Source organism: Taudactylus pleione, unplaced genomic scaffold (genome assembly GCF_031769625.1).
Source record: "Taudactylus pleione unplaced genomic scaffold, aTauple2 ptg000689l, whole genome shotgun sequence".
Lineage (NCBI taxonomy): Eukaryota > Metazoa > Chordata > Amphibia > Anura > Myobatrachidae > Taudactylus > Taudactylus pleione.
Window position 1 is genome coordinate 1,036,943 of NW_028285091.1, and position 127,624 is coordinate 1,164,566.

The following is a 127,624-nucleotide window of genomic DNA, read 5'->3' on the forward strand; positions in this document are numbered from 1 at the left end:
CTACTGCAGATGAGATTGTTATGAGATTTATAAAGATGTTTATAATATATGTGGTGGGACCACAGGGCTTTGGACCGTGAGGCCACACCCCTGCACCGGGTGACACAGCGGGGAAGGACGCCACTGTACATATTGATGCGGCTTTCACAGTTCCCCGTTTTTTCTTTTTTATATCAGTTTTTCCACCTTTTGGATTTTTTTTTTCCTGGTCGGATAGAATTAACTTTTCAGTTTTTATTATGTTATTTTTTTTTTTTTTTACTGTAGTTAGTTCTGCCTGCTCTCCTGCTATGTAATTACCATGGCATTTTAAGAAAAAAAATGTGCCAGGGGATTTCTCCTGGTAAAACAGGACATAAACTGGTAGAGACCTGGACATCTGAGCATTTGAAAGTGGAAACATTGTGCAAGAGATTCATCTAGATTCACTAGTCTACACTCTACAAGGAGCAGTTTCAAATACAATGAGCTGAACACAGAGAGTCTCTCTCCTCGCCCCTTCCCAGTGCAGGGCAGGCTGCTGTGATCATCCACTTCCGCATCTTGCGTTCCACATGATCATTTCTGTGCGTTCCACCTACAGGAAGTGCATGGAGACATTGGAAGTGCTGTCCGTGGAGGCGCCGGAAGTGTCATTGTGTATGGATGAACAGTAGTCCCAATTGTTTGTGTGATGAATACAATGTGTTCCCGGAGGTGAGAGGGGGGTCTGCCGCTCCGGTGATGCGTGCATGGTCCCGGTTACTTTAACAGGTGAATATAGTCATTGTTGTGCGGAACGTGATGTGGCTCAGTAAGTCCTAGCATTACCTCTGTCATGTGCAGCAGAGATAGTGCTCCACATATACTCAAACAGTAGTAGTTCCTGACATGTATTATGTAGTGTATGTATGTATATATAGAGTCTGTATGTGTATTGTGCAGTGGCATGTTGTGGATATGTACAGTAGTGTGGTGTTGCATGTAGTGGATGATATATAAAATGGGAATCAATATCAATCCCGACAGCTGCAGCCCGGCAAGGGTGAAAATCCTGATCGTTAAATAATTAAGTATCGCTAACCTTTCTCCACCTCCCCCCCTTAACCCTCCCTTAGGGGTGCCTAACACTAACCTCACCCCCCCCCTCTACTCCTAGCCTAACCCTAAATCCCCCCCAGGGAGCCCCTAACCCTCCCCCCCGCGACTGGCCGTGCCCGGCTTACCTTCAATCGGGATGCCAGGCGTCGGGATTTCGACACCTGTCATTAGACCCTTGCCGGGATTAGACAGTTGGGATGCTGACGGTCGGCATTCACACCCTCGGCATCCCGACTGCATACCATAAAATGGGTATGGTGTATAAGGTTTGGCCAGGGCCGGCAACAGAAATCTTGGGGCCTGTTACACAGATATTTCTGGGTTCCCCCCCCCCCCCCCTCGAGCCCGACCCCTTGCCGATTCCAGCAGTGACAGCCCCAAGTAGTAAGACCCCTGTGATGCCCCTGTAGTGCCCCCAGTAGTAAGGCCCCTGTAATACCCACTGTAGTGTTCCCAGTAGTAAGGTCCCTGCAATTCCCCCTGTAGTGCCCCCATATTATGCCCCCAGTAGTAAGGCCCCTGTAATGCCCCCATATTATGCCCCCAGTACCGTAGTAAGGCCCCTGTAGTGCCTCCAGTAGTAAGGCCCCTGTAATGCCCCCAGTAGTAAGGCCCCTGTAGAGCCCCCATATTATGCCCCCAGTAGTAAGGTCCCTGTAGGTCCCCCATATTATGCCCCCAGTAGTAAGGCCCCTGTAGTGCCCCCAGTAGTAAGGCCCCTGTAGAGCCCCCATATTATGCTCCCAGTAGTAAGGCCCCTGTAGTTCCCCCATATTATGCCCCCAGTAGTAAGGCCCCTGTAGAGACCCCAGTAGTAAGGTCCCTGTAGTTCCCCCATATTATGCCCCCAGTAGTAAGGCCCCTGTAGTGCCCCCATATTATGCCCCCAGTAGTAAGGCCCCTGTAGAGCCCCCATATTATGCTCCCAGTAGTAAGGCCCCTGTAGAGCCCCCATATTATGCTCCCAGTAGTAAGGCCCCTGTAGTTCCCCCATATTATGCCCCCAGTAGTAAGGCCCCTGTAGTGCCCCCAGTAGTAAGGCCCCTGTAGTGCCCCCATATTATGCCCCCAGTAGTAAGGCCCCTGTAGAGCCCCCCTGTAGTGCCCCCAGTAGTAAGGCCCCTGTAGTGCCCCCAGTAGTAAGGCCCCTGTAGTGCCCCCAGTAGTAAGGCCCCTGTAGTGCCCCCTGTAGTAAGGCCCCTGTAGTGCCCCCAGTAGTAAGGCCCCTGTAGTGCCCCCCAGTAGTAAGGCCCCTGTAGTGCCCCCATATTATGCCCCCTGTAGTAAGGCCCCTGTAGAGCCCCCATATTATGCCCCCAGTAGTAAGGCCCCTGTAGTGCCCCCAGTAGTAAGGCCCCTGTAGTGCCCCCAGTAGTAAGGCCCCTGTAAGGCCCCCATATTATGCCCCCAGTAGTAAGGCAGGCCCCTGTAATGCCCCCACTAGTAAGCCCCCCACCGACATACACACAAAAAAATAAATACTTACCTTAAACCCCGCTCCAGTGCCTGCTGCCGTCCGTCCCCGGTGCCCGCTCCTCTGAACTATGGGAGTGACGTCATGATGTCACTCCCATAGTGCACTGCAGGACCTGGAAGGCGGAGCTCAGGAGTGAGCTCCGGCTGCCGCTGGCGCCGGGGGGGAAGAGAAGGAGCCGGGCGCCCGCTGGTAACACAATCTCAGCGGGCGCCCGGCAAATGGAGGGTGCAGGGGGTGCGATCGCTGGGCCGGCGGGCACCATAGCAACCGCACCCCCTGCACCCTCCGTAGTTACGCCATTCCCCTGAACCCTTTTTTTTTTTTTTTTTATATATATATATATATATATATATATATATATATAACGTCTACATAATGGGGGTAATGTGTGATCAGGGAGTTTGCTAGACTCTTCAGGGAGATTGTTACTTTTTCAGGGAGTCTCCCTGGCAATCAGGGAGAGTTGGCAAGTATGATGGCATGCACTGCATGATATGTAGGGGGCGATTCAGTTTGGCACATTGTTGGATAGCCCCAGGAATTAGTTCCCGGACCTATACAATCGACTGCGCTGTTAAGTCCGATTACATGATTTCTGTGTGCGCAAGCAGAAATATGACTTAAGTGCCGGCCGTGATGCTGTTTTCCGGCTTAGCACGCCGCTAATAGCCTCGCGGCTGGCACTTTAGTCGGAGAATGCCGGTTACCGCAACTAAACACCCAGCTTAAGGCACGGTAACCGTCATTCTTCGACTTAAATGGTTCTAGTTGGATTTAACAGAGCGGTCAATTGGATAGCACTGGGAGCTCCTCCCTGGGGCTATACAACATCGTGCTCAGTTGAGTCGCCCCTATACTGGCCATAGGGTATGTAGGTGAGAATCCAATCCATAGCAATGGCCGGGAAGTGGCCTGAACAGTCCAGCAATGGCATTTCTACTTCAGGGTCCATAGGGGGTCCACAGGGTTGACCTTGGGGGTATAGGTTGGGAACCAAATCCGGGCACCACGCAGTTAAAGCTTTTAGCTCCCAGGATGCACTTGGGTCCACTCTCCCTATAACCCCAGCCAGAGGCACCTCAGTTTAAGTTGGTGCCCGGCCGGAGTTGGGTCACCGTTACTGCAGGGGGGCTGCTTAGCAGCCCCTAAGCTTAAAAGAGTTTTATTTTATTATTTTTTACTACTCTTCAGAGCGGCAGCATCAGACTGTCCAATGGACGTCTGAGCTGCCGCTCCTACACCCCGCCGGCGCTGCGACGCCAGTACAGATCTGGGGATCGCAGCGGGACCCCAGAGTCTGTACTAGCCGGGCTCTGGAGGAATCCCTGGGCTGCTGCCGGATCGACGGGGACAGGTAAGTCGTGTGGTCACCGCTTGCGGTGATCCACGTGTGAATATGCAGCCTTATGCCTCCGGTCTCTGGGGACAGACCGGAGGTGCTAGCGGTGGCGGCGGGCTCCCCCTCCATGGAGGCATACCCCGCGTGTCCACAGCCCACCAGGGATTATAGCGGCAGCGAGAGCCGGCATCCCGGGGGGTTAATTGCTAGCCAGGGGAGGAAGCCTTCCCTGTCTAGCGGCTCCTCCCCTCAGCTCAGCGCGCCTTTCAATAATACAGTCTGGCGTCGCTGAGCTGCTTCCTCCGCGGGCCACGCTTCTTCTGAGGTCTCCAGTGGCCATTTTCTCTCTGTGGTGCTGCAGAACTCTTAGGATGTCAGTGAGCCCACTCCCCCTGCGTACCTGGCCATTTTGGGTGAGTGTACACAGCGCTATAGCCTTCCCAGACACTGAATATGGGCAGTTGAATGTAGCGACATTGTGCAGTATATTATATGTCATGCTTATGTATGTATATATATTTTTCTGCATTGTATGTGACTTATGCTAGTGCTGACTGTCTGCTTTTTCTCTCACCTGTCAGTGTATATCTATCCCTTTTCTTTATCTGCCCTAATACAGGTGTACCTGGGGTAGTTCTGAGACCTCACATATATATATTTGTTAATATCTGTGAGGTTTGTCACATACTGTTGCGTGCTGCACGTTGCCATATTTTAGATGGAACTGTGAGTTGCATACGCTGATAATGGGTCCCTGCAGCTAATCTTAGCGTCAGTCAGGACCGGTATGGCGCTGCTTAATATTTCCGTCAAGATAGTCAGATATATCTGACCAGGAGATTGCACACGATACTGCACCCATTATTGCTATCCTGCAAGTCATAGCCTGCAGGAATTAGTGCGGAGGATTTTAACTCAGAAAGGTTTATGTATGCGGCACCATCTGGTGCGGGGCCCCTTGCACGACCCCCTTAAAGGGCGGTTTATTTCTCAGGATCCTCTCCTTTGAGGATCGCCGGGCGGGCCCCATTGTCGTCACTCGCTTGGAGTTACTTCACCATACTGCCCTTTAGAACTCGGGGTAATTCGCAATTTCTTGCAATTTACCCCTGTGCAACAGACTGTCGCTCCCCGCCGGGGTTTTTCACAGTACATGAATTACCTCCGATACCACATCGGTCTGTCATTCCCCTTGCAGGGATTACCACAACGGCCACCCTGGTGGATGTCGTTTTATAGAAATACTAATTGGCGTGATATACGCCTTGTGGTTACTGACCAGTGGCTCTGCCGTGAACTGGATGGTATATTCGGCTCTTTCCCTCTCACATGGGGGGAGCCGATTTCAAGTATTATTATCCCTGCTTTGGGGCTGGTAGCCAGGTTCATTCTGGATATAGAGAATGTCGATCCTGCACCTTTATCATACATCTCCCGTTTTCTGCCCAGCGGGTGGATCTCATAGCGGGAGTCTGGCTGTCGCCAGATACGAGGAGTCACAAAGGCCTCCTGTTTCCCATTCCCTGAGGGTCCTCACAAGTAATGGAAATCCCCTTCTGGGATGGATTTGTATGTTAATCATCGGGTTACAGACATTAATACGCCTCCCATCCCGGCCTGGACGGATTTTACGGATCCGTAGGTGGTAACTTTGCCTGAAATCAATGTACTCGTTTTCAGGGCCTGTTGCCCGTCCTACCATGGCCATCGCATGGTGATGCATTTGTGACGTTTTTCCCCTCCAACACGTCCTGAGGTTCAAATATCTTTTGCCGCTCACATAAAATATGCAGTGGTCATATGTGGGATTACCTCATGGGATGCCGGTCTTCTAACTTTCAGGGTTTCGGCGGCGTCTGTATCCGCCGCAGTACCCTATGGCTGCGTTATGGGAAAGCAGAGGTGCACACTCCTTCCATGGGGAAGATCTTGTTTGGTCCTGACCTTGACAAGATCGTTGCATCATTGGCAGTATCACTAATGGGGAGATACCGTCTTTAGCTACTCCCACTACATTCGGACTAACTCTGTTAAGTCTTTTTGTCCTCAGGGTCAGCCTAAAGGCCTGTTTTTTCCTAGGCTGTCGGCCTCCATGGGGGCCACCATATCCAGTACCGAGCAGTCCTGGACTTCCGGACGACCCTGTTTCTACACCTGAGGATATACCCTCAGCCTGACGGGACAGGTCTACATCTGGGGAATTTCCAGAGTGAGGTACTGATTCTCAACGGCCTCTCATTGCTCAGGCAGCCTCCTCACAGGCATTGTTACACGGGCCCTTCTTCAGACCTGATCAGGGCCTTACAATCCCAGAAAGCTATACAGTCTTTGTGGTAAGCAGAGCTATTTCGGCCAACCTCACTATCTCAGTGAGGGACTGGTTGTTCTACTTTCTTTCTGGGGCGGTGACCGACTGGTCCTCATTTGCCTATACTCTGTCTCAAATCCCTGAATCAGATTCCAACGGTGCCTGGACTCAGGTGGAATCGTCCATGCTCCATCATCCGACGTTTGGAACCTGGGGATTTTAGGGTATATCTGAGTATTCAGGATGCGTACCTACGGGTACGTACAGAGCCATCTCATCAGCATGGGTTCAGGTTTGCTGTGCCACAGCAACACTTGTAAGTATCAGGCTCTGCCTTTTGGGACTGTCCTCAACTCCACCGGGGTTTACCAGCCTTTCTGACAGTTCACCTGTTCAGGGTATCCGAATGCTCCTTTCTCTGGACGGTCTCCTGCTTTTAGCAGGATCACCAAGGTACTTTACCGCCAGGTCAGGATAACCGTGGCTTCTTCCCGGCACAGATAATTAGTCAACGGAGAAAAAGTCCTCCCTACATCCCTCACAGGGTTTTCTTCATCTGGGAGCACTGCTGGATTCTCAGACTCTGAGAATTTTTCTGGCGTAAGACAAGATCTCCACTCTTCAACTTGGAGTGTGCGGATATCTACGCATTCGACATATGTCATTACTCTTTGTGATGCGCGGTCTACCAGAGTGTCTACCTTTTTGGTAGGGTGGAATGTGCTCAGTTCCATTCCAGGCCTTGCCATAATTGACTCCCCTCCAGATGGATCGAATTTTTCCCATCGGATCGCTGTTCGAACGATGATACTTTCTCCGGAGGCGAGTTGGTCTCTGTCCGGGTGGCTATGGCCATCTCGTCCAGGGTGTTCTTTGCTACAGACAGTGTCTGGTCCGCATTCGTTTCGGGGCAGTTGGACGTCTGTCGTTTCTGCCCTGCCACTTAACTTGTTGATACTTTAGGCTGTCTTGGACCTTCACTCTGGCCTAACCCATATGTCACGGTAAACCTGAATAGGTTCAGTCCGACAGTGTCACAACAGTGACTTCCATCTAGGCAACACTGGTAGTTGGGTGGCAATGTCAGGTATGTCATCCATTCTGACATAGTCCAAGGGTCTTCTCCTGGCCAACTCTGCAGTGTTTATTCCCGGAGCTCTACATTGGGAAGCGGGCTTCCTCAGCCGTTGCGACGTGCATCCCGGGGACTAGTCTCTTCTCCAAGAGAGGTTTCAACTCCTGGTGAGCAGAGGGGGCCTCCCTGAGGGGATTGATCCTCATGGCCTTCTGACTTGATCACACATTACCGGTGTTACAGTCCAGCTCCAGGAGTACTGAAGCTACCTTCAGTGACTCTTTGTCAGTGAAGTGGTCCTTCCACTTTGTGTACCTGTGTCCTCCGGTCTCCCTTCTTCCTCGAGGTCTTCGGAAGTTTAATTCGAGACGGAGGGGCTTTCCTTCTGGGGGCTCCAGTTCGTCCCAGACATCACTGGTACTAAGATTTTCGGAGTCTCCTCATCGATACTCCGTTCCTACTGCTTCACTATCTGGACCTGTTGTCTCAGGGTCCTTGTTTTTCCCTGGACCTGGATCGTTTATCTTTGACTGCGCCCCTACTGTGGTCCTAGGGCTTCCCTGGCTCTGTCTTCATTGAGATGTTTAGAGCAGATAGGCCAGACTTTGCTGAGATCTGCCACGGACTGTGGCATACATAATTCTTTTGGTATCGTACCTGTCGATACGATCCTCCGGTGTCCAGGATTTTCAGATATTCTGGCATTCCTTCCGGCTGGCTTGGGTTTCACCCTTGGCCTGGCCTTCCTGACAGTGCGGATCTCTACACTGTCGGTATGGTTAAGATATGGAATTGCTCCACTCTGGTATCCAGTTCATCCTTTGGAGTGTTTTCTGGATTATGCCTCCACTTGTCCTCCCTAGGGACTCCTGGGGAGTTAGTAGTGGTTCTTTGTTCCCTCCGGGGACAGTCAATGGAACCGCTGGTTGTGATAGCCATTACATGGTCTATTGTTTAAGCTCTCTCTCTCTGTGTGTGTTTAAATCAACCAGGAGAGTGTCTGAATTGGGAGCGTTCTCATGTGGCTCCCTCTTCTGGAGGGCATCATGTCAGGGTGTGAGTTGCTCTCGCCCTGTATTTCTTCTTAGAGTGGTTTTTAGGTTCCATATTATTCTGGAACTTATGGTACGGCCATTCAGTCAGCAGTCTTCTCGGCTGGTGTGGCCTCATTGACTGTGGTCCGGCCTCTTTGGCTTTATATGATCCGTTCAAGTTCCTTATGGTATTCGGACTCCTTATTGGTGGTCTGCGGTTTCTGGTTTTCACAGGAAACGATGGCCGGCCTATAATGAAATGTTGGCTGGATGGCCTCGTATGTCTTCCTCAGGGGCCTACCCATGGGTAGGCATTTCTGTCGTTGAGGCTTGTTTTTTCTCGGGCCATGTAACCCTCGTGGGCGGCTCGTTGTGGCGCCTCGGCTGTTTTGCCTTACTAGGTGTCCACGTGGTCTTCTGTCCATACCTTTTTAAGGTTCTAGGCATTGGTTTCCTTTGCCTCTCAGGATGCTTCCTTTTTGGCGACGGATTCTCCTCTCAGCACAGGAGCGTCCCCACCCTTGGTTGAACTGCTTTGGGACATCCCCAAGGTCAACCCTGTGGACCCCCTATGGACCCTGAAGTAGAAAACAAGAGATATGGTAAGAACTTACCTTTGTTATCTCTGTTTCTACGAAGTCCATAGGGTCCACAGGGCGCCCACCCTGACGCACCTGGCTTCATATGGGCTGTGTTACTGGTCACCGGTTTCCCGTCTCCTTTTCTGTGAGTATGGTTCTAGAGTGTTCCAGTTTTCTCTCTCTTTTTCTCTCCTCCTCCGGCCTTTGGCTACTTACAAACTGAGGTGCCTCTGGCTGGGGGGTGGGGTTATAGGGAGAGTGGACCCAAGTGCATCCTGGGAGCTAAAAGCTTTAACTGCGTGGTGCCCGGATTTGGTTCCCAACCTATACCCCCAAGGTCAACCCTGTGGACCCTATGGACTTCATAGAAACAGAGATAACAAAGGTAAGTTCTTACCATATCTCTTGTTTTTGCTGCCAGTATATGGTTCCCTTACCGTACTGGTGTCACTTCACGCCCATGAATTGAAGCGCTCCCATAACGTGTAGTGTATTGTTTGTATCATACAGTAGATTATCTGTGCTTTAAAGAGCCTTTATTAATATTACAATATAGAGGGTAAAATTAAAAATGCTAAATAAAACCTCAAACGTTTTCTTTTACGCAAGCTTACTTTAAGATTATGGCGCCTATTTATCATTTATTTTTCATAAAACTATGCAGAACCTGCCGTGTGGGCATCATTTAATGTATCACGGCTATGTAACAACACCCTATTGCCTGCAAAAGTCTTAACTACCTCTGCAGACAGCTGTACCTTTTTATTATCAATGGGGATTGAAGTCTGGCCCCTATGTACCAATGGCGTAAACAGCATTATGCTATGGAGGCATTGTCGAAGGAAAGAGATCTTAGAATTTCCCTCCCGCAACTTTCGTCCGACTCTAGTAACTGACACTGTGCACATGGGGTAATTATTGCAGTGTCGGATGCATGGAGCAGTTATCGTAGTGCATAGACTCCTCTGATACCCGAGAGAAGGTTACTCTTAGGGACAGCAGTTATTGCTACCGCTGTCCCTGAGAGTTACAATTTAGTACATACTGTAGTGGGGATAATCATGTAAAATAATAATCTCTTGCAGCCATGTACAATGAAAACCAAATTGCGGCACTTCTGAGATTTTTAGTTCATATGCCCCTAGGGCATGGGTCTTCAACCTTTGGCCCTCCAGCTGCTGTGGAACTACAGATCCCAGGATGCTCTGCCACAGTTTTAGCATGCTGTTATATCAAAATGGTGGCAGGACATGCTGGGATGTGTAGTTCCACAGCAGCTGGAGGGCCAAAGGTTGAAGACCCCTGCCCTAGGGCTTTCACTCGACACAAATTGTGTTTTTACACATTACCTGTATTTAACATTGGATTATTTAGATTGTTTTTTTTTTTTTTTTTTTAGATTAAATGTAAAAATATATTGTATTTTTTTTTTTCTTGTTATGTGAATCGGCTGTTTCAGCTTATTGGTGGTTTGTAAACTACAAGTATAAGGCCTCTTAAGAAGAGAAGAGCTGTGCTTGAAACAAGTTGGACAATCATCAGTCCAGTCCGCAGTCCTGGCTTCATCATTGCGATTTGTGGCTCTTGTCCAACTGCTTCATACATACAATCGGGAGCATTGAGGCTGTCCCAGGAGACCACTGTAACACACCCAAGGAATAAGGGACAAGCGTTCCCTCCGGGCACACAGAGGAGCTGGTAAAATTTCACATCTGCTGTTGATTGAAATATGTTTACTTAAATATTTAAATTGTAATAAAGATTGTGTTACTGACCCCTGCACGTACCCTGCTTCCCCTGCAGATCACCATCTAGCAGATTTAAAAAATAAAAAACAAATTCTGTTTGGGACCAAAAATAGTTTGCTGGAAAATAGGAAAATAAAATCCCTGTGTGGTTGTTAGCTGACATGCAGCTCAGGTGACTCCTATGTGTGCAGCTACAGGTCACGCTGCGGACTGATCTGTGAGAGTAATGATAATGTAGATACATAGAAGTGAAATTGAGGCAATACTTTAGTTCGCATGGTTTTGATTGTAGAGAGAATGCTTGTAATGTGTGTGAAGGCAGCATGGGGTAATTATTGCAGTGTAATGTGTGTGATAGCAGCATGGGGTAATTATTGCAGTGTAGTGTGTGACGGCAGCATTGGATAATTATTACAGTGTAATGTGTCTGACGGCAGCATGGGGTAATTATTACAGTGTAATGTGTCTGACGGCAGCATGGGGTAATTATTACAGTGTAATGTGTCTGAAGGCAGCATGGGGTAATTATTGCAGTGTAATGTGACGGCAGTATGGGGTAATTATTGCAGTGTAGTGTCTGACAGCAGCATGGGGTAATTATTGCAGTGTAATCTGACGGCAGTATGGGGTAATTATTGCAGTGTAATCTGACGGCAGCATTGGGTAATTATTGCAGTGTAGTGTGAGACGGCAGCATGGGGTAATTATTACAGTGTAATGTGTGACGGCAGCACGGGGTAATTATAGCAGTGTAGTGTGTGACAGTATTGGGTAATTATTACAGTGTAATGTGTGACAGTATTGGGTAATTATTACAGTGTAATGTGTGACAGTATTGGGTAATTATTACAGTGTAATATGTGACAGTATTGGGTAATTATTACAGTGTAATGTGTGACGGCAGCATTGGGTAATTGTTACAGTGTAATGTGTGACGGCAGCATGGGGTAATTATTGCAGTGTAATGTGTGATGGCAGCATTGGGTAATTATTGCAGTGTAATGTGTGATGGCAGCATGGGGTAATTATTGCAGTGTAATGTGTGATGGCAGCATGGGGTAATTATTGCAGTGTAATGTGTGATGGCAGCATTGGGTAATTATTGCAGTGTAATGTGTGATGGCAGCATGGGGTAATTATTACAGTGTAATGTGTGACGGCAGCATGGGGTAATTATTACAGTGTAATGTGTGACGGCAGCATGGGGTAATTATTGCAGTGTAATGTGTGACGGCAGCATGGGGTAATTATTGCAGTGTAATGTGTGATGGCTGCATGGGGTAATTATTGCAGTGCAAAGTGTGTCGGCAGCATGGGGTAACAATTGTTGTAGTGTAGGGTGTGGTGGCAGCAGGGGGCAATTGTTGCAATAGGGAGCAATTGTTGCAGTATACGGTGTGATGGCAGCAAGGGGCAATTGTTGCAGTGCTGGGAAAGCAGGCAGAGGGGAGTCAGGTGAGGGTGCAGGGAAGGAGTAGTGGGGACAGTGCTGGGAGAGCAGGCAGAGGGGAGTCGGGTGAGGGTGCAGGGAAGGAGTAGTGGGGACAGTGCTGGGAGACCAGGCAGAGGGGAGTCAGGTGAGGGTGCAGGGAAGGAGTAGTTGGGACAGTGCTGGGAGACCAGGCAGAGGGGAGTCAGGTGAGAGTGCAGGGAAGGAGTAGTGGGGACAGTGCTGGGAGACCAGGCAGAGGGGAGTCAGGTGAGAGAGCAGGGAAGGAGTAGTGGGGACAGGGCTGGGAGACCAGGCAGAGGGGAGTCAGGTGAGGGTGCAGGGAAGGAGTAGTGGGGACAGTGCTGGGAGACCAGGCAGAGGGGAGTCAGGTGAGGGTGCAGGGAAGGAGTAGTGGGGACAGTGCTGGGAGACCAGGCAGAGGGGAGTCAGGTGAGGGTGCAGGGAAGGAGTAGTGGGGACAGTGCTGGGAGACTAGGCAGAGGGGAGTCAGGTGAGGGTGCAGGGAAGGAGTAGTGGGGACAGTGCTGGGAGACCAGGCAGAGGGGACTCAGGTGAGGGTGCAGGGAAGGAGTAGTGGGGACAGTGCTGGGAGACCAGGCAGAGGGGAGTCAGGCGAGGGTGCAGGGAAGGAGTAGTGGGGACAGTGCTGGGAGACCAGGCAGAGGGGAGTCAGGTGAGAGAGCAGGGAAGGAGTAGTGGGGACAGTGCTGGGATACCAGGCAGAGGGGAGTCAGGCGAGGGTGCAGGGAAGGAGTAGTGGGGACAGTGCTGGGATACCAGGCAGAGGGGAGTCAGGTGAGGGTGCAGGGAAGGAGTAGTGGGGACAGTGCTGGGAGAGCAGGCAGAGGGGAGTCGGGTGAGGGTGCAGGGAAGGAGTAGTGGGGACAGTGCTGGGAGACCAGGCAGAGGGGAGTCAGGTGAGGGTGCAGGGAAGGAGTAGTTGGGACAGTGCTGGGAGACCAGGCAGAGGGGAGTCAGGTGAGAGTGCAGGGAAGGAGTAGTGGGGACAGTGCTGGGAGACCAGGCAGAGGGGAGTCAGGTGAGAGAGCAGGGAAGGAGTAGTGGGGACAGGGCTGGGAGACCAGGCAGAGGGGAGTCAGGTGAGGGTGCAGGGAAGGAGTAGTGGGGACAGTGCTGGGAGACCAGGCAGAGGGGAGTCAGGTGAGGGTGCAGGGAAGGAGTAGTGGGGACAGTGCTGGGAGACCAGGCAGAGGGGAGTCAGGTGAGGGTGCAGGGAAGGAGTAGTGGGGACAGTGCTGGGAGACTAGGCAGAGGGGAGTCAGGTGAGGGTGCAGGGAAGGAGTAGTGGGGACAGTGCTGGGAGACCAGGCAGAGGGGACTCAGGTGAGGGTGCAGGGAAGGAGTAGTGGGGACAGTGCTGGGAGACCAGGCAGAGGGGAGTCAGGCGAGGGTGCAGGGAAGGAGTAGTGGGGACAGTGCTGGGAGACCAGGCAGAGGGGAGTCAGGTGAGAGAGCAGGGAAGGAGTAGTGGGGACAGTGCTGGGATACCAGGCAGAGGGGAGTCAGGCGAGGGTGCAGGGAAGGAGTAGTGGGGACAGTGCTGGGATACCAGGCAGAGGGGAGTCAGGCGAGGGTGCAGGGAAGGAGTAGTGGAGACAGTGCTGGGCGACCAGGCAGAGGGGAGTCAGGTGAGGTGCAGGGAAGGAGTAGTGGAGACCGTACTGGGAGAGCAGGCAGAGGGGAGTCAGGTGAGAGTGCAGGGCAAGTGTAGTGGGGACAGTGCTGGGAGACCAGGCAGAGGGGAGTCAGGCGAGGGTGCAGGGAAGGAGTAGTGGGGACAGTGCTGGGAGACCAGGCAGAGGGGAGTCAGGTGAGAGTGGAGGGAAGGAGTAGTGGGGACAGTGCTGGGAGACCAGGCAGAGGGGAGTCAGGCGAGGGTGCAGGGAAGGAGTAGTGGGGACAGTGCTGGGAGAGCAGGCAGAGGGGAGTCAGGCGAGGGTGCAGGGAAGGAGTAGTGGGGACAGTGCTGGGAGACCAGGCAGAGGGGAGTCAGGCGAGAGTGCAGGGAAGGAGCAGTGGGGACAGTGCTGGGAGACCAGGCAGAGGGGAGTCAGGTGAGAGTGCAGGGAAGGAGTAGTGGGGACAGAGCTGGGAGACCAGGCAGAGGGGAGTCAGGCGAGAGTGGAGGGAAGGAGTAGTGGGGACAGTGCTGGGAGACCAGGCAGAGGGGAGTCAGGCGAGGGTGCAGGGAAGGAGTAGTGGGGACAGTGCTGGGAGACCAGGCAGAGGGGAGTCAGGCGAGGGTGCAGGGAAGGAGTAGTGGGGACAGTGCTGGGAGAGCAGGCAGAGGGGAGTCAGGCGAGGGTGCAGGGAAGGAGTAGTGGGGACAGTGCTGGGAGAGCAGGCAGAGGGGAGTCAGGTGAGAGTGCAGGGAAGGAGTAGTGGGGACAGTGCTGGGAGACCAGGCAGAGGGGAGTCAGGTGAGAGTGGAGGGAAGGAGTAGTGGGGACAGTGCTGGGAGACCAGGCAGAGGGGAGTCAGGCGAGGGTGCAGGGAAGGAGTAGTGGGGACAGTGCTGGGAGAGCAGGCAGAGGGGAGTCAGGCGAGGGTGCAGGGAAGGAGCAGTGGGGACAGTGCTGGGAGACCAGGGAGAGGGGAGTCAGGTGAGAGTGGAGGGAAGGAGTAGTGGGGACAGTGCTGGGAGACCAGGCAGAGGGGAGTCAGGTGAGGGTGCAGGGAAGGAGTAGTTGGGACAGTGCTGGGAGACCAGGCAGAGGGGAGTCAGGCGAGGGTGCAGGGAAGGAGTAGTGGGCACAGTGCTGGGAGACCAGGCAGAGGGGAGTCAGGTGAGAGTGGAGGGAAGGAGTAGTGGGCACAGTGCTGGGAGACCAGGCAGAGGGGAGTCAGGTGAGGTGCAGGGAAGGAGTAGTGGAGACAGTACTGGGAGAGCAGGCAGAGGGGAGCCAGGTGAGAGTGCAGAGAAGGAGTAGTGGGGACAGTGCTGGGAGACCAGGCAGAGGGGAGTCAGGTGAGGTGCAGGGAAGGAGTAGTGGGGACCGTGCTGGGAGACCAGGCAGCTGTGAGTCAGGTGAGAGTGCAGGGAAGGAGTAGTGGAGACAGTGCTGGGAGACCAGGCAGAGGGGAGTCAGGTGAGGTGCAGGGAAGGAGTAGTGAAGACAGTACTGGGAGAGCAGGCAGAGGGGAGTCAGGTGATAGTGCAGGGAAGGAGTAGTGGGGACAGTGCTGGGAGACCAGGCAGAGGGGAGTCAGGCGAGAGTGCAGGGAAGGAGCAATGGGGACAGTGCTGGGAGACCAGGCAGAGGGGAGTCAGGCGAGAGTGCAGGGAAGGAGTAGTGGGGACAGTGCTGGGAGACCAGGCAGAGGGGAGTCAGGTGATAGTGCAGGAAAGGAGTAGTGGGGACAGTGCTGGGAGACCAGGCAGAGGGGAGTCAGGTAAGAGTGCAGGGAAGGAGCAGTGGGGACAGTGCTGGGAGACCAGGCAGAGGGGAGTCAAGCGAGAGTGCAGGGAAGGAGCAGTGGGGACAGTGCTGGGAGACCAGGCAGAGGGGAGTCAGGTGAGGGTGCAGGGAAGGAGTAGTGGGGACAGTGCTGGGAGAGCAGGCAGAGGTTGTTTCCGACATCTATCATCGCCTGTACATGCTGGTCACCCCGACGATCTCATCAGGTTTAGCATGTGCGGGGATGATGGATGTGCCAGGACTGAACGAGTGGATGTTCAGTGTAGGTACATCACTAGACATACAAACGAGAGCACGATTGCAGTGTCATATTCATGCTCTCGTGTGTATGTCTATGAGTGGATACGCACCTTAAGACATTAGATTAGCGCTTGGTTTGGTGAGTGTCAGTGGATGCAATCAATGTAGAATGTGATGGTGTTTTTGTTAGATTTTTTATCTATACATCTTCAAAAAGTACAGTGTTGGATTGGTGCCTAATAGACCGTTCAGGGAAATGCAATGGTAGGGGTGTGGCCAGCCAATAAAGAGGTGTGGTAATCAGATTGAGGGGCATGACCTGCCAATAAAGAGGTGTGGTCATCAGATGGAGGGGCGTGGCCAGCCAATAAATAGGTGTGGTCATCAGATGGAGGGGCGTGGCTGTCTCCTGGAAGACTCAGCATAATATTATGTAACCTCAGATTCTCAGAGACCACATTCTGCACAATTTTTATCTGTGACACCTTTAGTCTAATAATAACCTGTGCCAACTTTAGTGTAATAAATATAATCTTTACCCCCTTTTGTCTAATAATAATTACATTATGTGCCCACTTTAGTCTAATAACAATCTGTGATCCCTTAAGTAGTATAATTATAGCAATAACGTGCCCCCTTTAGGTGGTGTTTTTTAAGTAGAATATGTCCCTTTAGTATATTTATTTTGTTTAAATTTTTCCACCTTTATTAAATGAATGGCTGCCCCGTCCCTGCTGCTCAGGTAATATACTGGTCTCCTTCCGATGCTCTGTCACTCTGTTTCTCTAATAACTCCTCTGTTTCTCTTCAGCCCGTCTTCAATAACCTCACTACCCTCATGCAGCCCACAGTTACTCTGCGCTCTCTTCCTGCCTGCGGGTACTAGGCCAGATCTAGGCCTGATTCTGAGATGGGCGCAGTAGTGGCGTTTTGCTAGTGCGCATGCGTGAAAATCCATGAGTCTCTTACTGCCCATGCGCGAACCCTAGTGTCCTATGGCATCTGCAGTTGCGTTACGGCATCGTTGACACTTGAGAAGGGGTTTTGCGATCCCTGGAACGTATCAGGGTGGAGACTGGGAGGTGAATTGAAGTGATGACATAAAGGGTCCGCAACCGCATTTGCGACCATCATTACCAACCTTCTCTGAAGCAGGCCCACTGTTTGCTTTACCTATAGGTGCTAGCTCCTCTTTCCCAGTGACTTCTGGGAAATATCCCGTGCCACACCGAGCCGTAGTATGGGCCTGATTCAGACCCACTCGCGAGCGGCTGTCCGCTCGCAAGTGGGTCGATGTTCTGCACTGAGCATGCGCACAACGGAGGGAGCTCCGTCGTGCGCATGCGCCAGACGCAACGAGCGAAGGACTTTCCTTCGCTCGTTGTGTCTGATCAAAGGTGGCGTGCTGTCGATGTTGATTGACAGCACGCCCCCTTTGGTGGGCGTGCCGGGGGCGTGCCTCCCTGACGGGGGCGTTCCCATGGGAACGCCTCCCGTCAGAAGCCGGCCCACTGACATCACTAGTGATGTCAGTGGGAGTGATTTTGGCTCTGATAGAGCCAAAATCACTCCGGGCCTTGCGGTTGAAAACCTCAACCGCAGGCGTCGGCTCGCAGTTTCGATGGTCGCGATGGTCAAGACCATCGCGGCCATCAAACTGCACGCTCGTATAGGCTGTGGGTGGTGACCCACAGCTATACGAGCGTCCAGGAGGACTCTCCATTGTTATGGAGGACGGCCCTCATTCAGAGCGTGCGCTCTGCTCAGAGCGTACGGCTCTGAATGAGGGCCTATGTTCATGAGCAGATAGCCGTACAATATTACTAGTTTTTTTTTTTTGTATATTCTTTATTTATAATTTTCCTTAGACAAACGAAAGCATTAATGTTTTTTTTTTTGTATAGCACAGGGCTCTCGGCTGCTTTACCCCCTTGTACTTTGGAAATTATAAAACCCAGTTTCTGTTTATCGGTCTTCTATTGAGATTTGAAGAACTCTAACATATTGGTAATTTAATCTGTTGTGTTTTTATTTTTTTTAGATTATCATTATTATTAATATTCATGGTTACAGTGGTCCCCTCTGGGTCAGTCACGTTCAAGACCGTTTCCAGGCTCAAGATGGACAAGGACAGGAGTCACATGGCTGAGCAAATATTAAATCTCACCTTGGAGATCATTTACCTGCTGACTGGGGAGGTGAGGGGGTCTGGGAGTGTCACAGTGACATCACTTATATCTATAGTAATAATACAGGGACATGACTGGGGAGGTGAGAAGATCTGGCAGTGTCACAGTGACATCACTTATATCTATAGTAATAATACAGGGACATGACTGGGGAGGTGAGGGGATCTGGGAGTGTCACAGTGACATCACTTATATCTATAGTAATAATACAGGGACATGACTGGGGAGGTGAGGGGATCTGGGAGTGTCACAGTGACATCACTTATATCTATAGTAATAATACAGGGACATGACTGGGGAGGTGAGGGGATCTGGGAGTGTCACAGTGACATCACTTATATCTATAGTAATAATACAGGGACATGACTGGGGAGGTGAGTGGATCTGGGAGTGTCACAGTGTCTCTTTATCTCTGGCAATTAACTCATTCACTGTAAAGTCTGCAGGCCAACTCATTGCCAGTAACAAAAGGGCCCCAAATATCTATCTGTACAGTTTGTCATCGCCAGCGTCTGTTTTGCAAATTGGTAGAGGGCTGTTTAGGTATGTGGGTAGGGACTTTATTATTTTTATATTTTATAAGTCTTTATTATAGCACACACATTAAGCAGTGCTTAACAGAGAATATTTCAGTATTTCTTATCATTCTCTACCCCAGTGGAGCTTACAATCCATATCCCCTGTTACAGGGACACGTTTTTGTCAAACCAATTAACCTACTAGTATGGTTTGATTTTTGGGAGTGTCACGCAGATGCAGGGAGTATATATAAACTCCACACAGCTAGTGTCTTTGTCTGCAATTGAACTCCTGTCCTCAGGGCTGTTAGGCAGTACCAACCGTACTGCCCGTCCCTATATCCTCACAAATAATGCACTTTAAGCGATGGGGACCCTTCGTTTGAAAGCTGAGGGTCTCCTCATTCAAACTGAGTGCTACCATAAAAGTTCATGTCTGGTGATCAACTCCTATACTGCAGAAAATGTGTGGGGACCAGGCAGGGCCGGACTGGGAATAAAAATAGGCCCTGGCATTTAAAGAGCACACAGGCCCACCTCGCGTCAGCATCTGTCTCCTGGCATAGACTCCTCCCCTTACTATTCCTGACCCCTCCCACTTCTGAGTCTATGCTCTTACAAATGTAATTAATATCAGAACAGACAAGTACACATCATTATCTATTAAAATACATACAACAGAGCACATCCTGCATGGGAGTTAAACATTTGGTATTATGTTGGTTCTGTTAAGCTGTATACACACCTATAGATATATCTGTCCAATTCGTGTGGTGGGACAGAAAATCTGGGAATGTATGGGAGCAAATAACAATAGAAATTTGCTCCCAGTTGCTGGAAAATGGACCAGATTTTCCTTCCCAGCAGACAGATTGGACAGATATCTATAGGAAAAGCTGGCACTTCACTGGTGTAGGTCATATACAAGGAAAGGGGAAAGCATTTTCCCAAGCGATAGTTTAGCAGTTGTAGAAGATTAGATAGTGTTCACTGTAGGACTTTTTTAGGGCAGGGGTGCTGAATGCAGAGGACACCTCTGTGCACACCAAAGCAGAGCCACAACTACACATTTTAACAAAAGAGCGTTTGTGCCGCAAACTATAGGGGAAGCAGGGAGAGCGTAGTTTTGCTGGGAAGGGGCGTAGCCACCTAATATTTCACGTTACGTCACACAGTAGTGTCCCTTTTCACATTACGTCACACGGTAGTGCCCCATAGTCACGTTACGTCACACAGTAGTGTCCCTTTTTCACGTAACGTCACACAATAGTGTCCCTTATTCACATACACATATATGAATATTTGCACATAAATATTCTAAAATAGAAATATAATAAACAATATATTGTATACAATATTAATACTACATGGATGTGCAGGTTTGAAATAGCAACATACTTAAAGGAATAGAGAGACAGGAAAAAGAGAGGCGGAAAGGGGGGAGCCAGGAGAAAAAGAGAGGAGGAATTTGGGCAGCTGGGGAGAGAGAAGGAAAGAGGGGATCGAACATAGGAGAATTAGGGAGAGCCAGGAGAGAGAGAGGAGGAATAGGAGGAACTGGGGTAGAGAGAGAGAATATGGGGAGCCAGGAGAGACATAGGAGAAATATGGGAGTAGGAAGAGAGAGAAGAAATAGGGAGAGCCGCGAGAGAGTGAAGGAACAGGTTGTGCCGAGAGAAAGGGAGGAGGAACTGGGGAAACTAGAGAGACATAGGAGAAATAGGGTGAGCTGGGAGAGAGAGAAGGAATAGGGGAAGCTGGGAGAGAGAGACAGAGAGAAGGAATTGGGGAGGCCGGGAAAGACATAGGAGAAGGGAGCTGGGTGAGAGTAGGAAGGAATAGGGAAAGATGAGAGAGCGAGGAGGATTAACGGGAGACAGGAGAGACATAGAAGTAAAGGAGAAGCTGGGAGAGAGAAGAGGAAGACAGGAGAGACATAGAAGAAAGGGGAAGCTGGGATAGAGAAGAGGAATAGGGGGAGACATAGGAGAGGGAGAGATGGAGGGGGAGAGGGGGACGGGAGAGATGCAGAGGGAGAGGGGGAGAGAAAGAGAGAGGAAGGGGGGGAGAGGGAGACAGACAGGAGAGGGGGAGAGAGAGAGACGGGAGGGGGAGAGTGAGACGGGAAACGGAAGAGGGGGAGACAGACAGGAAGGGGGGAGAGGCGGAGAGGGAAACGGGAGGGGGAGAATGAGACAGAGACGGGAGGGGGAGATGGAAGGGGGAGAGGGAGACAGAGATACTACATGCTGCACACCCCTCCCAAATGACATAGCACATGCTGCGCGTGCACCCCCCCAGGCCCCAACACTGCACCCCGCACAACTGACATTTACACATGCTGCTCACCCCCCCTTCCCCCTGCTTCCCCCGTGGAGGTGTAGTTACCTGTTGAAGCTGCAAGCAGCGCAGCACATCTCCCTGCTGTGCACTTGCCTCATGATCCTGCCCAGTCAGTGCCCAGTTCGGAGGGCGGGCGCGGCAGATGGGAGTGGACAGCCTGGCCCCAACCACCGGACAGGCTGACAAGTGCAGCCAGCAGCAGGATGCGGAGGCCGGTCTCAGCCGGCGTCCGGACTTTTCAGTGCGGCTGTGTGCGTGGCCCTGGTGGCGGCAGTACAACCTCCCGTATCTCGTCAGGCTCAGCAAGAAGATTTCAGGAACACGCGGCCGCGTCATGACGCAGCATCATGACGTCACTGCGTCATGACGCGGTCGCGCATTCGTGCAATCTGTTTACTGAGCAAGGCGCCGCCCTGGAGGTTGTACTGCCGGGTGAGCCTGTGCTCCGCAAAAGCGGCCCATTTGGCCATCGGCCCTTCTGGCATTTGCCAGAAGTGCCCGATGGCCAGTCCGGCCCTGGGACCAGGGTGGGGCACCCACAATCGAAAGGTGGTTCACTCTCTTAATTGTTTGCCCCCTGGTAGCTGTTGTCTGGTGATCACCAAACAATATCAGCCTGCGCTACTCAAAACATATACTGAGATGGCACTACATACCCTATCGCGCCCCTAATGGCATCTGTATATGTGGCACATTAGAGACAGAGGAGTCTCCTGTTTTAAAGTATGTGTCTCCTTATCAGCTATTGGCTGGTGATCACCTGACAATTTCACCCTGCTCTACAAAAAAAAAATGTACATTTCTACTTCAGGGTCCATAGGGTATCCACAGGATACCTTGGGGTATAGGCGATGGCGGTAGACATCCAGGCACCACAGAGTTAAATTTTCAGCCTCCCAGGATGCACTGGGGTCCCTCTCCTATACCCCGCCCCCGAGTCTCAGTCCACTCAGTTTTTGTCGGTGCCTGGCCGGACCAGTCGCACCGTACAGAGGGGGGTCTTTTTAAGGCCCCTGAATATTTCTTTGCAGCTGTGGCTGCACAACTAGAGTGCTCCGGCATAGGACAATCAGTATTGACGTCCATGCTGTCTCTCCTACACCCCGCCGGTACCAGAACGCCGGTACCGATCCGGGGATGCTGGTAGGTAGCTGGGGTCACAGCTAGCGGTGACCCCGGCTACCTGGACTGTGGCCGGATGCACGGGGAACAAGGTAAGCGGCGGGGTCCCGCGGTGGGCACCCGCCGGTAACACAGTCCTGTTTGGTCCCCAGGCAGGGGGGCTCCCTGGGGACCGGCTGCGCGTGGGGCCAGGTACTGATCCTGCGCCTTCCACTAGACCACCAGGGACAGCGGACCGCAGCATGTGCGGTACAGTGCGGCGTCCCAGGGGTTAATAGCAGGCCAGGGGAGAACACCTTCCCTGTCTCACAGCCGGCGTCTCCCCCACTGCACAGTGCCATTCCACAACGGTCTGAGCGGGCTGTGTCAGCGCTCCTCCCCCGGGCCCTGCCTCCTCTCTGCTCCTCGGTGGCCATTTTCTCACTACATGTGCTGGGGATGGCAAACGCTGCTGGAAGCTGATACAGGTGCCATTGCGGTCCGGGTCCCCCGCATACCTCTCCTTCAATTAAGGTCAGTGTATGCAGCACTGTTTCCTACCAGGCTCTGGTCTGTGTAGTTGATCGCAGTGCTTGTAATGCAGGATGTTATCTGTGCATTGTATGTGACTTAAATGCTAGTGCTGTTTGCCTGTACTTTCATTTCTGACTGTCAGCCATTTTCCTATCCCTGTTCTTCTTCTGCTACAGCCCTTGCGGTGCGGTGTTGCAGGTTGTTTATTACCTCACAGTAAACGTGTTTTTTCTGTGTGGGAGGTCACATACGCTCCGTTCACACTCTTCATGTCGGAAAGTGAACGAGGATATCCTCTTTCAGCTACAATGTACTGATATAATGTGCAGTTAGCGGAGGGATATGTAGACGCTGAGGGTTTATGGAGGGCATGTTGTATTATATATCACGCCCCATTTCTGTCACTGTGCCTGCACAAAAAGGGACCGCCCTCAGCTGGCTAAGATGCTTACAGCCCTTGTGGGCAAAGCCCCCTGCGTTTCCCCATAGGGGTTATCGCAGCGAGTGGTGGTCTCATCACCTGCAGGGGTCCCTGGGCAGTTGATAGTACCCCAGTGTATCCTGTTTTTCGCCCCCCAGGTCTCACAGGAGCCTGTGTGGGTGAATTTATTGTCCGAATGGTATAACACCTGATGGACGTTTTACAGGGGGAGTCACCATTTCGGCCTTCGGGTCATGACGGCTGATGACGGTGACATTATTGACTTTTTCAGACCAAGCCCCTTAGTGCAAAGGAGGCGTAGTCTGGGTCTAAAGTCTATATACCTGGCCTTATACGGGCAGACCGTGCGGCTTTGGTTATTACATATCCCCCGTGGCTAAATCCTAATATGCCTTCTTTAAGGATAAGGGTAATTCCTCTATCTGGTCAGGTGGATCATTTAGAGGAGGAGTGGAAAATCCGGGTAAGCGGTTCCAGCCTCAAAAACGGTTGACCTTTTGCATACCCCTTTGCGGATAATTACATTTCCGAATGGGAGTTACCTTTACGGGTAGATTCTCATGTTACACGCCTAGTGAGGAGTGCTACGTTGCCCATGCCCTCCAGGTCCTCCTTGAAGGAGGTTTCAGATTGCAAGGTGCAAATATATCTAAAATCCAATTTTCTACTTCAGGGTCCATGGGGTATCCACAGGATACCTTGGGGTATAGGTGTGACGTCAGTCATCGGGCACCATAGAGTTAAGCTTTCAGCCTCCCAGGATGCACTATGGTCCCCCTCCTATACCCCGCCCCCGAGCCAAGGCACCTCAGTTTAGTTTGGTGCCTGGCCGGAGTCGGGTGCACCTGTTGGAGTGGGGGCTAGAAGAGGCTGAAGGCTTATAGTCCAACTTGGAAGTAGGACGTCTTGTACTCCAAGCCTGTTCTTATGGCTGAGCAGATTTCCTGGCTACTGACTGTCTTGGAAAGCTGTATTTTAGACTTAGCCTGGCCTCACAGGGCCGAAAAGACGAAGCCCCAGACCCCGATGGTACTGTAGCCGATGGCAGACACGCAGACGTAGCTGCTGCCTGCGGGGCCACAATTGCGCCCAGATGAGAGCCAAACAGGACCTGTCCTGTAAAAGGCAAAGCATTCTAAATGGAATCTGTGTCCGCTTTCCAAGAGCGCAACCACAGGGAGCGGCGAGCCGCTACTGCTGCCGAGGAGATTCTGGAAAGGAGTAGGCTATATGTAAGACCGTCTCATTATGAAAGTGGCTAAGTCTCTGAGAATTTGCCACTATCCACCTTCTCTGCTGGAGCGTCAGTGTGCAGAGATCCAGTTACCTACCCAGCGCTCCATGGCTCTGGCCCCCCAGCACACGGCCATAGCCGGCCACAGCAAGGTAATAATATGAGATATGGTAAGAACTTACCCTTGTTATCTCTATTTCTACGAAGTCCATAGGGTTCCACAGGATACCTTGGGGTATAGGTGTGACGTCAGTCATCGGGCACCATAGAGTTAAGCTTTCAGCCTCCCAGGATGCACTAGGGTCCCCCTCCTACACCCCGCCCCCGAGCCAAGGCACCTCAGTTAGTTACCAAGCCATAGGCCGGAGGAGAAGAAGGAAGAGAGAGAAAAAAGATCTGGATACACACAAAAATCACATTCTCACCAGAGGGAGACGGAAAAACCGGTGACCAGAGCAAAGCCCATCTGCAGCACAGGTGCGACAGGGCGGGAGTCCTGTGGAACCCTATGGACTTCGTAGAAATAGAGATAACAAGGGTAAGTTCTTACCATATCTCATATTTTCTACTTCAGGGTCCATAGGGTATCCACAGGATACCTTGGGGATGTCCCAAAGCAGTATCCTTTAAGGGTGGGGACGCTCCTGTGCAGAAAGGAGAATCCGACTCCCGTAGGAAGCATCCTGAGAGGCGAAGGTGTCAAACCTGTAATACCTCACGAAGGTATGGACAGAGGACCACGTAGCAGCCTTGCAGATCTGGACTGCAGAGGCACCACGTCGAGCTGCCCACGAAGGACCCACAGACCTAGTGGAATGAGCCTTCACAGAAGGAAGAAAAGGCAGGCCTTCATGAAGATAAGCTTCAGAAATAGCCATACAGATCCAGGCTGCTAAAGTTTGCTTTGAAGCAGGCCAACCCTTTTAACGGAAGCCATAGAGGACTAACAAGGCGTCCGACTTCCTAAACGAAGAAGTGCGGTCAACATAAGTCCTTAAGGCCCGCACGACATCCAAAGAGGCCTCACCCACTGAAAGACCAGGTGAGTTAAAGGCCGGAACAACGATTTCCTCGTTAACATGAAACTGGGAAACAACTTTGGGAAGAAACTTGGGCCGAGTGCGGAGCACTGCCCTGTTCCCATGAAAAACCAAGAAAGGGGGTTTACAAGAAAGAGCCCCTAAATCAGAAACACGTCTGGCCGAAGCAATAGCCAGAAGGAAAACAGTCTTAGCTGTTAGCCATTTAAGATCCACTGAGCCCAGTGGTTCAAACGGCGGTCCCTGGAGAGCCCTCAGGACCACAGCCAAATCCCAAGGCGCCACAGGTGGAACAAAGGGTGGCTGAATGCGGAGAACACCTTGCATAAAGGTGCGCACATCCGGGATTGTAGCAATCCTACGGTGAAACCAGACAGACAGGGCCGAAACCTGTACCTTCAAAGAAGCAAGGCGAAGCCCATGATCTAGTCCCGCTTGTAGGAAGGCGAGTATCCGAGACAGACGAAATTCCCGCGGTGCATAACCTCTCGGTCGACACCACTGGAAGAACGTATGCCACACGCGATGGTATATCCTCGCGGAAGATGGCTTCCGAGCTCGTAACATGGTATGCACCACAGAGCTGGAAAACCCCCTGGACCTCAGCATGGCTGTCTCAACAGCCACGCCGTCAAAGACAGCCGAGTCAGGTCCGGGTGAAGACAAGGACCCTGTGACAGAAGGTCCGATCGTAGCGGCAACCGTAGAGGACTGTCCACGGACAGACCCTGAAGGTCTGAGAACCAGTGCCGTCTGGGCCACGCGGGAGCTATCAACAGGAGCGTCCCTCCTTCCTGTTTGAATTTCCGGATTACCCGTGGAAGAAGGGAGACCGGAGGGAACAGGTATGCGAACCGGAACGTCCACCGGACGGACAGAGCATCCACCAGAGACGCCCCTTCGTCTCTTGTGCAAGACCCGTACACCGGCAACTTGTTGTTGTGCCGGGACGCCATGAGGTCGATCTCTGGAAGACCCCATCTGTCCACCAGCAGTTGAAAAACGTACGGGTGCAGGGACCATTCCCCCGGATGAACGTCCTGGCGACTTAGAAAGTCCGCCTCCCAATTTAGCACTCCCGGGATGAAGACCGCTGATATGGCCGGAAGATTGCGCTCCGCCCATACCAGGATACGAGAGACCTCCGCGAGAGCCGCCCGACTTCGGGTTCCTCCTTGCCTGTTTATGTAGGCCACGGTGGTAGCGTTGTCCGACTGGACCTGTACCGGACGACCCTGGAGAAACCGATGTGCCTGCTGGAGAGCATTGAAGACCACCCGGAGTTCCAAGATATTGATTGGAAGCTCCGCTTCTGTCGGCGTCCACCTGCCCTGGAACAAGTGTGGACCCAAAACTGCTCCCCAGCCCCGAAGACTGGCGTCCGTTGTCAACAGGACCCAATTTGGAACCCAGAACGGACGTCCCTTACTGAGATGGGTCGTCTGTAACCACCAGACAAGGGACAGGCGAACCTCCGAGTGAGCACAATCGTCTGGGACTTCAGAGACTGAGGCAGCCCGTTTCACTTGGACAGGATCAGGTGCTGCAGAGGTCTGGAGTGAAACTGGGCATATTCCACCATGTCGAACACCGACACCATGGAGCCCAGTAACCTCATCGCCGAGTGTAGAGACACCCGGCGGCTGTGCAGACAACTGCGCACCCTCGACTGTAAAGCAGAGATCTTTTCCCCCGTCACGAAGATCCTTTGCTGTTCCGAGTCCAATAAGGCTCCGAGGTGCAGAATCCGCCGAGACGGGATTAGAGTGGACTTCTGCCAGTTGATTAGCCAGCCGTGCCGTTGCAGTAGCGCAATGGTCAGGTCCAAGTGGCGTAGAAGGAGCTCTGGAGATCCTGCCATCAATAAAAGGTCGTCCAAGTACGGCAACATGCGGACTCCCTGCAGCCGCAGAGAAGCCGCCATGACCGCCATCACCTTGGTGAACACACGTGGTGCTGTCGCCAGGCCAAAAGGTAACGCCCGAAACTGGAAGTGGTCGCTGCGGATTGCAAACCTGATGAACTGTTGATGGCGCAAAAGGATAGGGACATGCAGGTAAGCGTCCTGTATGTCCAATGACACCATGTAGTCCCCAGGTTCCAGCGCCAGAATGATGGACGGTAGGGTCTCCATCCGAAACTTCGGTACCCGCAAAGACTTGTTGAGAGCTTTGAGGTTGAGAATCGGACGATACGACCCATTGGGTTTCTGTACCAAAAAAAGATTTGAATAGAAACCCTGGCCCCTCTGGGAGAATGGAACAGGCACTAACACTCCAGCCTGGAGCATAGTGTGCAATACCTTCCGCAGCTCCGTAGCCTTGTTCCGGTCTGATGGTAGACCCGTGGTGAAGAATCGAGCCGGGGGTCTGTGCCGGAAAGAGAGGGCGTACCCGTGGGAGACCACCTCGAGAACCCAAGTGTCTGTCGTAGTGACCGACCAACACTGGGCGAACTGCAGCAGGCGGCCTCCCACTTTGGGATCCCCCAAAGGGAGGCCCGGACCGTCAGGCCGCAGGCTTGTCATCTGGCTTAGGGGCCGGGCGTCTGGTACTCCATGCCTGCTTCCGGGGCTTGGCCGATTTCTTAGGGCCAGCCTGTCGAGGAAAAGACTGTGGTTTGGGCCTGCCCTGGGCCCTATAAGACCGAAAGGACGATGGTCTAGAACCAGAAGGAGCAGCGGCCGACGGGAGACAAGCCGATTTGGCTGCCGCCAGCTTGGCCACAATCTTGTCCAGATCCGGACCGAAGAGAACTTCTCCGGTAAATGGCAACGCCTCCAAACCCTTTTTGGAATCTGCGTCCGCCTTCTAGGATCGCAGCCACAAGGTGCGACGAGCAGCCACCGCTGCTGAGGAAATTCTAGACACCAGAGTACTAATGCCTAAGGTAGCCTCGTTGATATAAGTGGCCGAATCACGGAGATTACCAATCAACTCCGCCTGTTCGGCCGGACAAACGGAATCAAAAGACGCCTCTAATGAATCCGCCCAGCGCTCCATCGCTCTGGCAACCCAGCAAATGGCCAGAGCCGGCCGTGCTGCCCCCCCCCGCAAGGGAATAAGCGGACTTCAGGCAGATCTCCACCTTGCGGTCCGTAGCATCCTTAAGGGAGGACATGGATGGCATCGGCAATTATGGCACTACGGACAAGACGGGTCACGTGAGAATCCACCTGTGGAGGGGATTCCCACTTTGCAAAATAATTATCCGCGAACGGATAAGCCACTGCCAGGCGCCTCTGCGGCTGGTATCTTTTGCCAGGCTGTTTCCACGCCTCCTCTAAATGGTCCACTAACTGACCCGAAAGAGGAAAGACTGTGGCATCGCCCTTCACATCTTTAAAAAAGGCATACTTGGATTTAGCCGCTGGGGGAACTTCGTCCTCAATCACCAAGGCTGTGCGGACTGCCCGAATAAGTCCAGGAATATATACCTTGGACTTAGCGTCAGCGTTCTTAGTATGGAGAGGTTCCTGATCGTAAGGATCCAGAATCTCCCCATCATCAGACGTCCCCTCGTCATCCTCATAAGGAGCCGACAGAGACGCCACCGGCCGTTTATGTGGCCGCATCACAGACTCCCCTTGCAACACATCCGACAAGTGCTGTACAGAACTCGTCAGGGAGTTAACCCACGCCGGCTCCTGAGAAACCGGGAGCGGGGAAATAGGGAGACTGTGGGGTACCACCAATTGTCGTGGGAAACCCTGCATGGGTGACGACACCACTGACTGCTGGGACAAACCCATCGGCGGAAACGCGGGCTGCGGAGCTAACTGGCCCACTAAGGTTGTAAGCGCCTGAGCGAAACAAGCCCAGGGCGGCTCCTGTACCAGTGCTGTAACCGTAATAGGCCGCGCCATAGACAAACACTGCCGGCAGAGGCCCTCCGCGCTACCCTCCCCCTCCGCTAACGGTACTTTACACGTAGCACACTGTAGTCGGAGAGGAAAATCACTTTCAGACATGATGGCACCAAGTATGTGACCCCTCTCACCAATTATATATTAAATAGGCGAGAGACCACCCTGCAGCACCGCACCGCAAGGGCTTAGCAGAAAGGACAGGGACAGTAATAAAGCTGACAGTTAGAAGAAAAGTTACAGGCAGCAGCGCTAGCACAATCACATACAATGCAAAGAAAAATCAATTCCTGCACTAACAGCGCTGATCACTCAACTACGCAGACACAGGGCCTGGTAGGACACAGCGCAGCATACACAGACCTGACCCAAATCGGAGGAGAGGTATGCGGGGGGACCCAGACCACGATGCTTCCGTCCAGCGCTTCCAGCAGCGTTCACCATGCGTTGGAAAGATGGCCGCCGAGGAGCAGAGAGGAGGCTGGCCTGGGGGAGGAGCACTGCTACAGGACCAGTCGGCAGTGTGCAGAGAGGGCTGTGTGCAGCGGGGGAGGCGCCGGCTGTGAGGCAGGGAAGGCGCGCTCCCCTGGCATGCATTTAACCCCCGGGACGCCGCAGCGCTACTGCTCTGCTGCAGTCCGCTGTCCCAGGGGGTAGTGGAAGCGCAGGTTCAATACCTGGCTCCACGCTGCAGCCAGTCCCCAGGGAGCCCCCTGCCTGGGGACTCTGGACCATGTGACAGCGGGGACCCACCGCGGGACCCCGCTGCTTACCTGCTGTCCCCCTTGAATCCGGCCATGGTCCGGAACATCTGGGGTCACCGCTAGCTGTGACCCCAGATGCTCACCAGCATCCCCGCATCAGACCGGAACAAGGCTACGGAGCTGCGGAAGGTATTGCACACTATGCTCCAGGCTGGAGTGTTAGTGCCTGTTCCATTCTCCCAGAGGGGCCAGGGTTTCTATTCAAATCTTTTTTTGGTACAGAAACCCAATGGGTCGTATCGTCCGATTCTCAACCTCAAAGCTCTCAACAAGTCTTTGCGGGTACCGAAGTTTCGGATGGAGACCCTACCGTCCATCATTCTGGCGCTGGAACCTGGGGACTACATGGTGTCATTGGACATACAGGACGCTTACCTGCATGTCCCTATCCTTTTGCGCCATCAACAGTTCATCAGGTTTGCAATCCGCAGCGACCACTTCCAGTTTCGGGCGTTACCTTTGGCCTGGCGACAGCACCACGTGTGTTCACCAAGGTGATGGCGGTCATGGCGGCTTCTCTGCGGCTGCAGGGAGTCCGCATGTTGCCGTACTTGGACGACCTTTTATTGATGGCAGGATCTCCAGAGCTCCTTCTACGCCACTTGGACCTGACCATTGCGCTACTGCAACGGCACGGCTGGCTAATCAACTGGCAGAAGTCCACTCTAATCCCGTCTCGGCGGATTCTGCACCTCGGAGCCTTATTGGACTCGGAACAGCAAAGGATCTTCGTGACGGGGGAAAAGATCTCTGCTTTACAGTCGAGGGTGCGCAGTTGTCTGCACAGCCGCCGGGTGTCTCTACACTCGGCGATGAGGTTACTGGGCTCCATGGTGTCGGTGTTCGACATGGTGGAATATGCCCAGTTTCACTCCAGACCTCTGCAGCACCTGATCCTGTCCAAGTGAAACGGGCTGCCTCAGTCTCTGAAGTCCCAGACGATTGTGCTCACCCGGAGGTTCGCCTGTCCCTTGCCTGGTGGTTACAGACGACCCATCTCAGTAAGGGACGTCCGTTCTGGGTTCCAAATTGGGTCCTGTTGACAACGGACGCCAGTCTTCGGGGCTGGGGAGCAGTTTTGGGTCCACACTTGTTCCAGGGCAGGTGGACGCCGACAGAAGCGGAGCTTCCAATCAATATCTTGGAACTCCGGGTGGTCTTCAATGCTCTCCAGCAGGCACATCGGTTTCTCCAGGGTCGTCCGGTACAGGTCCAGTCGGACAACGCTACCACCGTGGCCTACATAAACAGGCAAGGAGGAACCCGAAGTCGGGCGGCTCTCGCGGAGGTCTCTCGGATCCTGGTATGGGCGGAGCGCAATCTTCCGGCCATATCAGCGGTCTTCATCCCGGGAGTGCTAAATTGGGAGGTGGACTTTCTAAGTCGCCAGGACGTTCATCCGGGGGAATGGTCCCTGCACCCGTACGTTTTTCAACTGCTGGTGGACAGATGGGGTCTTCCAGAGATCGACCTCATGGCGTCCCGGCACAACAACAAGTTGCCGGTGTACGGGTCTCGCACAAGAGACGAAGGGGCGTCTCTGGTGGATGCTCTGTCCGTCCGGTGGACGTTCCGGTTCGCATACCTGTTCCCTCCGGTCTCCCTTCTTCCATGGGTAATCCGGAAATTCAAACAGGAAGGAGGGACGCTCCTGTTGATAGCTCCCGCGTGGCCCAGACGGCACTGGTTCTCAGACCTTCAGGGTCTGTCCGTGGACAGTCCTCTGCGGTTGCCGCTACGACCGGACCTTCTGTCACAGGGTCCTTGTCTTCACCCGGACCTGACTCGGCTGTCTTTGACGGCGTGGCTGTTGAGACAGCCATGCTGAGGTCCAGGGGGTTTTCCAGCTCTGTGGTGCTTACCATGTTACGAGCTCGGAAGCCGTCTTCCACGAGGATATACCATCGCGTGTGGCATACGTTCTTCCAGTGGTGTCGACCGAGAGGTTATACACCGCGGGAATTTCGTCTGTCTCGGATACTCGCCTTCCTACAAGCGGGACTAGATCATGGGCTTCGCCTTGCTTCTTTGAAGGTACAGGTTTCGGCCCTGTCTGTCTGGTTTCACCGTAGGATTGCTACAATCCCGGATGTGCGCACCTTTATGCAAGGTGTTCTCCGCATTCAGCCGCCCTTTGTTCCACCTGTGGCGCCTTGGGATTTGGCTGTGGTCCTGAGGGCTCTCCAGGGACCGCCGTTTGAACCACTGGGCTCAGTGGATCTTAAATGGCTAACAGCTAAGACTATTTTCCTTCTGGCTATTGCTTCGGCCAGACGTGTTTCTGATTTAGGGGCTCTTTCTTGTAAACCCCCTTTCTTGGTTTTTCATGGGAACAGGGCAGTGCTCCGCACTCGGCCCGAGTTTCTTCCCAAAGTTGTTTCCCAGTTTCATGTTAACGAGGAAATCGTTGTTCCGGCCTTTAACTCACCTGGTCTTTCAGTGGGTGAGGCCTCTTTGGATGTCGTGCGGGCCTTAAGGACTTATGTTGACCGCACTTCTTCGTTTAGGAAGTCGGACGCCTTGTTTGTCCTCTATGGCTTCCGTAAAAAGGGTTGGCCTGCTTCAATGCAAACTTTGGCGGCCTGGATCTGTATGGCTATTTCTGAAGCTTATCTTCATGAAGGCCTGCCGGTTCCTCCTTCTGTGAAGGCTCATTCCACTAGGTCTGTGGGTCCTTCGTGGACAGCTCGACGTGGTGCCTCTGCAGTCCAGATCTGCAAGGCTGCTACGTGGTCCTCTGTCCATACCTTCGTGAGGTATTACAGGTTTGACACCTTCGCCTCTCAGGATGCTTCCTTCGGGCGGCGGATTCTCCTTTCTGCACAGGAGCGTCCCCACCCTTAAGGATACTGCTTTGGGACATCCCCAAGGTATCCTGTGGATACCCTATGGACCCTGAAGTAGAAAATATGAGATATGGTACGAACTTACCCTTGTTATCTCTATGTCTACGAAGTCCATAGGGTTCCACAGGACTCCCGCCCTGTCGCACCTGTGCTGCAGATGGGCTTTGCTCTGGTCACCGGTTTTTCCGTCTCCCTCTGGTGAGAATATGATTCTTGTGTGTGTCCAGATCTTTTTTCTCTCTCTTCCTTCTCCTCCTCCGGCCTATGGCTTGGTAACTAACTGAGGTGCCTTGGCTCGGGGGCGGGGTATAGGAGGGGGACCCTACTGCATCCTGGGAGGCTGAAAGCTTAACTCTATGGTGCCCGATGACTGACGTCACACCTATACCCCAAGGTATCCTGTGGAACCCTATGGACTTCGTAGAAATAGAGATAACAAGGGTAAGTTCTTACCATATCTCATATTTTTCTTAGCACACCAGTGTTTTCCTCAGGTTTGCAGTGGTCGATCAGCATTTCCAGTTTCTGGCATTGCCCCTTGGTCTGGCCTCCGCGCCTCACGGTTTACCAGGGTCATGGCAGTTATGGCAGCCCACCTGCGGAAGCAGGGGGTCCGCTTGTTACCCTATCCGGGCGACCACCTGTTGTTACCAGGGTCTCCAGAGATACGTCAGTGCCATATGCAACGGACAATATCTGTGTTGCTACGTTAGGACTGACTGATAAACTGGAAATGGTCCTCTCTGATTCTTCACAGAGGATGCTCCATATCCCAACATCTGAGGATCTTTGTGATTGAGGAAAAGATCTCTGCATTACAGGCAAAGGTACGCAGTTGCCTGCAGAGTCGCCGAGTGTCTATTCACTTGGCAATGTGGTTCCTGGGTTCCAAGGTGTCGCTCTTCGACATGGTGGAGAGTGCCCAGCTTCACTCTAAGCCTCTGAAAAAAATTGAACCTCTCCGGATGGGATGGGTTGCCCCATAAGATAAAGTCAATAGTGCTTTCCCGGAGGTTTGTCTCTCTCTGGCCTGGTGGCTGCGGAAAGCTCACCTAAACAAGGGGCACCCCCTTTGGGATTGAGGACAGGGTCCTTCTGACGACGGACGCCAGTATCCGTGGCTGGGAAGCAGTGACGGGTCCACACTTGTTCCAGGGCAGCTGGACACCAGTAGTTTTTGCGCTTCCCATAAACATCTGAGAACTCTGAGCAGTATTCAAGGTTCTCCAGCATGCAGGACAGGTCCTCCACAGAAATACAGTGCAGGTACAGTCTGACAACGCCATCATGATGGCTTATGTAAACCACCTAGGAGTTTCCCGAAGTCAGGCAACACTAACAGTGGTGTCCCGAATTCTGGCTTTGGTGGAAGGCTATATCCCTGCCGTCATCGGCAGTGTTCATTCAGGGAAATGTCCTCTTTATCAGGAGGTGTTCAATCTTCTGGTGAACAAGTGGAGCCTTTCAGAGATGACTGTTCTGGTAGACGTAGGTAGGTCCAGTGGACCTTCCAAGTTGTTTACATCGTCCCTCCGTTATCCCTTCTTCCTCCAGTAATAGCAAGAAGGAGGCACGCTCCTGCGATAGCTCCAGCGTGGGCCAGACGGCACTATTACTCAGATCTTCGGAGCCTCTCAGTTAACACTCCGAAGCTGTTGCCTCTACGCCCGGACCTGTTGTCTCAGGATCCTGGCTGATACCCAGTCCTGGGTTGTCTGTCCTTGATGGTGTGGCGGTGGAGACTGCCCTCTTAAGGTCTAGGAGTTTTTTTCCAGCTCTATAGTTAACAGGGGCTCTGTCCATGCTAAGAGCTCGGAAGCTTTTATCTGCAAGAATTTACCATTAGGTATGGTATACTTTCAGCTGTGTCGCCCTAGAGGCTAGGCTCCTAAGGGTATTCCGGATATCCAGAGTGTTGGCTTCCTACAGGTGGGCTTAGATAACGGTCTTCGCCTTGCTTACCTGACGGTGCAGGTTTCTGCCCTGTTAGTATGGTTTCAGCGTAGGATGGCTACTCTTCCTGATGTCCACACCTTTGTGCAGGGTGTACGTTATATTCAGCATCCCTTTGTTCCACCTGTGGCTCCTTGGGATTTGGCTGTGGTCCTTAGGGCTCTCTGAGGACCGCCATTTGATCCACTGGGCTCAGTGGATTTCAAATGGCTTACGGCTAGGACTGTATTCCTTCTGGCTATTGATTTGGCCAGTAGGATCTCAGAATGGGAGGCTCTGTCATGTAGACCTCCCTTTTTCTCATCTTTCCTAGGAACAGGGCAGTGCTTCGCACTTGCCCTGGTTTTTTTACCTACGGGGGTGTCTAGTTTCCACATCAATGAGGAAATTATAGTACCGGCCTTTACTTCCCCAGTCCTGTCTGCTGGTGAGGCCTCTTTGGCTGTGGTACGGGCGCTAAGAATTTAAGTTGATTGTACCAGTCCATTTAGGAATTCGGACTGTCGGTTTTGTCCTTTCTGGTTTCCATAAAAAGGGTTGGTCTGCCACTACGCTAACATTGGCAGGATGGATTCACAGGTCTTCCGGTTCCATCCTCTATTAAAGCTCTTCCACTAGGTCTGCGGGTCCTTCGTGGGCAGCTCGACGTGGCGCCTCAGCGGTGATTGGCAGCCACGTGGTCATCTGTCCATATTTTTGTAAGGTATTATGCTTTTGATACCTTCGCCTCTCAGGATGCTTCCTTCGGGCGGCGGATTCTCCTTACAGCACAGGAGCGTCCCCACCCTTAAAGGATACTGCTTTGGGACATCCCCAAGGTATCCTGTGGATACCCTATGGACCCTGAAGTAGAAAATATGAGATATGGTAAGAACTTACCCTTGTTATCTCTATTTCTACGAAGTCCATAGGGTTCCACAGGACTCCCGCCCTGTCGCACCTGTACTGCAGATGGGCTTTGATTTGGTCACCGGTTTCTACGTCTCCTTCTGGTGAGAATGTGATTCTTGTGTGTTCCAGACTGTCTTCTCTCTCTTTTTTGCTCCTGTTCCGGCCTATGGCTTGTTACGAAACTGAGTGGCCTGAGGCTCGGGGGCGGGGTATAGGAGAGGGACCCCAGTGCATCCTGGGAGGCTGAAAATTTAACTCTGTAGTGCCTGGATGTCTGCCGCCATCGCTTATACCCCAAGGTATCCTGTGGAACCCTATGGACTTCGTAGAAATAGAGATAACAAGGGTAAATTCTTACCATATCTCATATTTTTCTGTTGATAGGGCACATAGTACCCTCCTGCCCCATCTTACCCTCACTGGCCCCCACGCACATGTGGGGGCACCCTTGTTTGAAGGAGTCTTCTTTGAAATTGTTATACCAGATAATGGCTGAAACTGTACTAAAAAAAAAAAAATAATTATCCACAGATTGGGGGCATCTAATGCCAAAACCTCCCCCAGCTTATGTCCAATAAAATAAAAGGATCCCCTCATTTAACGCGGTAGGATTTGGTACCATATTATTCCAACACATTGTAAGCGTCTAAATAAAGATTGCAAAAAAAAAAAAAGTTAAAATTGTTGGAATGGGATGAGCACAAAAGTTGAAAAACGTGCTCAGCATGGGACTAAGGGAACCCCGAGAGCTGAGAGAATAGTGAGGGCAGAGCCGTAACTAGACGTTTTGGTGCCCTTTGCCAGAAAAATCATTCTTTAAAGGGTGTGGTCTTCCAGGTCCTCCATGTCTGTGTCACCAGCACCGTCCCTCACCTCCATGTCTGTGTCCCCACCACACTAACATCGTTACCAGGCACAACCGCACAGGAAGGAGGAGGATGCGTCAGCATGGAGAGAGAAGGTGGTTAGGCGGCACGGGGAGGAGCGCAGGCGGCAACGTGGGACGTCTCTCCCGAGTCCCCACACACGCTAGTGCAGCCAGGACTGAGCAGGGACGGTCAAAGCCTGGCGGAGCTCCGGAGTGAGAAGGGCTGCCTGGGCACACCGATTGGTAAAATACATCGCAGCGGGCTCCAGGAAAATGCACTTTGTGGTGGTGGACTGTTACGCTTCAGGGCATCCAGCGCTCGTTGCAATGGCACCAACCGCACCACCTTAGTTACGTCCCTGAGTGAAGGGGCTAAACCGGAACCTGACTAGAGGAGTGAGGGATTCTGGGAATGTTTAGAGCATTCTGAAATCTATATTAATTCTGAATTTGTGTGATGGTTGAACTTTGCTTTGGTTGGTGTCCCCCCAATAACACAGGATTACATAGTATTGAGGAAGACATCTCTTGAATATATGAGTGTTGGCTCCCGATTATCAAGAGGCATTAGCCAGAGCCCCGTCATGGAGCCCCCACCTCACTCACTGATACATGACACAGACAATGAGCAGAAGATCCTGGAACTCACCAACAAGATCATTCAGTTGCTGACTGGAGAGGTGACTGCTGGGAATGGGACATTATACAGTAACACCAGGGGATGTGTCTGGGTGATGACTGGAGAGGTGACTGTTGGGAATGGGACATTATACAGTAACAACAGGGGATGTGTCTGGGTGATGACTGGAGAGGTGACAGCTGGGAATGGGACATTATACAGTAACACCAGGGGATGTGTCTGGGTGATGACTGGAGAGGTGACAGCTGGGAATGGGACATTATACAGTAACACCAGAGGCTGTGTCTGGGTGATGACTGGAGAGGTGACCGCTGGGAATGGGACATTATACAGTAACACCAGGGGATGTTTCTGGGTGATGACTGCTGGGAATGGGACATTATACAGTAACAACAGGGGCTGTGTCATGACTGGAGAGGTGACTGCTGGGAATGGGACATTATATAGTAACACCAGGGGATGTGTCTGGGTGATGACTGGAGAGGTGACTGCTGGGAATGGGACATTATACAGTAACACCAGGGGATGTGTCTGGGTGATGACTGGAGAGGTGACTGCTGGGAATGGGACATTATACAGTAACACCAGAGGATGTGTCCGGGTGATGACTGGAGAGGTGACGGCTGGGAATGGGACATTATACAGTAACACCAGGGGATGTGTCTGGGTGGTGACTGTGTCATTGTGTGTGTCAGGTTCCTATAAGGTGTCAGGATGTCACTGTCTATCTCTCCATGGAGGAGTGGGAGTATTTAGAGGAACACAAGGATCTGTACACAAATGTCCTGATGGGGAATCGCCGGCTGCCCACATCACTGGGTAAGAGAAGACTTCAGTTTATTGTAAAGGGGAGATGAGTATTGAAAACCTATCACATTGTCTAATAAACACAAATCATGCTATTAATATAGTAATTTAAACAGTCACTGCGTGTTTCCTACAGATGGCTCCAGTAACAGAAATACCCCAGACAGATGTCCCAGTCCTCCTCATTCACAGGATGGTACAGAGGAAGATCAAAATATCCAAGAGGACTATCAGGTAGATGGATGGCACTTAGTAATACTGACATGCCAAGGTGAATCTACTTCATACTATCTGCATAGGAGCTGAAATGAGATACATTTATTATTACCTTATATTTAAAAAATTCCTGCATATTACCCATTTCTGTAAATAGGGTCATGATACAAAGAAAGCTGAGAATATGGCTACACACCATACACCGGAGTGTAAACGTGAGTAGCAATGCAGTGTACTTGAAGCTTATAAGAACTTTCTTTATTGAAAAGTGACAAAAGTGAGGAATTATATATAACTATAATGAATGCACCCAGCTTCCTGAACGTGTGTCAAGTCTTCACCTATAGCAGCCCTCTTTCCCATAAAGCGGAGCCTGCTCATCGGTACTTTGTTGCCCCAAGGTCTTTATGTTCACAGTAGTATAGGTTTATGTAGAACCTAGTGCTAAGAAAATATATATTGGAGACTAAACCCTAAGCAATAGTCTACTGAGTATTCAAGGTCTGTTAAGGTGATAACAAGCAGTACACAATATAGTACATATTGGTCTGAGTTTGGTGAAGGTAGCTAGCATTAAGTCAGGGCTAGCGGCATACAATTAAACAGTAAGAGGCAAAAGTCAAGGCAGGCAGCAGACAAGAATGACGACAGATCACCCCAGATACTAAATTATATAATAGAGAAGGTTGACCGCCTTATACAACTTGAGACCAATCCCAACTAGCCAATCGGCACAGCCCTCACAGCACTAATGAATTAATGTCTAGCACCATTTTACTCCTGGCACTTAGTTAAGATGAAGCTTATATACGTATAGAAGTTTTTTTTATTATTATAGATTATGCTACTTTGGAAGTGTAAAGGGAGTAACAAATGCAGTAGTTATGGTGTGTAGTCTTCTTTTCAAGCTCTCTATGTTTGTAACACCACGGCAGTAAAGGAAGCCATTTTGAATAGGAGCACCAGTGCCTTTAATTCAGGAGGCAATTGGGCAGCACAGACGGTGTAATGGTTAGCATTACTGCCTCACAGCACTGAGGTCATGGGTTCGATTCCCACCACGGCCCTACCTGTATGGAGTTTGTATATGCTCCCTGTGCTTGCGTGGGTTTCCTCCGGGTGCTCCGGTTTCCTCCCACACTCCAAAAATATACTAGTAGATTAATTGGCTCCCAACAAAATTACCCCGTGTGTATGTGTGTGTGCATGTGATAGGGAACATAGGCCCTCATTCAGAGCCGTTCGCTATTTGCGGTCGTTCGTTTAAAAACAAGGGGTGGCTATTCAAATGATCCGTACGCACATTGCAGTCTGTTCACACCTCTAAGTCTGAACGAACGAGCAAAACATACGCTCGTTTATTTGTTAAAAACGCCCCCTGGCCGCTCGCACCATACGTCATGTCCGCTATTTATTAGATTAATCGAGTACATCGACCAGCGTATGAACTGCTCGCTATTCTTGTGGTTGGTGTTTGCTACCACAAATTTGCGAGCAGTTCTGGCTATAAAGTAACCCAGTGACGTGGTCAATGACGCTGCTGTTTTAAATATACACACCCATAAAACGCCCGTTTTGACCTTTAAGCACGCCTGCGTTCGGATCTCCACTCCCCATTTTCAAGCACCTTCCCCTGTTACCACCCACATACGCCTCATTCTGTCACTCAAAATAGCAGGCACTCGCTATATAGCGTACAAACGATTTTTTCGGCCGCACTGACTGGTTCGCTCATGCGTACTAAAAACCGTACGCATGCGCAGATGTGCAAACATCGCTCGGAACGAGCGTACTGCCGCTAACGAGCGGCTCTGAATGAGGGCCATAGAGTGTAAGCTCCACTGGGGCAGGGACTGATGTGAATGGCCAAATACTCCCTGTACAGTGCTGCAAAATATGTGTGCGCTATATAAATAACTGGTAATAAATAAATAGAAATTGGGAATTTAGACCTTGCATCTATTGGAATAAGGATTATGATGCAATGATTATGGTTCAATGACGTAAACCAAAAGGTAAATATTGCTCTACCAAACTAGCTTCGAATTTATAGAAATACTTGATACATACCATAGAATAACAATTGTGACATCTGAGGACCATTTATTCTATAACAATAATGTCTATATAGCACACTTCCCCATGCTTCGCTAAATGAGACGTTATTGAATTATCTTTGCTTTTCTTTGTTTGCTGTGTAGAGTGAAGACATGCTTGTTATTAAAGTTGAAACTACCGAGGAAGACTATCAGGTAGATGGCATTACCAAGCCTGAAGATACCAAAGTGAATTTACACTATGATCTGTACAGAACCCGTGCCAGAAATTCTGCTTTTTGCACTCTTTAGAGTGAAGACCCGATTGATAGTAAAGCTGAAACTACAGAGGAAGAGGAAGACCTCTATATGAGGTGTGATCAGCAGTATAAGGAGGAGGAAAGCCCGAAACAGACCAGCACCAGTAAGTAATCTGTGTCAGGCATGATAATAACTTGTCCAACCAAATGAGTTTAAGCCAGACCTAAGGAGCAGTGATGTCATTTTGAACATTCAGCATAGAAGGAGAATTGTATCACAGACAGTTCATGCAGCCTTTAACAGCAAAAGTCTATATCGGAGGCTGGAACAGATGCCACCAATTGTCCACATACGGTCCATACACCTGCCCACATCACACCGTGGCTTCATGTAATGTCCTATGGATTTCTTTAAGAATGATCTAATTCTTGTTGGTGTGCTCTGCTGGGGATGATCCGGAAGTGTTGTAGATGAGTGGTGAATGCTCTGGAAATATGGAAGTGTGTCACTGTGCATCCAATGTGGCCTTTAAGCTTCACAGCTCCAGTGTGGGTATCTATGCAGAGTGGTGGTGTATTGGGTCTGGTCACTAGCACAGTGACGTTAACACAGATGGAGACTGTGTTGTTCAGGCTTTTGCATTGTTTGAAATGGAGGTCTGCACAATGGGGGTCTGACTACGCAGCTAGAATTAAGGGGGTGCTTAATGTGGCTACCATTGGGATCATTATTGTGTGCAAGCAGAAATCCGCTTTAAGTGCACCCTTGGGGCTTGTCGCGGGCTTACAGTAGGCAGTAATTGGATGGCTCCAGGCACTTAACCTGGTAGCTAAAACCCCGCTGTAAGTGCACCCTAGCGTCCTGAGCAGGCGGTGACCTCTAACATCCTGAGACGATGAGGAGAGGTGAGATGGGTTCAGCTAAGCGATTCGTCACTCGGTCGAACACACCTCCTCTATTAACATACTAGAACCTCTCCACGTACAGAGATACAGTATGTATTGGCAGGAGCCAATACACTGTGCTGTGAGGGTACAATCATAAGTGAACACTGGCCATACTCTTCTCCTGAAATAGCCTGTGTTGCTGTGAAGTATACAGGTAATCTGATTGGGTACAAATGATTCTGTTCCCTCCCACATCAATCTAGGCAGGGCATCCTGGGTGAGCAGTAGATAAAGCTTGAATACACTGAGGAGCTCTGACCCTAATCCATGAGTCTTCAACCTTTGGCCCTCCAGTTGCTGTGGAACTACAAATCCCAGGATGCCTTGCCATTGTTTTAGCATCCTGTTCTATGAAAACGGTGGCAGGGCATGCTGGGATGGCCCCTGCCCTAGTCCAACACGTCTTTTTTTTTTTTTTTTTTTTTTAAATAAAAAGAAAATATAAACCCTGTATTCAATCTCTGTATTTGTTTCCTACAGTTATATCGAGTGATAGAAATACAGGAGAGATTTTCCAGTCCTCTTTATTATGCAGGCAACCGCACAATTCCGGCGCGTCTGCCTGGTTTTGCCTTTTAAATGATTGCCGATTTAAAACATCATGGAGACTCGCCAGGATCATTCCCCCTTAAAACCATTCGGCCCCGTCTCGTGCTTCCTGATATAATTTAGAATCTGAGTTGTTGGGGCTGTCCTGTGGGCTGGATGTCGCCTTTACCATATAGGTTGGAAAAGCACTTTTCAGGGAGCAGTATAGAAATGATTTTATGTTCATGCTATTTCCATATTACTTTTTCCTTTTTTTTTTTGTACTTTTACCTGCCACCTCTTTACAATAATAATAACAACACGAGCGATAATATCAGATACAGGCATGAGTGTGTGCATCTTCAGCCATGGCCACTGGCCATTCCCCCACCAGGCATGCAGGGCAGGCCAAATGTCTCTCCTTCACCATCTTTCCACCTCATTCTTGGGCATCGTCTAAGCCTAGCACTTACTGTTGTTCATTGCAATATTTTAATTGGGGTAATCTGGACGAGATCGGTATGAAATATCGCTGGACCTATGTCTAACCCTAACCCTCCCATAGGGGTGCCTAACCCTAACCTCTCCCTCTACTGCCTAACCCTAAAACCCCACTAAGTGCCTAAACCTAACCCCCCTCGTTCCAGCACCCCAAACCTAACCTTCCCGGGGGATGCCTAACCGTAACCTCCCCTCGGGGCTGCCTAATCCTAACCCCCCCCCCCTTCCCCTAGCCCTTAACCTAACCAACCCCCAATACTAGATGGTTACACACAGGCTTATAACAACAGGGATTCTAGATGGTTACGCACAGGTTTATATACACAGGGATACTAGATGGTTACCCACAGGCTTATGACCACAGGGATACTAGATGGTTACCCACAGGCTTATAACCACACAGGGATACTAGATGGTTACACACAGGCTTATATAACCACAGGGATACTAGATGGTTACACACAGGCTTATAACCACAGGGATACTAGATGTTTACACACAGGCTTATATAACCACAGGAATACTAGATGGTTACACACAGGCTTATATAACCACAGGGATACTAGATGGTTACACACAGGCTTATAACCACAAGGATACTAGATGTTTACACACAGGCTTATATCCACAGGGATACTAGATGGTTACACACAGGCTTATATAACCACAGGGATACTAGATGGTTACACACAGGCTTATATAACCACAGGGATACTAGATGGTTACACACAGGCTTATATAACCACAGGGATACTAGATGGTTACACACAGGCTTATATAACCACAGGGATACTAGATGGTTACACACAGGCTTATAACCACAGGGATACTAGATGGTTACCCACAGGCTTATGACCACAGGGATACTAGATGGTTACACACAGGCTTATATAACCACAGGGATACTAGATGGTTACACACAGGCTTATATAACCACAGGGATACTAGATGGTTACACACAGGCTTATAACCACAGGGATACTAGATATTTACACACAGGCTTATATCCACAGGGATACTAGATGGTTACACACATGCTTATATCCACAGGGATACTAGATGGTTACACACATGCTTATATAACCACAGGGATACTAGATGGTTACACACAGGCTTATATAACCACAGGGATACTAGATGGTTACACACAGGCTTATAACCACAGGGATACTAGATGATTACACACAGGCTTATATCCACAGGGATACTAGATGGTTACACACAGGCTTATATAACCACAGGGATACTAGATGGTTACACACAGGCTTATATAACCACAGGGATACTAGATGGTTACACACAGGCTTATATAGCCACGGGTATACTAGATGGTTACGCACAGGTTATATCCACATGCATACTAGATGGTTACCCACAGGCTTATGACCACAGAGATACTAGATGGTTACACACAGGCTTATATAACCACAGGGATACTAGATGGTTACACACAGGCTTATAACCACAGGGATACTAGATGGTTACACACAGGCTTATATCCACAGGGATACTAGATGGTTACACACAGGCTTATATAACCACAGGGATACTAGATGGTTACACACAGGCTTATATAACCACAGGGATACTAGATGGTTACACACAGGCTTATATAGCCACGGGTATACTAGATGGTTACACACAGGCTTATATAACCACAGGGATACTAGATGGTTACGCACAGGTTTATATCCACAGGCATACTAGATGGTTACCCACAGGCTTATGACCACAGGGATACTAGATGGTTACACACAGGCTTATATAACCACAGGGATACTAGATGGTTACACACAGGCTTATATAACCACAGGGATACTAGATGGTTACACACAGGCTTATATCCACAGGGATACTAGATGGTTACACACAGGCTTATATAACCACAGGGATACTAGATGGTTACACACAGGCTTATATAACCACAGGGATACTAGATGGTTACACACAGGCTTATATAACCACAGGGATACTAGATGGTTACACACAGGCTTATATAACCACAGGGATACTAGATGGTTACACACAGGCTTATAACCACAGGGATACTAGATGGTTACACACAGGCTTATATCCACAGGGATACTAGATGGTTACACACAGGCTTATATAACCACAGAGATACTAGATGGTTACACACAGGCTTATATAGCCACGGGTATACTAGATGGTTACACACAGGCTTATATAATCACAGGGATACTAGATGGTTACACACAGGCTTCTATAACCACAGGGAATACTAGATGGTTACACACAGGCTTATATGGTCAAGTTAGTTGAAAACCTCATGTATAGTGGCGAGCTGCAGGATTACATACATTTATTTTATACTTAACAGGTGAACAGCACAGAAGTGACCTCTCGGACCGGCGTCCAAGTTTATCTCCAGATAGTGAAATTGAGGACGACACTCTAGTGTCTCAAGGAGAAGGTATCATTTCCTCAAATCCCCATCAAGAACTTTGCAGTGCGGATCTATCATCTCCTCATCCTACACGTGGAGGTGGCTGTCCTAATAACTCAGAGATGGTTACACATAGCACAGTTATAGTGAACCGATATAATAAAAGGTTTAAATGTTCTGAATGCGGGAAATGTTTTGCATTTAAATCCATTTTTGTGGAGCATCTGAGAATCCACACAGGGGAGAAGCCATATGCCTGCTCTGAGTGCGGAAGATGCTTTGCCGTGAAATCCAACCTTGTTCAGCATCAGAAAGGTCACACAGGCGACAAGCCATTCCCCTGCCCCGACTGCGGCAAGCGTTTCGCATACAATTCATTCCTTACCAAACATCTGAGGACTCACACGGGTGAGAAGCCGTTCCCATGCTCTGATTGCGGGAAACGGTTTGCACGGAAATCCTATCTCCTTCAGCATCAAAGAAGTCACACAGGTGAGAAACCGTACCAGTGTTCCCATTGTGGGAAATGTTTCACGCAGAGCTCAAATCTTCCTGTACATCAGAGAAGTCACAAAGCCTTACATATGTGATACACTAATGGGATTTTTGTACAGTGTTTTGTCTTCCATAAAATAATCTCATTAAATCTAGAGTATTTCCCCAAACCTGTCATTGTCACTGCATTAATCCGTATTCTGAGGTACACTACCGTTCAAAAGTTTGGGGTCAGCCAGACAATTTCGTGTTTTACATGAAAATTGACTTTTATTTATCAACTGAGTTGCAAAATGAATAGAACATATAGTCAAGACATTGGCAAGGTTAGAAATAATGATATTTATTTGAAATAATAATTTTGTCCTTCAGGCTTTGCTTTTGCTCCTTTTGCAGCAATTACAGCATTGCAGACCTTTGGCATTCTAGCTGTTAATTTGTTAAGGTAATCTGAAGAAATTTCACCCCATGCTTCCGGAAGCACCTCCCACAAGTTGGATTGGCTTGATGGGCACTTCTTGCGTACCATACGGTCAAGCTGTTCCCACAACGGCTCAATGGAGTTGAGATCTGGTGACTGTGCTGGCCACTCCATTACAGACCGAATATCAGCTGCCTGCTTCTTCCCTAAAAAGTTCTTGCATACTTTGGAGGTGTGCTTTGGGTCATTGTCCTGTTGCAGGTGGAAATTGGCTCCAATCAAGTGCTGTCCACAGGGTATGGCATGGCATTGCAAAATGGAGTGATAGCCTTCCTTATTCAAAATCCCTTTTACCTTGTACAAATCTCCCACTTTACCTGCACAAAAGCTTCCCCAGACCATCACATTACCTCCACCATGCTTGACAGATGGCGTCAGGCACTCTTCCAGCATCTTTTCACTTGTTCTGCGTCTCACAAATGTTCTTTTGTGTGATCCAAACACCTCAAACTTCGATTCGTCTGTCCATAACACTTTTTTCCAATCTTCCACTGTCCAATGTCGTGTTCTTTTGCCCATATTAATCTTTTCCTTTTATTGGCCAGTCTCAGATATGGCTTTTTCTTTGCCACTCTGCCTAGAAGGCCAGCATCCCGGAGTCACCTCTTCAATGTAGACGTCGACACTGGCGTTCTGCGGGTACCATTTAATGAAGCTGCCAGTTGAGGACTTGTGAGGTGTCTATTTCTCAAACTAGAGACTCTAATGCACTTGTCTTCTTGCACAGTTGTGCACCGGGGCCTCCCGCTTCTTTTTCTACTCTGGTTAGAGCCTGTTTGTGCTGTTCTCTGAAGAGAGTAGTACACATCGTTGTAGCAAATGTTCAGTTTCTTGGCAATCTCCGCATGGAATAGTCTTCATTTCTAAGAACAAGAATAGACTGTCGATTTTCACATGAAAGTTCTCTTTTTCTGGCCATTTGGAGAGTATAATCGAACCCACAAATGTGATGCTCCAGATACTCAACTAGCTCAAAGGAAGGCCAGTTTTATAGCTTCTCTAATGAGCAAATCCGTTTTCAGTTATGCTAACATAATTGCACAAGGGTCATCCATTAGTCTTCTAACGCGCTTAGCAAACACAATGTACCATTAGAACACTGGAGTGATGGTTGATGGAAATGGCCCTCTATACACCTATGTAGATATTCCTTTAAAAACCAGACGTTTGCAGCTAGTATAGTTATTTACCACATTAACAATGTATAGAGTGTATTTCTGATTAATTTAATGTTATCTTCATTGAAAAAAAACTGTGCTTTTCATTCAAAAATAAGGAAATTTCTAAGTGACCCCAAACTTTTTAACGGTAGTGTATATCTCTTTATGAGGAGCTGTGACCTGGGATGCTAACCTAGTTTGACATTGAGATACAGAAAATACGTCTAAATGCCAATGTGATGACTAGGAAGCACCAGGAGACTGTGTTGATTAGCTGCACTTGTATATGTGTGTGCACCTCAGTCTGTATATGGAGCACAACGAAACTTGGAATGAATAAAGCTGTGACCGCTACATTGTAGCACTTTGTATACAGATCCAGGGACTCTGTCTCACTCATGCTAGGTGCACATCAGGCGATGTGTACCCAGCCCGACGTGGGCGACGGGACCCGGCAAGTGCATACACACTAGCTGATGGGGGGGGGTGAGGGATGCGCCATCATTCCGCAGCATGGCATGCAGTAGGGGCGACAGTTCGTGCCGCATACGATTCGCGGGAGTGCGCATATCATGGGTACACTCTAGACTATGTACTGGATATGACACCCCGATCTGTGGAATCGGATGACCTATCTCTAGTGTGTACCCGGCTTTAGATATACAAGTGTCACATATCAAATTACTCTGCACAGTCTTCTGGTGTGTCCTAGTCACGTAGTCAGACGCGTTGTCGGCACAAAAGACAACCGGCGCTAGCAGAGTCTCACGAGACCTGGCGGGCTGGGAGGGGCTTATTAGCACGACTGCAGTAAAGAGAGCTGAGAGATCGTACATTGGGGTGAATGTAATGGCCTGGCAGTTGCAGGCACCTCCCTGAGGTTTCAGCGAGTTAGCGCCTGATTCAGAGATGTACGCAATGACCATGTTTACGCAGTTGAGTGATAATCTGTTGTATGCGCATGCGTCAAGTTTAATTAACGTCGGCGGTCGCTGGCACTTTTTTCCCGCAGAGTGATTAGGTTAATTATGGAAGGATCTGTGACCGATGCTTCATCTCTTCTGGCTGTCGCTTGGATTTGCAAAGCTGCAAGCGGGTGTCTCCATACAAGTGCCAGCTCCGACATTTGCCTATTCTCTGGCGTACGGTAGCATTAGCATCCATCTTTGAATCAGGCCCTTCGTTACTAGATTTAAAGCGTCAATTATTTAAAAGGCAACATCGACCAGGTTTTGCCTCCTGAGGTTATCGCATCTTTAAATCTAGCGGCTGAATGGACAAACACTTGCGGGTGTCTACAATTCCCAGGCCATTACATTTGCCTCATTGTAGGCTATTACATTTACCTCAGTATGCTCAATTGCTTTAGAGGCAGAGATGATCATCCAATTTCACATGTAAGACTTGTCAGGGAAGAATCGCTATGGCTGCACTTTACTGAATAATATAAAATTTTCTATATACTTAAATACTTAAAGAGAATATACGCAATGAAGCTTTGTCAGTGTGACTTTTTTTTCCCCCCTAATTCATTCATTTTCCCCATCTAAAATGTTTCACGCTATTGGGGCATAGTGGTATCCCCAAAAATACTCTGGGATGTATTTGAGGGTCTCCTGAGTAATATAATACCTAAAAGATGGTTATTTTACTCTAGGGGGTGTATTTATAAAAGTGAGGGCTTTTAGAAGTGGAGATGTTGCCCATAGCAACTAATCCGATTCTAACTATTAACTTCTAGAAGTTGTTAGAGAAGTGATAAGTAGAATTTGATTGGTTGCTATCGGCAACCTCTCCAGTTTTGAAAATCGACACTTTAGTAAATGTACCCCTGGGTCTCTTGGAATATCTAGAGTAATTGGAACATATAGGAGCGAACGTTAAGCAGCTTACTAAGTACTATAGGAAATGTTTTTATCATGTGAAACAGCAACACTTGGAATAAGACAATGTGCATATTTCAGTCACGGTGAACTTCCCGCTCTTTTTGGCTTCCATGAAGCACTACTTAAAGGCCTTAGATGCTGAGTCAGAATGATGATGGCACCACCAGAGTAATGCACAGAAGCAGAAGATTCTGGTCTATTCAACCTTATTTAGTCAAATGTATGGAAAGGTGCCCACTGCCTATATCACATCCAAGATATTATTACATAGGGACGTTGCTTAGTAGTTTTTACATCTATTACCTGTTGTGGTCAGTAGGATCGTAGTGCTTTGAAGCTTGTTCCTGTATCTGGATTTGCATTCTATAATACCTATCCATATATTTTATGCAATTAAGTAAGTGTGGACTAAACCCATGGCAAAAATATCCATGGATATTATAGATATATAGTTCAAGAAAGAAGCCTGCACTGGAACCATATAAGACCACCTCTTCTTTCTCTCCAGTCTCCTCTTCCAACTTAGCTGAAGGCCTGCGCCCCTGGCTAACATTCCATTTATATGGCGATGAGAATCTCTACCTGGTTCCAGTAAAACACATGGGTGTGCAGCTTGTATCCGCATACAGTGCCTGATTCACTGCGGATCGCTATTCTGCACGCGACTGTGTTGCTAATATCAGCTGTGATATTGAAATGTTTTCATTCGCACTGCGTTCGCAGCCTGATATAAGGACTCCCACTTCCCCTTACATCCGTATACTTTGATAACATAGCGAGACAATCGGTAACATCGGTCCCATACGCACGGTTAAGGCAGGTCAGAACTCACTCAAGAATTGCTTCTGCGCACGCTATGAGGCCTCAGGCGGCATCTGGTATCGCAGTGGCTAATTTATGCACGCCCATGAAACGGCGTTGAAACGCACTGATACGCCTGCGTTCGCCCGACCACCCCCCCCTTTCTACTTCAGGGTCCATAGGGGGTCCACAGGGTTGACCTTGGGGCATAGCTGGATCTGGATCCATGGGCACCACGCAGTTAAAGCTTTAGCTGCTCCCAGGATGCACTTGGGTCCGTCCTCCTCTATACCCCGCCCCCGGCCACAGCACCTCAGTTTGAGTTGGTGCCCGGCCGGAGTCGGGTCACCTGCGCAGGGGGGCTGCAGGAGCAGCCCCCAAAAGCTTTCTATTTTTATTTATAAAAAAAAAAAAAAAAAAAAGAGCCTGTTAGATTTTTATTTTAAAACAGAGGCTCTAGTGTGGCAGCGACGGGCTGTCTATGCAGACGCCCACGCTGCCGCTCTCCTTCCCCGCTGGCGCCGCGACGCCAGTACTGCACTGGGGATCGCGGCGGGAGGCCAGAGTCCGTACTAGCCGGACTCTGGGTCCCTCCCTGGACTGCTGCCGGAGTCGCCGGGGACAAGGTAAGCCGCGAGTCGCCGATTAGCGGCGGCTCGCGGGTTTTGCCTGCAGATGCAGTCCTTTGCCCCCGGTCCTAGGGGACAGACCGGGGGCCGCTAGCGGTGGCGGCGGGCTCCCCCTCTGAGGAGGAATAACCCGTGGGACCACTAGACCACCAGGGATATATGGCAAGCGGGGTGGCGGCAAGCCCTGGGGTTAATATGCTAGCCAGGGGAGGAAGCCTTCCCTGTCAGCGGCTCCTCCCCTCAGCTCAGCGCGCCTTTCAGCACGGAGTCTGGCGTCGCTGAGCTGCAGATTCCTCGGCCACTCCTCCTCTGAGGTCTCCAGCAGCCATTTTCTCACAGTGGCAGCGCAGATCTTCAGGGAGCATGCGGACCGGTCCCCCTGTGTACCTCTCCCCTGATTAAGGACAGCGTACACAGCACTATAGCCCTCCCAGACACTGAATCTGGGCAGGTTGATTGTAGTGTAAAGGTGCAGTGAGTATATCTTCCTGCATGGTATGTGACTTTTGCTAGTGCTGCCTGTCTGTGCTTATTTTCTACTTACTGTCAGCTTATACCTATCCCTTTACTTCTCCTACAAGCCCTACAGGTGTGTGGGGGAGGGGCGTTTCTACTGACCTCACTTATATAGATCACGTATTTGTGAGGTCCGTCACACAGTTGTGTGCTACTCAGTGCCATATTGTGGGCTGTTGTTCAGCACACCGGTGAGTGCGTTTTACTTCTACCCTGGTGCCAGATATATAATATATTCTGTCATGTCAGACGAGGAGGTTGAGCGCTCAGTGGCTCCGGTGTTGGCCTCCTGCGGACGCTGTTCTGCAGGAGTAGATAGGGAGGATTTGTCACAGGATGGCCTGTGTAGTCGATGCCAGGTGGCTCCTGGCCCATCCAGACCTTCTCTGGCGCAGGAACCACCGTGGGCGATGTTTTCTCAAGTGCTGGTGTCTATTGCGGACCGTCTGTCGGTCCCGACTGCTCTCCCTACTAGGTCGTTGCCCCAGCCGACCATCCCCCATTCCCCGGGTGTCCCGCAGTTATTGCGGAGTCCTCCTGGGTCTCAGTCGGTGGGTCCCTATGCGGGGTTGCCTATGTATATACAGGCTTCCCCTGTGCCGCAGCAGCCTGTGGTACCTTTTCAGGCCCCTATGGTGACTCCTCCACCCTGGGTGGATGTGCTCTCCAACTCCGTGCAAAATTTGGCGGCCGCTTCCTCGGCTTTTCAGTCAATGTTGCAGACTGACATGCCTTCTAGGATTTCAAAACGCCCACTCATGACACGGGCTGCTCAGGTATCGGACTCAGAGGGTTCCTCAGATGATGGGGAGGTCCCTGATGACACTGACTCGGACGCCTCGGTCCAGGAAATGGATACCAAGTCGTCCATTAATGTGCGAGCACTAGTTAGGGCGGTGCGAGCTATTCTTCTTATAGAGGATGAGGCACCGGTTCCTAAGTCGAAGTTTCCTAGTTTCAAAAAAACTAAGGTGGCTTCTGCGGTGTTTCCCCTGTCGGATCAGTTGACGGATCATATGGCGGTAGCTTGGCAGGCGCCCAGTAAGAGATTCCTTCCTCAGAAGCGGTTGGCTTCTAATTACCCCTTCCCTGAGGCACATTGTAAAAAATGGGAAACTCCACCGGCGGTGGATTCCCATGTCACCCGTTTAACTCGGGGCGCCACCTTACCATTACCGTCGATATCCTCGCTGAAGGATCCCACGGTCAGGAAAGTTGAGACTTGCTTAAAGTCTATTTACTCCCTCTCCGGGGCGGTGGCCCGACCGTCCATGGCCATCTCCTGGGTGGCCAAGGCCATTGAGGGGTGGGCCAATGCATTGGAAGATACCTTCCCGGACGACGCTCCGGATGTCCAGCGGGCGTTGTTGGGACAAATGAGGGACGTTGCTTCTTACATTGGTGAAGCTTCTTTAGATGCTAGTCTGCTGACCTCGAGGGTATCGGCTGCAGCGGTGTCTGCCCGCCGATCCTTATGGTTGCGGTCCTGGAGAGCGGACTCTGATTCAAAGAAAGGTCTGGAGGCCTTACCTTTCAATGGGGAATTACTATTTGGTCCGGACTTGGACAAAATAGTGGACACCCTGGCTAAATCCAAGTCGGCCTTCCTCCCTTCGGCGGCACTGCCTGCTAAGGTTCGGAGTTCGGCTTTTCGTTCCTTTCGGGTTCAGGGTAAGGCGAAAGGTCAGTCCTTCCCGAGACAGTCTGCGAGTAAGACGGCCTCTAAACCCAAGAAGCAAGCCTGGAGTGCTCGGCGCCCTTCTTCCAAGCAGGAAGATAAACCTGCGGCCTGATGGGACGGGCCTACCTCTGGGGGACCTCAGAGTGGGAGGCCGACTTCTTCTATTTGCCCAGTGCTGGCACAATACCACCACGGATGCCTGGGTTCGAGAAGTGGTCTCCCAGGGGTACGCCCTGTCTTTTCGGCACAGACCACCCCACCAGTTTTTCTGCACAAGTCCTTCTCAGGACAAGACCAAGGCGTTACAGGTTCAGGAGGCTATAGAGTCCTTGCTGAAAGCAGGGGTCATTGTTCCCGTTCCTCTATCACAACGAGGGACGGGGTATTATTCGTCTCTGTTTCTGGTGCAGAAACCCAATGGTTCTCATCGCCCTATCCTCAACTTGAAGTCTCTGAACAAATTCCTCAGGGTTCCCAAGTTCAGGATGGAAACGTTACGTTCCATCATTCTGGCGATGGAACCGGGGGATTACATGGTGTCCCTGGACATCCAGGACGCCTACCTCCATGTTCCGATAGCATCTTCACACCAGCGGTATCTGAGGTTCGCTATCCTTCAACACCACTATCAGTTCCGGGCGCTACCCTTTGGTCTCTCCACGGCACCGAGGGTGTTCACGAAGATTATGGCGGTCATGGCCGCACATCTTCGGAACCAGAATGTACGGCTGCTGCCGTACCTGGACGACCTCCTGTTGCTGGCGAGCTCTCCGGAGGTACTGCTTCAACATCTCCACCTAACGATCGCTTGCCTGCAAGCACACGGGTGGTTGATAAATTGGAAAAAGTCCTCCCTGATTCCATCACAGCGGATGGTTCATTTGGGAGCCCTGCTGGATTCGCGTCAGCAAAGGATCTTCCTGACTCCGGAGAAGGTCGCCTCCCTACAGCTGCGGATACGCAGTTGCCTGAGCCGTTGCCGCCTGTCGGTCCATTCGGCTATGAGAGTTCTGGGGTCCATGGTGTCGACATTCGACATGGTGGAATTTGCCCAGTTCCATTCCCGGCCCCTGCAGGGGCTGATTCTATCAGAATGGAACGGGTTACCTCACCGGATCCGCTCTCAGGTGCTGGTGTTGTCTCCGGACGTTCGGCTATCTTTGGCTTGGTGGCTTCAGACAGCTCATCTGGTCGAGGGGCGCCCATTTTGGATCCCGGACTGGGTCCTGCTCACGACGGATGCCAGTCTCCGGGGTTGGGGGGCAGTGACCGGCTCTTTGTCGCTTCAGGGTCGTTGGTCAGCGGAAGAAGCACTTCTCCCCATCAACATCCTGGAACTGCGGGCAGTATACAGGGCCCTGCAGTCGTCCGGCCCCGCTCTTCACGGAAGGGCGGTACAGGTGCAGTCCGACAACGCCACCACGGTGGCGTATATCAATCACCAAGGCGGAACTCGCAGTCAGGCAGCGATGTCGGAGGTGTCTCGTATCCTGACTTGGGCGGAGGGTCACATTCCAGCGATCTCGGCGGTCTTCATCCCCGGAGTCCTCAATTGGGAGGCGGACTTCCTCAGCCGTCACGACGTGCATCCTGGGGAATGGTCGCTTCACCCAGAGGTGTTTCAGCTACTCGTGGACAGGTGGGGACTGCCGGAGCTGGACTTGATGGCCTCCCGTCACAATCACAAGTTGCCCATTTACGGGTCAAGGACAAGAGATGCAGGTGCAAGTCTGGTGGACGCGCTGTCGGTGAAATGGACGTTTCACCTGGCGTATCTGTTTCCTCCGATATCCCTGCTTCCTCGGGTTCTGCGGAAATTCAAGCAGGACGGCGGCATGCTCGTGCTGGTAGCTCCGGCGTGGCCCAGACGTCCTTGGTACTCCGATCTCAGGAGCCTCTCCATCGACGCTCCGTACCTTCTTCCTCAGCGTCGGGACCTGTTGTCTCAGGGGCCCTGCCTTTACCCGGATCTGGGTCGGCTGTCTTTGACTGCGTGGCTCTTGAGACAGCCGTCTTGAGGTCTCGGGGCTTCTCCAGTTCGGTTATTGGTACCATGCTCAGGGCACGCAAGCCTGCTTCAGCACGGATTTATCACAGAGTGTGGCACACTTACTTTCAGTGGTGTGAGTCCAGACATTATGATCCTCAGGTGTTCCGAGTTTCTAGGATCTTGGAATTTCTTCAGTCAGGATTGGATCTCGGCTTACGCCTTGCATCTCTGAAGGTTCATGTGTCCGCCTTGTCCGTGTGGTTTCAACGGCGGATTGCAATACTACCAGACGTTCACACCTTTTTTCTCCTGGCAATTGCTTCGGCCAGGAGGGTGTCTGAATTGGGGGCGCTTTCCTGTCGCCCTCCTTTCCTGATTTTTCACCAGGACAGAGCGGTGCTCCGCACTCGTCCTGAGTTTTTGCCCAAAGTGGTCTCGAAGTTCCATATTAATCAGGAACTTGTTGTGCCAGCTTTTCAGTCCCCTGATCTTTCAGCTGGTGAGACTTCCTTAGATGTGGTCAGGGCGCTTAGAATTTATGTAGACCGGACGGCTTCGGTTAGGAAGTCTGATTCCTTGTTTATCCTCTTTGGTTTTCACAAGAGGGGTTGGCCTGCCAACAAACAAACGTTAGCCCGTTGGCTTCGTTCCGTTATTTGTGAGGCTTATGCACAGGAGGGATTACCTGTGCCAGCCTCTGTTAAGGCTCATTCCACTCGTTCTGTGGGTCCCTCTTGGGCTGCTAGACGTGGCGCTTCTGCTGTTCAGCTGTGTAAGGCGGCCACTTGGTCTTCAATTCAAACGTTTTTGAGGTTCTATGCGTTTGACACCTTTGCCTCTCAGGATGCATCCTTTGGGCGCCGGGTACTCCTTTCAGCACAGGAGCGTCCCCGCCCTTAGTTGTACTGCTTTGGGACATCCCCAAGGTCAACCCTGTGGACCCCCTATGGACCCTGAAGTAGAAAACAAGAGATATGGTAAGAACTTACCTTTGTTATCTCTGTTTCTACGAAGTCCATAGGGTCCACAGGGCGCCCGCCCTGACGCACCTGGCTTCAAATGGGCTGTGTGGCTGGTCACCGGTTTTCCGTCTCCCATTTCTGTGAGTATGGTTTCTTGTGTGTTCCAGTCTTCCTTCTCTCTGTTTACTCTCCTCCTCCGGCCTTGGCTGCTTACCAACTGAGGTGCTGTGGCCGGGGGCGGGGTATAGAGGAGGACGGACCCAAGTGCATCCTGGGAGCAGCTAAAGCTTTAACTGCGTGGTGCCCATGGATCCAGATCCAGCTATACCCCAAGGTCAACCCTGTGGACCCTATGGACTTCGTAGAAACAGAGATAACAAAGGTAAGTTCTTACCATATCTCTTGTTTTACCACCCACAAACGGCTCTTCCTGTCTCACTCTGTCATGAGTCTGCGTATCCACTCCGTGTCGAAGGCTGTGGAGGTTCAAAGGTTACATTTGTAACGCAAAATGTTCCTACTGCTCTAGAGGCCCATATAGTCTGTCTGGAGTTTTCATTCTGGAGCCTCCACAAAATTAGCACCTCTGGTTGTGATTCTGGAATTCTTTCAAGATGGGTCTGAGAATCGCCTGCCTCTCAATTTCCAAGAGTCCCTTCTGGTGGGCACTTCTTAAAGTGGAGGCAGTCACATGGGCTAGAAGAATTGGGGGGAGCATAGTGTCTTTTTTTGAACACATCCAAGGACAGCGCTGTTTTGTGGCTTTTCTGTTATTACCAAAATCGGATATTCACTTTATTTTAATCAGAAACTGGTTGTCCCTTTCCTTTTCACCAATCTTAACATCTGAGACGGGCTGTTTGGTGTGACTTACAGATGTGTCCTTCCACATTATTGCTGCAGTCACGCCAAACAGGCCTTCTCGGCATGCCAGATCCCGTGATACTCTGCTAGCGCCAGACGTCTTTTTTGCAGAAAATTCGTCTTAGGCCCGTATTCAATTAGAAGCGAAAAGCCGAGATCCGCAAAAAAGTATTGTCGATTGCGACTTTTCGCCTGTTGCAAAAGTATTGCTGTATTCAATTCCATCCGCTTTTCGCGTACGCGGAAACTCAATGCAATGTAATAGGCGAAAAAGATTTGCCTCTGAATAGGTTTAGAAAAGTGCTAAACTTTTGTTTGGGGTGCAAGGTGGGGAAACCACTCAGAACCCTTGGGACAGCCCCCCAATAGACAACTGCGTCAAAAAAATCCTAAAAAAAACACACTTAACACCCCAAAAAAGAACTTTGAATTTGGGGGGTGAAAAAGTGCAAAGTGGGGGGACAAGTTCTCAAACTAGCAAAATAAGTTTCTGGGGGTGCACTAAGAAGGGGTGAAGTGTTTTTGGGATTGCAGGTGCATTTTTGGGGGTGGAATATCACTTTATTTAAAAGTTCACTTTAGAGACTTTAAAAGATGCTAGCACCCATTTTCAGGTACCCCAAATTTGCCAGGACTACTTATTTTCACCAAAAGATATTGCTTTATGCTATTCATCACCACTTGTGCAAATACACTAATTAGTGGCACTTGTGCAAACTTAAGTACCCCAAACAGTTTTATTAGGGCTAATCGGCCACTACTACATTGATCCCCAATGTTTCTGCATCTTTTTTGGGGGTTCAGGCTGATTTCCCCGATTCTGACACCACTTTTTCGCCTGTTCTGACTTCGCGTGTCTCCGATTTTGCGTCTTTTGGAATTGAATACGGCGAATAGCAGGTGCGCGCACGATATGTTTCCACGGCTAAAATACGCAATGTAGGCGAAAAGTCCGGCAGGTGAAACTTTATCGCAGTTCGATGGGATGAACGCACCAGGCGACTGCGCTGATTAATTTGATTAGTGACACTTATATCTGTGTGCGACTAAGTCAAGCAGTGTGTACGAAGTGCTGCGATGCAGTGGACGCGGCTTTTTTCGCCGCCAAGTAACGTTGCGCTTTGTATCACAAGCTGTAGTACCCCAACCCCTTTAACCATTTGGTTTCCGAAGCCAATGGTATAGCCTGCCAAAGAGGAATGAGATGGAAACAATAACCTGTTAATCATGTGTTATTGAGTGATTCTATGGCAACCCACTCATTGCCCCTTTTTTGCAACTTACTATTATATATTGTTGTTATGCATAGTTTAGTGTTTTCTCATATGTATCATGTGATGCTATGGAAAAGTGAACAGACACCGGAGCGGAGGAGGATGTTTCCGGTGCAAACTGCTTTGCTATCTAGCTGTCAGCAAGTGTTAGGATGATCTCCAGCTGCCCTGGAGGGACTCAATGAAACACATATCAATAATTATTGTATTTTCCTATTTGTTTCTTTTTCTCTTCTTTTGTTGTTGTACTTTTATTAATCAAATATTGCAGGTGTCTCCTCTATATACCCATAAAGGGCTCAAAGAAAATGAGATGTAATAGAAAATGAAGTAATATTGGATTCAGCATGAAACGATCAGTATAGTAATACCTTGCTTGGGATTGCTGATGTAGTTATCCCAGTGGTTCGCAAACTCTGACCTCACGGCACCTTAAGGCCCCCATACATCAGCGATGGAACGCCAGTTGCCGGGTCGGAGGATCGGTGAAATCCAACATGTTGGATTTCACAGATTTGCCGATCACGATCAAAATATGATCGTGATTTGAAATTTAACATGGTGGATTTCACCGATCCTGCGACGGAACGTGGAACATCGATGGCCGCTTGTCGGCATTTCTGAATTTAACTCAGGATCGCGCAATCCGCCGGAGGGTGTATGGGGCCATTAGAGTCCAGTTTTTAGGATATTAATGTGCGAGCACAAATGGCTTAATTAGTAACTCGGTCAATTTGATTTACCCACCTGTGCACAAGCATAGCTATCCTTAAAGGATGACGTTTGGGAACCGCTGAGTTATCCCGAGCACAGACCTAGGCCTACAAACTGGGAGAAGTCCCTAACCATGAATCATCTTAAACATACTATGCGGGAGGAGGCCCTAAGCAAGTGATCCTGTACTCAGAAAAAATGTTTGCTGTATGTAAGCCGATGAGTCTTGATGATAGTATATCCTATGATATATCCTCATTTTGTACATCCAGGGAATTGCAAAGTGAATCCTTAGTAATTCTTCTGTTGTCTCCCACCATTTGCAGTATACAGAGTTGGTACCTCAGTCGATCTCCTGCTCGGCTCTGCCCATAGAAGGGGGATCACTTCGACAAGGGTCTAATAGCTGTCCCCTGCTACAGGAAGAGCCAGCGTACATGGACTAAATACATTGAATGTTAGGAGTTTGCATGAGAGTTCGAAGTACTATTAGGATGAGAAATTAAGTATAAACCAGGGATAAGCAATTTGTGGCTCTCCAGCTGCTGTTGAACTACACATTCCAGTATGCCCCAACAGCAAATCTGTGACATGACATGCTGGGATGTGTAGTGCCACAGGTTGCTGAACCCTGGTATAAACAATATTTTAATAGAAAACAAATGAAAAATATTTATTTCCATTGTTTTGTTTTCTATGTCTGTTGGTTAACGTCACTAAGCATGGTTGCAATTGTAGGTGGAAGAACAAGGATAGCTATATTGTGCTGCCATTAAAAGCTATTGTTCTGCGGCTTAACACAGTGTAAAGGTTGTTCCTGGTCACAAGTAGAGGTGCATGGTTATACACCAAGTTCCCGGGTCCAGCCAGTGTCACTGAACACGGGTTTCAATCCGTGTCACAGCGGCTTGAAACACGTTAACACTGGGTTATTGCCGGGGCTTTGCCTCTGCCGGTGCTGGGAAAGGACATCAATTCCAAGGGTCGGTAAACCGACTCTTCCTATGCTGTAAATGGGACTGGGGTTTGATGACCCGGGTCATGTGTTTACACTGCCCCGTAACCCTGGTCAAACCCTGCTCACTACCCAGATGGGATTGCCGGGTCATTGGACCCGGGTTATTTTTCGGGGACCAGTTTACACTAAGCCACAACACGGCTGGTTATTTGGCCAGTGTAATAGGGGGGTATTGGTAATAGCTGGGGTCTGGCTGCAACTCTGTCTATAAGGGCGGGGGGAGGCAGAGGATTGCCCCCCTACTAGTTCTGAATAATGAAGCAAAGGGATTCTTAACCTAAACCCTCAAGTTTTCCCAACAGGTCATGTTTTTGAGTATTGCTGTCTGTGGAAGCAGATGGGATAATTACTGACCTAGCAAAACAGATTAGCTTGCCTGTGCATGATGAAAGAAATCCACAAAACATGACCTGCTGGTGATAGTTATTAAGGACTGGAGTTGAGAAGCCCTGATTGTAGCCTAATACCTTTTATCTATTGTGCTTTATTTTCCCTTGAATAATGTGTTTATGAACCCTGGAAACGCTGAGCTATAATTAATAACTATATGCTATATATTTTTGGTTCTGTGTCAGAATTACATACATTTGTTTTAAACTCCCCAGATGTACGACAGAGAAGTAACACCTCCGAGCAGGAAGCAATGTCATCCCCAGATTGTGAAGTGGAAGACACAGGGCAGGATTCCCGGGTAGAAAACCTCATGACCACAAATAACCACCCAGCACCTTACAGTGCAGATCTATCCGCTGATCATACTACATGCGAAGACGTTTTCCTTAATCATTCGGATATTGTTATGCACAATACAGACACCGATCTGATTGTTAAAACGTACAAGAGGCTTCCATGTGCCGAATGTGGGAAATGCTTTGCATGCAAGTCCGATCTCCTGCGACATCAGAGAATCCACACAGGGGAGAAGCCATTTTCCTGCTCCGAGTGTGGGAAGAGCTTTGCGGTCAAATCAAATCTTCTCCAACATCAGAAACATCACACGGGCGACAAGCCCTTCTCCTGCTCTTACTGTGACAAAAGTTTTGCATATAAATCCTTTCTCGTTAAACATCTGAGGACTCACACAGGAGAGAAGCCGTTTGCCTGCGCCGATTGCGGGAAAGGTTTTGCTCGGAAATCTCACCTCCTTCAACATGAAAGAATGCACACGGGTGAGAAGCCGTACCAGTGCTTCAGCTGTGGGAAACACTTTACACAGAAATCCAACCTTCGTGTACACCAGAGAATTCACAAAGCCTTACATATGTAGGAAGCCCATGGTTTCATTGTACCAGTGTTTTACCTGTAAATAAACATAGAGTATTTCCCCTAACCTGTCTTTGATCTGTCCTCTGGCTATTTACCTTGATAAATAAGTGGCTGTAACCTAGGATGATGAGCTAAACAACCATGTTAAGATCCATTTGTTTGTCCTAATCACAGAGTACAATTTGCCCATACATAATAAAACTACAATTCCAGTAGGGGCACACTACCATAAAGTATCAGTTATTAGGGATCTCCGGATGGAAGATCGACAGTCAATAGATCGACACCAGATGGTCGACAGATTTGACAGGTCGAGAGGCAATAGATCAACATGGTCAAAAAGATGACTAATAGAAGACCGTGCAGAAGATCAACGAGCTTAAAGGTCAAATGGTTCAATTGGTCGACAAAAATGTTCAACACAACATTTTTGAGGTTAGGATTAGGCTGCTGGAGGGGACAGTTATAAGGAGATGGTTAGGTTTAGGCACTAGGGGGAGGGTTCGGGTTAGGCACTAGGTTGAAAATTAGGATTAGAGTTGACCTTTTAAACCTGTTGACCTTTTCATCCTGGCGACCTTTTGACCAGGTCGACATATTGCATGCCCACCATCTGGTATCGACCTATTGACTGCCAAACTATTATACCACACCCATGATTAGGTAGAGAGAGGTCTCAATTTCCACATATATGGGTTTTATATGTACAGTATTTATCTGGGTCATCCATGTATATTGTATTCACAAAGTATATTAGGATATTTTTTTTAAACCTACTGCCGTGTAATATAATTTATATTTCATTACTTCATGGCAGCCCTCATAATGAGTTGGCTCTCTTCTAGATTGGTAGAGACGGGTATTTCTAACTAGCTAGGCAGACAGTGTTATATTTATTTTTTGAAGTTCTTTTTGGTCCAGCAGATATACATAATTCATGCTGCAACCCTTCCAGCTAGCATCCCAGAAGTCGTCTCAGGTGCCCTATGAACTAAACGCTGGAGTGCATGTTACTGAAGAAGCCGCTCTGTATGTAGCAGTATCTATGGCCTCATTAGCTTGTACACAGAGCGTGGATCGGAAACCCGGAGACTTATGTTCGGGAAGGCGTTAGTGGTACTCTGCAATTAAGCGCAGACAAAATGCAGAAGGCTACAGACTACTTTTCTTTAGACATGGAAATAAATTACTATGGTGCAGATTTACAGAAGTGGAGGCTTTGCCCAAAGCGACCAATAATATTCTCGCTAACATTTATCTGGTACATTCATAGTGTACACTCTAGGTCCGGCAGCAGACAGGGCGCCGGACCTAGAGATAGGGCACTTCTGCACGCGCGGCCAATAAGGGCGTGGCCAAAGAAAGGGGGAGGTGTCTTTATGACGCGCCCCCTTTTCGTCACTCCTGGGGACGTGCCCGGCACTTACGGTCATGCTGGGCAGCCCCCAAGCGCTGTGGTCACTGTGAATGGATGCCGGGCGCATGCCGTTTTGACCACCCGCGGGACACTGTGACCCCCGGGTGGAGACAGAACAGCCTAGCGGGAATGCTACATTCTAGTAAATGATAGCTAAAATTTAGTTGGTTGCTACGTTATCCATTAGTCTTCAGCCAGTAATTGGGTAGGTTCTTTTGCTAAAGCCCTGGTTAGCAGATCTAAAGCTGGACACACTCGAGAGTGACAATATGTCGCCCGATCTGGCGGATTGGGCCGACATTCTTTAGATCGGCCAATGTGTACCCACTGTGAGCGACCATGCACGCTCCCGCGGGGTCGTTCATCGCATCAACAGATCAAGCCTACATGCGGCTGAATCTCAATTTGATGAACGACGCCATGCTTGTGGAGACGGCTGGTGAACAACATATTGAGCGGCCGTTCACCAGATCGTGTGGTGTCAAACGGTTGCACGATATGTCGTTCATTGCATCGTACGTCAGCCTCGTACTGACATCGTCTAGTGTGTACTTGGCATAAGAATTGCCTAGCCACCGTTCTTCTTCAAACGCAGTTTGTTACTGAAAAGGAGGAGTTTCTTCTTCAGGATCCACAGGGATACCATGTGGTAATGTAGTTGGAGAGATCCAGGCACCAAACATTTAAAGCTTTCAGCTCCCAGGATGCCTCAGGTCATCATATATATACCCCAGCCACAGGCCTTCAGTTGTTCGTTTGGTGCAGCAGGATTCAGACGCACCTTTGGTAACGAGGGACTGCTCAGGCAGTCCTAAGCTTTTATTTCATGTTTTATTTTATTTTCTATGTTTTTGAGTTGGCAGTACTGAGCTTCTGAATTAAGATGCATATACTACGACTCATCTACCTCCGCCGAGCCACAACACCAGTAATAGAGGATGTGATTCCGGCAGGTCTCGGCTGAGCGTGCTAGCAGCGATGCTGGGACCCGGACTGCAACCGGGGACACGGAGATCTCAGGTAAGACGACAACTCACTTACAGGGAATCGTGCATGGCAGTCCTTGCTTCCGGCGTACGAGACGCACTGGAAGCCGCTGCAGTCAGGACCCGGAGAGTCCGCGTCCTCACTAGACCACCAGGCCTTATTGTCTGACGCCGGGGATTGGCAGCAGACACTTTTGCTGCCACGAGTACCCGGTTGGTTGACGCAGCTTAGGGGAGGTAGGCACTCCCTCGGCAGCTCCTTCCCCGACCCAGACGCGGTCTCATCAAAGGTTTTCGCGTGTCTGGGTCGCTCCTACCCCCCTCGTGTATATTAGACGCTCACAGTCCACTATCGTTGCGCTGCGGTAACTGTGGCTTCTCAGGAGGTTTTGGGTCAGTCTCCCTGTATACCTCTCCCATGGGCCAGGTATATAGTGCTCTATATACTACCAAGCATTGTGTTTTGAGTAGTTGATTCAGAGCCCATTGCAACTAAATGGCATATGCATTGTTTGTGACTGTTTGCTAGCTGCTGTGTTTATACTGCCTTTTTACGTCTGTCAGTTATAACTAGTGCTGTTTTTCTCTTCATCCCTCTGTGGCAGGTGTGTGGGTATTTTTCTTATACTTCACATGTAATTGTTATTTGTTAAGGTTGTCACCTTACATTGCATTGTTACCTTTTAAAACTGATATGTCAAAAAGTAAAGGAAATCATGAGATGGGGGGCCCTGTACTGATTTCATGTAAAGCCTGTTTAGCAAACTTGACCTCTCCGGACTTGATAAAAGATGTTTTGTGTGCTGTCTGTTCTAAAGAACTACCTCACCAGTCCAGTATACCAGTCCCTGTACAAGAGCCATCTTGTCCTCCTTGTCTCAGGTTATGAAGCAGTTTGTGGATCGTATGGCTACTCCAATATACTGCCTCCTTGTATGGGGTATCCACAGCATGCTATGATTACACCTCCTATACATCCTTCCTGGATGGATACTTATGCCAACTCAAGTCAGAGTATGGCTCAATCAGCGACTGCAAGCAGACCGTTAGTTACTAAGGCGCCTAATTGCAAGTTATTATTTTTATTTTTTTTATCAGTCTGTTCAGTATATGGATTCAGATGCATCATCAGACAATGCACAGGGTTCTTCTTCAGGATCTAGCTCGGTTGAAGAGGACCATACGTCCTCAGTGGATGTTCCTTCTTTGGTGAAGGCGGTTAAATCAATCCTAGATATTCAGGATGATGAACCAGCTCCTAGTAAGAAGGCTCCAGTGTTTAAACACCAGAAGGTGGTCAAAACAGAGTTTCCTAAATCTGAGCAGCTCACTGAGCTTCTGTAAGAGGCATGAGGTAACCCGGATAAATGGTTTTATGTGCATAAAAGATTAACATCGTTATATCCTTTTCCAGCTTCTGAATGTACTAAACGGGAGGTAACTCCTACTGTGGACACTCACGTGACGCCCTTAGTCAGAAATGCTACGTTGCCTATTCTGTCAGCATCTTCTCTTAAGGATTCTACAGATAGGAAAATTGAAGCATGTCTTAAGGCAATATTTTTATCATCAGGGGCTGCTACTTGTCCATCTATGGCTGGAGCCTGGGTAGCCAAAGCTGTTAAATAATGGATGAGGGCATTGGAAGACTCTCTACCAGTTGCTACCAGAGAACAGATGAAGTATATCCCACATACGGGAAGTGGGCTCCTATTTGGGTGGAGCTGCAATAGATGCTGGAATTTTAGCTTCTAAAGCATCAGCAGCGTCAGTAGTGGTGCGCAGGGTCATGTGGTTAAGATCCTGGAAAGCTGATACAGGATCAAAGAAGGCTCTGAATTACGCCTCCCACTTGAGTCAAGCTAGTGCCTGGTTAGCCCCCTCTTCCACTCTCAGGTGGCTTCAACTAGAGACGGATCTCAGCCTTGCTACCTCACTGGCCGCTCAACTACTACTTCCCTCCAAGTCCAGATTGCCTTACATGGGTTTGCATCCTGTCCTTCGTTTTACCTGTCAGATCTGGGACTACTGTGCCCGGCGCTTAAAACTCTTCTCATCTCTCTCTTCCCTTACTCCTCTATGGGATAACCCCTCCTTTCTACCTGGCCAGTCCACGGTACGTGCAGGTCCCTGGGTCAGTAGAAATATCCGCTTTGTTATAGATATTTTGGAAAATGGTATATGTATGTTGTTACCGGGTATTGTATCTAAATTTGATTTCCTTGAGGTGAACCCCTTTTTATGTTTTCAACTAGGACATTTTGTGTCCTCTCTGTCTAGCCCCAAACCACTTAGTTCCCTATCAAACTTAGTATCTCTGTGTTATCATAGTCCCCTAGCTAAGGGTATTATATCTACTATTAATTCCCTTCTCCTATCGTGTGTGCAGTCTCCTTCGCCATCGTTTGAACTTCAGTGGGAAAGAGACCTGGATCCACCACCTGATGAGCAGGCATGGTCTGATATTTATATATCTGTTTCAAAGTCATCTATTTCGACCTTGGTGAAGGAGAATGCCTATAAAGTCTTTTACCGATGGTACATGGTCCCTACTAGGTTGCATAAGATATTTCCTTCCGTTTCCCCTCAGTGCTGGTCGGATGCTGTGCCCTAGGTTCTTTTATTCATATATGGTGGACATGTCCCAAAATAGCGCTCTATTGGGCCATGATTGCAAATCTGTTTAGTAAAGTAATCAATACTCCTATAACTAAGGACCCTTGGTCTTTTCTCTTGGGTCTTCCAATTGAATCCCTAGATATGGTCTCCAGTAAACTGATGGTTCAAATATTGAACGCTGACAGATGTCTCGTTGCACTATATTGGAAACTTGTAGATACTCCTCCTCTACATCTAGTTATTGATCAAATCTGGTACCTGGAAAGTATGGAGAAAATTACCACATAGCTTAACAATAGATCCTCCAATTTCTTAGATTTGGAAACCTTGGTATAACTATCATAGTCCCTCACATAGTTCCCTTTCATTAGGTGGCCTTTCAGCCCTTCTGTTCTGACTGTTTGCTTTTAATGATTCATTTGTATTTTTATGGGATGTGTATTTTACAGACTTTAACTATATTAGTAACATTTATCGATACTCCGAGTTCTAATATCTAGATTTTTGTCGAGAGATTATACAAGTGAGGTCTCTCCTCTCTCCCCCCTACCCATTCCCTTCCCCCTCTCCATTCCTTTCTTACGCTTCCTTCTTTTCTCATCTTTTATATTTGGTCCTGTAAGCTAATTCTGTACAGTTGTTTATAATATTTTGACTTTATGTTTAATATATTTCTCAGATGTGTATCTGGTCCACAATACTTTCATTTTCTCATCTCAAAGATATTATTGTGGATGTCTTATGCATTTAAAATGAAAATAAACTTTTTTTTTTTTTTTAAAAGAAGGCTCTAGAATTCTCACCTTTTTCTGGAAATATACTTTTTGGAGCAGAGTTAGGTAAGATCATAGCTACTCTGGCAGCTTCAAAATCTCCAGGTCTGCCATCTACGCCTACATTGAAGTCTTGGCAGTTTTCTTTTCGGTCTTTTCGTCCTCAGTGACGAGCGAAGAAACAGTCTTCCTCCAGGCCGTCTAGTTTTCGCAGGACAACCAGGCGACAAACTAAGAGGTCTGGGCCAGCCAGACGTCCAGCTTCTAAGCCGGACGACAAACTCTTGGCCTGATGGGGTGGCCCTCCTCCTGGGGGATCTCAGGATGGGGGGCTGACTTCTTCAGTTTGTGGATTGCTGGCATCAAATAACAATAGATGCCTGGATCCGGGAAGTGGTCTCTCAGGGATATGCTCTCACTTTCCGGAGGAATCCTCCCCAGAAGTGCAGTAAAAATGGCCCTTCAGGAGGCCATTCATTCCCTGTAGCAGGCAGGGGTAATAATACTGGTTCCTGGAAGGGAACCAGTATTAAGGAGAAGGGGTTATTATGCCAATCTATTTTTGGTTCAGAAATTGAATGGGTCTCATCACCGTATTCTAAATCTAAAAACCATCAACAAATTTATCCGTGTACCCAAGTTCCGTATGGAAACTCTCCGGTCAATTATTTTTCCAATGGAATCTGAGGATTTTATGGTTTCCCTGGACATTCAGGATGTGTATCTGCATGTTCCTTTTATGCCATCCCACCAACAATTTCTACGGTTTGCTGTCCTTCAGCAACATTACCAATTCCAGGTGCTGCCCTTTGGCCTATCAACAGCCCCTCGGGTATTTTACCAAGATAATGGCAGTCATGACGGCCTATCTCAGGCGTCAGGGTGTCAGAATACTACCATATCTGGCCGATCTTCTGATATTGGCACAAACTCCAGTTCTTTTGCAACACCATCTTCAGCTGACCATAGCCTGCCTACAGAAGCATGGCTGGATCAATTGGAAGAAATCTTCTTTCTACAACACAGGAGATGGTACATCTGGGAGCACTTCTGGACTCTCAGGCACAAAGGGCCTTTCTACCAGAAGACAAGATTGCACCCCTATCATTGAGAGTACGCAAACTACTACACAAGCGATGGGTATCTGTCCTATCAGCAGTGCAGGTCCTGGGATCAATGGTATCCACCTTCGACATGGTGGGATATGCTCAGTTTCATTCCAGGCCTCTGCAAAAATTGATTCTCTCCAGGTGGAACGGACAGTATCATCTAATAAAGTCCTAGAGGATCCTTCTCACTCCAGAGGTTCGTCTCTCTCTCTCCCGTGGTGGCTAAGAAAGGATCATCTGGACAAAGGGCGTCAATTCTGGATTCCAAATTGGTTGCTTCTCACCACGGACGCCAGTCTTCGCGGATGGGGGGCAGTGACTGGTCATCACACCTTTCAGGGAAGATGGACAAATCAGGAAAGTCATCTGCCAATACATATTGTGGAACTGCAAGCAGTAAACAAAGCACTTATCAGGGCACAGGATCTGCTTCAGGGCAAGGCCGGTCCAGATCCAGTCCGACAACACGACCACAGTGGCCTATCTCAATCTGCAGGGAGGCACACAAAGTCATGCAGCCATGAGGGAAGTGACAAAGGTTCTGATTTGGGCAGAATGTCATCCTCTAGCAATATTCATACCGGGAGTCCTCAATTGGGAAGCAGACTTCCCAGGTCGTCAGGACATACACGCCGGAGAATGGTCTCTCCACCTGGGAGGGTTTCAGTTGTTGGTGAACAAATGGGGTCTACCAGACATAGATCTCATGGGATCACGTCACAACCACAAGGTCCCCAGGTATGGGTCCAGGTCCAGAGACCCATCAGCAGCATTCATGGACGCACTGGTTGTAAGATGGGACTTCAAGCTGATATGTCTATTTCCTCCAATTTCCCTCCCAAAAGTCCTCAGGAAATTCAAGCAGGAAGGCAGAACAATAATACTAGTGGCTCCGACTTGGCTCAGATGTCATTCGTTCACCGACATACAGAATATATCCATAGATCGTTCATACCCTCTTCCTCTGTGGCAGGATCCGTTAATGCAGGGTCCCTGCCGTCATCCGGATTTACCTCATCTGGCTTTGACGGCGTGGCTCTTGAATTTTCCATCTTAAAAGCCAAAAGTTTTTTCAGCTCTATGATTCAAAAAATGCTTAGATCACGGAAGCCTGCTTCTTCCTGCATCTATTACAGGGTTTGGCATTCTTTTGGCCAATAGTGTTCCCGCAGAAAGTATGACCCTAAGATGTTTAGGGTTTCCCGGGTACTGGCTTTTCTCCAGGCTGGTTTAGACCTTGGTCTCCGCCTGGCCACTTTGTGAGTGCAGGTTTCTGCACTGTCAGTATGATTCCAAGAAAGATTGCTTCATTACCAGATGGCAGAATTTTTTTCAGGGAGTTCAGCCTCCTTTTGTCCCACCGGTAGCACAGTGGGATCTGTCTTTGGTTCTTAAGGGGCTACAAACTCCCCAATTTGAACCTTTGGTCTCTGGATTTGAAATGGTTGACAGCGAAGACACTTTCTTCTCGCTATCTCTTCTGCACACAGAGTTTCTGATTTGGCAGCACTCTCTTGTCGCTCCCCATGATTGATTTTTCACCAGTATAGAGCTGTTCTCCGCACAAGGGTTACCTTCCTAAGGTAGTGTCCCGTTTTCATGTTAATTAAGAGATTGTGGTTCCAGCTTTTCAGTCTTCAGACCTTACTGTAGGTGAAGCCTCCCTGGATGTGGTTTGTGCTCTCCATATTTATGTGGAGCGTACAATTTCGGTTAGAAAACGAGATGCTCTTTTTGTGCTATATGGTTTTTACAAACAAGGATGGCCAGCTAACAAACTGACTCTGGCTCGATGGTTACGTATGACTATAGCTCAGGTATACACACAGTATGATCTCCCTGTCCCAAACACGGCGACAGCACATTCTACCGGGTCTGTGGGGCCATCGTGGGTGTTTAGTCGTGGCGCCTCTGCAGAGCAATTATGCAAGGCAGCCACGTGGTCTTCTGTCCACACTTTTATTAGGTTTTACGCCTTTGATACTTTTGCCTCTCAGGATGCTTCCTTTGGGCGACAAGTTCTATTCTGCTCAGGAGCGTTCTCCACACCTAGGGGAACTGCTTTAGGACATCCCCATGGTATCCCTGTGGAAGAAGAAAATTAGAGTTATGGTAGACTTACCTTTTGATAACTTTTTCTTCGAGGTCCACAGGGCACCCACCCTGACGCACCTCGCTTCATTGGGTAATTTTTCTTTCGGGCACGTCTGATGTATGATTGTTCTTCCTTCTCCTCTTTTCCTTCTCCTGCCTTGGTCTTGTTTACACAACTGAACGTCTGGGGGCGTTATATGTGGAGAAGGACCAGAGGCATCCTGGGAGGTGAAAGCTTAACTGTTTGGTGCTTAGATCACTCCAACCACATTATCCTCCCCCATGGTATCCCTGTGAACCCTATGGACTTCGAAGAAAAAGAGTTATCAATGGTAAGTCTGCCATAACTTTTATTTTTTACTACAGTGCAGCAGCGCTAGACAGTCCTGAGGACGTCTGCACTGCTGCTCCATCACCCCTCTGCGGCGCGGCAACACCAGTCCTCAGCTATGTACTCTTGGCGGGGCTCTGTGGGGACCTAGCTAGCATGGCTCCTCGGACCCCAGACTGCAGCCAGTACTCAAGGGGACAGGTAAGGCAGATCCCCACTTGCGGGGACCCTCGTCTATGTGCAGTCTTTCCTCCGTTCTCAGGAAACAGATAGGAGGCACTGATGTGGACACCGGTTCCAGCGGGACTCCACTAGACCACCAGGGCATTACAAATACTGGCGCATGGCACAGATTAAGGCCAGGAACCCGGTGGTTGATGTCAGCATAGGGGAGAAGGCCCTCTCCCTGCGGCCCCTCCCTTGGCTCAGGGCACCATTCCACTATGGTCTTAACGTCCCTGAGCTGCTCCTTCCTCACCCTCCGCCCCCCTCTGAGACTCACGGCAGCCATTTTCTGCATTCAGGTCTCCCTGTATACCTCTCCCAAAGGCCAGGTTATACAGCGCTATTTCCTATCAGCCACTGTGGTCTTTGTAGTTGAATTTAGTGCCCATTGCAGTTATATTGTATTCTCTGCATTGTATGTGACTTGTGCTAGCGCTGCTGTTTGTTTTTTTCACAACAGTCAGCTTATACCTTTCCCTTTCTTTCATTATAACCCTGGGATACTGAGGTATAGGTTGTTTATTGTACCTCACATCTAACTAGATTTGTGAGGGCTATAACATGCTGTATATCTGTGTTGCGCACTACACTGTGCCATATTGTACATATATCTGGGTTGCTCACTGCACTGCGCCAGATTGTGTGCTACAATTATCCTTGCAGCTATGTCTAGCAAAGGCAAGAATAACAAGCCGCCTGCTGCTCCCACGCTGGTGTCTTGCAAGTCCTGTTTAGCAAGCTTAGCTTCATAGGATCTCATTCAAGATGGTCTATGTGCATCTTGTTATACGGCACCTAGCCCATCAGCCCCTGCATCCTCTCCTCAAGATCCCCCCATGGCTTCTTTTTCACAGGTGTTGGCAAAAAATGTGGACCACCTAGCGGTCCCTGTGGTAGCTCCCCCTATGGGATGACCACAGTAGGTACTTCCTGCGAATCCTTTGCCTCCCCCATGGGTAGACGTACTGTACTTTCCACCTCAGTGCAGAGCCTGGCAGCAACCTCTACAGCCTTTCAACAAATGCTGCAAAAGAAGAGACCCTTACCTAGTAAACTAAGCGTGCTGTGTTCTCTACCCAGCTATCAGATTCTGAGTTATCATCTGGGGAGGCAGAAGACGCAGACCTCTGTCACTCTGACGCCCCCTCGGGAGATGAGGAGCCACCCTCACAATTGAATATACCTGCACTTGTGAGAGCTGTAAAATCCATTCTTCAAATAGAAGAGACAGAACCCACTCCTAGGGCAAAAGAGCCACTATTTAAGCGACAAAAGGTAGTTTTTCCTCACTCTGATCAGCTATCTGATCATGTGTGTGAAGCATGGAAAATACCTAGTAAAAAGTTTCAGCTGCCTAAATACTTGATTTCCTTTCACCCTCTTGCATCTACTTCCCACGTGACACGCCTATATAAGAACCCCTACCTTACCTATCCACACTGCAACCTCCTTAAAGGAGACTACGGATAGAAGGATTGAAGCTTGCCTGAAGTCGATATAGTCTCTTACAGGAGCTATTACTCGTCCTGCCAATGGCTTTTGCCAGCCAGGCCGTAGCCCTGAGAGTTGGGAAGAGGCCCTAGAAGATACATTTCCCTCTGATACTTCCAGAGAACATATCTCACATTAGAGATGCAGCCTCCTATTTAGGGGAGGCGGCTTTGAATACTTGCCTCCTAGCTTCCAGGCATCTGCTACTTCCATGGTAGCCCGCCGTATTATTTGGCTTCGCTCATGGAAAGCAGATTCGGACTCTAAAAAGGCTTTGGAGTCTCTGCCTTATTCTGGGGAGATCCTGTTTGGCCCAGAATTGGACAAGATTGTGACTACCATGGCAACTTCCAAGATGGCGTTCTTGTCCTCTGCATCTACTACGAAGCCTCGGATGTCATCTTTTTGGTCCTTCTGTTCCCAAAGAAAAGCTAAAGGTCAGTCCTTTACACGGCAGTCTTCATCCACTAAGGCTTCAAGCCTAGGACTAGACGTCCACCTACCAAATCTGAATTCAAGCCTGACGGAGCGGGCCTCTCCCTAGGACAAGGGACCCCAACGCAGCCTTCGTGGAAGCATTAACTGTGAAGTGGACCTTCTATTTGGCATACCTCTTTCCTCCGGTCTCCCTTCTCCTTCGATTCTTTGGAAGTTCAAGCAGGAAGGGGGCACAGTCCTGTTAGTAGCTCCATCTTGGCCTAGACACCATTGGTACTCCGACCTTCAGGGTCTCTCCATAGACATTCCTCTTCAATTTCCTCTACGACCAGACCTGCTATCTCATGGGTCCCGGTCTACATCCGAACCTGGCCCATCTGTCTTTAACGGCTTGGCTCTTTAGTTATCCCTCCTAAGGTCTAAAGGGTTTTCCAGCTCTGTGGTCCAGACCATGTTCAGCGCATAAACCAGCCTCTGACAGGATTTATCACAGAGTGTGGCATACATATTTCCAGTGGTGTGCTACTAGAAACTATGATCCTCTGGTTTTTACGGTTTCTAGAATCCTTGCTTTTCTTCAAGCTGGATTGGATCTCAGACTCTGCCTAGCCTCTCTGAAAGTGCACGTCTCTGCTCTGTCCATCTGGTTCCAGCGCAGAAATGATCCTCTACCGGGCGTTCACACCTTCCTGCAAGGTGTTCTACATATACAACCTCTGTTTGTCCCTCCTGTGGCTCCGTGGGGTTTGTCAGTGGTTCTCCACGCACTTCAGGAACCTCCATTTGAACCCCTGGATTCAGTAATGTCAAATGGCTCACTGCGAAGACTGTTTCTTCTTGCTATAGCGTCTGCCCGTAGGGTATCAGATTTAGGGGCGCTTTCCTGTTGCTCCCCAATTCTTATCTTTCATCTGGACAGGGCTGTTCTTTGAACACGCCCTGGCTTTCTTCCCAAAGTGGTCTCTCATTTCCACCTCAATGAGAAAATTGTGGTTCTGGTCTTTCAATCACCAGACCTCGCGGCAGGTGAGGCCTTTTTGGATGTGAACCGTACTAGTTCCATCAGGAAATGGATTCCCTGTTGGAAGAAGGGATGGCCAGCTAACAGACCCTGGCCAGATGGCTTCACATGACTATCTCACAGGCTTACACACAGACTGGCCTTCCTGTGCTGGCTACAATATCTGCTCATTCTACTTGCTCTGCGAGTCCCTCTTGGGCAGCCCACTGTGACGCGTCTGCTGAACTATGCAAGGCATCCATGTGCAGTGGCGGGCTGGGCCGGGGGGCAGGGTGCCAAGTGCCCCCCGGATCGCAGCGTCATGCGGGCCGCGGGCAGTCTGTGTGTCACTGTGACACAGACTGCACCGCATGTGAAGCGCTGACCTGACTGAGTTCGGTCAGCGCTACACAAGTGACAATCACACAGCCGCCGGCTCCGGCAGCTGTGTTTGTTGTAAGCAGCAGCCAATGAGAGTCTGTCAGACTCTCATTAGCTGCTGCTGCGCCCACTGGAGGAGCCGCTCCATCTTCCAGCTCCCGCAGTGGGCAATGGGAGAGGCGTCATGACATCATATGACGTCTCTCCCATAATGCCCGGGAAGGACAGACAGAGGAGCGGATGGCGACGGCGGGAGCGGGGATTCAGGTGTTTGGTTTTTTTTTTTACTACGTGTGTCTACTGGGGGGGAGGCCACTACTGGGGGCACCACAAGGGGGGAACCACTACTCTAGGCACTGCAAGGGGGGGACTACTACTAATGGGGGCAATACAAGGGGGGGACTACTACTACTGGGGGCACTACAAGGGAGGGGGGACTACTGGTGGCACTACAAAGGGGGAACCACTACTGGACTGGGGGCACTACAAGAGGGAGGGACTACTACTGGGGGCACTACAAGAGGGAGACCACTACTGGGGGTACTACAAGGGGGGACCACTACTGGAGGCCTGCATAAGGGGATCCTCTCCTGGGGCACTGCATATGGGCACAACGACGGGGCTGTTCCTAATCTTTATTTTTACTTTACATTAATCCCTTATGGACCCGCCTCCTCCCTGGAACACTTGAGGGGGGGGGGGGGCGCGCCGTAGCACGCATGTTCTTCGGGCACCCTGGCTACACGCTACCCCTCTGCCCGGGCCGCCTGCATGTATTTGCCCCCCAGGCTAAAAGTTGCCAGCCAGCCATTGTCCACGTGGTCTTCTGTTCACACCTTTCTTAGGTTTTATGCCTTTGATATATTTGCATATCAGGATTCTTAAAAGTCTGAGGGGGTCTATTTACTAAGCCTTGGATAGAGATAAAGGAAACGGAGATAAGGAACCAGCCAGTCAGCTCCTGTCATTTTTCAAACACAGCCTGTGACATGGCAGTTAGGAGCCGATTGGCTGGTACCTTATCTCCATCCGAGGCTTAGTAAATAGACCCCTTTGAGGTGCAGTTTAACAACCACTATTCAATCCTTTAAACCCAGAAAATGTGCCCCATCCCATTAGACAGGAATAGGGGAGAGAGCTGGGGTGTCAGTAAGATAAACCAGGGGTCTCTGGGAGTTGTAGTACACTACTTTAGCCGTTATCCTAATGTCAAAATGTATTTACTAGTCTTTATTGCTGTGGACTACGAGAAAATGGCCGCCGCTGTCATGCAGTGCTTTTGTCTGCAAAATTGGTAACCGGCGTCAGCGATTAGACCTAGTTTTGCCAGTGAGGTATTACTGTGCAGGAGATCTTTACTATCTAAATAGATAACAGGAAATATAATCGTGGAGGCCTTTTAGAATGGGGGTCAAGCTGTCACATTATGCGTATTCGTTCTGTATGAAACTGGTGTGACAAGAAAATGGCCGCCACACCTTCACTTTTTGACAAGGTAATTATTGCTAGTCACGTGACAAGTTATGTTAAGGGTCGTTGGCTGGTCTCTTATTTCATTCATTAGGGAAACATTCATTTGTGTGTATGGAAGACAGGAGAGGGATTGCAGTTGCTGCAGCTAATAGCCGGTAATTCCATTTATTTTAGTTACAATAACATCAGAATAATAATTGCTGGCTGTATATGCACAGGCTACAGTACAAGTTTTGTAATATCAATTGGAGCAGGGAAAGGCAAGCTGAGTCTCTCTAGCTGTGGAACTATGTCATAGACTGGTATGCATGCTGGGAATTGCAGTTCTTCAGCATACTCAGGCCAGGAAATCTGCTTCCACCAACACAGACCCTGGCCTTGCCACTCTCGGAAAATGTGGGCGATATATATCCCTCCATTTCCAGGAACGCCAGCCAGGCACGATCTAGCTCCGCCCCCAAACGCTGCAGCATGTCAGTCATGCTGTGGTTTGGGGGATCTGTGTGGGAGATCGTAGCACACCATTTGCACATGCGTAGAACGGGTCCAGTGATTGGGCAGTTTTCCGATAATAACATCCCCACTAATTGACCCCATCATGCAATGTGCTTTTCTCTTTATTGTATTGAGGAGATTGGGTCACTTGGCCTTTCTCAGTTTAGCCCTATAACCAGCAGGTAAGTCACGTCATATATAGAATATAGTCGCACACATAAATAGAACAAGTACGTACAAGGTTTACAGATATGCAGGGGCAGATGGGAGACATGGTACAGATGACCCTGCTCTTGCCAGCTTACAGTCTAGATAAGACACTGCCAACATAATAAGAACTAGTGTGACTTGGAATGGACATGGGACTGTGGTGGGTAGGGCTCCTATAGGTTATACTGAAAAGAATTAATATCCAATAGGAGGAGAGGTATATGTCAGAACAGTTGAAGGAGGGCAAGATTCAGGGTAGTGTCTCTCATGACGAAGTGAGAGATATATGAAAGATAGGCGTTGGTGAGTAGCTTAAATTCTAGAGTTAATGGCGATCTAGTATAGAGATTTGCAGAGTGGTGCAACGGCTGTGGACCACAGAGACTGGAAGATCACTCATGCTGCTGTATCGGTTGTGGTGGTGAAGTATGGGCGTGTGGAAATCCGGATAGTAGGAGGTTGCATTAGTAAGATTGGAGATAAGAGAAGATATATTGGTTTAATAACATTCCTAATTTCAGCCAATGGAGTTGGGGAACAAAACATCGAAATTTTGGGTCCATGGCCCTTAAACCCATTGAGAACTTGTGGTCAATCCTCAAGAGGCGGGTGGACAAACAAAAACCCACAAATTCTGACAAACTCCAAGCATTGATTAGGCAAGAATGGGCGGCCATCAGTCAGTATGTGGCCCAGAATTTGATTGACAGCATGCCAGGGCGAATTGCAGGTCTTTAAAAAGAGGGGGTCAACACTGCAAATATTGACTCTCTGCATAAGCTTAATGTCATTGTCAATAAAAGCCTTTGACACTTATGAAATGCCTGTAATGTTACTTCAGCATACCACAGTAACATCTGACAGTATACCATAGTAACATCTGACAAAAAGGTCTAAAAACACTGAAGTAGCAAACTTTGTGAAAACCAACACTTGTGTCATTCTCAAAACTTTTGGCCATGGCTGTACATTGCAGCATGTTACCTTTCATGTAGTACTATCCAATAACAATTTTTATATTTATTATACTTTAACAGAGTAATAGGAGAGTTGTTTTTTTTAAATGATATATTGGTTTTATGTTAACTGTTTCTAATATTAATGAAATAGGTTATAGTACTAAGGGCCTGATTCAGAGCCGTTCGCTATTTGTGGTCATTCGTTCAAAAACAAGAGGTGGCTATTCAAATGATCCGTTCGCAAATTGCAGTCTGTTCCCACCTCTAAGTCTGAACGAGCGAGCAAAACATACGCTCGTTTATTTGATAAAAACGCCCCCTGGCTGCACGCACCATACGTCATGTCCGCTATTTATTAGATTAATCTAGTACATCGTACAGCGTATGAACTGCTCGCTATTCTTGTGGTTGGTGTTTTCAACCGCTATTTTGCGAGCAGTTCTGAGTTAAAAAAAACCAAGTGACGTGGTCAATGACGCTGCTGTATTAATTATGCACTCCCTTAAAACGCCCGTTTTGACCTTTAAGCACGCCTGCGTTCGGATCTCCACTCCCCGTTTTCAAGCACCTTCCCCTGTTACCACCCACATACGCCTCATTCTGTCACTCAAAATAGCAGGCCCTCGCTATATTGCGTACCAACGATTTTCGGCCGCACTGACTGGTTCGCGCATGCGTACTAAAAACCGTACGCATGCGCAGATGTGCGAACATCGCTCGGAACGAGCGTACTGCCGCTAGCGAGTGGCTCTGAATGAGGGCCTAAATCTTTATATAATATTTTGGCTGCCTCCAAGCCTGTAGATTTCAGTATTGGGCAATTTCATTACAATTGTTATTTTGTGTTCAATGGGTGTTATTGACATGTTCTGAATGCCAAAAGTCATAATATTGACAGCATTTTAGTGCTAAATTTAGATTTAGGCTACATTAGTGAAAAATGCTATGTTGACATTTTGGGGTATATTTACTAAAGTGCGGGTATATAAAAGTGGAGATGTTGCCCATAGCAACCAATCAGATTATACTTATTTATCTAGCACCTTCTAAAAGATAATAGCTAGAATCGGATTGGTCGCTATGGGCAACATCTTCACTTCTATATACCCACACTTTAGTAAGTATACCCCTTTGACTGTCAACATGCGCAATTTTGATATACCGTCCATGTTGACACTATGACCAGATACCCTAATCACCTGCCAGTTATATTCCCCTTTGTGGTGCCTTATAGATAAAGGATACTAATAATAATATATTGCTGTTAGGAGGTGGGACGACATAGACAGGGTCCCTTTACTAGTATAAGAAAAGTTATGAATTGTACCTAGTAAGAAAGAAGTTTGACAGGCGGGCATGACCTCTATTACATGTCTTGGTACTTTCATTTAATTCCAGCTCTATTCTGGCCAGGGCGCTCCATCGATGCCAAAACTTCATTTACTGTAACAATTCTCTCAGATCCAAATATTAGTAAATGGTAGTGGAGCGGGTGCTCTAAGGGCCTGATTCAGAGCCGGACGCTCTGACCAGAGCGCTCGCTCTGAATCAGGGCCCTCCTACATCAACTTGGAGCGGCCTCTTGGACGCTCGCATAGCTGTGGGTTACCACCCACAGCTTATGCGAGCGTCCATGATGATGGTCGCGATGGTCAAGACCATCGGGCTTGCGACGAGACCCTGCGGTAGGGTCTCGCTGCCGCAAGCCCTGGAGTGATTTTGGCTCTACCAGAGCCCAAATCACTGCCACTGACATTGTCAGTGGGGCCGGACCCAGACGGTAGGCGTTCCCATGGGAACGCCTCCGTCTGGCAGCCACGCCCCGTCACGCCCACCAAAGGGGGCGTGCTGCCACTCACCATCGACAGCACGCCCCCTTTGGTGCGAGACCCCGAGCGACGGCTACCCCGTCGCTCGCCGGGTCTCGCGCATGCGCACGACGGAGCTCCCTCCATCGTGCGCATGCGCATTTGGGTACCATCGACCCGCTTGCAAGCATCCTGCGCTCGCGAGCGGGTCTCAATGAGACCCTAAGTCAGCTGGATGACTCTCCCACACAGAACACAACTAGCAGAAAATCAGACAGACGTTGCAAACATCTACATCAAAACATAAAGCTTTATTTTATTTTTATATTCTTCTTCCTCCCCAGAAGCGATCAAATAAAGTAATTGGAATATGTATGGATGAGTGCAATCACAAACAGAAAGCCTTTTAGCTCAAATATTTCATAAAGCCTTGGTGATGGCTGTATGGTAATATTGGCGATAAAAAAAATACAAAGTAACCCCAGAAAGCCACAAAAAGTCAAATGTGACATTTTGTTTCATTTATTGCTGTATAACTCAAATTATTTTATGTTTTTAAAGGCCCCCACACACACAGCGATATATAGCGGCCGTTCCGACAGTTTTGAACGATATATCGCCACTATATCTTTCAGTGTGCGGGCAAATCGTCCGCTGTGCGTTTCCATGGGGTCACCCGTCGCTTCTCCAAATCTTTCTGCATGTTCAATTGATCTGGGAGATCGACGAACGATTCCATGCAGCGCGGTGGGGGAGGGGGGGTGCCGGCATATCGGGCGGTCGGCCACCAGTGTGGGGACTAGCTGACATGTCGGCTGTCGCATCGCACCGTGTATGGGCCCTTAACTTACTTACCCACTCGTATTATGTGCACCGGAGCTATTGGCCAGATTCAGGGGTGCACACTATTGCAGCCGCAATTTTTGGCGTAGTCGCAGCAGCGGTAATATGCAAATGCTAGTTTCAGACTTCCCCCTTGTGCACTAGAGAGCGCGGGACTGTGCCAGCCCTGAGACACCCACTTTCAATGCTCATGGATGGTCTAATTCCACCGTTGATTCAAAACACTCCCCCATCAGCGCGCCTACAGAGGACGCAGTGTCACCTTCTCAACTCCATTTAAACATGGCTGCAGATCTGCAACTGAGAACACAGCCACGTTCACTGACGCGCCAGCGACACACTCAGAACACGCCACTGAGACAGTTTTTAGTGCGCACTTTGTCACCACCCAATAACGCCCATGGTTTTCCCTCGCCGTTCCTAATGCCAGCGATCCCTTAGGCAACAGCGCATTTGTGCGTACTCCGTGTAGCGCATACGCAGTAGCAAATAATCGCCAACATCGGCATTCCATTCAGTCACCATCTACCTTTGAATAAGGCCCTATATGCAGATATTCGCCAGTGTGCCAATTTGTACTCATCAACGCGACGGCACCGCCACCATCCATATGCCTGGTTTTACAGCCATTTATCATTATCAGCGCACACTTGTACCTGCCTTATCCGTGGTGCTAGAGACAGGACTGAAAGCAGATTTATCTGTATGTGCAGAGTATTTCAGCACAGCCCGCAATTCTGTCTACATGTCCTCACTGAACTTAGGCTACGTGCAAACCTCTCCCCGTTCTCACCCAGCTGTGCCACGTCAGGAGATGTGACAGATCTGTATGACGCTGAACCGCCCGTACATGTGTGCACAGCGCTAAAACCGCAGATGGACCCGCGTTCAGCTCAGCCCCGATAACTTTTTTCCTGTGGCTCTAAACAAGCTTAGGCATATATTCTTTTTACCATAACACGTTCCAAACAAGAGCGGTTCTACCACGTGTCCAAATATAAAAACGAAGCACTTCATCACTGGAAAGACCAATGAAAGGACAGAACAGTTACTTTCTGTGCGTCTTCTGGTGCTCCCGCAGGTGCGACTTTTGGGAGAAACATTTCCCGCATTCGGAACATTTAAACGGCCTCTCTCCAGTATGAATCCTCCGATGTCTAAGGAGATCGGAGTTACTGATGAAACCTTTGCCGCATTCCGAGCAAGAATATGGCTTCTCTCCCGTGTGAGTCCTCTGATGTATAACTAACTGTGAATTACACGGAAAACATCTTTGGCACTCAGTGCAGGAATAAGGCTTCTCTCGCGTGTGGATTCTCTGGTGTATGACGAGGGTGGACTTTGTGGCGAAGCGTTTCCCGCAGGCCAGACATCCAAATGGCTTCTCCCCGGTGTGAATTCTTTGATGTAGGAGGAGATGGGAGCTGTTACAAAAACATTTCCCGCATTCAGAACAGGCATACTGCGTTCCTTCTGTCGGCGTTCTCGCCCGCGATTTAAAAGCAAAAACTTCCCCACATTCCACGCAGACTGCCTTATTGATGTGCCGGAGGTCTACATCATCTGGGTCACTGATGAAAGAGCTACGATGCTGACAGCCGTGATAGGTTCCATCTGTGGTGGTTGTTCTCCGCCTATAGAAGCTGCCAGGCTGTATGGGACCTGTGCCATTACTACGTTCAACGGCGGGAGTACAAATGGGATGATCCAATGCAATGCTTGACGTATTCTCAAGTTTTCTTTCCTGGCCTAGGTGCGTTATTTGATGCCTGAAAAGTCCTAATCTGGTGGTGAAATGCCTACGACATTTAGGGCACGCAAAAAATTTCTTGCCCGCCAGACGTTTTTGCCGTCTTGCAAAATTTGAGTAGTCAGAAAGATAATTTCCATGAGCAGCATGTGAATACTGTTCTTTTCCTGTCGGAGGTCTCTGATTAATGATCAGCAAAGGTTTAGAAGGAATCTTATTTTCTGTCTGTTGTTCTACTAGATCAGAGACGCCGCTGAGACAATTATCTTCGCCTTTCTGGGTATTAGGGTCCTCTCTGCTGTTCCTCTCTATGTGGGTAAGCGTATAGTACATCTCTCTATGTTCTTTGGCTGCATAAACGTCAGTGTCAGGGAGATTTCCTTGTACACCGGAGACAGATTCCTCTTTCATATGAGTGGACGGATGTTGGGCATCATCTGTGGGTGTATAAATGTCAGCGTGTGGGAGATTACCTTCTGCATATGAGGCCAATTCCTCCTTAATAGGAGTAGATGGATACGATGTATGATCTGTGGCTGTATACATGTCAGTGTGTGTAAGATGTTTCTCTTCGCATGAAACAGATTCCTCCTTAATATGAGTAGATGTATATTGTGTATAATCACTGGGAGTAAAAATGTCAGTATTTGTAAGATTTTCTTCTTCACAAGAGATCGGCTCCTCGTTCCGGGCCTCTGATAAATCTGTTAAAAGCATAAGCAAAATGGAACATAATTTTTTACATCGACAAAATGCAAAGTATTTACATTTTATTCACACTAAAATACAGCGTTAAGACCTTCTGTAAGCTTAGACCTACTGTATAGCCCAAGTTGTGGCTCGTTTGTTTGCGCACTTCAATATAACATGCACAGCGAGCGTTTTTTTCTCCCGCTGCATGCGCTAATGGCTTCCAAAGTGACGGGATAGAGCACATAGAGAAGAGGATTGGCGGGAAGTATAATGGAGTGAGCAGGGGCCAGCTGGGGTGACCCAGCAGATGTCAGGTCCATTTACTAATGTACTTTAATACTAGGTAAGTATGAAAATTTACATTCCTTAATTTATATATTTTATGTGTATTAGTGTTCATTCTAGCACCCTGCACCTGTCACAACCCGTGCAGTTCCTCTTTCCTGCCTGGGGTGTCGCTCTCTGTTCTGGTGCTTCTAGCACACACTGGTCTGTATCAGCAGTTTGCTGCAGTAGCAGAGTGTGCTAGAAGCACCAGAGCAGAGCGCGACACCCCAGGCAGGAAAAAGAAACTGCACGGGTTATGACAGGTGCAGGGTGTGAGAATGAACACTGTATCTAAGATACATATATTCACTCTACATAAGTAAGAAGATGTTATCGCCTGGTTAAGACATATGCGACAGAACAGCAGTGGTGATTATAGCTCTTCTTACCCAATGATGTGAGGAGCTGAGGATTATCCATCAAGACATACTTGTACAGATTCTTCTGTCCTTCTAAATATTGCCACACCTGCAAGGAGAAATAGTGGCACCCTGATAACTTGTCATATGACTCCTCCCCTGCCTACATCTCTATCCACACTCCCTCTAGTACACTCCTCCTCTGACCAATGCCTCTGCTCCACCGTGTCACCTCCTCTCACACTCCAAGATTCTGCCCAGTCATACACTCTACCAGCCTCCCACCTTTAAATGTGCCCTTAAATCGTACCTTTTTATTAAAACGTATCAGCCTCTTCATAACTGGACACATACTCCTCCAACCCTCCACCACGTATGTTTCCCAGTTCACCCTTCACTGTTCATCACTTCCCCTTAGAATGTAAGCTCACATGGGCAGAGCCCCTCCTCCCTCTTGTTCTTCCCTAGCACTCTTCATGTCACCAGTGCTTCACACCATTGCAGGACTGAGCAGGATAGCAAGGTAGGAGCAGGACAGCAAGGGGCCAATCAGGTCAGAGTGAAAGGCGGAGCAGGACGAATCAGCGGACAGATGCAGGGGCAGGATGGGGCGAAGCATCTGGCAGATTGAGGAGACCTGTCATCCCTTTACTAGTAATAATAATGAGCTATAGAAACACAATAATGCAGTCATCACCCAGACACAGCCTCTGGTGTTACTGTATAATATACCATTCTCAGCAGTCACCTCTCCAGCCATCACCCAGACACAGCCCCTGGTGTTACTGTATAATATACCATTCTCAGCAGTCACCTCTCCAGCCATCACCCAGACACAGCCTCTGGTGTTACTGTATAATGTCCCATTTCCAGCAGTCACCACCCAGACATATCCCCTGGTGTTACTGTATAATGTCCCATTCCCAGCAGTCACCTCTCCAGTCATCACCCAGACACATCCCCTGGTGTTACTGTATAATGCCCCATTCCCAGCAGTCACCTCTCCAGTCAGCACCCAGACACATCCCCTGGTGTTACTGTATAATGTCCCATTCCCAGCAGTCACCTCTCCAGTCAGCACCCAGACACATCCCCTGGTGTTACTGTATAATGTCCCATTCCCAGCAGTCACCTCTCCAGTCAGCACCCAGACACATCCCCTGGTGTTACTGTATAATGTCCCATTCCCAGCAGTCACCTCTCCAGTCACCACCCAGACACATCCCCTGGTGTTACTGTATAATGTCCCATTCCCAGCAGTCACCTCTCCAGTCACCACCCAGACACATCCCCTGGTGTTACTGTATAATGTCCCATTCCCAGCATTCACCTCTCCAGTCACCACCCAGACACATCCCCTGGTGTTACTGTATAATGTCCCATTCCCAGCAGTCACCTCTCCAGTCAGCACCCAGACATCCCCTGGTGTTACTGTATAATGTCCCATTCCCAGCAGTCACCTCTCCAGTCATCACCCAGACACATCCCCTGATGTTACTGTATAATGTCCCATTCCCAGCAGTCACCTCCCCAGTCATCACCCAGACACATCCCCTGGTGTTACTGTATAATGTCCCATTCCCAGCAGTCACCTCTCCAGTCATCACACAGACACATCCCCTGGTGTTACTGTATAATGTCCCATTCCCAGCAGTCACCTCTCCAGTCATCACACAGACACATCCCCTGGTGTTACTGTATAATGTCCCATTCCCAGCAGTCACCTCTCCAGTCAGCACCCAGACACATCCCCTGGTGTTACTGTATAATGTCCCATTCCCAGCAGTCACCTCTCCAGTCAGCACCCAGACACAGCCCCTGGTGTTACTGTATAATGTCCCATTCCCAGCAGTCACCTCTCCAGTCAGCACCCAGACACAGCCCCTGGTGTTACTGTATAATGTCCCATTCCCAGCAGTCACCTCTCCAGTCATCACCCAGACACATCCCCTGGTGTTACTGTATAATGTCCCATTCCCAGCAGTCACCTCTCCAGTCATCACCCAGACACATCCCCTGGTGTTACTGTATAATGTCCCATTCCCAGCAGTCACCTCTCCAGTCAGCACCCAGACACATCCCCTGGTGTTACTGTATAATGTCCCATTCCCAGCAGTCACCACCCAGACACATCCCCTGGTGTTACTGTATAATGTCCCATTCCCAGCAGTCACCTCTCCAGTCACCACCCAGACACATCCCCTGGTGTTACTGTATAATGTCCCATTCCCAGCATTCACCTCTCCAGTCACCACCCAGACACATCCCCTGGTGTTACTGTATAATGTCCCATTCCCAGCAGTCACCTCTCCAGTCAGCACCCAGACATCCCCTGGTGTTACTGTATAATGTCCCATTCCCAGCAGTCACCTCTCCAGTCATCACCCAGACACATCCCCTGATGTTACTGTATAATGTCCCATTCCCAGCAGTCACCTCCCCAGTCATCACCCAGACACATCCCCTGGTGTTACTGTATAATGTCCCATTCCCAGCAGTCACCTCTCCAGTCATCACCCAGACACATCCCCTGGTGTTACTGTATAATGTCCCATTCCCAGCAGTCACCTCTCCAGTCATCACACAGACACATCCCCTGGTGTTACTGTATAATGTCCCATTCCCAGCAGTCACCTCTCCAGTCAGCACCCAGACACATCCCCTGGTGTTACTGTATAATGTCCCATTCCCAGCAGTCACCTCTCCAGTCAGCACCCAGACACATCCCCTGGTGTTACTGTATAATGTCCCATTCCCAGCAGTCACCTCTCCAGTCAGCACCCAGACACAGCCCCTGGTGTTACTGTATAATGTCCCATTCCCAGCAGTCACCTCTCCAGTCATCACCCAGACACATCCCCTGGTGTTACTGTATAATGTCCCATTCCCAGCAGTCACCTCTCCAGTCATCACCCAGACACATCCCCTGGTGTTACTGTATAATGTCCCATTCCCAGCAGTCACCTCTCCAGTCACCACCCAGACACATCCCCTGGTGTTACTGTATAATGTCCCATTCCCAGCAGTCACCTCTCCAGTCATCACCCAGACACATCCCCTGGTGTTACTGTATAATGTCCCATTCCCAGCAGTCACCTCCCCAGTCATCACCCAGACACATCCCCTGGTGTTACTGTATAATGTCCCATTCCCAGCAGTCACCTCTCCAGTCATCACCCAGACACATCCCCTGGTGTTACTGTATAATGTCCTATTCCCAGCAGTCACCTCTCCAGTCATCACCCAGACACATCCCCTGGTGTTACTGTATAATGTTCCATTCCCAGCAGTCACCTCTCCAGTCATCACCCAGACACATCCCCTGGTGTTACTGTATAATGTCCTATTCCCAGCAGTCACCTCCCCAGTCATCACCCAGACACATCCCCTGGTGTTACTGTATAATGTCCTATTCCCAGCAGTCACCTCCCCAGTCATCACCCAGACACATCCCCTGGTGTTACTGTATAATGTCCCATTCCCAGCAGTCACCTCTCCAGTCATCACCCAGACACATCCCCTGGTGTTACTGTATAATGTCCTATTCCTAGCAGTCACCTCCCCAGTCACCTCCCCAGTCATCACCCCAGTCATCACCCAGACACATCCCCTGGTGTTACTGTATAATGTCCCATTCCCAGCAGTCACCTCTCCAGTCATCACCCAGACACAGCCCCTGGTGTTACTGTATAATGTCCCATTCCCAGCAGTCACCTCTCCAGTCATCACCCAGACACATCCCCTGGTACTGTATAATGTCCCATTCCCAGCAGTCACCTCTCCAGTCATCACCCAGACACATCCCCTGGTGTTACTGTATAATGTCCCATTCCCAGCAGTCACCTCTTCAGTCATCACCCAGACACAGCCCCTGGTGTTACTGTATAATGTCCCATTCCCAGCAGTCACCTCTCCAGTCATCACCCAGACACATCCCCTGGTACTGTATAATGTCCCATTCCCAGCAGTCACCTCTCCAGTCATCACCCAGACACATCCCCTGGTGTTACTGTATAATGTCCCATTCCCAGCAGTCACCTCTTCAGTCATCACCCAGACACAGCCCCTGGTGTTACTGTATAATGTCCCATTCCCAGCAGTCACCTCTTCAGTCATCACCCAGACACATCCCCTGGTGTTACTGTATAATGTCCCATTCCCAGCAGTCACCTCTCCAGTCATCACCCAGACACATCCCCTGGTGTTACTGTATAATGTCCCATTCCCAGCAGTCACCTCTCCAGTCATCACCCAGACACATCCCCTGGTGTTACTGTATAATGTCCCATTCCCAGCAGTCACCTCTCCAGTCATCACCCAGACACATCCCCTGGTGTTACTGTATAATGTCCCATTCCCAGCAGTCACCTCCCCAGTCATCACCCAGACACATCCCCTGGTGTTACTGTATAATGTCCCATTCCCAGCAGTCACCTCTCCAGTCATCACCCAGACACATCCCCTGGTGTTACTGTATAATGTCCCATTCCCAGCAGTCACCTCTCCAGTCATCACCCAGACACATCCCCTGGTGTTACTGTATAATGTCCCATTCCCAGCAGTCACCTCTCCAGTCAGCAGATGAATGATCTTGTTTGTAAGTTCCAGGATTTTCTTATCATTGTTTCTCTCATGTATCAGGGAGTGAGATGGAGGCTCCACAACAGGGCTGTGGGTTCTGCCTAATCCTTCCATAACAAGAGAATGGCTACTGGGTGTGTTATTCCTCCCAGATGTCTTCTTTACAACTGTATAATCCTGTGCAATGAAGAGTGAGATAAATACTGTACTGTAAATACTAGCCTTCAGAACTAATACTTTTTTTATTTTAATCCCCTTTTCTAAAGCTAAGACTATGTCGGCACGATATGTTGTTTCTGGGCAAATCGAAACGACAGTCGGCAAAATCGCTCAGCAAGTACGGCCAATATATGCGCACTCCCACGTGCTGCACATCCAACCAGATGATATCGCAAGCGACCCCATTGCAGGTAATGAAGGCCGGATCGAATTATCGTTCCATTGTTCATTACCTCGTTCTGATGTGTACCCCGGAACAGAAATGTCGGCCCGTCATATCGGCTAGGTACCATTTTGTTCAGTGTGTACCCAGCTTAATCTTAACAATGAGAAATTGTACATACTGCTGAGAATGTCTACCTACCTGACTGACATAGAATAATACTGTGGAATTAGGCCCACACTATGGATACACCCCCAATATAATATGTCTACTACACATGCTCAGAATCCCTTACCTCACCAGTCAGCATATAGATTATCTCCACTGTGAGATTTAATACTCCAGTCATATGACTCCTGTTTGGGTCCATCCTCGTGGAATTACTACACGTCACGTATTCTGTTATGGACACTCACTATCTATAGAGAGATAGGAATTAGAATCAGAAGTTTTCGGTTATATACATATTATACACATGGATAAAGCCACATGGTAAATCATACCGATTCCTTCCTGCAGCCTAAACCTAATCTCACTCCCGAAGCCTAACCATAACCCTTACCCCAGTACTTACCTTCGGGGTTTCGGCGTGTCGGAATCACAGCGGTCGGCATTCTGACCACATCCTGACTGACAGGAAAATAACCAGCTACAATGTGTACGATATATATTATCTACAACTTACAGCAATATAAGCAGATCCAATGTGTGTTATATACGTCAGACAGCAATAATATCTTCACCAATGTGTAATAAATGTGACTGAAAGGAATGTAAGCCACTTTCAGTTTTATAATGTGTATTCTAATGAAATAATCATATACACCGCTACATTGTTTAAAATGTGTATTATTTGTGACCTACAGGAAAAATACCAACTGCAATGTATATAAATGTATATTACATGAGACTAACAGGAATATGCACTGCTCCAATTTGTATAATATAATTAACTGATAGGAATATAACCAGTTCCTATGTGCATAATGAATACTATATGTAACTGACAGCCCCAATGCTTATAAAGTGTATCATACGCGAGATAGATAGGAATATAACCAGCTTCAATGTGTGTGATTTGTGTGTGTGTGGAAAAATATATATAATTTGATTTAATTTTACTGATCGCAAGATACCCAGCTACATTGTCTATAATGTGTTTTATATATTATTGTAGAGAAGCTAGCGCTAGGAAATCGCCACCTGAAAATTGGAATGAAAGTGCAATATAAATTATATCACATTGAATAAATATACATTACATAGACAACAATAACTACACAAACAGAAAATGGATCAAACAATGGACATATAAATTGTATATAGGCATCATATAAAATAACTGTGGGCTATAGGCAATGAATGGGTAAAGTATCCACTCTATAAATGTACAAATGACACCTCTAGTAAGTGTCCTGATATTGCATAGTACTCAGGGAAGAAAAATATGAGATATGGTAAGAACTTACCCTTGTTATCTCTATTTCTACGAAGTCCATAGGGTTCCACAGGATACCTTGGGGTATAGGTGTGACGTCAGTCGCAGGGCACCAAAGAGTTAAGCTTTCAGCCTCCCAGGATGCACTAGGTCCCCCTCCTATACCCCGCCCCCGGGCCAAGGCACCTCAGTTAGTTACCAAGCCATAGGCCGGAGGAGGAGAAGGAAGAGAGAGAACAAAGATCTGGACACATACAAGAATCACATTCTCACCAGAGGGAGACGGAAAACCGGTGACCAGAGCAAAGCCCATCTGCAGCACAGGTGCGACAGGGCGGGAGTCCTGTGGAACCCTATGGACTTCGTAGAAATAGAGATAACAAGGGTAAGTTCTTACCATATCTCATATTTTCTACTTCAGGGTCCATAGGGTATCCACAGGATACCTTGGGGATGTCCCAAAGCAGTATCCTTTAAGGGTGGGGACGCTCCTGTGCAGAAAGGAGAATCCGCCGCCCGAAGGAAGCATCCTGAGAGGCGAAGGTGTCAAACCTGTAATACCTCACGAAGGTATGGACAGAAGACCACGTAGCAGCCTTGCAGATCTGAACTGCCGAGGCACCACGTCGAGCTGCCCACGAAGGACCCACAGACCTAGTGGAATGAGCCTTCAGAGAAGGAGGGACCGGTAGGCCTTCATGAAGATAAGCTTCAGAAATAGCCATACGGATCCAGGCTGCCAAAGTTTGCTTTGAAGCAGGCCAACCCTTTTTACGGAAGCCAAAGAGGACAAACAAAGCGTCCGACTTCCTAAACGAAGAAGTGCGGTCAACATAAGTCCTTAAGGCCCGCACAACATCCAAAGAGGCCTCACCCACGGAAAGACCCGGTGAGTTAAAGGCCGGAACAACTATTTCCTCGTTAATATGAAACTGGGAAACAACTTTGGGAAGAAACTCGGGCCGAGTGCGGAGCACTGCCCTGTTCCCATAAAAAACCAAGAAAGGGGGTCTACAAGAAAGAGCCCCTAACTCAGAAACACGTCTGGCCGAAGCAATGGCCAGAAGGAAAACAGTCTTAGCTGTTAGCCATTTAAGATCCACTGAGCCCAGTGGTTCAAACGGCGGTCCTTGGAGAGCCCTCAGGACCACAGCCAAATCCCAAGGCGCCACAGGTGGAACAAAGGGCGGCTGAATGCGGAGAACACCCTGCATAAAGGTGCGCCCCACCGGGATTGTAGCAATCCTACGGTGAAACCAGACAGATAGGGCCGAAACCTGTACCTTCAAAGAAGCAAGGCGAAGCCCATGATCTAGTCCCGCTTGCAGGAAGGCGAGAATCCGAGACAGACGAAACTCCCGCGGTGCATAACCTCTCGGTCGACACCACTGGAAGAACGTATGCCACACGCGATGGTATATCCTCGCGGAAGACGGTTTCCGAGCTCGTAACATGGTACGCACCACAGAGCTGGAAAACCCCCGGGACCTCAGCATGGCCGTCTCAACAGCCACGCCGTCAAAGACAGCCGAGTCAGGTCCGGGTGAAGGCAAGGACCCTGAGACAGAAGGTCCGGTCGTAGCGGCAACCGCAGAGGAATGTCCACGGACAGACCCTGAAGGTCTGAGAACCAGTGCCGTCTGGGCCACGCGGGAGCTATCAACAGGAGCGTCCCTCCTTCCTGTTTGAATTTCCGGATTACCCGTGGAAGAAGGGAGACCGGAGGGAACAGGTATGCGAACCGGAACGTCCACCGGACGGACAGAGCATCCACCAGAGACGCCCCTTCGTCTCTTGTGCGAGACCCGTACACCGGCAACTTGTTGTTGTGCCGGGACGCCATGAGGTCGATTTCTGGAAGACCCCACCTGTCCACCAGTAGTTGAAAAACGTCCGGGTGCAGGGACCATTCCCCCGGATGAACGTCCTGGCGACTTAGAAAGTCCGCCTCCCAATTGAGCACTCCCGGGATGAAGACCGCTGATATGGCCGGAAGATTGCGCTCCGCCCAAACCAGGATCCGAGAGACCTCTACGAAAGCCGCCCGACTGCGAGTTCCTCCTTGCCTGTTTATGTAGGCCACGGTGGTAGCGTTGTCCGACTGGACCTGCACCGGGCGACCCTGGAGAAACCGCTGTGCCTGCTGGAGAGCATTGAAGACCGCACGGAGTTCCAAGATATTTATTGGAAGCTCCACTTCTGTCGGCGTCCACCTGCCCTGGAACAAGTGTGGACCCGAAACTGCTCCCCAGCCCCGAAGACTGGCGTCCGTTGTCAACAGGACCCAATTTGGAACCCAGAACGGACGTCCCTTGTTGAGGTGGGTCGTCTGTAACCACCACGTAAGGGACAGGCGAACCTCCTGGGTGAGCACAATCGTCTGGGACTTCAGAGACTGAGTCAGCCCGTTCCACTTGGACAGGATCAGGTGCTGCAGAGGTCTGGAGTGAAACTGGGCGTATTCCACCATGTCGAACACCGACACCATGGAGCCCAGTAACCTCATCGCCGAGTGTAAGGACACCCGGCGGCTGTGCAGACAACTGCGCACCCTTGACTGTAAAGCAGAGATCTTGTCCTCCGTCACGAAGATCCTTTGCTGTCCCGAGTCCAATAAGGCTCCAAGATGCAGAATCCTCCGAGACGGGATTAGAGTGGACTTCTGCCAGTTGATTAGCCAGCCGTGCCGTTGCAGCAGTGCAATGGTCAGGTCCAAGTGGCGTAACAGGAGCTCTGGAGATCCTGCCACCAATAACAGGTCGTCCAAATACGGCAACATGCGGACTCCCTGCAGCCGCAGAGAAGCCGCCATGACCGCCATCACCTTGGTGAAAACACGTGGTGCTGTTGCCAGGCCAAAAGGTAACGCCCGAAACTGGAAGTGGTCGCTGCTGATTGCAAACCTGAGGAACTGTTGATGGCGCCAAAGAATAGGGACATGCAGGTAAGCGTCCTGTATGTCCAATGACACCAAGTAGTCCCCAGGTTCCAGCGCCAGAATGATGGACCGTAGGGTCTCCATCCGAAACTTCGGGACCCGCAAAGACTTGTTGAGTGCTTTGAGGTTGAGAATCGGACGATATGACCCATTGGGTTTCTGTACCAAAAATAGATTTGAATAGAAACCCTGGCCCCTCTGGGAGAATGGAACCGCCACTATAACTCCAGCCTGGAGCATAGTGTGCAATACCTTCCGCAGCTCCGTAGCCTTGTTCCGGTCTGATGGGAGACCCGTGGTGAAGAAGCGAGCCGGGGGTCTGTGCCGGAAGGAGAGGGCGTATCCGTGGGAAACCACCTCCAGAACCCAAGTGTCTGTCGTAGTGGTCGACCAACACTGGGCGAACTGTAGCAGGCGGCCTCCCACCCTGGGATCCCCCAAAGGGAGGCCCGGACCATCAGGCCGCAGGCTTGTCATCTGGCTTGGGGGCCGGACGTCTGGTACTCCATGCCTGCTTCCGGGGCTTGACCGATTTCTTAGGGCCAGCCTGTCGAGGAAACGACTGTGGTTTGGGCCTGCCCTGGGCCCTAGATGACCGAAAGGACGATGGTCCCGAACCAGAAGGAGCAGCGGCCGACGGGAGACAGGCAGATTTGGCTGCCGCCAGCGTGGCCACAATCTTATCCAGATCCGGACCGAAGAGAACTTCTCCGGTAAACGGCAACGCTTCCAGACCTTTCTTGGAATCTGCGTCCGCCTTCCAGGATCGCAGCCACAAGGTGCGACGAGCAGCTACCGCTGCTGAAGAAATTCTAGACACCAGAGTACTAATGTCTAGAGCCGCCTCGTTGATGTAGGTGGCCGAATCACGGAGATTGCCAATCAACTCCGCCTGATCGGCCGGACAGTCGGATTCAAAAGAAGCCTCTAATGAATCCGCCCAGCGCTCCATCGCTCTGGCAACCCAGCAAATGGCCATAGCCGGCCGTGCTGCCCCCCCTGCAAGGGAATAAGCGGACTTCAGGCAGATTTCTACCTTGCGGTCCGTAGCATCCTTAAGGGAGGACATGGATGGCATCGGCAATGTGGCACTACGGACAAGACGGGTCACGTGAGAATCCACCTGTGGAGGGGATTCCCACTTCGCAAAATAATTATCCGCGAACGGATAAGCCACCGCCAGGCGTCTCTGCGGCTGGTATCTTTTGCCAGGTTGTTTCCACGCCTCCTCTAAATGGTCCACCAACTGACCCGAAAGAGGAAAGACTGTGGCATCGGCCTTCACATCTTTGAAAAAGGCATACTTAGATTTAGCCGCTGGGGGAACTTCGTCCTCAATCACCAAGGCTGTGCGGACCGCCCGAATAAGTCCAGGAATATATACTTTGGACTTAGCATCAGCGTCCTTAGTATGGAGAGGTTCCTGATCGTAAGGATCTAGAATCTCCCCATCATCAGACGTCCCTTCGTCATCCTCATAAGGAGCGGACAGAGACGCCACCGGCCTTTTATGAGACCGCATCACAGACTCCCCTTGCAACACATCCGACAAGTGCTGTACAGAACTCGTCAGGGAGTTAACCCACGCTGGCTCCTGAGAACCCGGGAGCGGGGAAATAGGGAGACTGTGGGGTACCACCAATTGTCGTGGGAACCCCTGCATGGGTGACGACACCACAGACTGCTGGGACAAACCCATCGGAGTAAACGCGGGCTGCGGAGCTAACTGGCCCACTAAAGCTGTTAACGCCTGAGCGAAACAAGCCCAGGGCGGCTCCTGTACCGGTGCTGTAACCGTAATAGGCCGCGCCATGGACAAACACTGCCGGCAAAGGCCCTCCGCGCTACCCTCCCCCTCCGCTAACGGTACTTTGCACGTGGTACACTGTAGCCGGAGGGGAAAATCACTTTCAGACATGATGGCACCACGTATGTGACCTCTCTCACCAATTAAGTATTAAATAGGCGAGAGACCACCCTGCAGCACCGCACCGCAAGGGCTTTAGCAGAAAAAACAGGGACAGTAATAAAGCTGACAGTTTAGAGAAGAAAAGATTACAGGCAGCAGCGCTAGCACAGTCACATACAATGCAGAAAAATAACAATTCCTGCACTAACAGCGCTGATCACTCAACTACACAGACACAGGGCCTGGTAGGACACAGCGCTGCATACACAGACCTGACCACAGCGGAGGAGAGGTATGCGGGGGGACCCAGACCACGATGCTTCCGTCCAGCGCTTCCAGCAGCGTTCACCATGCGTTCTGGAGAAGATGGCCGCCGAGGAGCAGAGAGGAGGCTGGCCTGGGGGAGGAGCGCTGCCACAGGACCAGTCGGCAGCATGCAGAGAGGGCTGTGTGCAGCGGGGGAGGCGCCGGCTGTGAGACAGGGAAGGCGCGCTCCCCTGGCATGCATTTAACCCCTGGGACGCCGCAGCGCTACCGCTCTGCTGCGGTCCGCTGTCCCAGGGGGTAGTGGAAGCGCAGGTTGGTCGCCTGGCTCCACGCTGCAGCCAGTCCCCAGGGAGCCCCCTGCCTGGGGACTTAGGACCATGTGATCAGCGGGGACCCACCGCGGGACCCCGCTGCTTACCTCTGTCCCCCTTGAATCCGGCCATGGTCCGGAGCATCTGGGGTCACCGCTAGCTGTGACCCCAGACGCCCACCAGCATCCCCGGATCAGTACCGGCGTTCTGGTACCGGCGGGGTGTAGGGAAGACAGCATGGACGTCAGGACTGACTGTCCATGCTGTTCATCCAGTTGTGCAGCCACAGCTGCATGAAGAATAAGCTTCAGGGGCTCTTCTAGCCCCCACTCCAACAGGTGCACCCGACTCCGGCCGGGCACCAAACTAAACTGAGGTGCCTTGGCCCGGGGGCGGGGTATAGGAGGGGGACCTAGTGCATCCTGGGAGGCTGAAAGCTTAACTCTTTGGTGCCCTGCGACTGACGTCACACCTATACCCCAAGGTATCCTGTGGATACCCTATGGACCCTGAAGTAGAAAAGTGCACCATGGAATTGTATGCAGTCCACTGCACATAAACGCACAATTAGCGGTCAGATGTAAGTGTGCACTTGTCCGCTCCCAGGTAGAGTTGGCGAATAGTCTGGTGGCGAAGGACCACGCGATGATACGGCAATGGTGGAATGGAGTTCAAATGACACAGAGGTGGAAGTAATGGTGGCAAACAGCGATGCCATGATGTACACTTAGGTGATGTCCAGTGGATTTGTTAATGGATCCATTAGTGGACATTATTATATGTGACTGACAGGAATATAACCAGCTCCAATGTGTATGACATATGACTGACTGGAATATAACCAGCTCCTATCTGTATAATATGTATTATATGTGACTGACAGGAATATAATCAGATCCTATCTGTATAATATGTATTATATGTGACTGACAGGAATATAATCAGATCCTATCTGTATAATATGTATTATATGTGACTGACAGGAATATAATCAGATCCTATCTGTATAATATGTATTATATGTGACTGACAGGAATATAATCAGATCCTATCTGTATAATATGTATTATATGTGACTGACAGGAATATAATCAGATCCTATCTGTATAATATGTATTATATGTGACTGACAGGAATATAATCAGATCCTATCTGTATAATATGTATTATATGTGACTGACAGGAATATAATCAGATCCTATCTGTATAATATGTATTATATGTGACTGACAGGAATATAACCAGCTCCAATGTGTATGACATATGACTGACTGGAATATAACCAGCTCCTATCTGTATAATATGTATTATATGTGACTGACAGGAATATAATCAGATCCTATCTGTATAATATGTATTATATGTGACTGACAGGAATATAATCAGATCCTATCTGTATAATATGTATTATATGTGACTGACAGGAATATAATCAGATCCTATCTGTATAATATGTATTATATGTGACTGACAGGAATATAATCAGATCCTATCTGTATAATATGTATTATATGTGACTGACAGGGATATAACCAGCTCCCATGTGTAACCCCTCTGTCTGTCTGCCCCTCCCCTTTAGACTGAAAGCTCTCACAAACAGGACCCTCTTCCTTCATGTGCTTTTTCTTCCCTCACTTAAGGTGCCCATACATCTGCGACGGATCGCAGGTATGCGATCGGAAATTTCCGATCCCCCATCTGAAATTTCCGATTGCCCACCATCGATGTTCTGCGATCCGTCGCCGGATCGCTAACATTTGATATGTTAAATGTCCCCGACTTGACGATTGTGATAATTTCCTGATCGCGATCGTCAAATTGCCAAAATCCAACATGTTGGATTCCTGTGACCCCGGGTTGCAGCAATGCAGGATCGCGGCAATCCATCGCAGATGTATGGTGCCCATTAGACCATCATCTCCTCCCCACTGCTTACAATGGCACAAAACCTTTGGGTTTGGCCTTCCTGCTGTTTATTTGGGTATTATGACTGCCGATGCCGCCAAGTTTATAAACCTTGTCCATGTCCTGCAATGTTCTGTACTGTAAGTCACTTTCTTTGCTGTTTTGCTTATACGTTTTCTGTTTAAGTACTTTGTAAGGCACCGTATAAAGAATTATAATAATAGTAGTAATAATATATGTCAGAGGTCCCCAAACTCCCACATTACAGTCCATCTTTAAGGATATCTATTCTTGAGTCCAGATAGTTAAATCAAATTGACTGAGGTACTAATGAAGTCACCTGTGCTCAAGCATGGATATCCTTAATACGTGGACTGTATTGGCGTAGTTTGGGAACCTCTAATATATGTGACTGACAGAAACATAGCCAGCTCCCATGTGTATCATACGTGTCTGACAGTAACGTCACCATGTATGTAATGTGCAGCATGTACTGCATGCCAGTCTTAAAGGCAACTCCAAAGTCTATATTGCATGCTATATATGTCTTAACAGCAATTTGAGCCATTTCCTATGTGCACAATCCATACACTATACGAGTACAATGAGTTTTTATACCCACATGTATGCCAGGCTACCAGAACAGTGACAACTTTATACGAAGATCTAAAGGGCAGTCATAAGCCGAAAGTACCTCATAAGAAGTCTATAGGATACTGTCACCTGGATAGAACAGGAGTCTGTGCTGCAGAAGCTTCTCTCTCTCTCTCATCTATTGATTAAGTGAACCTGAATAGGCTGTGCCCGTGGTCAACTGCCACATCACTTCCGGGTTCTGCTGCCGTCAACAGTACTTCCGGGTTCTGGTGCGTCTCAAGCCTCTCTACTTGATCCTGTGTATTACGATAGGCAGTCGATTGCTCAGGCCTCGCCCCCCCTCCAGCCGATTGGGCAGTGCACTGATCGGTGCCCTTTGGCCGCTTGTTGTCTGCTGCCTGAGTCAGGCTGAGCTTGGAGGTAAGGCATAATAATCGCTCAGCTGCGCCCGGGCGGCACTGGGGGGATGAGAGAGGAGAGCACAGCATTACATGTATTGGCAATGGGAGTGTTATTATGTTATGGGGAATCAGAGCGTGTGTTATGTGGCTACTGTGCCCGCCTGACTACCATTGTAAGGTGTGCAGTCCCCGCCCACTCTCTAACCCTCCAACATGACCCGTTCAATTAGGTACAAATTGCTCTGCTCCTGGACTTCCCTCTTAATTTATGATTGCAGCCACCTGTGCTGAAACACCTGTCTCATCTAATGACTAGATCAACACAGGTGTCTGTAATCATACATTAGGTGGGAAGTCCAGGAGCAGAGCATTTTGTACCTAATGGAATGGGTCATGTTGGAGGGTAGGTCCATGGTGCCACCGATACACCATCGACACCATTGATGGTATTAAAGTATGCAATGTTGCACCATTAATGGTTTTTATCCACATATGAAGAAGAGACTTGTCCCACACTGACGTTAGAGACTGAATGAGTGGGGCACGTTTCCTCTGTGTGTGTGTGTGTGTGCGCGGTTGGGGCTGCCCAGCGATAGTAGAGAAGTAGGGCAGGCCACCCATCCATCCTGGGAAACATTCACTACTGTGAGTGAGCCAGGGTCGGGGCAGGCTGACAGCTGAGCTCTGCCAGTGTCAAGTCAACAAGACAGGCCAGGTCATGATGTGTTGAACTGTAAGCCGCTGGACTCTGAGATTGTGGCGGGGGCGGCGTGGCACAGGGATACTGGCTGCAGCGCAAGCTTGAAAAGAAAACCATTGGTGGCGGGAAAAAATTTGAATCTCTGTCATTGATGGTAGAACCATTGGCCGTCGTTGGACGACTAGCTATTGCTTCTAATCATCGATGGCCATCCCTAATTTTTGGATCAACTCATCACAATTAAATTATTTTTTCATGTTATTAATTCTCTCTGTGGTATATTGGCAGGTATTAAATTTACCTATAATATGTCAATATTGAATACATAGGAGCCTTTGTGTGACGGTGATGACCGCCATCTGCTGTTGCTACCCAGATAACGTTACCCTTCATCACCCATAAATCACGCCTTAGCCCCCATAGGGCTGTGTGGCTGATGTGCACACTACATTGCTCCTAATCGAATCAACCTTATCGGGGTCAGTCCTATCCTAGTTCCCTTGTGGCATAATGAAGTGCGACTATATATTGCACTTAAGGTACTTCCAGACATGCAGATTTAGAGAAAAATGGGGTGGAATTGGGTGCTATTGCCAGCATTACTATATCATTGCACTGGCAACTCGCCCGTAATAGGATTGACCCCATAGAATGTATATAATGTATAATTAACCTGTGGCCATGCTGATCATAATTACCAAATTGTAACCTAGTGGATTTATTTTGCTAAAGATTATTGGTCCCTGTTGTAACAGACTTGCTGAATTAGTTCCAGGTTCTTAATCTCCGTTGTGACTGATTCATTTTGGTTACAGGTTATAAATGTAAGTGTTTACTGAACCTTGGGCTTGATTCAGAGCTATAACCTATGCCGATATGTACGCGGTTGGCCGATGTTTAGATTACAGTGCATGCACCCTGGGGCCTCTCTGCACATGCCACAACCCGTGCAGTTCCTTTTTCCTGCCTGGGGTGTCGCCCTCTGCTCTGGTCCTTCTAGCACACTCAGTTGACGCAACAAACTGCTGAGAATACAGACCAGAGTGAGCTAGAAGCACCAGAGCAGAGAGCAACACCCCAGACAGGAAAGAGGAACTGCATGGGGTGTGACTGGTGCAGGGTGCTAGAATGAACACTATAAAATTGACAGTTAGAGATCCAGATGCAGCAACGGTGTCTTTGTACACAGCTTTACTGGTGCAGAGGCGTCTACGCTCCTTCGCCCTTTCTGCGGGACCATAGGCTTACTCAGGACTGCGATATTCGTATGATCTGCGATCAATGCTGCAACTTTTTACGCAGCTGCTTAGATTTGCAAAGCCGCAGGTGGGCGTCTTAATATATCTCTCGACGGCTGTGACATCTGCATATTAACTCACAGTATCTGTGTAAAAAGATGCACTTGCGATGGGAATAGCGTAATTCTCTAACTCAGGCCCTTTGTTACAAGCTATTGACCAGCACTGACGTGCGTATTTATCATGGTTACAAGTTAGTAGGCTGTATATATGTATAAATATATACTGTCTATATATGTATAGAATTCAGAAATAGATAATACATTGACATGCTTCTTTTGTCTTCATATATATAGTGTTGTATGAACTGAGGACAGTAATTCTCTTTTGAGAGTCACCTACACTGGTAATCTGGAGAAACATGACAGATAAGGAAACGGGTCCAATGGTAGAGAGGATCCTCGCTCTCACTGTGGATATCGTCTACCTGCTGACTAAAGAGGTGAGGAATTTGTGGAGTGTCACAGTGACATCATACATAACACAGGCACCTGACTAAAGAGGTGAGGAGTGTCACAGTGACATCATACATAACACAAGCACCTGACTAAAGAGGTGAGGAGTGTCACAGTGACATCAGACATAACACAGGGATCTGACTAAAGAGGTGAGGAATGTCACAGTGACATCATACATAACACAAGGACCTGACTAGACTAAAGAGGTGAGGAGTGTCACAGTGACATCATACATAACACAAGGACCTGACTAAAGAGGTGAGGAGTGTCACAGTGACATCATACATAACACAGGCACCTGACTAAAGAGGTGAGGAGTGTCACAGTGACATCATACATAACACAGGGACCTGACTAAAGAGGTGAGGACTGTCATAGTGACAGCATACATAACACAGGGACCTTACTAAAGAGGTGAGGAGTGTCACAGTGACATCATACATAACACAGGCACCTGACTAAAGAGGTGAGGAGTGTCACAGTGACATCATACATAACACAGGCACCTGACTAAAGAGGTGAGGAGTGTCACAGTGACATCATACATAACACAGGCACCTGACTAAAGAGGTGAGGAGTGTCACAGTGACATCATACATAACACAGGGACCTGACTAAAGAGGTGAGGAATTTGTGGAGTGTCACAGTGACATCATACATAACACAGCACCTGACTAAAGAGGTGAGGAGTGTCACAGTGACATCATACATAACACAGGGACCTGACTAAAGAGGTGAGGAGTGTCACAGTGACATCATACATAACACAGGCACCTGACTAAAGAGGTGAGGAGTGTCACAGTGACATCATACATAAGTCAGGGACCTGACTAAAGAGGTGAGGAATTTGTGGAGTGTCACAGTGACATCATACATAACACAGGCACCTGACTAAAGAGGTGAGGAGTGTCACAGTGACATCATACATAACACAGGCACCTGACTAAAGAGGTGAGGACTGTCACAGTGACATCATACATAACACAGGGACCTGACTAAAGAGGTGAGGAATTTGTGGAGTGTCACAGTGACATCATACATAACACAGGGACCTGACTAAAGAGGTGAGGAGTGTCACAGTGACATCATACATAACACAGGGACCTGACTAAAGAGGTGAGGAGTGTCACAGTGACATCATACATAACACAGGCACCTGACTAAAGAGGTGAGGAGTGTCACAGTGACATCATACATAAGTCAGGGACCTGACTAAAGAGGTGAGGAATTTGTGGAGTGTCACAGTGACATCATACATAACACAGGCACCTGACTAAAGAGGTGAGGAGTGTCACAGTGACATCATACATAACACAGGCACCTGACTAAAGAGGTGAGGACTGTCACAGTGACATCATACATAACACAGGGACCTGACTAAAGAGGTGAGGAATTTGTGGAGTGTCACAGTGACATCATACATAACACAGGGACCTGACTAAAGAGGTGAGGAATTTGTGGAGTGTCACAGTGACATCATACATAACACAGCACCTGACTAAAGAGGTGAGGAGTGTCACAGTGACATCATACATAACACAGGGACCTGACTAAAGAGGTGAGGACTGTCACAGTGACATCATACATAACACAGGGACCTGACTAAAGAGGTGAGGAATTTGTGGAGTGTCACAGTGACATCATACATAACACAGGGACCTGACTAAAGAGGTGAGGAATTTGTGGAGTGTCACAGTGACATCATACATAACACAGCACCTGACTAAAGAGGTGAGGAGTGTCACAGTGACATCATACATAACACAGGCACCTGACTAAAGAGGTGAGGACTGTCACAGTGACATCATACATAACACAGGGACCTGACTAAAGAGGTGAGGAATTTGTGGAGTGTCACAGTGACATCATACATAACACAGGGACCTGACTAAAGAGGTGAGGAATTTGTGGAGTGTCACAGTGACATCATACATAACACAGCACCTGACTAAAGAGGTGAGGAGTGTCACAGTGACATCATACATAACACAGGGACCTGACTAAAGAGGTGAGGAGTGTCACAGTGACATCATACATAACACAGGCACCTGACTAAAGAGGTGAGGAGTGTCACAGTGACATCATACATAAGTCAGGGACCTGACTAAAGAGGTGAGGAATTTGTGGAGTGTCACAGTGACATCATACATAACACAGGCACCTGACTAAAGAGGTGAGGAGTGTCACAGTGACATCATACATAACACAGGGACCTGACTAAAGAGGTGAGGAGTGTCACAGTGACATCATACATAACACAGGCACCTGACTAAAGAGGTGAGGACTGTCACAGTGACATCATACATAACACAGGCACCTGACTAAAGAGGTGAGGAGTGTCACAGTGACATCATACATAACACAGGCACCTGACTAAAGAGGTGAGGAATTTGTGGAGTGTCACAGTGACATCATACATAACACAGGGACCTGACTAAAGAGGTGAGGAATTTGTGGAGTGTCACAATGACATCATACATAACACAGGCACCTGACTAAAGAGGTGAGGAGTGTCACAGTGACATCATACATAACACAGGGACCTGACTAAAGAGGTGAGGAGTGTCACAGTGACATCATACATAACACAGGCACCTGACTAAAGAGGTGAGGAATTTGTGGGGTGTCACAGTGACATCATACATAACACAGCACCTGACTAAAGAGGTGAGGAGTGTCACAGTGACATCATACATAACACAGGGACCTGACTAAAGAGGTGAGGAGTGTCACAGTGACATCATACATAACACAGCACCTGACTAAAGAGGTGAGGAGTGTCACAGTGACATCATACATAACACAGGGACCTGACTAAAGAGGTGAGGAATTTGTGGAGTGTCACAGTGACATCATACATAACAAAAGCACCTGACTAAAGAGGTGGTCAAGTTAAAGCTGAACAAAAAGAAAATTAATTAACGTCATCAATGCAAGAGATAGGTGCGGCACCATGCGCACGGCCGGGTGGGGGGAGAGGTGCTCTGGGCCCGCGTTCGCTTGTATATGATAGGTTACATAGCAGTCTGTGCACAGGACACACAGTGACATTGGTGTGACTGGTGGATGAATAGGATAGGTTACATAGAAGTCTGTGCACAGGGCACACAGTGACATTGTTGTGACTGGTGGATGAATAGGATAGGTTACATAGAAGTCTGTGCACAGGGACACACAGTGACATTGGTGTGACTGGTGGATGAATAGGATAGGTTACATAGAAGTCTGTGCACAGGGGCACACAGTGACTGGTGTGAGTGGTGGGTGAAGGTGCTGCTGCCACCTGTCTGTATCGTGCTGCTGGTCAAGTGTGCCACTCGGGCATCAGGGCCCCTATGCAAAGCAATACAACTAGAACACCTCAAATAAAAAACAGAAGTGATTTCATCGTTGGCGAAGCTGCGGGCAACAGATAGTTATTACAATATTATTATATAGTTTGTCAGAATAAATCTATAAGACAATAAATTTTCTTGCGAATCAACCTCCATTATAAGCATATCAGCTAAATAACACAGATTGTTCCCTTTCGAAAAAAATAAAGTATAGATATAATTAACAACACACAAAGGGGTCTATTTACTAAGCAGTGTTAAAAAGTGATAAGGTACCAGCCAATCAGCTCCCACCTGTTATTTTTCAAATACAGCCTGTGAGATGACAGTTGGGAGCTGATTGGCTGGCACCTTATTACTTTTCACTCAGTTTACTAAAACTACTAGACCCATTAGTCATTTCACACCATAACTATGTGTTTTAAGGTGTTCTTTAGTTATCGGTTCCTTTCTGTATTTATTGTTTGTAGATGATACATTGTCATTTTTCTTCACTTGCAGGATTATACAATAGTGAATAAGAAGAGATCCGGGGAGCCAGTTACACCCAGCAGCAGCCGTCCCCGTGTGTCAGGAGGACGGAGCAGGACCCAGAGCCCCATCACGGTGCCTCCACCTCACTCACTGATACATGAGAGACACAATGAACAGGAGATTCTAAAAGTTACCAACAAGATCATTCATCTGCTAACTGGAGAGGTGACTGCTGGGAATGGGCCTGATTCAGAGATGTACGCAAATGTGATATTTACGTACCTCTCCGGTGCTTGCAGATCTGTACAGAAGCCGCACTGCGCACAAGTGCAGACCTGTTTCTGTGATGTCACTCACAGTGCCCCAAAAGCCGCAGCATTATTGACCTGATACTGGCATTTAAGGGTGGCGATGGGCAGTGTTTCAGAAAACGAGGGTGGGTCGGCCCAGTTTTCTGGGTGTGCAGAAGCCAGTGGCCAGCTTCACTGGCCCCAGCAGCATGATTTACCCGTACATCCTGAGTCAGGCCAACTATACAGTAATACCAGGGCTGTAACCAGCTATGGCCGACCGGTGCCGCAGCACAAAGCACAAATGCCCTTGCTCCTGGCTAGCAGGGTGCCCGGAACAGCACCCAGCACAGTATAAGCAGAGGTTCAAGCGTCCTTAGTAAACCCAGTCAGTGCCACAGTCACCAGAGTTGCCAATCACGCCCACTCTGCGATGTCATGACATCACGCACTCAGGGGGCGGGACAGGGTACAGTTGTGCCTCCTTATGGCTCTGAGTAACACCAGGGGATGTGTCTGGGTGATGACTGTATCATTATGTGTGTCATGCTCCTGTGACGTATCGTGACGTTACTGTTTGTTTTCAGGTATGGAAGTATTTAGAGGGACACAAGAATCTGTGTAAGGACGTGATGATAGAGAATGACCTGTCTCCCACATCACTGGGTAAGAGGTTTAATCACACTGTGTTTTTCTAAATATCAGATGTAATTGTGTGTGTGCGCTAACTTTTCAATTTATTTGATACTATTAAAAATCAGGGTTACATAAAATTGGATTTAAAAAAAAAAAATCAAAAACTGATTTGTCTGATTTAAATCAGATTTTTTTGGATTTAAATAGGGTTTTTTATTAAAAATTTTTAAACGTTTATATAAAAAAAAAACCTATTTAAATCAAATAAATACGTTTATGATTTTTTTTAAATCCAATTTTATGCAGCCCTGAATGAACCTGGTCACCCCACCCTGCCCCACTACACACCCCTAGGACCCTGACGATTACTTCCTTCTTTGTATAAACTGGGATGGGAGCCATCAGCAGTGAATGGGAGGAATAGTCCCCACTCAGAATGTGCTTGTTGCCATTCTCGATGTATTATGTAGATGAAGAAGCTTCTTACATGTACTGTAAGGGGAGAGACCAGCACTCTGTCTCAATTTAACATGGAGATCCGGGGTCCTGCAAAGGGATTGGGCCAGCAAATGGGAAACCGTCCTTGACTAACCAGAATAGGAAACCGCAAACTCTACTAACCAGCTCTGTAGGAAGGAAAATATGAAGAGCGGGTGTGTTACCCAGAGATGGTAGCGGTACTTATGGAAGAGCTTTGTTGATACTGTTCAAAACTCAAATAATACTTCTAAAGCTGCATACAAACACAACGATTTTGTTACCAACGATTTTATGAACAATTTTCTGTCAGATTATCTGTCAGATTTTTTAAAGTGTAATGTACGATTTTTTGAACTACAAACGATTTTTGTAACTTCCCTTAATGAAAATCGTTCAGTTGGTCAGTCAGAATGAACGATAATCGTTCATCGTTATAACGACGTTGTTATAGTTAAATCGTTACGTGTGTATGCACCTTAAAATGACAGCTCTGACGGCCTGCATCTGCTTTTCTGTCCATTGTTTCTCACAGAGGGCCTGATTGAGTCACATGCAATGCCGATTGAGCGATTCATTTCTATGGCCTGTAAATCCCTAAAAACTGGTACTTGTGTTACAATGGGGCAGATGTAGGGAGCTCTGGGAAGTAATAAAGTGGAGAGTGGTAAACGACCAGCCAATCAGCTCCCTCATTTTTCAAACCCAGCCTGTACCATGGACAGCTGGGAACTGGGTAGCTGGTACTTTATCACTCTCCAAGTTATCACATGAAAAATGAATCCACAGCCATAGTCCCATATTCTAGCTGCACTCATAAGTGAGGGAAGTGGCAAGGATGCCCCAGCAAGTTCAGACAGTATGTCCATTCGCTAGGACCTCATCTGTGTATCGGTCTCTGGGCCTGATTCAGAGCCGGACGCTATTTGCGCTCGCTCGTTCAGAAAAAGGGGCCGGATATTTAAATAGAGCGCTCTCTGTTTGCGGTCTGTTGACGCCTCTATGTCTGAACGAGTGAACGAAACATGCGCTCGCTATTTTTTTAAAAACGCCCCCTGGCCGCTCGCATCCTACGTCATCTCCGCTATTTATTAGATTAATCGAGTACATCGAAAGGCGTATGAACTGCTCGCAGTGCTTGTGGTTGGATTTTCCTACCGCAATCATGCGAACAGTTCAGGCTAAGAAACAACCAAGTGACGTGGTCGATGACGCTGCTTTGTTAATTATGCACACCCTTAAAACGCCCGTTTTGACCGTTTGGCACGCCTGCGTTCGGATCTCCACTCCCCGTTTTCAAGCACCTTCCCCTGTTACCACCCACAAACGCCTCATTCTGTCACTCAAATTAGCAGGCATTCGCTATTTTACGAGCACACGATTTCCGACCACAATGACTGGTTCGCACATGCGTATTACAACCCATACGCATGCGCAGTTGTGCGAACATCGATCGGAGCGAACGAGCGGCCGCTTACGAGCGGCTCTGAATCAGGCCCTCTATTCCATCCAGTTTTGCTGTACAGTCTTCTTCTATACTCGGAGATAAATTGAACTGTGTGGTAGCGGATGGGTCTCTCAGGTGATGACCGTTCTCCTTTGGATTCTGAGCTCGATGGCTCTGTGTGTGACGCAGTAGATCCCTTGGTCTCACAGCAGAGTAGCTGGCATGAAGGTGCCACATCTGCCAGCATTTGAAAAAGAAGAATCTGGCTGGATCAGACTGTGTTCATAAAGAGAAGGAAGGAAAAAAAGAGTATCTGCACACTAATTATTATAAATGTTGAACCCCCTATATAATCAAGACTAGATAGTTCATTTGATAGGAATCGGTATGAATTACGTCCGGCGTTCAAATTCCGACAGCGGCTGGCCGACATGGCTGAAAATCCTGATCGTCCCAAGGTAAGTATTTACTAACCTAACCCCCCCCTAACCCTAGCCCTCCTTAGGGGTGCCTAACCCTAACCTTCCCTCCAGTGCCTAACCCCCTCCCCCCCCCCCCTGCGGCTATCGGCATCCCTTGGAACGGGATGCCGGGCGCCGTTCTCCCGGCGTCGGTAAAATGGCAGGCGTCTAGATTTGAATGTCCAACAATTAGGATACAGAATATATCACACAATTTATATATAGCCTTTAAGTGGCTTAAGAGGAAGAGCCCTTGATACAATATATGGCTGACCTCAGGGATATGACATATGCAGCGTTATCTACTAAATTAATCGGTATATAATAGGATTTGTATCCTTTGTTGTCCGGTCATATTGAATATAACTGACTGACTAATATCGCCACATAGGATAACACTATGTTAAAATATAAGAGGATTTAGTCATTTATTCCTGTGAATTTATAGACACTCAGTCCAACAATAATACCCATATGGATGAATAAATATTGATATAGGCATTATAGGGTTATTAATATATAAGGACTTACACAATTATTCAGCATAATTAGCTTCCACAGTCAGAAATGTTATTGTAACATATATAGTCCATGGGACAATAGTTATTGAATGTTGATGTATGTTTTGCCTTTAATAAATTATTATTAAAAGTTATGTTTTAGAAGGTACTAATAGAATCCTGTAGACTACTGCGATACAAATAATATATTTTAGAGTGCCCTTATGAGAATACTTTTTTTTTGTGTATGGTAATTATATAATTATTCTTTGGAGCACCTCCCCTCACGGAACAAATTGATCTTTAACAAGAGGGGAATAGATCTTTAAATTCCTGTGCGGATATATCTTTGTTTGTGGGTGTATGATCTTTTTAGGTACCAACATTTCTATCAGCTGATGCTTGAGTTAAGTCACCCACTAAACAGCCCCTCCCTACATATCATCCCGGGTATCTTCATGTGCCCCAAGCCTTGCTTGTCCGCTAGAGGCAGCCTTTATGTGCTAGCTGAGTTTACCCAGTATATATGTATTTCCAAATCACACAGGAACACAAACCGTTATTATTTAATTATATGGCGCCACAAGTGTTCCGCAGCGCCTTACAAAGTACATAAACAAATTGTTGACAAGCGACTTACAAACAATACACTACAGGACATGGATAATATATATTGCTACATTAGCGACCATAACACCCAGATAAGCAACAGAGCATAAGCAACCAAGTGTTAGGTGCCCTAGTATTGAATAAGAAGTAGATGAAACTAAAGTAAGGAGAAGCACAAGAAGGTAGAGGGCCCTGCTCCTAAGAGCTTACATTCTAAAAGGGAGGGGAAAACAAACAGGTCTTACACAGATGGGGTAGATGGGGAGGAAGGAGCATGTAGCAGGGAGTTAGAATGATAGCTGGAAGGCTTTGATGAAGTAGTGGGTCTTGAGAGCCCGTTTGAAGGATTGCAAAGAGGTGGAGAGTCTGATGGGGAGTGGGAGAGAGTTCCAGAGGTGGGGAGCAGTGCGGGCAAAATCTTGGGGGAGAGAGATCAAGGAGAATGAGCAGAGAGTAGTGGCATTTGGATTTGGCAGCAAGGAGGTCATTGCTGACTTTTGTGAGGGCAGTTTCAGTGGAGTGGAGAGAACGGAAGCCGGACTGAAAAGGGTCAAGGAGGGAGTGGGAGGAAAGAAAAGTGGTAAGGCGGTTGTAGACCATCCGCTCAAGGAGTTTGGAGGCAAAAGGGAGGAGAGAGATGGGTTGGTAGTTAGAGCGAAGGTTAGGATCAAGGGTAGGTTTTTTAAGAAAGGGGGAGACAAGGGCATGCTTGAATGCAGAAGGAACAGTGCCTGATAAGAGGGAGAGGTTAAGGAGGTGGACAAGATGGGAGCAGGCAGAAGGAGAGAGAGGAAGCGGAGGAGGCGGGAGGGGATAGGATCAAGGGGGGGGGGTGGAAGGGGGGGAGGACCGGATGAGGGCCATGACTTCCTCTCCATATACAGGGGAGAAGGATGTTCAAGTTGGTAAAGTTGATGGGGAGGGGTAATCTGGGAAAGGAGGAGGTGGAGAGCTGGGGGACTGGTTGGATATGATGTCCTGTATGGAATCAATTTTAGATGTTAAGTAGGTAGCAAAGTCAAGGGCAGAGAGCAAAGAGGGGAGATGAGGAGGTAGTGGGCGACGGAGGGAGTTGAAAGTGGTGAAGAGACGCTGGGGATCAGAGGAATGAGAGGAGATGAGGATCTTCACATATGACAGTTTAGAGAGGGAGAGAGCAGCACTATAGGATGAGAGCATAAGTTTGAAATGGAGAAAATCTTCCTTAGAGCGTGATCTTCTCCGCTGTCACTTGGTTCCTGAACACTTTTGCAGGTATCTGGTGAATTTGGAATGCCAGGGTTGAGGAGTAGATCTGCGAGTGTGAGTAGTGATCTTCGAAGCAACAGAGTGCAGAGCAGAAGTAAGGGAGGAGTTGTATAGGGAAATGGCTTGTTCAGGACAGGAGAGAGAGAATAGGGGAGAGAAGCGAGTCAAGCAGGGAAGAAAAGGAAACTTTGTCGATAGCCTCAATGTTATGCTTCGTGATGGTGGCTTTTGGAGGTAGAGGAGGGGAAGAAGAGAGGGACAGGTTAAAAGAGAAGGTGATGGTTAGAAAGAGGGAATGGGGAATTGGAGTAATCAGAGATATCACAACGGTTATGAGAACCCAGGGGTTTATTGCACAGACGGCCTACCAGACAACTTTTCCCTAAAGGTGATATATTAAACAAATGTACTTTTGTATTCTTCCCTCGGCCTCTGAGCCACACTTTATTACTCCTCTGCCAGTAGGGCAGGTACCAAGATTAACATCCTCCTGCTTTTGGCATGCCCACAGAGTAGCAAGGTCCATGAAGGGTGTAATATTTAAGTACTGGCACGGGACTAGTTTTACAGGAGCTTGAGCTTAGTAGAATACATAACAGGATAGCTGGGTTCCCTCTTTAAGCACGGCCCAGCTTCCACAGTAGTGTGGCCTCGATGAAGGCTGGATTTCAGATAACAATCCCCCACTGAATTGTATAATAGAGGTTGGCTACGGAGCCTTCATCAAGACTTTAAATTTCAGCATGTTGCCGGAAATTTGGCTAGATTCACTGGACAGCAAGTGGCACACATAATATAACTATTAGCTTAGTTAAATCTCTGGCCTATCCCTTAAACTCTAAAGGGATTACTTATGAAGCCAACGCTTCTGATCGTGGTTATGCCCGATATTTAAAGGGCAATCCTTTTACTAGGTCTCTTTTTAGCCAAAAGTAGTCTCACAGCCGCCCGGCACTTCCAGGTCATCAACTTCTCAGAGTTGATCCAGGCAAATTGGTCCTCTTATAACCCCAGATAGCCCTCTTTGGGGACATGTTACAGTTTTATATAGGACCAATCTGGCAACATTTAAAAGTAGGAGACCACCTTCAAATTACATATGTTGGAATGTCATATAAGTAAAATATATGTTTAAAAACCTAATAGTTTTTTTTTTTTTTTTCTTCCTTTCAGATTTACTGGATAATCCCATGACTGTATACCCATCTTCTCGTATGAAGGCGGAATCTGTCTCACGTGATGGAGGAAATCTTCCACATGCTGACATGTATACACCCACAGATCAGACTCCACATACATCTACTCATATTATAGAGGAATCTGACTCATGTGAAGAAGGAAATCTCACAGACGTTGAGATGTATACACCAACAGATCATACACAGTATACATCTACTCATATTAAGGAGGAACCAGTCTCATGTGATGGAGGAACCCTCACAGACACTGACATGTATACACCCACATATCATACACAGTATACATCTACTCATATTATAGAGGAGTCAGACTCATGTGAAAAAGGAAATCTGACAGACACCAGCATATTTGATATACCTGCAGATCCTATACCATCTACAACTACAAATATTAAGATGGAACCAGTTGTATGTGGAAAAGTAAATCTTGTGGCCAATTATGTATCTACACCCACATATCATACACAATCTACATCTAATACTATTAAGGTGGAATCAGTCTCAGGTGGAGAGGGAAGTCTTAAAGACACTGACACTTATGCACCCACAGATCATACGTCTATTCATATTGTAGAGGAATCCGTCTCATGTGATGAAGGAGATCTCACCGACACAGACGATTATACACCCACATATCATACACAGAAAACGTCTACTCATAGTAAGGAGGAATCAGTCTCATGTGATGGAGGAACCCTCACACACACTGACATGTATACACCCACAGGTCATGCACAGTATACATCTACTCATATTATGGAGGGATCAGTCTCATGTGATGGAGGAGACCTCACAAACACTGATATTTATACACCCACAGATCATACAGAGTATACACCTACTCAAATAAAGCCATATGACCCAGAGAATTCCATCGTATGTTTTAAATATGGGGATTTTTACTCAAACGACTCCCAGCTTACGACACAGGAGAATTTCCACCAAGGAAAAAAGGTGCATTCTTGCACAGAATGTGGCAAATATTTTAATTGTAACTCACAACTTGCTATACATTTTAGAATTCATACAGGAGAGAAGCCGTATTCTTGTCCTGAATGCGGCAAATGTTTTAGACACAAACCTCACCTCATTAGGCATCAGAAGGTTCACACAGGCGAGAAGCCGTATTCTTGCCCTGAATGTGGGAAATGTTTTGCTAGCAACTCAGATCGTGTTAGGCATCAGAAAATTCACACAGGAGCAAAACCATTTTACTGCCCTAACTGCAGAAAGTGTTTCACCCATCGGTCAGCCTTGGTTCATCACCAGTGCAATCAGAAATTAGAGAAACCATTTTCTTGCCCTGAATGTGGGAAACGTTTTACGCAGAAAGCTTACCTCCATATACACCGCAGAATTCACACGGGAGAAAAGCCGTATTCATGTTCTCTCTGTGGGAGATGTTTTACCCAGAAGTCATCGCTCACAACGCATTTTAAGACTCACAGAATGTTATAATACTAATCATGGGCAGAATGTATAACCCATTCTAGATGCTCAATCAGGGCCTGATTCTGACTCGGTGCAGTGTCGGACTGGGGCATGACCCCCCACCACGGAATTCAGTGGTAGGGGCCCAAGTTTAAGGGTTGTGGCCAGCCACCAAAGAGGAACTTGGCCAACCATTAGAGAGGACATTCAAAGAGCAGGGCCTCTTTATAAAGGAGGGGACCAGGGTGTGTCGGGATCACCCACTTTGATTGGCAGGAGACCTAATCTTAGGGTAGTTTCCATAGAAACAACCCAAGTTCATCCATGATCCTGCTCCACCAAGTTGCTGATGGTGGGGCCTTCAGGCAGTGGGGCCACCAGGGGTTTCCCCTGTACACCTATGGTCCAGTCCGGCCCTGCTCAGGCGCATCTGTTTTCGAGCCACATGCATCTGAATTGCAAAACATGGCATGCGCTGCATGGTGTGTCCGAAGTTGCGAGTAGGTGCGCACGTGCTGCATGTTCTGCCAGTGCAGACCAGCGTGAAATAGGCATTTCTGGGAGGCATATACAAAGAGGCACAGATCGGCTATTTCTGATGGGAACGTTGTCGGCATGTATGTACAGTTCCGTGCGTTTCTAAGTCGTGCGTACAGTGAAGGAGAGACTGTTTCTGGCGGATCTCAGGACAGGCTTGCACTTTCAGATGCACATATTTGCGACTAAAGTTGGCCGATCGTTGCATCAGCATATGAAAATAAGTACAGTGCCGTGGCCGTAGGGAAATCAGGGTGAGTGTCAGAATCGGGCCCTGAATGTAGAAAAGAAACTTGAAAAGTTGTAAAATATATATTGGCCTTTCCTTAGTAATCACAGATTGCTAAATAAAAAGTACTGCTCATTTTAGATTCTGTCTGCTTCTTTATTAAACTGGGTCAAGCATGCCAGGGGTACAGGATAACTCCTAAAAGCAAGCAGTCAGTGCTGAACATGTGCAGCTGTGGTAACTCACTAAAAAAAGCGCACACGTACCAGGGATCAGAAATCAAAAGCTAAAACTGTATTCTGATAATATAAAGAGCACTAATACAAACTAACCACTGTAGCAGTGCTCCCTTATCCTTACAATAGATACAGCGAGGAGTTTCAGGTATAAACAGATGTGGAAATTAATGCAGCACCTTCTGTATTTTTTGTCAGTAATCCTTTCTCAAACACAACGAAATACAAACCTAGGGCCTGATTCATTACCGATCGCAACCGCGATTACGCACACAATTGGTTAACTGTTGCATTCTGCGCAAGCGTTGCAGTGTGCGTGCGTGAATCCACCACTGGGATCGCAGTGACTGCGCAGACCCATCGCAGAGTGATTGACCGGAAGTACCGTTCGGGGGGGTGATGAGGGTGTGGTCGGCGAAATGCAGGTGTGCCAGTGCATTTGAATGCCGTTCCAGGGGCGTGCATAAATTAGGCACTGCCATGCCAGCTTGGGCATTCACTGCATGCGATGAGGTTAGCCATTTCTGTGTAAGGTCAGACCTTGTGCAATTGTGTGTGAGGCTGCAATTGTACTGGGTTACTGATGTTTTCGCAGTATTGCTAAGTATTACGGTTGTGTGTAAGGTAAAGTGGGCGTCCTTATGTTAGGCTACGTGTGGTATTGCAATCGCAGACGTTAGCATATCTTCGCAGTGAGCCTGCGTGCGTAATCGCTATTGCAATAGCGATCCTTGCTGAATCAGGCCCCTACTGTGCACAGTTGAAAATCCAGTAATTAATAGGGAATTGTAGCATTCCACTCACCTTCAAACAGCAAATAATCGCACCCCATTAAGCTAGGGATGTGGAGGCTCGGATTAGTTAGAATTTTCCCGCCAAATTCAGATTTTTCCCGCCAAAAATCAGGTCTCAGAAAGAGGCAAAACGTCATCTTTCATGGACAAACATCATCTTGTCCATGAATGATGATGTTTTGCCTCTTTCTGAGATCTGATTTTTGTCGGGAAAATCCAAACTTGGCGGGAAAATCCAAACTAATCCGAGCCTGCACATCCTTACATTAAATACATGTATTTGATGCATCAGTAATCAAGTTTTAGAAGATGATATTTTATCTAGAAGAAAATAATTAACTACGCAATACTTTTTTGTAAAATAAATGGTAAATCATTTTACCAGACAGTATATGACAAATTTCACATAATGTACTTTCTACGCATGTCATGAGACTTGTGCTGGCTGTCTTTGTTTATTAAACGGACTGTATTTTATAGAGAGTTGAACTTCAAACTATTCTTTATCCAGATATTTGCCTTGGCGTTAAAATGTTCCCACATTCACTGTAAGGGCGGGAGATGGGCAAAATACTGCCCAGTAAGTGCTGATCTGGTGCCCGAGTCATTGCTGCGTAACCCTAGGTACACATTGTACTGTTAGCTGAGGTAAGTAGGATATGAATGCCCCAATATTGTGACAGACTAGCTGGGAGATTACTGCTTTGTAAGTCAAGACAGTTTTAAAAAATGTAATCAGGAATCCTGCAAACTCCAGGGCTGCCATCATAAATTATAGGGCCCCCATCCCTTCTCCCACAGTCCCTTCAACTGTATCCACTGTCTGAAATTGTCTACACATCCATCAAAATGTCCTGGCCCAGGTCTGGGAGAAAGGACAAAGACACACGCATATACATACACTTAACTTGCCTATCTCGCTCCTTGTGTCTCAGCCCCTATGCTCTGGAGACGCCGACTCCTCCCACTACCAGCTACCGCGGCTCCTCTCAGCAATGCGGCGTGATGCCGCGCCTGCTTCAGTGTAAGGAAAAAAAAAAACTTTATTGGGGGCAAGATAGTGAACACGCCGGCCAATGCAGGAGGCGGAGCGGGAGGGCGGCGCAGCTGGGTGAGAAGTGACTCACAACGAGTCACTCACTGTATTTTGATCAATTTAAAATCAATGACAATCGATCGATCAACATCAATGTTATGTTTTGAGGGCTAAATCACACATTTACTAACAGAATTTTATTAATATATGTATTAGTAAATGTGAAATTTAGCCCCTTAAACACAACATAGATTTTCATCGATTTTAAATCTATTAAAATAGACCTTTAGTAAATACACCTCTTGGAGGCAGGGCGAGCCAGCAAAAAGTGGGGTGACTGTAAACAGACACTGTTTAAATAAATATATTTGTTGAGATATTTGACTGGGCGTGAGATTACTTTGGTGATAAAATGAAATCATCCATGGTCATCCCTAACTTTGTGCAGGTGCCATTACCGTTTAACTCTTGGTACATTCTTCACTGGTTGGTGCAGGGAAATAGCCGGTAGATGCCTAGATATAATAATTGCAGTTCTGAGAGCTTGTGGTTTCCATCTCTGTAAATTGCCCCTTTTAATTAATGTAGCAACTATCAAAATGTGCACATTTTTCTGAAAAACTGTATAACCTTTTGTCTAGCTATTATACTGTCGAGTATATTTATTAAAGTGAGTTTTTTATATTTTTATTTCATCTTTAAAAACAATTCTATATCACATTAATACAGTAATTTTCGCTATATATTAACTTATACAGATTATATATATTTAAAGACAAAAATACCAAGAATACACTTAAAACATATATAAAATAAAATACATATATACAGTCAGGTCCATAAATATTGGGACATTGACAGAATTTTCATATTTTGGCCTCTATTCACCACCACAATGGCTTTGAAATGAAACAGACAATATGTGCTTTACCTGCAGACTTTCAGATTTAATTTGAGGCCAATTACATCCAAATCAGGTGAACGGTGTAGGAATTACAACGGTTTCTATATGTGCTTCCCACTTTTTAAGGGGTCAAAAGTAATGGGACAAACTAAACAATCCTAAATCTAACTTTCACTTTAAAATACTTTGTTGCAAATCCTTTGCAGGCAATTACAGCCTGAAGTCTGGAATGCATAGACATCACCAGACGCTGGGTTTCATCCCTGGTGATGCTCTGCCAGGCCTCTACTGCAAATGTCTTCAGTTCCTGCTTGTTCTTGGGGCATTTTCCCTTCAGTTTTGTCTTCATCAAGTGAAATGCATGCTCAATCGGATTCAGGTCAGGGGATTGACTTGGCCATTGCATAACATTCCACTTTTTAGCCTTAAAAAACTCCTTGTTTGCTTATGCAGTATGCTTCAGGTCATTGTCCATCTGCACTGTGAAGCGCCATCCAATGAATTCTGAAGTATTTGACTGAATATGAGCATATAATATTGCCCGAAACACTTCAGAATTCATTCTGCTGCTTTTGTCAGCAGTCACATCATCAATAAATACAAGGGAACCAGTTCCATTGGCAGCCATACATGCCCACGCCATGACACTACCACCACCATGCTTCACTGATGAGGTGGTATGTTTTGGATCATGAGCAGTTCCTTTCCTTCTCTTCCCATCACTCTGGTACAAGTTGATCTTTGTCTCATCTGTCCATAGGATGTTGTTCCAGAACTGTAATGGCTTTTTTAAACGTTGTTTGGCAAACTAATCTGGTCTTCCTGTTTTTGTGGCTCACCAATGGTTTACATCTTGTGGTGAACCCTCTATATTCACTCTTGTGAAGTCTTCTCTTGATTGTTGACTTTGACACATATAAACCTACCTCCTGGAGAGTGTTCTTGATTTGGCCAACTGTTGTGAAGGAGTTTTTCTTCACCAGGGAAATAATTCTTCTGTCACCCACCACAGTTTTTTTCTGTGGTCTTCCGGGTCTTTTGGTGTTGCTGACCTCTCCGGTGCGTTCTTTCTTTTTAAGAATGTTCCAAACAGTTGATTTGGCCACACGTAATGTTTTTGCTATCTCTCTGATGGGTTTGTTTTGATTTTTCAGCCTAATGATAGCTTGCTTCACTGATAGCGACAGCTCTTTGGATCTCATATTGAGAGTCGACAGCAACTGATTCCAAATGCAAATGTCACACCTAGAATCAACTCCAGACCTTTTACCTGCTTAATTGATAATGAAATAACGAGGGAATAGCCCACATCTGTCCATGAAATAGCTTTTGAGTTGATAGTCCCATTACTTTTGGTCCCTTAAAAAGTGGGAGGCACATATAGAAACCGTTGTAATTCCTACACCGTTCACCTGATTTGGATGTAATTACCCTCAAATTAAATCTGAAAGTCTGCAGTTAAAGCACATCTTGTATGTTTAATTTCAAAGCCATTGTGGTGGTGAATAGAGGCCAAAATATGAAAACTCTGTCAATGGCCCTCATTCAGAGCCGTACGCTCTGAGCAGAGCGCACGCTCTGCATGAGGGCCGGGCTCCTTTTTCATGGAGCGTCCTCCTGGACGCTCGTATAGCTGTGGGTCACCACCCACAGGCTATACGAGCGTGCATTTTGATGGCCGCGATGGTCGTGACCATCGCGACCATCGAAATTGCGAGCCGGAGCCTGCGGTTGAGGTTTTCAACCGCAAGCTCCGGAGTGATTTTGGCTCTATCAGAGCCAAAATCACTCCCACTGACATCACTAGTGATGTCAGTGGGCCGGCTTCTGACGGGAGGCGTTCCCGTTGGAACGCCCCCGTCAGGGAGGCACGCCCCCGGCACGCCCACCAAAGGGGGCGTGCTGTCAATCAACATTGACAGCACGCCCCCTTTGATCGGACACAACGAGCGAAGGAAAGTCCTTCGCTCGTCGTGTCTGGCGCATGCGCACGACGGAGCTCCCTCCGTCGTGCGCATGCTCAGTGCAGACCATCGACCCACTTGCGAGCGTACAGCCGCTCGCGAGTGGGTCTGAATCAGGTCCCAATGTCCCAATATTTATGGACCTGACTGTATATAAAAAAAAACACCAAATGAAACCATCTAAATTCCTGTCCAGGGTAATTATATTCATCTATTTAATTTCCTCTTTTCAGCCTTATTCATCTATTTCATTTCCTCTTTTCAGCCTTAGATTTAAATTGAAAGTAAACCAAAGCCTTATTTCTATATCCTCCAATATTAAATGTAGTAATTTTCCTTATTCTAACTCCTCAACAAGGGTTTGTTAATTTGTCAGCATATATTCTCCATTTATGCCACTTTTTGAAAATAACACAATTAATATTTTTTGTTTCCATCTCATAGCTGTAGTTTATCTTATTTATTATTAAAGATACTTGTGGTATTTGATCCTGTTTCCAAAATGTTGCAATAGTTATTTAGTAGCTATAAGAATATGGTTTAATAGATATCTATTAAAATTTTCTATGGAAGAGGAGACTATATACAGGAAAACCATTTGAGGGGATGTGTTGCTTCTAATTTCCAAAACCTGATAAATCGTTTTTTCTATCTCTACCCACATAGGTCTTAACTTCCCCAAAATATATGCATTATATCACCAACCTCCTCCAAACGGGATGCAGTCAGTAAGCAGACGGTTGAAATGCCGACTGCCGGCTTCCCGACTGTCTAATCCCGACAGGGGTCTAATGATATGCGTCAAAATCCTGACACCTGTCATTATCCCTACGCCGGGAGACCGACGCCCGGCATACCGAACGAAGGTAAGCCAGGTGGCAGGCGCGGACAGGGGGTGGGAGGGTTAGGGGCTCCCAGGTTGGGGACTTAGGGTTAGGCACCCTCGGGGGGAGGTTAGGGTGGCACCCCCCCCTGGGAAACTTAGGTTTTGGCACTTAGGGGGGGTTGGGGTTAGGCACCCCTAAGGGAGGGTTAGGGGGGGAGACAGGGTTAGTTTAACTTCCCTAAATCACCTGTCGGGATCTTCACTGATGCCGGTCTTCCGGCGGCGGGATTTGAACCTACTGATTCCCTCCAAACACCTCCAACAAGAGTTAACCTGGTTGCTATGGACAACATCTCCTTTTCTAAAAACTCTCACTTTAGTAAAAATATCCCTAAGACTCTACATTTTCCATGTCAATATAAGTTTTATGATATCTGCTGTAGGGAAACGCTGTCCTGTTAATATGCTACGCCAAATGTAATAGCCTCCAATTGGCTAACAGTGACGATTTTTCTACAGTAGTTGAAGTGGCAATTGTTTTTTTTCTAAGGCAAAACCAGGTTGATTTTGCCTTTAAGAAAAATTGCTGCTTTAAGTCCAGTGGAAAATTCACTGGGAAAAAACTAACTTTTTGACAAATTAGAAGTTCTTGCTTTTGGTCCGTTGTCATTTATAAACAAACTTACAATTTGATGGCAGAACAGAACCTATTTAGCCAGCTCCTTGTTGTGTATGCTTGTGTGACAAAACAAGGGGTTAACTTTGTACACTAATAATGCACCTTGTTTCACACAGATAATGGATTATGGTTAGGGTATATTTCACGCACTTATGTTACACAGATCGCCAAGTTCCAAGTGTTTCGGACATGACCAAAATGGTTAAGCGTGTATAGACCTAAAGGTGGGTACACACTAAACGATTGTGTGCCCAGTGATGGGACCCACGATTCCAGCGTCGATGAACCGACATATCGGGTGGTCCGTACACACTGGGCGATCCAGTGCTCGATTGCACGATATGCCAGCCACTGACGCATAGCGCTGCATGGGATCGTCAGCCGCATCACCTGATCTTCCTGCATGTACAAAAGATCAGGCGATGTGGTTGATGACCCCACGGGAGTGCGCACTGTATGATGTAGTGCATACGCACTGCACGATATTGACGATTTGTCGTTATGATGTGTCGGAATCGGGCAAATCGTTAGCAATATCGTGTAGTGTGTTAGGGGGCGATTCAGACCCAGACGCAGCGATCGCAAGCTATGGCCGATTGTCGCCCGTCTGCATATGCATCAATATGCGAATGCGCGAGCCAGTCTTTACGATTGGGAAGCTATCGCTCGGAGTACACAGACCGCCCGCTACTTTCAGTGACAGAATGCGCCATTTGTGGGTGGTGATGGGGGAAGGTGCTTGTAATAAAGGGAAGTGGTGCTGCGAACGCAGGCGTGTCTGAGCGTCAAAACGGCGTTAACAGGGCGTGCATAATTAAAGTGGAGCATCAATGTACACGTCACCTGGCTTTTTTTGACTGCAGTACTCGCAGTGCTTGCGGTAGGGTAGGGTCTACCTCTAGCACTGCATATGCCTCCGATGGCACCGATCGTTTAATATACTTCCTGGAGATGACGTGTGCTGCGAAGGTAAAGGGGGCGGCATTAGACCAGCTTGCTATCGCTTTGCTGCCACAAGCTAAGACATTGAGGGCGTCCTTAAGTCGGGCCGTGCGAATGTGGAATTTGCATATCTGCCCCCTGACGAGAGGGTCTGAATGAGCTCCTTAGTACACTATTCATGTTTTCTTCGTATGTACCGTATTGTCACTTACCAGACCACGGGTGCCGCTTACCACATCCGATGTGTCATGGGGTCTCTCTCTGGTCTGGCCACCACCTCCTTGTTCGGCATATTGCTGGCTTCTTCCTATGTTTTCCAGCAGCACAGCGATGCCATGCATGCAGGCCGCCATCTTGACTAGTTCCTGGCAGCCGTCAGCCAAACCCCCTTTTTAAAAATCAAGCCCAAGGACGTACTGTAGGTGCCCTATTTAAACCCCTTTAGTGCTGGTAACCTTTGCCTGAAATTCTTCTATCCTTAGATTGATGGTCCTAGCGTTTCTGTGACTGCAGTTTATCCTGGTGTTCCTGATTTTCCAGCTTTCTTCTGGTGTTCTAGAGCCTCCAGCTTTCTCCTGGTATTCCTGTGTCTCCCGTCCTCCTACGTGTTGCCTCGTGCCTAGCGGATCCATTCCGTGCCTAAGTATCTCCGAACTTCTCCTGTGACCCCACTGTGTTCCTGATATGCTACAATCGCCCCAGTCATTCTTGACGGGCATGATGGTGTCCGCAGTTTCTCCTGTCACTAGCCTCACACCCCAAGGACACCTACTACCACCTTGTCCCATCCCAATCACACCCTGTGCCAACATGGGTGGCCTTGACCTGCGGGCTCGTGGCAGCGAAGTCCATCCTGCCTTGCTGCAGTTCTTGATGAAAAATGGGGAATCTATTAGTTTCTAGGGGGTCTATGTACTAAGCCTTGGAGTGAGATAAAGTGAATGGAGATAACGGGCTGGATTCATTATGGATCGCAACTGCGACAGTGTACGTAGATCGATGGTGCCTATTGTGCATGCATCACAGCGCACGAACGTGAGTTATGATTGCGATCACTCATGCAGAAAGAAAGCATCGCAGAGGGAGTGACAGGACGTGAGCGTTTGGAGGTGGTGCCTGTCCGTTTGAACGTCGTTGCATAGGCGTGCATACATTAGCCACTGCAACGGCATACGCAGCATGTGTACTCACTGCGTGCCACGAGGTTAGCGATTTCTATGTAAGGTCAGGGCTGCTGTAATTGTGCGCGCGCATGCAAACGCATACACACTGCGAAAATCGGCCAGCTACGAGCGAACGCATCCTAGCGAATGGGTCTGACTCAGGACCTGTGTCCCCACCAAAAGTGCTGTTAAGTGATTTATTCCCCCCCCCCCCCAGCCCCCCCCCATTCATAAAAGTGCTATAACTCTTTTGGTGATTTGTGTTAAACAAACTTAACATCTTTTATCCAGATGTGTGCCTGGGTGTAAGACATGTTCATACAGTGCAGAGAGCAAGAAAGTGGCCTTAATTGTCCCCTACACAGCGGCCGACAGCACAATACACAAACTATATGGCTATGCCCAGTTTGCCACTGAGAAAGTCCACAGTAGCAGCAGGATCATCAACATAGGTAAGAAGTGATGGGATTACTTTGCTATTCAGCTTCCGGAGGGAGGGGCTAAATCCAATATGGAACATGGGCCCACTAACGTTTTAAGAGGTCCCTGAGCTTAGATACACACGTTTAAACAGCGTTAGCTAATCAGGAAGAGCAGTGGCGGAACTTGCGAGTGGTGGGCCCAGGTGCAAAAATTTGCTTTGCGCCACCCTTCTCCGTCCTACTCCATGTTCAGAGTGCAGTGGGTGACAGGGAGAGGCAAGAGGTAGACAAAGAGAGGCAAGAAGGTGACAAGGAGAGGGTGACAGGGAGAGATAACAGGCACAGGCAGTGGGTGATAGGAAGAGGTGGCAGGCAGTGGGTGACAGGGAGAGGGAAGAGGCTGTGGGTGAGAGGGTGACAGGGAGAGGGAGGGGCAGTCGGTGATAGGGAGAGGGTGACAGGGAAATGCAGTAGGTGCCCGACACATTATACCACACTGTAGTGCCCCACACATTATGCCACACTATAGCGCCCCCCACTTATGCCACACTGTAGTACCCACACTATAGTGCCCCCACATTATGCTACACTGTAGTGCCAACACATTATGCCACCTGTAGTGCCCACATAATGTACTCACCAGCAGCATCCTCAGGCAGCCGGCAGAGCAGCAGTCACAGTGTCACAATGAGTCACACCCATGAGGCTTCGCTGCTGCTAAACTCCAGGTCAGAGGAGCATGTGATGGGGTCCTCCGATCAGAGCTCAGCATATGCTCCTCTGACGCCACGGCAGAGACTACTGGGGTATAATACCCAGTAGTGCACTGCAGTACTGAGCCTGACTGCACTGTTCCCTGGTCCTCTCTGCGTGTAGCAGCCGGCCCTCTCAGTCAGAGCCTTGATGACTGCCCGGCAAGCAGCTGTACTGCAGCCTGCCATTTACAAACGGCGTCGGGCAGTGTGGACTCCTATATTGCGATGGCAATCTCAATTATCATCTGCTGCTACTTCTGTCATAAGTGTTTTGCCATATGATACATGGTTATCAATCTCAATTTTGTGTGATATTGTAACATTTGTTTTTTTTTATTGTCTATGCATTGTTATTAAACATTGAGGGGTATATTTACCAAAGTGCTGGTTTTTTAGAACTGGAGATGTTGCCCATAGCAACCAATCATATTCTACTTAACATTTATCTAACCCCATATAGAAGAGAATAGCTAGAATCTGACTGGTTGCTATGGGCAACATCACTTCTAAAAACCTGCACTTTAGTAAATATACCCCTTAAGGAGCCTATCCACTAGGCGACCTGAAAGACTGAACGTGTAGTGTTCAGACCTTCAGGTCACCGAGGTGCGGTGCCCGCACTGAACGGCGTTCACTGAACATGGGGAACCTTACGAGCGTCGTCATGTTGACGAGCATGTTCAGTAGATAGTTGGGGTCGGCAAGGACCCAGCGAGCACACGCATCGCTGGTCCTTGCCGGCTATCCATTACACAACTTTGTAAACAATGCGACCAAAACCTCCTGATATTAGTTGGATTGTTCACAAAGTCGTGTAATGGATAGGCCCTTTTAGTCTTTTTATTGTTACCTTGGAACCATCTTTTTGATTAGACCTCAAGTGCTGTTAAGTTATACATTCATTAGGACACATCTGAATGTCACTATCGGTAAGTCAGCTTTAAGGTGTATACACACGAACGAGTTTTTGAACGATTTGTCATTAACGACGTCATTATCATTAAAAAAATCGTTCAGTTTCTGAGTTATAACAGTGAATGATAATCGTTCAAGCGCGCTCCCGTTTGTAGCTATCGTTCATCGTCCATTTCAGACTGTCCAACATAACGATTTTCATTAAGGGAAGGAACATTTTTCGTTCATCGTTGTAAAAATCGTTCACTTTTTCAAGGGAAAATCTGACTGAAATTCTGACAGATAATCATTTGTTACAAAATCGTTACGTGTGTATGCACCTTTAGATAGCTTGCTTTAATGAGTTGATAGGGGCAGCTGGTATAAGGTAGTGATAAATAACCTCATAGCAACCATTTTGTCTTGTTTTAGTTATTCATGAAGTATGAAAGTGTCAGTGATACTGTGTTTTGTCAGATTGACCCCATGTAGATGTGCAATTCTGTGTTCTCACCAATTGCTTATATAAACTTTTTTTTTTTTAGCTAGTTTTTCGTCAGGGCCGTCTCTAGGGGTGTTCGACCTGAGCGGTCGAACAGGGGCGCCATCCATAAAGGGCGCACCCTTCCCCGGCTTCCCGATTTCAGCGGGACCGTACTGTCCTGCTGTTCCACCCGTGGGCCGGTGCTGGGAGCAGGAGTCTGAATGGATGCTGCGCGCATGCCGTGAGAGGGCTGGGGGAGGCCCAGCTAGTGAGGCTTCCCGCAGCCTGACGTTTTGTGGTGGCGTGCCATGCGGGTACGCCCCTCAGATAACGTCACGTAAGGAGGCGTGACCTATGGTAATTATGCCACACCCCCAATATTCGGTGCGCAGAGCACTCGGCCAGCACAGGGCGCTATTAGCCCTGGATCCGGCCCTGCTTCTCGTAAACACATAATCCTTCATTATTAGGAAGATTATTTGCCAACAATATTTCATGGTGCTGTAGATCGGATTGCCAGCACGGCCACCTGACATTCAGGCTATGAGCATAAGACAGAAATTCTCTTTGCTCTTCATAGAAAGTTTACATTCAAGTCCAAAAAATTAGCTCATGCTGAAAAGTGAAGATTGGTCCCATGAAAAATGTGAGATCTGTACACCGCAGGACAGTATATTTGTGCAACGTGCTGCAAAATGGGATGCAGTCATAATGATGACAGTCTCAATGTCGACACCACAATGTTGTTGAGATGTCGACATGTAACATTGCCCACATCTGCAGAATGTTGGAGGGTTAGGCACTAGGAAGCAGGTTAGGGTTGGCTGCAGCAGCGGAGGGTTAGGGGTTCTCTTGGTGGAACAGCCAGACGTCCCCTTCAGGTGACCGCTGGACCCGGAAGACACAGCTGGAGTCGCTAAACCAGGTAAGTCACCACTGGATCACCAGGAACATTTTGTCAATATTCTAAATCACGTCAACATTTCATCAGTGTAGACATGCCAGGTATGTTGACATCATGACTGTTGACATACTCATGTCAACATTATTAATGTCGACAAAATATACTGAACCTCTGCAAATAGCTGTACATGAACGAAAGCAAACACTAAATGAAAACAACCTACTGTATATCTGAAAAATAAATAAAGGCCCCTGCGAGAGAGGACCTCTTACTAGCACTCCACAATGGATGTTTCTAATGAGTTTTTACAAAGGATCTTCTAAGCTAAAATGAATTGCTTTTGCCATGTGTTCAGAGAAATAAATTGAGTTGGATCCTGCCCATTACTCACCAATCCGGCAAACCAGGGCCACCCAATTAAAATTCAGCTAAATTAAGTAAAAATCACTGGTTTCACTTTGTAATCTGTAGCTGCTAACAATTTTACCAGTTTCCCAGTGTTAAGGTGCCCATACATCTGCGACGGATCGCCGCGATGCGATCGGAAATTGCCCATCAGAAATTTCCGATCGCCCACCATCGATGTTCAGCGATCCATCGCCGGATCACTGACATTTGACATGTTAAATGTCCCAGATTTGACGATCACGATCATTTTGTGATCGCGATCGTCAAATCGCCAAAATCCAACATGTTGGATTTCTACGATCCTGCGATGCCGGGTTGCAGCAATGCAGGATCGCGGCAATCCGTCGCAGATGTATGGGGCCCATTACTCTCACTGCAATAAAAACAAATCCGTACAGAATGAAGACATTATCGCTTGTTTTTTCACATACGACATTTGTTACAGAACCTATAAACAATGTGTATGAATAAAATCACCTGCTATTTCTGCATTGATAGCACTGAGGGTGAAGCAAATATGCTAATTACCATTTAATAAGTATTATAATCACTCATAAATGTAGTTTCACCCAAGGAATACAATTCCTTTTCTAATCTAATTTAACTTATACTTCTATCAAGAAAGACTGCACGCAAGAGGTATCATTTGAGATATTATACAGTATATTCTCATGAACATATTGCTCTTTTTTTTACATATTATATAAAACTGACAACTCAGAGAATTATATGCACAGTAAAACTCCATTTGTATCACGTACAATCCATATATAGTATGCACGTCATTCTTCCTATCTATCACGTACAATCCATATATAGTATGCACGTCATTCTTCCCATGTATCACGTACAATCCATATATAGTATGCACGTCATTCTTCCCATCTATCACGTACAATCCATATATAGTATGCACGTCATTCTTCCCATCTATCACGTACAATCCATATATAGTATGCACGTCATTCTTCCCATGTATCACGTACAATCCATATATAGTATGCACGTCATTCTTCCTATCTATCACGTACAATCCATATATAGTATGCACGTCATTCTTCCCATGTATCACGTACAATCCATATATAGTATGCACGTCATTCTTCCCATCTATCACGTACAATCCATATATAGTATGCACGTCATTCTTCCCATCTATCACGTACAATCCATATATAGTATGCACGTCATTCTTCCCATGTATCACGTACAATCCATATATAGTATGCACGTCATTCTTCCTATCTATCACGTACAATCCATATATAGTATGCACGTCATTCTTCCTATCTATCACGTACAATCCATATATAGTATGCACGTCATTCTTCCCATGTATCACGTACAATCCATATATAGTATGCACGTCATTCTTCCCATGTATCACGTACAATCCATATATAGTATGCACGTCATTCTTCCTATCTATCACGTACAATCCATATATAGTATGCACGTCATTCTTCCCATGTATCACGTACAATCCATATATAGTATGCACGTCATTCTTCCTATCTATCACGTACAATCCATATATAGTATGCACGTCATTCTTCCCATGTATCACGTACAATCCATATATAGTATGCACGTCATTCTTCCCATGTATCACGTACAATCCATATATAGTATGCACGTCATTCTTCCTATCTATCACGTACAATCCATATATAGTATGCACGTCATTCTTCCCATGTATCACGTACAATCCATATATAGTATGCACGTCATTCTTCCCATGTATCACGTACAATCCATATATAGTATGCACGTCATTCTTCCCATGTATCACGTACAATCCATATATAGTATGCACGTCATTCTTCCCATGTATCACGTACAATCCATATATAGTATGCACGTCATTCTTCCCATGTATCACGTACATTCCATATATAGTATGCACGTCATTCTTCCCATGTATCACGTACATTCCATATATAGTATGCACGTCATTCTTCCCATCTATCACGTACAATCCATATATAGTATGCACGTCATTCTTCCCATCTATCACGTACAATCCATATATAGTATGCACGTCATTCTTCCCATCTATCACGTACAATCCATATATAGTATGCACGTCATTCTTCTCATCTATCACGTACAATCCATATATAGTATGCACGTCATTCTTCCCATCTATCACGTACAATCCATATATAGTATGCACGTCATTCTTCCCATCTATCACGTACAATCCATATATAGTATGCACGTCATTCTTCCCATGTATCACGTACAATCCATATATAGTATGCACGTCATTCTTCCCATGTATCACGTACAATCCATATATAGTATGCACGTCATTCTTCCCATGTATCACGTACAATCCATATATAGTATGCACGTCATTCTTCCCATGTATCACGTACAATCCATATATAGTATGCACGTCATTCTTCCCATGTATCACGTACAATCCATATATAGTATGCACGTCATTCTTCCCATGTATCACATACATTCCATATATAGTATGCACGTCATTCTTCCCATGTATCACATACATTCCATATATAGTATGCACGTCATTCTTCCTATCACATACAATCCATATATAGTATGCACGTCATTCTTCCTATCTATCACATACAATCCATATATAGTATGCACGTCATTCTTCCCATGTATCACATACAATCCATTTATAGTATGCACGTCATTCTTCCCATGTATCACATACAATCCATATATAGTATGCACGTCATTCTTCCCATGTATCACATACAATCCATATATAGTATGCACGTCATTCTTCCCATCTATCACATACAATCCATATATAGTATGCACGTCATTCTTCCCATCTATCACATACAATCCATATATAGTATGCACGTCATTCTTCCTATGTATCACATACAATCCATATATAGTATGCATGTCATTCTTCCCATGTATCACATACAATCCATATATAGT

The 127,624-nt window shown here is 48.1% G+C and overlaps 3 protein-coding genes across 6 annotated transcripts; 2 read left to right on the plus strand and 1 right to left on the minus strand.

Annotated features, from left to right (window-relative positions):
* The first annotated feature begins 538 nt into the window (after positions 1 to 538).
* Positions 539 to 60,497, plus strand: LOC148477798 (uncharacterized). Its single transcript, XM_088456181.1, has 10 exons — positions 539 to 753; positions 10,354 to 10,592; positions 17,817 to 17,973; positions 36,864 to 37,043; positions 37,699 to 37,822; positions 37,947 to 38,044; positions 40,228 to 40,278; positions 40,375 to 40,486; positions 44,641 to 45,198; positions 59,783 to 60,497. The coding sequence occupies exons 3-10, from the start codon at positions 17,839 to 17,841 to the stop codon at positions 60,442 to 60,444; spliced, it is 1,920 nt and encodes a 639-aa protein (XP_088312307.1). The 5' UTR covers positions 539 to 753; positions 10,354 to 10,592; positions 17,817 to 17,838; the 3' UTR covers positions 60,445 to 60,497.
* Positions 60,498 to 78,544: 18,047 nt separating this feature from the next.
* LOC148477799 (uncharacterized) lies at positions 78,545 to 96,844 on the minus strand. 2 transcript variants are annotated; one of them, XM_088456191.1, is made up of 5 exons: positions 96,679 to 96,844; positions 87,483 to 87,606; positions 86,791 to 86,982; positions 82,255 to 82,333; positions 78,545 to 81,549 (listed from the first exon to the last, which is right to left on the minus strand). In XM_088456191.1, exons 2-5 carry the CDS (start codon positions 87,555 to 87,557, stop codon positions 80,144 to 80,146), a joined length of 1,752 nt encoding a protein of 583 aa, XP_088312317.1. In that variant the 5' UTR covers positions 87,558 to 87,606; positions 96,679 to 96,844; the 3' UTR covers positions 78,545 to 80,143. The 2 variants fall into 2 exon arrangements, with proteins under 2 accessions (XP_088312317.1, XP_088312316.1); XM_088456190.1 differs by having other exon boundaries at positions 96,650 to 96,843.
* LOC148477800 (uncharacterized) lies at positions 96,841 to 112,422 on the plus strand. Of its 3 annotated transcripts, none has more exons than XM_088456183.1 (5): positions 96,841 to 96,972; positions 99,248 to 99,393; positions 103,246 to 103,443; positions 104,096 to 104,174; positions 110,060 to 112,422. In XM_088456183.1, the coding sequence occupies exons 2-5, from the start codon at positions 99,313 to 99,315 to the stop codon at positions 111,541 to 111,543; spliced, it is 1,842 nt and encodes a 613-aa protein (XP_088312309.1). In that variant the 5' UTR covers positions 96,841 to 96,972; positions 99,248 to 99,312; the 3' UTR covers positions 111,544 to 112,422. The 3 variants fall into 3 exon arrangements, with proteins under 3 accessions (XP_088312309.1, XP_088312310.1, XP_088312311.1); XM_088456184.1 differs by lacking the exon at positions 96,841 to 96,972 and adding an exon at positions 96,977 to 97,045; XM_088456185.1 differs by lacking the exon at positions 96,841 to 96,972 and adding an exon at positions 97,314 to 97,356.
* The last annotated feature ends 15,202 nt before the right edge of the window (positions 112,423 to 127,624 follow it).

Coding starts and splice junctions, on each gene's coding strand:
- LOC148477798 (XM_088456181.1), top strand. CDS start 17,839: ATGGTTACAGTGGTCCCCTCTGGGTCAGTCACGTTCAAGACCGTTTCC. Junction 38,045..40,227: donor ATATCCAAGAGGACTATCAG/GTAGATGGATGG, acceptor TTTGCTGTGTAG/AGTGAAGACATGCTTGTTAT. Junction 40,279..40,374: donor CTACCGAGGAAGACTATCAG/GTAGATGGCATT, acceptor TGCACTCTTTAG/AGTGAAGACCCGATTGATAG.
- LOC148477799 (XM_088456191.1), bottom strand. CDS start 87,557: ATGGACCCAAACAGGAGTCATATGACTGGAGTATTAAATCTCACAGTG. Junction 86,983..87,482: donor TCTATATGCTGACTGGTGAG/GTAAGGGATTCT, acceptor TTCATTGCACAG/GATTATACAGTTGTAAAGAA. Junction 82,334..86,790: donor TTCATCTGCTGACTGGAGAG/GTGACTGCTGGG, acceptor TTCTCCTTGCAG/GTGTGGCAATATTTAGAAGG.
- LOC148477800 (XM_088456183.1), top strand. CDS start 99,313: ATGACAGATAAGGAAACGGGTCCAATGGTAGAGAGGATCCTCGCTCTC. Junction 99,394..103,245: donor TCTACCTGCTGACTAAAGAG/GTGAGGAATTTG, acceptor CTTCACTTGCAG/GATTATACAATAGTGAATAA. Junction 104,175..110,059: donor CCTGTCTCCCACATCACTGG/GTAAGAGGTTTA, acceptor TCTTCCTTTCAG/ATTTACTGGATAATCCCATG.